General features: G+C 34.9%; 2 protein-coding genes across 2 annotated transcripts in view; one reads left to right on the top strand and one right to left on the bottom strand.

The window, feature by feature from the left end:
* Positions 1 to 2,900: 2,900 nt before the first annotated feature.
* MED18 (mediator complex subunit 18) lies at positions 2,901 to 64,657 on the bottom strand. Its single transcript, XM_090414623.1, has 8 exons — positions 64,564 to 64,657; positions 61,619 to 61,821; positions 45,149 to 45,215; positions 30,597 to 30,719; positions 20,968 to 21,037; positions 18,738 to 18,824; positions 11,367 to 11,412; positions 2,901 to 3,150 (listed from the first exon to the last, which is right to left on the bottom strand). Exons 2-8 carry the CDS (start codon positions 61,797 to 61,799, stop codon positions 3,101 to 3,103), a joined length of 624 nt encoding a protein of 207 aa, XP_090270749.1. The 5' UTR covers positions 61,800 to 61,821; positions 64,564 to 64,657; the 3' UTR covers positions 2,901 to 3,100.
* A 39,637-nt stretch (positions 64,658 to 104,294) lies between these two features.
* LOC150092833 (NACHT and WD repeat domain-containing protein 2-like) overlaps positions 104,295 to 106,720 on the top strand; it is a 46,265-nt gene continuing 43,839 nt past the window's right edge. Inside the window, exon 1 of the mRNA XM_090414294.1 lies at positions 104,295 to 104,397. Within this exon, the coding sequence (XP_090270420.1) occupies positions 104,295 to 104,397 (103 nt within the window). The remainder of the gene's footprint in view (positions 104,398 to 106,720) is intronic.

Here is a 106,720-nt window from a genome sequence, read left to right as displayed (position 1 = left end):
TTAAGCTCAGTAGTGAGGGCAGTTCCACTGGAACAAAGATTGTGGGCTCTCTTGGTAAGAGTTTTAATGATGCCATATTGTTGTGAGGGGTGGTGGTGGGAGAGTTTGTGAATGTATCTGCAGGTTTTCTGTATACAGTGAAAGCAAGTGTATCATTGGGCAGGCGCGTGACTAAGGTGTCTAGGAAGGCTAAACAATTGTTCTTTTCCTTTTCCATAGTAAACTGGATTCTTGGATATAGGCTATTGAGATGACCGAGGAAGGAGTCTAACGTGTCTGGGCTATGAGGCCAAATGGAGAACACATCATCTACATATCTTAGCCAGATAGAAGGTTTGAGTGGGGCTGAGTCTATGGCTCGTTTTTCGAAATCTTCCATATAGAAATTGGCAAGGGGGGGGGGGTGAGACCCATGGCGGTTCCTTCTATCTGCTTGTAGATTTTGTTATTCCAAGAGAAATACCCAGAGTTGATGGCAAAGGAAAAGAGATCTAAGATGTCAGAGGGGAAAACGTTTGCTAAGAGAGATAAAGTGTCAGTTAAGGGAATATTGGTAAACAAAGAGGAGATATCAAAGCTTACCAATATGTCTGTATTGTTCGAGGTTAAATTTTCTGTGAGGGCTTTAAAGTGGGTAGAGTTTTTTATATAGGAAGCTGAATTTCCAGTGAGGGGGGGACAGACAGTTGGCCAGCTGTTTAGACAGTCTGTAACAAGGTGCATTGGTGGCATCTACTATAGGTCTGAGTGGGGAATTGGGTTTGTGGATTTTTGGTAAACCGTATATTCGGGGGGGACAGGAGCGGAAAGGTTTAAGTAACCTCCTGGCCCCCTGACGTCACGAAAAAACTTAAACCTTCCCCCTCCCCCCAAATATACGGTTTACCAAAAATCCACAAACCCAATTCCCCCACTCAGACCTATAGTAGATGCCACCAATGCACCTTGTTACAGACTGTCTAAACAGCTGGCCAACTCTCTGTCCCCCCTCACCGGAAATTTTTTACCCTTCCTAGACACCTTAGTCACGCGCATGCCCAATGATACACTTGCCTTCACTGTATACAGAAAACCCACACACACAGGCATATACATTCACAAATTCTCCCACCACCACCCCTCATAACAATATGGCATCATTAAAACCCTTACCAAGAGAGCCCACAATTTTTGTTCCAGTGGAACCGCCCTCACTACTGAGCTTAACCACATACACAGAACTTTCCTCTCCAATGGCTACAGTGAACACAGTATCAAAAAAATAATCAATTCCTCCCCCATTCCCTGTCCTTCTCGTCAACAAGAATTTAAAAATGCCATCACCATACTACTACCGCCCTTAGAGGGCGCTCCACCTAGATAGGACTTTAGTGTCACCCACGTGGTTGGGCTTAGTATTGTAAGTTTTTGTGTGCATGTTACATTAATTGCTTTTGTAATCCCCGTAGATGTCCTAGTGACTAGGACGAAATATAAGAGTATTAAATTCTAATTTAATTCTTTGAGTGTGTAAAAAAAATCCCTTAAACCTCCAACATAATGTCCTCACAGCACTTAAGCCTCTACACAAGAATGCTGATACACTGCGCTATGCACTCCTAAAACTTTCATACATCAATAAAAGTAGTCATATGGTCAGATTGACGTGAATTTTGTAGTGCAGGTTGCTAAGCCACACAACAGCACACCCACCTAAATGGGCATGTGATGGCATTGGTGTGTGCACGTGTGAGAGAGAGAGAGAAAAACATAGTAGACCTCACTTGCAACATAATGCTACCTATGTCCATGGGTTGCATTTTTTTTGCATGCATATATCTATTTAGTTTTATGCTGCTTTGAATAAAAAAAATGGAAAAAAATACATACATAAATAATCAATAAATTAATACAACTATATACAAGATGGACTAGTTTCATAACAAAAACATAAGCAGAGGGTGAATCAATTTACAGAAACTATAAAACAAACTGGATTTAATGTTTGACATTTTACAATGTTGTATTAACAAAGTTGGTAATAACTTTGTAATAATTAAAAATGCCCAGAAATTATATTCTTGTTTAATCCTTTATAAGTATAAGCAAACATGGCAACTTGTATATAGAGATTGAAGAGGAAAAAAAAACTTTCATGCTGGAAAAAACCAAACTATCAAAATTCTGAGGAAATTTTGTAAATCATATTGACAGATTGGGGATTTCCTTAATGATGTGTTTCCCTTAATATTAATAAGCAATTTTGAACACACAGTTTGTGCAGTGTAATGTGGAAAGTAATTTTCATATGAAATCCAATATCACTGAGTGCTCCAATATGCATGTCACACTCCAATCCTACACATGAAAATTTTTTCAAATATCTAAATATTAGTCAAAACTTTTGTTTGCAAATAACTTTATATTTAGTTGCAAGGATACTTTCAAAGAATAACTAAAGGAATTTGCCAAATTTTTGAATTGCTTTGTTTTGTAAATGTACATTTTTTTTTTTTAAGAGGCAAAGAAAGATTTCTTAAAGACCAATCTTAATATCAGATCTAAGTTGTTAGTAATTCTTTCATTGATCTATACATCAACCTAATATTAGAAAATTTACACTAAAATCTGTGGCCATTGAACTGCTGATGGAAATCATGAACAGAATTTATCAAGCATAGGTAACACTTATAGTAAATTAACCTACTTATATTTTTTCTTGTACTTTCTTTTCTCTAGTAAATTTCTAACATAATTTAATAAGACTTGAAATGGCATTAGTTTTCAAATTACATATATTAAAGTTCACAGATTAGGAAATATTTTGCAAACACACTTTTGTATATATCTTATGCATTACATAACAGCCGCTTAAAGCAAACATCATAATGACAAAAAACAGTATCCACAATGTAAACATAATCCTACAAAACATACTTCAATTTTTTATTTCTTTAAAAATCTCATGAGAAACAGTGGTACATTTCTACTTAACATGAAGCATCTTGGTGATTATTCCTTATGTAAGAGTTAAGCACGTATAAAATGACATCACTAAATTATTTGATTTCAAGAGAAGCAAGTTGTCAATAAAGTTCCTTCACTGGTCAACAAAATGCTTTCACACATGTTGCAATCTTCTGTGATCTATCTTCTCTAACTGGACCAATGTGATTATAGTCAAAGAAAAAAAACTAAACATTATATGCAAACTATATGTATGCAAAAACTGTACACACATGAGAAAATAGCATTTATACAGATACCCATCTCATTAACTAATTCCTAAAAATTTGCATAGACTTACTATTCATTTCCCAATGTGGCACTCAGTTCCTATAATGAAGTGAACATGTTGGTCGAACCTGTACACTTTAATTTTGTCAAATAAGAGTTGTTTCCATATAACCATCATGCTATAGGCAACACAGTGTATTTTTTCCCCTGAGGCTGACAAGAGCTTACTTCAAATGAGGACAAGCATTTCCAACACATTTTACAGATAAAAATACAATGGTGAAAAACAGTACCAATGATAGAAGAATTACAACCAACAAAAACAGAAGCTCAAGGAAGGCAGGGCTGTGAGAGAGAGAGAGAGTGTATTTGTAGCTATCTAGTAGGGAAGATAGCCACTTACAGTAATAGAGCAGGGGGATGCAAAGAAAGATATAGATAATAATAAGTATGAGCAGATTAGATATGGCAAGTAATTATTATGAATTTCAACCATGGCATTAGATGTGGAAGTAGGAAAGGAAAAAATAGCAGTGAGAAAATTGAATCTATGGAGCTAATAAATAATAATTACCTGACACAGCAGGTGATGGAGGGGACACTGGATCTGATTAGAACCACAAGTTTTTTGGGTTTTTTTTCTGTCAATAAACAACTATCTGTAACTGGACAGACTGACTACCTGGCCTTGACCTGTAGGTTGCTAAATATGTAGAACTATTTACCCTATAACTATGATAAACTACAAGGAAATGAACAGCTGTAGTTTGAGGGAAGCAGTATCAATGTAGGTAGAATTAATAAGCAGCTGCTGAAAATAAAATGAACAAAGATTATAAAACAGAAATGTGATAGTGTAGGAAGATAAAACTAGATTATGACAGGAAATTAGCTATGTAGGCCAAACTAAATTCTAAAGCATTATTTTGTTGTGTTGCAAGCATAAAAAAGAATGATTATGAAATGATACTTTTAAAGAATGCATGATGATAGGGGGATGAGAGGCAGGAGGTTGTTGCTAAGCAATCACCTTGTGGCTGGGATATTAATTCAGGTGGAGATAATGCAGTGACTGTTGACAGGAAAAAAGTGCAAAAACAGAGGTGGATGAAATGGAGGTGTCTAAGGTTTCAGTGAATACAGTCATGAAATAAGGTGGGATGAGCAATGAATGCTACAATGTGCAAGAGAGCTGGAAATGTCTCTGACGAGGTAGTTTCTAAGTCTCAGGCAAGGAGGACAAAAAAACTAGTTTTGGTAAATGAAAGAGGCTCCAAAAGAGATAGTAAATTAGAAACTGACTCATCAGTATCTCATGAATAGTGGTTTAGGTACTAAAAAAAGGTGGTGAAAAGTGCAGAATGAATGCAGGAATGAAATATGATACTCTGTAGGGCAACATAGTTTTGCAAACAGGCTGGTCTCGCTAAGAATTTACTCACTTTCTATAATAAAGTGACAACTGAATTGGATGAAAGATAAGCTGTTGCTCTTTGCATAGAACTTGCATACACCAGAACAAATTCCACAGCTAATTGGCTGTGGGTTCAAATCCTGGCATGGATTATCTTTTACGTGGCAGACGAATTCTATCGACTGTTATGAAACAACTGCTCTGAAATGGTTAGAAACAGTCTATGTTTGGTCTCTAGAGCAGAGTTTATGGACCAGTAAAAAAAAATAAAATATATATATATATATATATATATATATATATATATTAAAAAGCACCATAACGCATCCATGGTACTATGTGGCTCCCACCCACGAAAAATTGTAAACCTTGAAGTCACATAAAACATGGAGCCAAACTAAAAGCTGGATAAGAGAGTGGCAAGCAGACCTCATGGAAGTCTACACTATGCAAGTGACCAACAGTATGCTATAGGCCTTTGCTGTTTAATTTGTACATTAAAACGATAGGATGAGTTCAGAGGAATATCTGGTTGTTTACTTAATACAAAACTAGGAAGGACAATAACTAACACGTGATAAAGAAATCACTAGGTGATTTAAATAGACTGACAGTGTGGGCAAATGATTGTTAAAAGTTTAATGTGTCAAAGCAGAGTTATGGACTTAGGATGAAAAAGACTACAAGCTGTGCGCTACATCGATGGACTGCTAAACTGGATGAGGCTAAGAATATGGAAGAAAAGACAGAGTTGTAATTCAAAGGACATACTGCAAAAAATAGTTTTTCTTTCTTTATAAGGTTTAAGATATGGCTTCTATCTAGACCAATGTCCACAGTCAGTTGAACACAATAGCAACAGGGCTATGAAATGCTTCACATAAAGACAGTTTAACAATTTGTAGGTTATGAATATTGGTCTGATAGCTTCTTATCTTATCCACTATTTTCTGCTAAGTTCCTAAAGGGATTTTATAGGATTCATGTAGAGATATTTTTCAGCAGATAAGAGAGAACAGGCATCACCACCGGAAGTTGTGTAATGTTTTAGTTAATAATTAAGGTTAACTCATTGTAGTTCTTATTTTATGTGTGTGATTGAGTTATTTGGTTTTTAAGTAAATGCTATATTTTTTGTTTTAATTACAATATTGTCAGTATGGCACCAATACATGGTAAAATAATAATGGCAAAGACATTGTTCAGTGATTTAGAATTTTCATTCACACACACAAATTAGAATTTGTGTGTGTGAATGAATGATAGTGAAAATTAAAGGATTTATAAAAGGAGAGTGAAACTGGCGAACGAGTGTGTATTAAGTGTTTTGACAGTGAGTGCCAGTTAGGTGAAAAGAATGAAGCAAATGTTAGTAGAGTAAACAGTACTGATGATAAAATGGAAAATGTTAATGTCAGAATTAATATTGTGAACATGTGGCAGTGGAAATACAAGAGAACAAAATAGACCTGAATAAGGAAATGGTGCTTACATATCATCCTTCACAGGATAAAATGTAAAATCAAAAAGTTGCAGAAGAGAAAGAAGTAAGTGGTCCAAGATAAATATCAAGTTCATGTGAACAAACAAACAAAAAAAAAACCCAAGATGAGAAAATTATGTAGGGAGACCATGATCAGAGGAGTACTTAACAAAATCATGTTTCTCTGGCTGGCCCAAAAATTAATGATCATTGGTTGTCACTAATGATCTGAGAGGTTAGAAGTATTATATGAGAGAGGATGAAAGAGTTGTTAAATGAACTGAAAATGAAGAGTGAGAAGGTGAATATTGTGAGTCTCCTGCCATGCTATGATAGAGGGAAATGGGGGAGGGAGAAGGATTGATAGCAAACAAATCAATATTTAAGTTATGCAGAAAGAATGATTAATGTACAATTTGTGGAGCTGTGGCCTGAGTTTGACAGAAGGATATGTATAAAGCTTATGGACTGCATCTAAATAGTTTTGGTGTTAGATGTCTAGAGAAAGTTTTGTTCATCAAACATGCCGAACAGCAAATTCATCGAAAGCCATTTTAGCAAATGAACAATTAGTTGCAATGCAATTCACAGATAATTTTTTGATGAATTTGTTCATACTTCATAGAAAGATTAATTTCCTTAAACTATTGTTTTAAAGTGTTCTGTAAGAATACCTAATGTCACCCAAGATGTAGACAACATATGTTAGTGGTTATTGAGATGTGTTATAATCATTCTGTTACTTTTTACATTATTCTGTAAGCATACATGCCTACAGAAAAAAGTTTGTTCTACCTAATTTTTTCATAACAATGATCAGCTTGAAATTAAATGTGAAATTTTAATATAGATCTTAACCTAAAATTTCATTCAGCTAGAGCAGAATTATAATTTCAAAACTTATTTACCAAAATATTCTAATAAGTGATCCCATACAGACTTCTCATGTTTTGCAAATTCTGATGTTTGCGTGCATTTCGCTAAGTTAGAAAGTTATTACAATATAAAATGTGGACATATTGTCCCTTTTTAGCCCTGAATATAGTTGAACTGAAAACCGGAATAGTTAAATTTTTGTGATGGTTCAAATACCAAATTGGAGTACAATTTATCCCATATAACTGGTGTGTGTGTGTGTCATCATGATAATAATAATGGGGCCTCCATAGTTCAGTTGGTATAAACTAAGCCCTTTAGGTAGAAAGACCTTTGTTTCAATCCTGTGCATGACGTGGAATTTATTTATTTATTTTTTTCAGTCCTCTTCAACTGAAGGTTGAGTTATCCAGACTCATATGGAGATGACAGAATTTTATTCTCAGAAACTCGGGCGTTTTTCATTTTCAGGACACCACCAAAAGACATCTACGGTTATAAAACATTTACCAAATAAAGAAGACAATGGAAAACAATCTTGTTCTCTAATTATTCCTGGTAGTGGCAGTAAAATAATATTGCTACCCCACCAACCATTCAATTGAGGAGAGAGAGAGAGAAAGGAGAATAATCATTATGTTTGTGTAAATAATAAATAATTTACTAACTTTTTATAATAGTGACATCTGCGTTATATAAAAGAAATGGCTATGTGATAATTCTTCTGGATTTTGAAAAGCATTTGACCAAATATCATCTGGAACTCTGATGCAAATAGAAACAAAAGGGGATGGATATGAAACTGGTGATATGATTTAAAAAGGTGGTTGATAAACAGATACTAAAAAAGTAGTATATGGAGGAGTAGAATCTAGGAGAAGGTAGGTGACTAGTGATGTGCTGCAGGGTTCTGTGATTGGATACTGTTGTTTAATTTGTACATTAATGATATAGGAAATATTCAGTTGTTTGCTGATGATGAAAAATTAGGTAAAGTAATAGTGAATCAAGGCGATATAGAGAGCTTGCTGAATGATTTAAATAGACAGTCATGTATGGGCAAAAGATAACGGGTGTCAGTTTAATGGGGAAAATGTAAAGTTACATGGTTGAGATAAATAGATTAAAAGCCGTGTATGACATAGATGGAATTCTGCTTCGGGAAATAGGTGAAGCCTACCACCACCCCTAAATCCCCTAGGGATTTAGGGGTGGTGGTGGTAGACAGCTAAATTTTAGAGGACATATTGCTAAGGTAGCTAATAAGATACTTGGCTATTGAACACACTAACAAGTAGAGAGATAAAGAACTTATTATTTCATTAAAGCCTTGACACACCCACATCTGGAATACTGTGTTCAGTTGCAGTCTTTCTGGGTTTCTTGGGGTTGTGAAAGTAGAGATGATCCAGAGTCAAGCAACCAAGATGGTGAGTAGTCTGTGGAATCTTCCCTATGAAGATAGATTGAGTGTGTGTGTATGGACTATAGAAGTTTGTTGACAGGTGGGGAAAAAAGGGGGGAGGGGATATGATTAAAACCTTTAACTGGCTTATATGTTTCTTAGGATTGATGCAGGGGAAATGTTTCAACACTTGGCTAGAGGGGGAAGAACAAGAGGTCATCCCTGAAAGTGGAGTAAAAGTGTGGTTAGTAGGGTTGTGAGGAGTAAATTTTTTTTGCTTGGAGAGTTATGAATGGAACGGGTTGCTAGAGTCAGTTGTTAGCACTTTGTCTGATAATGGGTTCAAGGAGAGGTATGAAAAATTGTGTGGATAGTTTGTCTCCCCCGTGATGTCTTCAGCCTCCATGGAGATGCTCATACAATAATAATATTTTTTGCATGGTGAGTGTTGAATGGGTGGATACATTTGGTTCAGAGTGCTTTTTTCAGTGAATGAATTTAAGATAATGTATTATTTTTTGTGCGATTCCCACTCATGAAAGGTTGTGAGCTTATACTACCTAGTACCATCAGTGGGGTAAGGATTTTTTTTTTTTTTTACGTAGTCTGGAAACCCTACTCTAAAGACAAAACAACTTTTTCAAGCCAGTTCAGGCTTCTAATAAGCAGGATGGTGGTCTCACACCAAACAATGAAATTCATCTCCCACCTTAAGATAATCGCAAACATCCATACCGGGATTTGAACCTGCAACCTGTTGGTGGGAGAACAGATGTACTAACCACTCAGCCAGTCAGGCTGGCCATTATGTGTATGAATAATGGTTAGTGTGGGTCTACCCAAAAGTATTCAGAATTCATCATAAAATAAAGATTTTACAGTTGAAGTCTGAAGATTGCTTGTAAACGTGAGTATATTTGATTACAGATGTTCTAATCAATCACATGAACTGACTGATGTTAATATAGCAGACTATGATAATGACTTGCATAAATTCATTATATTATGCAATACTGAAAATAGTTTTTTTATATAACTACAGGTATCCCTCGATTAACCCGCATATATCAAAATCACTTGAATCAAATCTAATAATCAATGGTAAAAATTACAATTCGTCCATGATCGATTACTGTATTAATAATTCATTTTATATGGTACTTTTTTTAGGAAAGATAAAAAATGAATGCAAAGTAAATGTTTAATAAATGCTTGTACCTACATTATTTACTGCAATTTTTTTTTATCAAAAGAAGTTATCAAGAGTCGTTTGAACAGTTTTAGTTTTTTTCTTATTGGCATAAATTCTACGATACCAAGCAAAATGACTCTCCAGACCTTGGCAAACAATCAATAAAACAAAGAAAAAACACTGCAAATATAATACATGGTACAAATTCCAACATTATTTCATAGCCGAATATAGAAACTACAAGAGTTTTGTGCTATTATATAGAAACTAAAAGTTTCAGCGGATGCAAGCATAAGCAACCTTATGAGCAAATCGTAGTAAAGGTGGAGTAAGCTCCAGATCACTTTAATTAGTATTTTCCATAATGTAAAGCACATCTCCTAGAGGATATGTATGATATGATAAATAAGCTTTTGGCACTCTATTTCAGTAATACATGATGGTTTATTTATTTTCAGTTACAATCTAGAAATTATTGAACAAATAATAAAAAAACAACTAAACCATACTATACTGACATCGGAAGTCGCGGTATCTCTCAGTACAATTTACTGTCAAATATCACAAACCTTTACATAACATGTTAAACCAAACTGATAGCAAAAAACAGTGCAGAATATCACTCATAATATATGAATGCACAGCTACTCATGACCTCCAAGCTATACACTGAATTGTGTAAGAATATTTATGTTAAACATTTTGCATGTATCTGTCAGATCAGCTGCGAGCTCTGCAGAGTTAAAAGGTGCATTAATCAAAACTCTTGCTGCGTATATCAAGGGATACCTGTACAATCATTTGGCATGTGCCTGTATACCCTGTTCCCATATGTTTCAGTAATTGATAAAAATGAGTGTCTGTATCACTTGTGCAATAATGTTTGCATATAACATACAGTGACTAAGTTTTTTGATTTCCCACTGTCATGTTATCAGATGTGATTAGTTGTACAGTGGATTACGAAAGGTCATTCTTTAAATGGTAAATGCTCACTAGAATGAACTTCAGCTTCTCTTTCCATGTAAGGCTGCTGTGTACAATTCAAACATTCTCCAAACAGCACTTGCCACAATTGGACAGTAGACTGAGTAAATGCTATACTAAAAGTGACAAATCATGATGCACATCCTCTTCAACTTGGATGGCCATGTTTTCTGGCTGTCAGGAACATATTATATACCAGAATGAACTGACACATCACCACACTTGAGAAATTATATTCTCGTTTTCTTTATCGGCGATAAAGAAAATTAGAATATAATTGTAAGCTAAGTGTAAGCAAACTTTACACATAAAGTACATTCATGACTACACTACTTCTATACAGAGGCTAATGACTAGATTAATGCTTTTGTACCCCCATCATTCTCAGATATCTATAATGCTATGCATGCCATCCAAGTGTAAGCAAACTTTGTATGCTTACACTTGGATAAAACAAGAATATAATTTCTTGGCAAGTTTAATTTGTAACTGAGTGAAAACAACTTTCTACACAACTATACTATAAGTTCTCTGGAAAATGAGCCACTTGAATAGCAAGAAATATAATCCACTGTGTCACATTGCAAGGAATGTAATAATAGCAGTGGAATGAGAAAAACAGAAGTGTGAAGGCAGATTAAGAACAGACCAAAACATTATGTGCGTACACACACACCCAGTAGCATCATTAAAAGCAACAAAATGTGGGTCAACTATATAATTTTTGCAACATAGCATATTAACATAGTAAATGATGCAAAAAAATAAATAAAACACACAAAAAAAGGATATGGCTTGAGTTGTTCAGCAAAGGCTTTCATTTCATCTGCTAAGGCATCCTGATAAATGAAAAATATTATTCTATATATTTTTTCAAGCATTTTTTTTTTTTTAAATTCATAAAATATTTGGAACGTGCATTGTGACAAAGCTCCCAGTGTTTTAGTTTAATTCATTAGAAATGACATTTCAGGTCAACTTTATATTCATAACATCGTTGTGAATGTATGCTTTCACAAAGATTGTTCATTAATGGAAATATTTCAATGCTTCACTTTATCACAAGCAAATATTTTATGTAACTACTAGGTTCTTATTTTGCATTTAGTCGTTTGTTAATTATTCTTTATAATTGGTCTTGTCATCTTTTGAATATAAACTTTAATCTCTTAACAAATTACAGGAATCCTACTAGAGGGTGCATTTTGTATGAGGAGTGGTTAAATAAAATTTGTTGTATTTAGCTTCTAATGAGAATCTACACCATCAAAAAAAAAATTCACTTTTGTCTAGTCCTCTGCAAATAAGTAATCCAGTATATCCTATTCCCTCAGCATATGGCTGGTGGGGGTAGCCATATGCTACCGTATTAGGGAGATGATTTTGAGCAAGGTGGTTTCCCGTTGCCTTCCTTGACGTAGTATATTTTATGACTGTAACCATGTGTGTTCACGGGACTGGTCTGCATGTTTTGAGAGATGAAAAACCCAAGTTACAGAGGTAGAGGGTCCCTCCTCCCCCACATTATGAGACTGGTTAACTCGCTTTAGTTAAGAGGCCAGATAAAGTTTCCTCTGTCACTGAGGAATCAAACCCAGGTCTTTCTGACCAAACGGCTTCATCGATTTAGTATATATACTATATTATATACTAGTATCATACAAATATTTTCTTAAGATAATGAAGTTTAATAAATTTAGTTTAAGTGGTAGTCTCCAACATGCTTAAATGGTACATGTGTGCTAAAAGTTTCAATAAGTGTAGTTAGGTGATGCAATACAATAAACAAATAGCAACATTTTTGTTTATTGTGTAGCAAAATTACCTATTACCTTACAAACTTAAACAATTGGTTTTAAAATAAAAGCTTTGTCATAAAAATAATTTCATCACAAGTGAATATTTTATGTAACTACTAGGTTCTTATTTTTCATTTAGTCATTTGTTAATTCTTCTTAAAGATGCATGCAGTTCTTAACATCAAATGATGTTGCAGGAATTGATCAAGCCTACCCTATGGGTTTTATTTATTTTCTTTTTGATTGACTGCAATTAAAGAAAATCAGTGCAGGTATTCAGTTCAGATAGACCACTGACTCTGCATGAAAGAGTGATCTAGCAAGATGGGTAGTCACTCATTTAAGCTCAGGAGAGTCATCACTTTCTTCTAATGTCCTCTTCAAAAATCTTCCTTTTCATTATAGTACTGAAGACTGCTATCAATTGATGCAAATGCTTAATAATTTCTGATGTGGTTCAGGTCTAGTGGGATGTTATTTTTACTATCAGCCATATCTGGCATATCCATGACTGAATGCCTACAACCACAGTCAGCAGAAACATTTTCAATGGTCCTGTTGCTTATAAAAGATTAAAATTTGCACTAACCTCCTTTAAAAAATTTTTTTTTTCTCAATTTCCATTGTGATTCCATGTCCCAACTCACAATAAATCTGTTTATTTGGTAACCTCTATGGAGGTTACCAAATAAGCCAATTCTTAAAAAATTCAGTTCACAAATTTCTGTTTTACATGATACTAAACAGGTAAAGTCCATGCGGTTAGCCTAGTGGCTGTGCGCTTCACAACCTGGGGAAGGAGTGTCCTAGGTTCGATTCCTGTCGGTGACGTGAGGAGCTGAAGGATCTTCCTCAGCCATAGCCAAGTTAGCTGGTCTTAGGCGTGGATAGTAGGGTTTTCCCCAGTTTATCCTGGAGTTTTTCATCCCACAAAGCAGGCAAACTGGCCTTGAGAACTCAACACTACAGGACATAGGATACACTGGGGCATAGGGCTGACCATCTTATCCTGTGAATGGTTTGAGGTCCGATGATTAATAAACCCTCTGCAAGGTAAAAGGAAGATGAAATAAATTGGTAAATTCTCCATTCTAGTCCTTTAAATCATTGGTTCCTGGTCCTTTTTCCAATAACTCACAGCTTTCCTTTATCAGTTCCTGACATATCTGAACAGCATAATACAGTTACACGATTCATTGCTTTAAGTTACCTTAAATCTTACAGACTCGCATCTCCCTGTATACCACTTTTGATACGTCAGTTAGCCAACAATTTATAATCCAAACTCATATGCTCCAATTTATGCAACAGTCTTTGTAAAAGCATCATGGTATATCCATTCCCCCTGTCTAGTTCAATGGTAACACTGTAGAGATTCATTGTCGATCCATTTCTGAATGCAAGCTCTGACCAATTTTTCGAAAATCTTCACCACCACTCCTGAGATACTGATTGGTAGATAGTTGGATACATTGTTATATCTCTTAAAATATTCTTTTATATGTCTTATTACCTTTTATGTACTTTACTTATGCTTGTTCTTATCTCTTTCTTACTTAAACCTTCTTAAATCAAAAACTTACTGGCCATTGTAAAATCTTTCCTGTATATTTAAAATTCCCCTTTTGTCAGTTTATAATTTCCTTATCTATATTTCTCTTTGTTATAAACTTTATCTCGCCTAACTCAAATTAATCTCTAGGCTGAATTACTAATAAGAGGTGAAACTATTGGATTGTGGGACAAAAGGAATTATCAAGGGCGGATACCTTTTCCTTTGTCTCAGCACTGGTTCTTTAGATTTTCTTTAGATTCAAAGAAAATTTATTTTTTATCTGCGCCACCCCAAATCCTTGATCAACAAAGCTTGTATGACCAAGGAACCAGAACACAGTTAGCACTCAATCTTATTAAACTATAATTCTCTTTTCTGCAGTCGTAGCCTATCTAACCTCCTGCTACGGTTCGTAAATTTTATGAGCAAGTGCAGGAAAAAATTTAGGCCAGGCAGCAGTTAACTCAAACAAAACATTTTAATTCAAAAAGACATATCATACACTTCATAATACTAAACTGAATAAACATTCTAAAATAGACAATGAATGAGCACTTAGTTTACAATTTCTCAATCTCTCTCATGGAATGCATTCAAAGAATCTCACTCATGACACCTAATTATACACTTGATATATCACTCTTAACCTTCAATTCTATGTACATTATTTAACAGACTTATTCAATTTTTGCTCCGCATGCTCTCAACAAAATTATCTCATGCAAAACACTCATTATATCTCTATCATTTAGGAATTACGTTCTAGACACCATGGGCTGTTTCACTATATCCTATACAGAATTCTCAATAAATTAATGAAACAATTTCTAGTCTTTCCTAGTATTCACAAACATTCTACTTAAGCAATTTCACTTGTAAGAGAGCATAAACTGTACATTACCAATTGCTGGGTTGCTACTTGGCCTCATCACTAATTTCGTCAGGATATTCACCTTTGATTTTAAGTTCACTCTGCATATTCTAAGATATTCTTTCTGCATTTTGCATCAGGATATTTCTACAAGCCTCTGTAATTGTCGTCTGCTGGGCTGACCGCTGACTAGTAGACTTTCGAGTCATTGTCCCTAAACCTCGTCGAACGAAGGGGATACCACGTAGAGATTCCACACACACATCAGCACGACCGCCAGACACACGGGATCCAGAACCTACGAGACCATCTGCAAGCACAGGAACCAGAGAACAGGAGCAAGGCTTCATTTTCGGCGCTGCATGCCCTTTCAAAACTGCACGCCAACCGTTCATACTACGTCATCAGTTTCTCTTTCCAATATCTTTAGCGTCATCCCACGTCACCAAGGACACAGCATCCCACACGGAATCCTCACGCAATCTACGGAGTGTAGGAAGGGGGGGTAGTGTGCTTACAAAATGATATACCTGTACTCCGTTGCACATGTTATAGACTTCGGCCATTTTCGCATAATAGGATTATCTCTCTCTTCCCAGCAATTGTTAAGTACTTACAAAACAGTAAGGTTTAAGCAACTTAATAATTCAAAAAACTTTACAATATAAGACCAAGTTAAAATTGAAGGATTTAGTAATATTTGGTTAATTTACACGTGCTTAGTAAGTCTGATATATCAATATTCGTGTCCAAAGTGTAAGTCTCATGTTAAGTCTGTTTGAAACATAAATTACTTTAATTCAAGTTTCATTCAGACTTAACATGTCATTGCATTACCCTTGTGCAATGGGATTACCAGACATTCTTTCCATTCCTGCAGAATCTTCCCTGTTCCGAGACTCAAATTATATAGTCTGGTCAAAGGAATAGCCAATTCAGCTGAAGACTCTTTTTAGCACCAGTGGTGATATCCAATCAGTCTCTATTGCTGAAATGTTATTCAGTTTGTGCAACAGCTCTAATACCTCCTCTTCATACAGTGAAGAGGTAGCAGTGAACTCAATGTTACATACATCAGGTTGAATAGCTTTTAGCAAAATGGGCACTCCTTAGCAATCTCTTTGTGCATCTGCCATCTTCACACCATCTGCATTCAGAAGAATTATTCTTTCATATTCATTCTTTTACTTGCAGCATATCGATAGAATTCTTGTGGGTTGTATTTAGCTTGCAGAGCCAGTTTCTTTTCATAATCAGACTTAGCTTTCTGTATGACAGTTGCAATTATTCTAGCCTGCTGCTTATAACTTTCGTAACAGAGATCATCCATATGCATATGGTATTTCTTCCACATCATTCTTTTCTTACGAATCTCTTGCTTAATAAGATTACATAGCCAGTTGACTCCTACCCTATTTATTCTTCGAACTCTCAGGAGACAATTCTGATGTTGCATTATTTAAGTATTTTTTTTAAAATGATTCCCATCCAGCAACTGATACCATTCTGCTGAGTTGGTCATAATATCCTACTTTGTAGTTCAGCATAACCTTTTCTGAATTGGACAATCATAATATCCCTCTAATATCCATGAAAAGGGGCACTTATGGTGGAGTTTGTGATGGTTTGGGGAGGAATCTCATTGGGTGAATGCACAGAGCTGTGTTTCCTAATGGATCATGAATATTGCAACTAATAGAAACGAAGTCCTTGACTCCTATATTCATCCTTATGTGAATGTAGTGGGGAGGATATTATTGTACAAGAGGATAATATTCATCCTCGTCGCGTAAAACTCGTGGATCTCTTTAACACCACTATCTTCAAGAAGACTCATGTGTATGGACTGGTCACCAGGTCTCCTGATCTTAATCCTATTGCACATGTCTGGGATGCTTGAGGTAGGCATGCAATCTCCCTCCTCAAAACCTGAAGGGTCTTAGAACAGCTTTGTGTAAGACCAGTGGTTATTACCAACTGAACTCCTGGGAAGGAGCTCAGTTTGTAATAACAGCACAAAACATTGTTGTGAGAACAGACCACATTCCTTATTGAGGCACTTTGACAATCTCTTGTTTTTGACCATTGTATTTCTGTACCCATTTGTTACTGAAGTAAACTATTTATTTACATTTTGTATTTTTCACATTTCGTATCATATTGCAGAGAAATTCATTATAGTTTTCGAATAAACATGATTTTTCTCTGTTCTGTAATTTATGAAACCAGTGTATATTAAAAAAAAAAACATATCCTTTAAAGTTCAAACATGACGATAACTGTGATATTACTCTTTTCAAATGTCTCTCTTATCCACCCCTCACACAGACATACTGGTTGTTTCACATGGATAAGAAAAATATAAAAATGAGATGCAACAATTCTTTCCCCCCTCCTCCCGAGCCAAACAATGGACATAGCTACATTCAACTCATCGTCTCTGTGTAGATGACATATCTGCAAAAGTCTACTCAAAACAGAAAAATAATGTAATAAATGTCTGTCCTTACCAAATATACTAGTCGCACACATTTCAAATGGTTCATTTTTTTTTTTCTACTACTACCATCGGTCAACATAGTATTCAAAAAACACCAGAGACAGAGTATGGGTTATCTGTTCCAATGATGCTACTCTTGCCATGTTTTTAGCCCATGGATGTATACATGCCTCTCCTCCTCACAAATAAAATATTAAATTCATTTAAGGATAAACCTAACCTTTATTACATGCAGTTGTGTGTGGTACATTTGTACTGTGGGTGGGCTAAGGATTTTCCCCCATTTTTATCTATATATATATTTTTTTATTTTATTTTATTTCACATAATCCAGAAACCCAGCTCTAGAAACCAAACATGGAACTTTTGTAATTATCAGCAGTTTTAATAACACTTCCCAAATCTTAAGTATGGCTGTATTAATTTATCAAAAATCTAAACAGTAATTTCAGTCTCAACGTAATAATTGTAAACCTCCTTCATCCAACCAAATTAGGATTTTAATCCTTTGTGTTTGTCCATTACTATTTGCATATGACTCACCCCTCTGAGTCCTTGGACTCCTTGCAGGTGTCAAATAATAATAACAAAATGTGATGAATCAATAGCAACGAGCCATCGCTCTCACAAGCAGCATAAGTAAAATAAGCTGCTAAAAGAGAAATTTTACAGGTTGATCAAAAAACATTACAGGAATTCAGTTATTTTAATGTCATTCATTACTGAGATAAATATGAAAGGCTAGGTTTTACTTATTGATGCATTCACTGCTACTGGCTTAATATGGCAACTTGCAGCTGGTGCCAAAAGATTGTATTTTCTCTTCAAAATATACATTGCTGTTAGAGTTTTCGCTTTGTTAATGTAATTATAAACTTTTTTTTTTTTTTCAGTCAAGAAACCAGAATGAATTATCTTGTAGGTGACATGGATAAATAATTATTTTATATATATCATCTACAAGATACTTCACCTATTTTCTCTTAAGAAAACTTATATAGAAGATAGCAACTTAGAGTAACCGTATGCTGATGCCAGTGTGATCTTGGTGCTGCTGCTGCTTCTAAATAGCTCAATGGTCACTTCCTGCATGGGTCTAGAAACTGTTTCTAGACACACATGCAAACTCCAAAAATGTGTTAGCACAATTCCAGTGTTGTAATTTTTGCATTTGTTACACAAGCCTGTTATTTCTCATTTATTCACTTGCAAAAATATTTACTTCAATTGCTGGATGTTAAGATCCTCCCATCCCTGTGCATTGGCTACAAATTAGTTTGTAGTCTACAACAATGTTCTATATGAGATAATTCATAGTTTGGCTTTCTGGTTTAGATGGCCAACTACAGATTATTTTAACCACAATGTGTTAATTTTTCACCAGATGTCTACTTTAAATGAATACTGCTAATTATTAAGTTATAATATGCAATACAAACCTGTCCTGATGGGGCTACAACACTTAATTCAACTAAGTACGACTGAGAAACAGGTTCTATGCTTTCTGGTTTACCCTGGTGTAGAAGCTGAAAAATAAGATAAATTATTAAAGATTTCAATCGCATTCCTGTAAAAATAATGAGAAATTTAAGTTAGTTCTTCCAAAAAGTGAATGTAGTTTTAATACAAATTGTGTGACAAAATTAAGACTCATAATTATACAAATTCACAATGTGCACTGGTAAAATCAATCTTAAATTTAGATATGCTTTTTCTTGTTGAATAATAAACAGTTTTCATAGGAAACATTAAGGTTTCTTCTTTTCACTGAATAAATTATCCCCATGAGGTTTATTAATGGAATATGTTCCAAAGCTTTGCGCTTGCTCCATCATAGAGCATGAAGACAGATTTTTGATAATAACAGCAAAAATGTAATGGATGCACCAGAGCAGATCAGCATGCAAGTCAGCTCCATTCAAGCATAGGTATGCAGATATCTTGACTAACTGTGGCAAGACATCTGCGACAAGTGGCCTTGAATGCCTGTAGTCTGCTTTCCTTTATCCACAGCTCATTTCAGTGTGTTTTGTATCCATACAAATTGGACAAGACACCAATGGACTAATGTACTCTTTCATATATGTCATTTTAGTCTTTCCTCTGATTCTAGAGAACACTTAAACTGGCAAGTAAGGGGTACTACTTACTATCAAGAGAATGTTCTTGAAAGGGATAGATATGGCAGTGCTAGATCATGGTGTGGGGAGGAGGCATTATGCTTAATAGATGCTACAAGTGTTGGAAAAAGGGCCTATGACTAGTGAACAATATTGCAACAAAGTTCTTCAATGTCATGTTTGATTGTTTTGTGGATGCTGCAGGTGAAGAATTCATTTTTATGGATGACAATGCCACACCATACTGTACATAAGCAGTGAAGAGCGAGGATATTAATCGAATCAAGTGGCTAGCATAGCATGCTCACCAGATCTCAACCTTTTGGCATGCAATAAGGAGACACATTACTGCTCAAAATTCCCCTCCAGAAAACAAACAAGGCCTTGTCCTTCCTCTAAAGGAGGAGTGGGCCAGTTCGTCTCAAGCATGGTATGCCACTGTGAGAGCTGTATCACAGTTTGGGATAGACATATTCCATACTGAATTATCTCCATATAGTTATCTATAAGCATTGTACATTAATTCCTTAACTACGTCCTTACAAAATTTGTAACTTTTGTCAAAAATGTATTGCAATTTATAACACTTTTTTGTGTAATATAATTTATTAGTTTGCTGGTAATAAATTTATGTCCTCAATTGGCTTTAGTCATGAAAACCTTTTCATATACAGGTAAAAATATAGCTTGTCCTTAGCTTTTGAACACCAGTATACATTACTCCATCCACACCTAGGTTCTAATCTTCCTCTGATCTATTTTCTGCCATCTTAGCATCAAACATTTATTTTGCTAACTTTTCTTTTCCCATTCTGTTTAAGTGACCATATTGCCTTAAATTAGCTTTATTCACACAATCTTGAATGCTAATCTGCAATTAATACTGTTTGTTTATTCCACTAATTTTTCTCAGAACTTAAATAGGTGTAGTCTCAAGTTTTTGATCAAGTGGTTAATTTCTAACACAATTCTCATATCCATAAGTTAAAATTGCTTTGAAAAACACCTAATTTCCCTCTTATAGTGACTCCCACCATACCATACCAGCTGTGCTTATTCTATTGCCTATTTCCATATTTAATTTGCCATCTCCACTAAAAAATTCCTAAATAGCAGATATATGCTATGTGTTCGTTAGAATGCTACTGCTGATTTTGCATGTACCTTTCTGCCTATTTTCATGCCAAATCTGCTATTCAGTTCAAGCAATTATTCACTTTACTTAAAGAACCCAGAAGCTTCTACAGGATTTGTTCAAGAGTATAAGATGAATAAGTTCTAAATAAATTAAATGTATTTATTAATAATTTTTTGTTCAATTTTTAATCAAACACTTGGTAATAATTATAGAAATCTGAACAAATAATGTTAATTATATAAATAAAGCAACGGTTAAAATCAGAATCAAAGGAAATGTATTTTGCCCCTAGAAAAGTAAATTAAATTGAATTTGACAAGTTATTTTTTATGCAGATCAAAACAATTTAATGAGTCATAAACCTGTAATGCTTGGCTAGGCTAATATTATTATTTAAAAAAAAAAACATACTTTTGCTACAATAACCTTCATTCTTCCTTTCCTGAACATATAACCTTTAAGGACAAATTCATAATCCAGCCTACAATAAATGACAAAATAATCATTATTATGACATTCCACGTAGATATTATTAGTAAAAAAATTATGTCCTATCATACAAAGATTTTGTTTAGCTTTAACAACTGCAATTTCATCTTCTTTGGCAATGTATTACAATTTATTTATTTTATTTTTTTATCAAAACGATCTTATCCTTCTCCCCAACTTTAGATTCTTTGTCCATGGCAATGAGGTCCACAAGGGAAGGTATTGTACCATGCTATTAAATTAATATACTATTGGCTGTAATGTAAATGTTTGTATTCTCTAGACAGTTTGTAGTTTTGAGGAATAAAAACTACAAGGTTCCAGGAGCAAAATCCCTTCCATCTACATATAAGACCAACTAAATGATCTTTCGCTGAAAGTCTTTATAAAGCTTATTTGCATTCTAGAGATTCAAACCTAGGTCTGTATAACCAGTGTACACCAGGCAATGGTATTGCCATAAATGGTGCAACAACTAGTTACAATATAGTGTTTTTTTACTTTTTGAGCATAAATCTTTCAGAGATTTATATTCCTATCAATCTTATTCTTTTGCTGCTTATCACCTTTTCATCTCACTATGGGCACCCTTCCAATTTTAAGACTTATCTAATCTAAATGCCTTATTTACATCAAATTTATTTTTCAAAAATAGTCGTCACTATTTCGTTCCCTTTCTCATCCACTACTGCCATTTGTATTGGATATTATCATCATGCCGGACTGGTTAGCGCATCTGCTCTCCAGCCAAGAGGCTGCGGGTTCAAATCCTGCCGTGGGCATGGATGTTTGTGATTGTCTTCCACCTTCATTCACCCAAGTATAGATACACTCTCCCAATATGGACTGGATCACCATGGGAGTAGTAGATAGTAGACCCAAAACCTCCCCTCAAATGGGAGAGGCCTTTACCCTACAGTGGGTACAAAACTAGGCTGTTCATCATCATCACATCCTTAATGCGAGTCAGCAGACTCGAATAACAACGTATTTATCATACTGAACTTTAAAATCATTAATGCTCCCTGCATTAACAACATATTCTGATAATGTGTTTCCTCATAATTCTCCAAAAAAAAATCTACTCCTCAGATGCTTTTCACCACACTTTTACATAACTAGTTATCCCCTTTCACTTTCTATGCTTTTTATAATCTCCCCTTTGTATTAATCCAATAAAATCTGCTCACTAACTTAAATGTCTATCATATATCTTTTCCTCATATCCACTAAACTGTAGTTTACATTCCTTAGTCTCTGGATCTTCTCCAATGTTTCCATATTGCAATGAAAACTAGGGAATCCTATCTGAGCACAACAATCTAAGTGTGGTCTGACCAGAGCTTTATTTATACAAATGATAAAAATCATTTTTATCTGCAAGTAACAGTTTGAGTTTCTCACTCAACCATTTTCCTTGCCATCAACTGTTAAAATCAGGATCTCTAAACTATGCAATGTAATGAACACCTAGGCTACATTAAACCCCATTTACCACAATAAACCTCCGACAATTTGAGAAGTTATCACCATCATCGATCCCTTTTCAAAACATCTTACCCAGACTACTCATATTTTTCATTTTTTTATCTAATTGGTTATATAGCAAACTTCCTAATTTCATTTTGTGATCAAAAGGCATCCACCCAGAGATTAATCCTAGATGTCTAAAATATGGCATTCTCATTACATGATTCACCCATCTCTTTTTAATTATCTTAATTCTCTAAACAATGCTCCACTCTTCCCTCTCAATCCATTAATTTCCTCTTCCTTTCTCTGAAGGTAATCCTATGCATATATTTATGACTATTATCCCCCCCCCCCACACACACACACCGTGTAGGCAGGGCAGGCACGCACGCACAGTGTTAGATGTCATGCATTTCAAGCACTGTCATAAATAGTAAAACACACTGATCAAAAGCCTTTCTTCAAACCATGTGGACTATTAATATTAAAAATCTTTTGTTTTCCAGTACTTTTCCAATTATATTTAGACATTCTTGATTAGCTTATTTGATAACAGGATGCTTTAAGCATACTGAGTTGTGTACAACTGCTTCCTACCTCTTATCTCTCAACCATGTGATAGTTGATTAAGTAATGGACATCATCTAGACTACATCAAATTCAATGAGCCTGAACAGTAAGGACTTGCAGAAAATGCTATCTCCACCAAACATAAAATCCTTCGGAAGAAGATCAAGGTTCTCCATAAAAGTAATTATCTCGTGGAATGCTTAAAGTAAGTTATGAAACCTTATTATGCTGCCCAAATCTACAAAGAAGTAATTATTTCTAATTAAAATTTTAAAAAAATTTATATATATATATAAATTATTTTTAATTAAAATTTTAAATATATATAAATTATATAAATTATTTGACTCATTTTGTGAGCAAAACTTCTATGCTAATAAAAACTTGGACATATTAAATTTAATTAATTTAGTATCAGGAATCCTTACTAAGAACTTCTAATTCAGTTTTGATCTTGATTGGACAATTTCATGCACTCTTTTTCAGAGTAAAATTTATATGCAGTCCATCGATACATTTCTTTCTGTTAACAAGATGCCAACTGTTATGCCTGTTGCTAAAAATTCTAATTAGCAGGATCTGTAAATTTTCTTTCATCTGCTTTCATTCATTAAAGCAGGCAAAAACTTAGGAATTTGGCAGAGCAAACAAAAATGGGTAGACTGTCTGCACTGAAGTATTCTTAATCACAAATAAGTTTAAACTTAGTGAAAAGAAGAAATTCAAAATTTTGGAAGTGATAACTGATTTTTGCAGTAATTAACATGATGAAAAGTTTTGGTGTATTTATTCATTTGTCAGTAATTATGAGAGTGATTTCATTTAGTCATATAACACATGTGCAGTATATCCTCTACTATGTTAAAATAAATAGTACACACATTAAATCATTATATACAGAAACCAGAATCATATAAATGTTAATTTTTTCCTCAAACTATAGAAAAACTCCTCAAAAAAGTTTTCAGGAAGGAAAGAGAAAATAGAAACTGAAGGCTATAACGGACCTGGTTGGCCGAGTGGTTAGCGTATCCGCTCTCCAGCCAAAAGGCTGTGGGTTCGAATCCTGCTATGGGCATGGATGTTTGCGATTGTCTTTATAAATACTAGTGGTGATGGTCAACGGTAGATGGCAATGGTGTAGATGATGAAGGTAGGTGAGGGTGGTGGAAACAGAGTTGTAGAATAGGTGCCCTCCCTCAATGAGTCTTTGAACTCCCTGAAGGTATCACGTAATAAAAAAAATAAATAAAATATTGCTGCATAATGGCAGAAGCCATGTCATTTTTAAAAAACAACATTTCTGTTTGCTTAATTTCATAAGAGCTTCTGCCATCCACTACTGGATGGAAGTGGATATCCATTTTATGCACCCCATACAATCTAGGAGTGATCAGGTGTCTCGATTTCTGTAAATTCAAATGTATCATATCATTCGTTTTATTTTATGTGTGACAAATGAGATCACGGTCCATTTCTGAATATGTGGAAGATCCAATAAAATGGAGTGATCTTGTCATAATCCACATTATTAACAATGACTGAATTTCCTATATCTGCTTTGAGTATAATGAGTTTATCTTTGTCCAGTGATAAAGATTTGTTGGCCAAGTGATTAGCGTATCCGCTCTCTGGCCAAAGGCTGCGGATTCGAATTCAGCAGTAGATGCCGTTGGTGTAGATGAAGAAGGTAATTGCGATTGGTGGAGACAGAGTTGTAGAGTAGGTACTCTCCCTCAATGAGTCTTTGGACTCCCTGGAGGTGCTTGTTTAATAAAACAGAAGCATTAACTTTATGGTTAATGCTTCTTCATTGATGACAGAAGTTGTCCAACATATTCTTTCCGAACACCCATGTTACTCAGCTACATAACAAACATTCAAACTCCTACTTGGAAAAACTCTCAAACATATAATTCACACCGCCAGATATATTAGCTAGTTTAGATGTAGTTTTGTCTTTCTGATAGATGGACTTAAATGTTGGCTACTACTTAAAACAATTTTTCAGGAAATAATATATAGTCAAATATTAATTATGAAAACTTTTATTAATACTTTTCTATATTTTGGCAATGTTACATTGCCATCATCAGGGATCGTAAAAAAATAATGATATGTGCACACAGGAACTAACACTGGGAAAATGAAGCTGAAGAAAGTCAACCAAATTTGAGGCAGTCTCATGCACCTGAATTTGTGGAAGTTTGGAAAGTTTTTCAGGACTGAGGCAGATTTGAGAATAGCCTTTCATATTTGTGTTTGCTGCAGAATAATAGTGGCACTCTTCTAGTGTATTCTGTAGTAGGTGCCCAAAGCATGGTCTGCAAGTTCTGAGTGGCTATATTGGTGGAACTAGATGTAGTCCTGGTGTTCAGAAATTCTGATATTGGCTATCCTGCCTGTTTAGCTGTAGTGGGACAGTTTGCAACTGCAAGGAACCTAGTAGGTCTAGGGAAAGTGATCATCTTTGGTAGAGCAGATAAGAGATGCCAATTTTTTAGATGGTAAGTGGTTGTAAGGTTGCATTTCTGTCAGTAAGAAAGTATTCAAGTTTTTATGATGAATATTTTAGTATTCACTATTTCCTGAAAAATAATAGTTACACAGTTTTGTAATTTACATTTCTTTACTAGGAAAGAAAATTTTACTACCAAAAATATGGTCTGGCAATGAGCTCACCTTTATTGCCTCCCATTGCCAACTTACACACAAAAAGCTTTGAGATAAAAGCTCTAGCACATTTCAGTGACCTTAAAACCACAAGTCTTGGCAAGATATGTCACTGATATCATTTGTATTTAAGACCTTGAAAATTTTTTACATTTCCCGAAAATCAAATTCACATTAGAAGTAGAAAAGGATGGAAAATTACTATTCTTAGGTATTTTTATCAACAAAAATGTTGCCAGCAGATTATCAATAGCAGTTCAAAGGAAACAAACCCACATGGACTGCTATTTACATTCAAGCTCATTTTCATCACCCTCAACAAAACCATAAATACTCAAGAAACGATGACATTTAAAAGAAAAGAACTTCAACTCCTATTTAATCTATTCCTCCAAACTGGTCACTAAAGAATCTAAATTTTCCGATGAACTATCTAATAAGAACCTGGAAATTAATTACAAGAAAAATAGTCCAAGCATTCAAGCCCGTTAACACCTTACAAAGTTCCATTCTATAAACATCCTGGAGTAAACATGGTTCCATGTTCTTGTGCAAAGGCGTATGTAGGTCAAACTGGGAAAAGTTTGGAAATCTGTTTAAAAAAAAAAAAATCAGACCCTCAGTCACACATCTTCACAGAACATCACATGATAAATTGACAATACTGCAACAGATTGTTCAAGAAATTGTCCAAGGTCACTAGAAACGGCCCACTAAATAGAAACCAAGGACTGATCCTTCACAACGATTTTGGAAATCATTACTTAATGTGTAACATTCAAAATCTCTACTATGCCAGCAATCATTTGCAGGGCTTGCATGTGAAAGCTGTGAATAATATACCTAATGATACACATGATAAAACTATCATTCCAGTCTTCAATTTATAGAAATAACTGCTGTTGGGAAAATGTTTTCCTCCAGTTGTGTTTAGTTTCCTGAAGATGCTGTCAGTCATATACAAGGTGTGGCTATTAAATAACGAGACTAGTTGCAAAAATGTGGTTTATTATTACAATTGTACACTTAATTGTTATCCCCTTCAACATACTCCCTTCCTCTATCTATGCAGTGCTGCAAGTCATCAGGTAATCTGCTTCAGTAGCACTGCCGTTTTCTTCTTTACCTCATTCACTGAATGAAAATGTCTTTCGATGTAGATTTCAACTTTGGAAACAGGTAAAAGTCGCATGGAGCTAAGTCGGCGAGTAAGGAGGATGGTCCGACACTGGGATCTTCTTATCGGCCAGATACTGCTTTTACAGACAGTGCACTGTGGACTGAAGCCTTCTCCTGATGGAGAATCCAAGCATTGTTCTTCAACAGATCAGATCTCTTCTTCCTCACTCGTTTTCTCAGTTTGGCCAAAACTTCAAGGTAATAATGCTGGTTAACTGTTTGACCCTCTGGTACCCATTCAACCATTGATATCAATGGCATTAGACATTCTGGCAAAGTGACTTCACACATTTCTTTTATAACTGCCTACAGACTAACTACGAGCTACAGCTTATCTCAATTGCATCTAGAACCTTCACGCTCATTCATGCCGCAAGCCCATCCCACTGCACCTTGTCTCGTTATTTAATAGCCAGCCACACCCCGTAAATGAAGCACATCAGAGAAACATTTAGTTGTAATAAAAATTGTCTGAGTTAAAACCTGGTTATTTATTTTACTTCATGTAAATCTACTCATAATGAATTAACTAAAATTCATATATTTCCAGTGAAATACTTAATCTATTAACATTTTAGTAAGTTTAGTGAACTAAATATTTGCCCAGAAAAAGTAATAAACTTATTTACATTATATGCAAGTACAACACATGAATTTTAAACAAACAACTCAAAGTAGAAAAATAAAGTGATACTTCACATAATTAGGAATAATTACTTAATATAATTTTGAATACATAAAATAAATAAAAGTTATTACAAATGTATCGGAAATTGACTGCTTGTATTTTATCATTCAAAGCATTTTTGCTTTTTCATTTCTGAATAACTAACTTTAAAAAAAAAAAATGCTGCTCTCATTTGATCGATATCAATTGTAATTTTTATCTGCTAATACCTTTTTATTCCCTTATAGGGAGCAAGCAAGGTCATTTTAGCCCTAATCTAACTTTCATAGATGGTGTGAGCAGTGCAATCTTCACTGGTAGCCAATCAGAGATAAGTGGCCCAAGACTATCACTAATTTTAAGAAGCATCCAGTGAAGAGAGACCATTTCATTGTCTCTAACCCCAACAAAATATATATTGTCTGAAGTGGAGGATGAAAAAATCCACTTGCTCATGAAAGAGGTCAATTAAAGGTTTAGAAAAATTTAAAGTAATTTATGTATATAAAAATCAAATTGGAAAAATTAAGCAAATGGTGGCTGATGGAATTATGTAGCAACATAAAATTACATTCTGATAATGTCAAGATGCTGGACAATGCTTTACTTCATGTAATATACATTTGTTATATTATCTGTAGACTGGTCCCTCCCCTTTTTTCTTCTTGCTGCTTCCCCAAATGCTATTAGAGTATTTGAGGGCTGGGGTGAATCTTTCCTATTTTGCTATTTCATTTCAGCTTATATGGAAAAAGCTTCTACAACCCTAACACTTTCTTCTTGCAGTGATTTTGCTCCGAAATGCTATTATGGTTGTGCAGAATAATCAGAGCCACGTTCAGGGCTTAGGCAGAGGATCCTGACTAGTGCATGGTCAGTGAGTCTTTCAGCCTGAAATACCAGCTTTATAGGTAACATGAACCCTTTCTTGATGGAGAATTCCACATGCTCACTCTCCCCAATTAGAGGCAGAGTGTCCATGTTGGTTATAGATACTTCTTCTGATGCCATTACCAGATCCAGCACTTTCTAATCCCTGGTCTCCTCTGTAATGTTGTCTCAGGTAATTTTCCATTCACAGCTGTATAAATTACACTTCACTCTTGTCATGCCCCCCCCTTTTCCTTCCTCCAATCTATGTTCCCATAGTTAGTATCCAATCATAATTTCTCATCTTGTACTTGTGTTAATCTGCTGATGCATGACACCCACATCTTCCTGCAGACCCCCTCCCCCAGTCTATAGCAGCAATCAACACTACTGTTTGTCCTACTGGCCTCTACTGCACACTAGACAACCTCAAACGAACCATTTCCCCCAGACCAAAAATCCTCTTTAATATGTTCACTGCCACGCTCCTCGGGTATAGTTTGTTACCGCATACCAAGCATTTTCACTTTTACACGGCCAGTACGAGTTACCTCGTAGCTGGCGTACCAGACAGAATGTTGTTTCATACGCCAACTATGAATAATCTTGTATCACCTCCCACCTATGTCTTGCATGCGCTGATGATTGTGCAACTTCAGTGCAGAGTCAATGACATTCAGCATTCAGTGCAGTAAGGTTTATTGCGTCTAGTCTTACAATTATTTAAAATTATCTAAATAAAAACCTTCGATTACACCATGGCCAGTAAAAGAAAGCTTACCGATCAAGAATTAGAAGCTAATGCTAATATGAGCGATGACGAATGGAATGAATTATTTGGTTCTGATTCCGAAGATGATTATAATTCTACAGACGACTCTAGCGATGACTCAGATGATGATATCGTATATAATATATGCATATGTTGAAAAAACTTCAAAAAATTGTTTTATTTGCATTAATAATTACAGTTTATGCAACAATACCTCTTATAATATACTATACTTTTACTGAAATTATTTTCCTTCTACCAAGCCCTTGGACGTGCTCTCCACTTTATTCACAAGCCAAGGGTACAAATTAACATGCTTATACTATGGGTTAAACTCATTCTTAGGAGGTCAGTAATCGACATAAGAGTATATTTGTAGTTGGCTTGTGAGGCTCATATACCAACTATGAGTATACTCTTAGTTGGCAGCGAATGTGTTAACTTCTAATTTTGTTGGTTGTAGTTAAGTTATCATCAGCAATACTCCTTTTCCCATTCTATTCCCTCTAACCTCATCGAAAATACAATACCCTTTACATCCTATCCCTGTAACTATATTGTTTTCTGTCAACCAGTTCTCCCTGATGCCTATAATTTTTAGCCAAGTCAAGCTGACCAATGCCAAAAACTCCTCTCCCTTATTTCTGGCATTTGTGGACATGCATTTCAACCTTGTACCCACAATTATCCTTGTGTAATGTCATTACCAATCTATTCAAATCGAAAACATAAAATCGCATTCAGCATTGCATAATCATTTCTATACACATGCTCATTTATCCCGGAGGTGGTCAAATAGATATAAGTTTTCCTGGCCTGGTAAGAGAAGTGTATAATGTTTTCATAGTCTAATCTACAAAGAGGATTTTGAATTGCACTGTGTGCATGAACGTGTGCTATTCAGGTGGTAGATTATATCACCATCCGATGCAAGAACATCACCTCACTTATTAGCTGGCAGCATAAAGTATAATGTTTGGGTCTCTAGAGCAGAGTTTCTGTATTATGTAATCCTGCCCACTGACAGTGCTAATATGCAGTAGGTTTCTGCTTGCCTTTAATTACAAGGAAATGTGGAAAGAAATTCAAATGAAAAAAAAAATATATATCGCAATACAATTATTTTCATAAATTTCTCCCTCAGAATATTAAGACTTGTTAAATGTTTGCACTTCCAGGCAATTAATAATGGAAACTTATTTGTCGAAAGAATAAAAAGCTAACTTTTATAGCATGAGTATTTTTTTCACATTTGATTTAAAGTAACAAATAAAGGAGAGACTTATTTCGTTAGAAGTGAAAATTGCTTATAAAATTAACAAACACTATACAAAAAATAAAAATTACCTGAATCCAAGTTCATTTAAGAACTGAACAAGATTACTGGAGGTTCCTACATCAATGCAGCTGCGCACAAGGGTGGCTCTATTTTTATCTCCTATTTCTGGCTGACCAACATACCTCAAATGCCTTTAAAAGAAATAATATAAACTTTTTTTTTCCTACATAGTAACTAATTTCACATAAAAGTGTGATACAGAGCAAATTCTACCTAACTTGAAACTGAAATGATTAAATAAAATTTTGGCATTCAATTGATACTAGGAATAAATTGAAGACCAGAATTTTTTTTTATAATTCTTTCAGTTTTGTACAGTAATCAAAAAACAGAATACCAATTTTAACAATCATATATATATATAAAGAAGCATCAGATGAAATTATAAACAGCATTCAGTGACCACTGCACATAACAGGTGGCAAAATCTCTTCAGATGTGAATATCAAATATGATTTTTCTACTATACAATAGCTTATTTCATCCTATAGAAGTCTAGGATGCATTTTAAATAGGCTACATTTTTCAAATCCATAATTTGCGTTTCAAATTCATATTTTTGCAATTATCTTTAACTGGCACTTTTAGACAACATGTATGAGCACTCAAAACTGCATTCAGTTTGTGCATAATGCAAATCAACATTTTTGAAATAAACATAAAATAACTTTCATTCTTGAATAAATAACACTCATCAAAATATTTACTATAACTATCAAAATAAAATGTTATTAATGAGTTAAATTTATGATATAAAAAAAATATTGTAATTATTCAGTAATAGTTAATAAAAGAAAATGTCTTGAATTAAATAGAATAGAAATTTTTGACAACTCAGGAATACAAAATTCAGTGAGTTACTTGTTATCCAACACAAACTAAAAAGAACTGGTAACCCAGTTGTAAATATAATATCAAATAGGTTTCTGGTATACATATACCAACAGATGCTCATTATCTTTGCTGTTAAGTTGCTCATTACGGCATATCCAATACAAAAAACTACTATACAATAACACAATTTAACAGTCATTATTTATTATTTCTTATTGGTAAACTTTGTTTTTTAACTGTAGCAAATGGTTTTCCAAAGTTGATCACCACTGTTCAATTTGGGTGATGAAGCTAATTTAGAAAAATGTGCTCCACAAGTAGCATATAAACACATACCTATTCGACAAATGTTTGTAGTATTGTTATGTATCACAGAAGAAAAAGCAATCAATGTGTATGAACCAACTGATATGTGCTGAATTCTATAGAAAAATGAAATCAGAAACTAACCTGCAAAGGTGATTTTGAATCCCACTTTGAAAGCACATGGTGAAAATAGCACTCTTCAGGAATTGTTTTTGATTTCTCTTTGTGATAATGATTTAATATTACAGCACACAATTACAGTCAATGAAATGCTATAAACACTATAACAAAAGTGAAATACTTCACTATCTCAACAGATGTCTTTTAAATATAGTTTAAAAGATTTTTAAAAAAAAATGCTGTATGCTATAGAAACTGGTTTTTATATTGCAATATAAAAATTGTTGCATTATAAAATTTATATTTTATAATGCAAAAATTTCTCACAAATGTCTAATTAGGATATACAGAATGTCACTCTGATCTGACCACTGTATGTTCTAATTGGAATAAATTAGAAAACATGGCTGCAAAAAAGGAAGGAGTACAAAAAAAGCTTGAAGCATAGTACATACCTACATCCTCTGTCCAAAATGGAAGAAACTAGTGGCGCCACCTGTTGTATCTATTTGTTGTTGAAAGCAGCAACCTTCATTATTGTTGTGTCAACTGTTAATGACATTTGTTTCATTAGAAGCAGAGTTGCCAAGAGTGACAGTGTGCTTTGACAAACAGTAAGAAAATGAGTTTCAAACAGAGAGCTGCGATTAACTTTTGTGTTAAACTTCGTAAAAGTTTCACCAAAACGCATACAATGATGAATGCTTATCCCATACTGAAGTTTGAGTGGTTTTAGCAATATCAAAGTGGTTGTGAGATGCTTGAGGACGACGAAAAGCCAGGCCATCCAAAAAATGAACTGAGCGAAGTTAGCATCCAAAAAGTGCACGATTTCATCAAAGAAAACCCAAAATCATCCAGATTTCTTGAAGATGAATTGGGGATTCCAAAATCAACTGTGCACAACATTGACTGAGAGTTTAGGTCTTCCTAAATTGAATTCAAGATCTGTTCCCCACAAGTTGATCAACGACCAAAAAAATGTATCAAATTGAATGCTGCAAGGACCCCATTAAAACCACTCGTAAGGACTCAAACTTCCTTGAAATGATCGTTACTAGTGACGAAATGCAGCGTTTTGCGTATGAGCCAAAAACAGAGTGCTGAGTGGAGACCACCAGAAGAGGGGCATCCGAAAAAAGTCGCTTGGAGAAGTCGAGTAAAAACAAGGGCATTATCCACAAAGAATTCGTTCTGCCTGGCCAAAATGGTCAATGGAGAGTTTTATCCCGAAGTTTTGAAGCGATTGATAGCGAGAATTCATCACGCATGGCATGAATATCGTGACGACCAACAGTTTGTCAAAACATACTGTCGCTCTTGGCACTATAACTTAGCTTCTAATGATTATGTCATAAACAGTTGACAACACTAATGAAGGTTGCCGCTTTCGACAACAAAAAGATACAACAGATGGCGCCACTAGTTTCTATTTTTGAAAAGTTCGGTTTCTTTTTGGACAGAGGGTGTATATATACAGAGTGTATATATATATATATATATGACATATTATATAATAAACATGCTAGACAAAATAAGGTCAGAAATGCTGAATTATTGGATTCTTAAATGGATTATTCTTAGTACTATACTAGAATCTCAAGGGAAACCTGCAAGTCATCACAGGAGGAAAACTCTAGATTGTACCGTACCTCAAACGTGTACTTAATTAATCACTGTTGCCCTCAATAACTTCTTCCCGAGTTAGAGAGAGAGATGCCCTAATCACAATTTTCTGTAAAATATGAATGAAATGCTTATATCTACATGTTTTCCATGAGAAAGACCACTGCTACCTCATATACTGACCAACTCTGATCATTTGTTATAATGTGCTTTATGCTAAGGGTTATGTTTAAAGTATATGCATTTTCTATAATGAAAATTACTAGGCATAAGTGTGGAAATCACTCACTATTTATCATTTTATAAAGTCAACTACTTTGGATTTTGCCTACCATATTAAATTCTCATTGATGGTATGTTTTGTTACTCAGCTCTACAATTTAAAGTAAGCAGGTGCCAAAGTACTTGGATGGCAAAAGCTTGTGTTATATATAATAGAAATTGAGAAACTCGGCTCTGGAGTATATGATGCAATGTCAGTTGGAAAAGAGTTTCCAGTGAGGGAATATCAACATGAAAGAACTCCAATATCTGCAAATGAATGTTTGCTTTCTATGATAAAAAATTGCAATCACTGTCATTACTTAATAGCAACACAGGACCCAGAACTGATTGACAAGGTCAGAGGAAATTTAAGAGTTCTTCTTTATATGAAGTTTAATGCTATTATACTTTAAAAAAAAATCAAGAAACGTGAACCATCAGATTATTGCACAAGTGTTTTGACAAAAATAAAAAAAGGAAATATTTGGCGAATATGTGAGGGATAAAAGAAAGAAAAAAGAACAAAGGTGTTAATCCACTTTCCTACAAAAAAAGAAGGGGGAAAAAAAGCAGTTATCAGAAGCTTTGAAACATTGCACAAGAGGAAAAGACATAGCAGAAACAAATATTCAGAACAATGTAAAAGAAATTGCCAACATGTTAAAAATGTAATATTTTAAATAAATCTTGCTCAATTTTCAAATTTGAGTCATTCTCCTCTCTCTCCTTACTACCACAATGTGAAAATTCTGCTATATATTTGTTCTAAGTCATTTCACAACCTAATGTCTCTTATCACATTCTCTTTCAGAATGTAAGCTTAGGAAAAGATACAACCTACTGGCAGAGTGAATGTTGCACAAACTGGTTTTAAGGCTTGCACATCTTTCAGACAATCTACATGTCTTTAATGGAAGAAGGCAGAAGCACAACAAAGCAACAATTGGCCCTAAAACATTAAATTTTTTTAGTACTTTCAATTTTCATCAGAACAGGATTAACAGACTTATAGGAACTACTAGAAATATAAAATAAAATTAAGGTATATATTCAGCAATAAATGACTATGAGAGTCAACAGATGAGCTACTTTCTGAAGCCAGTAAACATCTATTTTTTGAAAATGTTTACCACTTAACCACGAGAGTTGATTATATATTAAAGAAATGTCAGAGACTGCATGCATTTTAGATATGGCATTCTCTAAAATAGGATATTATTATTATGTGACACCTCCAGGGAGTCCAAAGACTTATCGAGGGAGAGTGTGCCAACAGCATCGAACGACTGAACCCCTTCCAACTACTAACCACACTCAAACTTGCTTAACTTTTTTGCGAGCCATTAGTAGCAGAGGCTCTACCAATCGACCAACCTTTGCTGGCAGAAAAGACATGATTACACAAGTACAACTTGTGTAACTGAAAAAAAAAAAAATAAATAAATAAAAAGGATTGTTTCTGTATTAAAAGGGCTTGCATTACAACAAAGCTGTGGAACTAATATTTGGGAAGGCTAAATACAATCACTTTTATTGAATTTGGTTTGAAAGCTCATTTACATAATATGAACCATCTAAAAAAAAAAAAAAAATCACAGGAATATAAAACATTTACCTGAGACTGTTTATGATCACTAATAATCTTCAGAATAATGAATTTAACATCCATCAAGATAGGTAATATATATATATTAAAATTTCTATGAATTTTTTTCTTACTACTTATACATGCAAGTAACTTCTTAGCCCTATATTCTTATACTAAGAATACAGGCAACTAAAAACTTACTTGCCTGTATATCTCAACTCATCCTAACTAAACTCATTAGTAAATCCTAATCTTCTCATAACACATTAAAGGAAAGATGAGATTATGGATTATCATGACCAAATAACTTAGTTTCACATAAACAATGTTTATGATGGGATGGTTAATCCTATTTTTTTTTTTTTTGTTTATCTCCCACCCACGAAAGGTTAGCTGCAAACCTATAATACATTTTGTACCATGGGTGGGCTTAAGCATATTTTTTTTCTATTTATAATTTAATTTTTACATAGTTTTGTGCTAGAGAGCAAAGCTGAAACTTTTTCAAGCCACTTCAGACTTCAAGTGGGATTTGAACATGCAGCCTATTGGTTGAATATCAGGTAGGCTAACTACTTAGCCAACCAAGGCCTATATAACCACTGTGCCTCCATGGTCTTTCTTGGTCAATTTGATGACTAGTTTCATAGTGAAACTAGCTAACTCATCTGTTGGAAAAGCCTTATTAAAGGTTCCTTGCAACCTATGTAGGATTTGAGCCCTGTTCTTTCCAATCAATGGCCACCTCTGCTACCAAATGAGCTATTGTACTGAGGTTCTGCTTATATCTTATACCAACATGTAAACACGAAAGAATTAAAGATTTATTTATCAAAATAAGCAAATATTTTGAATAGAAAATAATAATTGCTGGTAACAAATCAGGCAAACAGAAAATAAGACAAAACTTACAAAAGGCAACTAAACATTCATAGAAATGTGCAGCATGTTAGAAGGGTGATAAGCAAAAATTTATTGTTAAGAATATATAAAGGTATGTCTAATCTTTAAAATGTACCTGTGGCATAACTATAAACAAATTACACGATAACCACAGTAATTAACTTCAATGAAATAAAAGTACAGATATTTTGTACTGAAAATAACAGTACATCATCATCAGTATGAAGAAACAAGCAAATCAAAGAAGTGGGAATACAAGACATACAAAAAACAGCTAATGCATGCTAGAAATTAATATATTAATAAATATTGAAACTATTTTTGATGTTTACATAAAATGAGAATCTTCCAAACTTTTTGGGGAGAGAGAAAATTGTTCTGATACAGGTTTGGATGATGTAAAAGAGCCTTGCAACATTCTTTGAAAAGGCATTCATAGATAAAACTGCTTCTACGGAGAAGATGAGCCTCATCTCGCAAGATACTGTGTTTAGTGTCAATACTATGTTATGCCAGGTCATTTTACAAGCTATACGTGGCGATTCTTGAGAGCACAACTCCTGTGTATAATGAAAGTTATCTGTATTAGTCATTTTCTGAAAATGGCATATACTGGGTGATCCAAAAGTCACAGAAAAAATAAAAATTCAGTAATTCGAAAAGTATAGACAGTAGTATAATGTGGTTTATACAGAAATGCACAGAAAGACATGGGATTTTTTTTTTAATAATGAAAAATTTTATTGTCAGAATAGTTACATCTGTCACCGACAGGTGGCGCTAATAATCCCAGAGCTGCTACCTGTCACTATATATATATAAACCGTGAGGTACGTAAATTTCAGATGTCGTGAATACTGAAGTTAAACTTTCATCATTTAACGTTTATTACTGAAGTTAAATGTTCTGCCAAGGTGAGGCATGTTATTGTTATGAGATAAAGCACTTTTAGTTAAGCTGTATTATCAGAACTCCGAATGTGCAAGAGAGGCAAGTGCTCCATAGTGTAACATTCATGCAGGATGGAGCACCTCTGCACATCACAGGTGCTGTCCAGCACCTGCTGCGATCGACATCTGGCGATGACTGTGTCCTCAGTCACTCTTTCCCCGCACGAATGGCCACCAAGATCTCCAGACCTTACACCTTGTGATTTTTGGTTATGGGGCTATTTGAAATCACAGCCAGAGGTCGGCCGACATCATTGGCCATGTTGAAAGAAGCTATTCGCCATCATGTGACAGGAATTACAGCTGAAACCCTCTTTACTGCTGTGCAGGGTGTCGTGCCATGTCTGATGTCAATTCTCATGAATGACAGCCGTCACATTGAACATTTGTATTTGTAATCCTAATTTGTAATCCTTTGCCGTTGCAAATTCGAGATGCTTTGCTTCAGAACTAAATTCAAAATGTGGGCAAAGCAATGTGTAAATATTGCTAAATAACTTTCCTCTGTAAGCCATTAATATGGCCACTCATTACACAGGTACCATTATAAGTTTGTCCGACTAACTTGTTCTTGATATTAAATTCAACTCTGTTTACAACATGTTTAAAAAGACCACTAGACATTCTATTATCACTTACGTCTGTAAACCTTTTGTGTAGTTGCACGTTATGGACAAAATGGAAAACAAATGATAGCTGCAATTTTGACATGACATCATATATTTCATCCAGAATAATGGCCACAAATGTGGCAATTTTTTTTTTTATAGCATCTTTAACCACGTCACATATAGTGCTAATAATATCATTTTGTACTGTGGAAGAAGTTACTTGAAATACAGTCTAATCCTTTAAATGACTGTCTAAATGAGGTTCATACTCATGGAGCACATTTAAAAATTCTATATAAGTTCCTTGATTAGTTGAATCTTCAGACTCATCATGGCCTCTCAAAGGAAGCCCTTGCTTAGCCAAACAGCATCAATTAATCTTTTTAAAAATATCACAATTTTTCAATTCATGTCAATTCTTTGTTTTCCAAACATCTTGGGATTTAAAAATGATTGAACATGTGATTAGGAGCGCTCATATTTTTGCACTGCTGTTAAATGTTTAAGGTCAGAATATCCATGCTTATTCCAAATGCCTTTCTCTCTGCAGAATAATAAACAAGGCAACAAAAAAAGTCTTGACCACACTTCACATCCAGTTAGCCATTCTACTGTACTGTATTGTGAAATAGAGAAGTGTCTCATATACTCAGTTTTTGCATCGTTGTGCATGCTCTGTAAATTTAGAAGAGGACGACGAATCTTACCCCCTTCGAGTAGTTCTGACAGAAAAACGGGACATTTAGTAGATCGTCAATACTGTTTCCCCATTGTAAACATAGGCAAAAAAAGTTTTAACTTTATGGAAAATTATATATATATTAAAAACTTGCTTATCATGTCAGTTCACACTTCACGCATGAAAAACAGATGAAACTCAGAAAACAAAAACAGCAATTCATGACAAATGACAACATTCAATTGGATTGGTTGACACATAACTAATCACAGCCTCTAGGTGCTACTGCCTCAGAGCTCACCCAGCCTCGCTTTCTCAGTGGTTTAAAACTACTAGAATGCTAAGAATTCGACCTGCTGCACCTTCTTTACATCTTTTCAAAGGGCTCAAAGGTGTATTTATTTTGAAAGCACACCCAGGCTATTAATGCAAATATGATGCAATGTTTATGTGTCGAAAAATGCCTTCTTCACGAAGCATTAGTATATTGCATTTAATTTTAGGAATCACACAAAGCCAGGAAACAATTAGGGGAATCTTTAACAGGAATAAATGCAAAAATATATTAGTAATACTGATATTTCATGGATGAGCAAGTGTACACCTACCACCTGGAACATTCAACCCTGGTTTCTTGCTTGGCAGTCTCAGCAGACAATTACAAGCAGTGATATGGGCACATTTCAAAATGGGGAACCGACCTGTACAATGAAATGTATTTGTATACGTCTCACAGTAGGTTCTACTAAGGAAGAGGTAGAGGAATTTTTTTAATAATTAAAGAAGGTTGCTGACAAAGAAAAATAAGCAGCTAGTCTTGTTGGAGAATTAAACAGCAGAATATAAATAAATATCAGACTTTAAAATGTTATGCCAAAATCTGGAGAAAAGCACAGCTAATAATAATAATAATAATAATAGTAAGCCTGCTGGATTTCTGTTCAGGACACACACTAGTTATCACTAATGCTGCTCCAACATTAATGCAAATCTGTGCACAAATTAACATAGAGAAAAGACATAAGCAGTATTACTGACTACATTATGACAGATATCTAATATCATCAAGCTGCCCACGACAGAAGAGTATACAAGGAATTTGGAATAGTAAGTGATCCCAGTTTAGTTTTTAGCTCAGATAAAAACAAATATACTGAAAAGCAAAAATATTTAAAAGTTTTAAAAAAGGATTAAAATCAAGTAGATTTCAACTGCAGACTCAACTGGATAAATATTATTGCAGAAAAAATAAAAAAGCTTGAAAACAAACACTAAATCTTGGAGTTTCAGTAGCAACACTGAAGAAAACATTGTTTGATTTGGCTAGAGAGGCAAGTTGGCGAGGTTATCTGAATAATAACAGAAAAATGCTAACATCATGGACTCAAAAGTTAAAGAGACAGTTCTGGGAAAGAAGATATTATATCAAAAGTTCCTAGCAACTAAGTCAGCAGATGTACTGAGAGAATACAGAAAAAATCTTTATATGGCTTTGGATATTAGCCATGGTGGAAAAATTCAAGTGGTTGCTCTTGACATTTCAAAGGCATCTGAGTCTAGAACATGGCTTTGTTACCAAGCTATCATGTTATAGTAGTCCTACACTTTGTAAGTGAATTGCTAGCTTTTTCTCTGGTCATTCACTGCAAGTCATGAGATTATTCCATTAATGCTGGAGTACCCAGGGCTATATGCTTTCATCTGCACTCTTCCTCCTATGCATCAATGATAGGTTTGCAGATGACAGTACTCTTCATTTCTCTTCTTCAATTGCAAAATCTTGTAATGTTCAGTCGAATTCAAGCTTCAATATCTTTAATTAATGCATCAAACACCATGATCAAGTGGGATGTGAATAACTTGGCAAGTTTTAATCTTATCAAAATGTAATCCTGCCTCATCTCCAAGAAGCCCCCACTCCACTCTCTCTCTCAGGTTTGACAATATCCTGCTTGTGAACCAACATCAATTTCCTTCAGATGACTTATCTTGCCCATCTTAGCACAAATACATCATCTCCATAACCTCTTCAGCATCCAAAAAAGCTTGGTTCTTTTTCATACTAAACAATACTTCACTTCTGCTTAACTCTTGACACTTTATAAATTTCAAATTTGTCTGCCCTTAGGATAATGTTCTCACATTTGGGGGTGCTCCATAATCAAGCATTCCCTCAGAATTCTTGACTTACAGAAGAAAGCTACTGCTTAGCAAGCCCACCCCACCCTCTCTCTCTCTCACTGACTTCCTTTAGTCACTTTCCATTGATACCCTGTTGCTGCATTATGTCTTTCTATAAGTATTTCCATGGATGCTGCTCCACTGAAATTGGCTACTACCATTCCTCCACACCTCTAATCATGATCAGCTGCTTACCAAACTTACTGAATGAATGCCTCATTCTCCTCCTCCATTCAAGTTAACTTTAGCTGTTTGGAACAGTCTTCTACCATACTGTTTCAACCCTCAGCTCTGAACACATTAGCAAATTTGTTTCTTCTCTCTAACCATTTTCTCACACACACACACACACAGCCCTATAATAGGTCTTGGGACCTTGTGTTTGTGTTGGGATGGGACCAGTGGTGAGCTACGGAAATTTTAACAAAGGGCTCGCATCGTCGAGTAAAAAAAAGCAGTATTTCACACGAAAACTTTTATTAATACAAATGCCAATCAACCTATAAAGGCTATGATTTTTAAACAAACCTTTCATGATCTAAACATGAAATATTTGTACACAATCATCTGTGTTAATTTATCTTACATACGAAAAACATTTTTTAACTAACAAAATATAATAAGAATAAAATTTTTATAATATCATATGAAATGGTTCAAATTTTTTATAAACAAAATAATTTATTTTGTTGCGATAGAAGTTTTTATGACAAACAATCACCCAGTGGTGAGCTATAAGGGGCTCGGGCGAGCCCCTTATAGCTCACCACTGGGTGGGACCAATATGTATAATAAATAAATAAATGTGTAAAATTAGCTAAAAAAGTTATAGTAAGAATTTGGTAAGAATACAGAAGATAAATATCATAAAGGTGGAAAAATTTCTGGATTTTGTTGAAAAAGCTTAGAAATGGAGAAAGAGTAACAACAAAGGAATTAGAGATGATATAAAAACTTAAGATATTCTGGATGAGGTAAGGAATAATTTCTTTGAAGGCTTGTTAATGACAAGCAGTAACAAAAAACAGTGGTAGAAAATATTCAAGAATGTAATCCAGAGTACATATCAATAATGCAGAAAAGCAGTGGTGTTGACGATATTCAACCAGAAATGCTCAGATATGGATATGTGAAAGTTTTACAGTGGCTGCTCTACATAATTTTAGAAGTCATAGTGCAAAGGTCAAATTCTGGATGACTGGAGTAAAGAGCATTCATTTGTCTATAAAAATGGCAATAAAACTAAACATGCAAACACAAGAATTAATGCTCGTATAAGATTTATGCAAGCATACTTGATTAGAGATTAAGAAAAAGTGTGGAAGAGAAATTGGGAGGGGGGGTGAAGAGAAGAAGCTGGGTTCAAAGTAAGTATGGGTTTTAAGATTTTCATTATAAGACAGATAGCTGAGAAATCATTGGAATACACAAGCATTTAAGATTTGCTGATCTGAAGAAGGTATACAAGATGCAAGAGTAAAGCTAAACATTTGCAACACACTACAATTACATAGGATAAACAGAACATTATACAGAGCAATATATAATCTATATTTTAGGTATAAGCAATCATTTAGATTTGGAGGAGGTACAAGAAAATAGTTTGATGTAAAATCAAGTGAAGACTAGGATGATTACTATCTTCATATTATTCATCATATGAATGGGGGAAAGTGGCATTGAACCTAACATCAAAATCAAAGATATTTAACTCTTTATTTTTATGAAGATGCTATTCTTTAAAATAAATCCAGTGCAACTTTTCTGCATTTTGTGGCTAGACTGAATAACTAGTCACACAATCCAGATTTGATTAGTTATTAAGCTTACAATAAAGGAAAACATTGCAATACTGTTGTTTTTTTTTAATACCAAATTTGGTAAGAAATCAATAATATAAAGACAAAATCATGAAAACCAGAAGGAATTCTCGATGAAGAACTTCTGTAACAAATAAATTTTTTTAGCTATCTAGGCACAATTTTTAGTGAAGATGGTAAATTAAATAAGAAATAAACACAATAAGTGGAGCTAGTATAGTGGGATGTCAACTGAATAAATTTAATGAAATGGGAGAGAAATTAACCAAAACTAGAAGTATACAAGATGGTGTTCCATTTTAACTTATGGATATGGGAGATGGGTTACAAATAAAGCAGTTGATCAAGACCAGAGCCAGTAGATATGAGTTTTTGAGAAAAATTAGGGAAGTGAACAGATGGCATGAATGGTAACATCATATTCAAAATGAAGACATTAGGAAGAAATTACACTTGTTGGCATTCAACATTGTGTGAATTAGAGCTAGCAAAACAGGATGCCAAGATAGCAGAAATAGAATGGCCCAATCAGAATAGGACTAAAATATAATTTAGCAATACTAGTCCTGACAAAGAGCAGATTAATCTGGAGGAAAATTGTTGATGGTGGTATTAATAATGGTAATTATCATATCGTACTACACAGCAGTGGCAACTCATAAGAATTTGTAATGGTGGGGCTGTAGCAATAAATAAATTTTTTTTTTTAATATCAATACGGATTGAAAAAATTATATCATTAATAAAACTCAAATATGACAGAATTTAACAATATTTAACAGAATTCTTCAATTTGTCCATTTCTACAAAGATATAAATTAAATACTAAAATTAAATAGAAAAAAGAAAACCACACAATATTTACCTACAATAATGACAACGGCATTAATTTGTGTTGTTCGTGCTCAATGTAGTAGAAACATATCTTGGGCTGCAATGCCACCAGCCCAAACTGCATGTAAATCATGCGTTACCCCAAATTGTTACCCAATAGGTAACAATATGGTGTGGTCTGCAATGAATGCAGATTCAGCACTGAGTACGCTAGCCAATACTAGCCCTAGCCTGCACAGTATATTGACTATTGCAAAATTCAACTATTGTTACAAAATGAATTATATAAAATACTACTGAGCAGTATTTTATTACAAACAAGAAAATATATAAAAATTTAAGAACGGCAATAATAAAACAGGAACTTTATTTTATACTGGAGGGCCTGCAGCCCTTATGGATAAGCCACCACTGCTACACAATATCCTGTATATCTCTTGAGGATACATATTAGGAATTTAATGATCATTCCAGAATGATTCTGTGATCAAATCATTTTCAGTGAAACTGCAGACTATTTAATTTCATTTGCTCACGGAGATAACATGAAACTGCTTGATATTCATTCTCTAAAACAGAGTGGATTTTCTCATGCCCTCAACTGGAGAGTGGAAAATTGGTTCCATTCATTAGCTACTTAATTTTTTTTTTAATTTATCATTTTGCACTCTTGTTATAACAGACTTCTACTGTGTTTGATATAATAATTAGTTGCAGATAATTGTGTGGACAAATGAATTGTATTTTAATGTGGATTACAGTAGGTAAAATATTTAGAATGAATCTCTTTCTCTTATACATTATGAAGACAGCAAAATGTTTTTTTTTTTTGTTTTTGTTTTGAAAATTTTATTTTACAGCAACATTAAATCCAAGACAGAAAAATTTCACTGCTTAAATAACTCAATAATTAGGCTATTCATATACATCACTGGGTAGCAGCATGCCCATCAATGGAAAAAAAAAAAAACATCAAAGTAATTAAATAACTGTAGTCAGTCTATGGAGGTTAATGAGAGAATGAAAAATTAAGAAAACATACTTGATGTTCCAGCTATGTGATTACTGTGATGATCACATGGCTGGAACATCATATTTGTTTTTTAGAGTAAATTTCAAATTTAGAGATTGCTTATCTAAAAAAAAGTGATTCAGTGATTAGATGCATTTTTTAAACATGCAAAACAAATATAATATACTTTCTTTTAGGATTGCACGGTGATCCGAATGCATTTTTGGAAATTATGGAGACAACTACCGTGTTTGAATAAAAACTTTAGTTTACTATTACTAAAATTTTACAATTCGACGTTTCGACCTTTATGTTAAGGTCATCTTCTGGAGCGTACAAATATACACAGGAAACAAGCTATACCACAATCATACTGGTTCGTTAAAGACACTGACTAACTGCTACCACAATTGTTGGCCTGACCTCTGGTGGAAAAAAAAAATAAAATAAAATAAAATAATAATAATAATATACCACTACCAACAATGATCATTGCATCTCAAACATAAGCCAAATGCATAATAAATGAAATGGCAGAAACCATACGACTTACCATAACATAAAAGCAAATAAACTTAAGTTTATTTTCAACTTGCATTCTCAGTTTCATTTTTTTTTTTTTTTGTTTGTTTTAATTACAAATCACAGAAATTAAATATGAAACAGAAGTCATCCTTACAAATGAATCAGAAAGATCAGTCACAAAACAAAACATGCTCATTCACTGGATGGGAAAAAAAAAATTGTAAGGAAATTAAATTCCTAGATTATACCTTATACAACAACACATTTTTTCTTTAAAGAGATATTTAAAGTTAAATAATTCACTCACCATGGCATATCCTGGTGGTCCACAGCTTGTCTTGCTCTCAAAATTAGAGGTGTACCAGTAGAACTACCTGTAACATTTTATTTTTGTTATTCTCATAATTATATTTCGCTGCTGTTAAATAACACAATAAAACCATTAAATCCATGGTAATCACATAAACATCATAATGCTGATGTAAAATATTCTAGTCTCATTTTTCTAATAGCCTCTTTTAAGGTCTATCTGGTCTTCTCTTCCTCACTGGTTTATATTTTATTAACTGTTTGGGATACTGGGTGTTAGCTATTTGGTTTACATGTTCTATCCAATTTTGTTTATTTAGTTTTTCTTCTACTAATTTTATTTTATTTATTTATTTTTTAAATATCTTCATTCCTTTTTTGGTCTAATAATGTGTATTTTGCAGTTCTTTTCATGAATCTTATTTCATTTGCTTTTATTCTTTGCTTATGTTGTTTATTCACTGCACAAATTTCACTGCCATATAATGTAGGTACTGCTAAAGTATTGTATATTTTTAAGATGTCTCTTTTTGTATAAGATAAGAATTGGGAGTTCTATTTATCAGGCCTATAATCTGTAAAAATGCTGAAGATTTTAATTTTATGTCTTTTTCTCCTTCATATATTTCACATCCAAGATAATTGAAAGTATTTATCTATTCTATTATTTTATTATTAATAATTCTTTTACTTCTAACTGGAATTTGTCTGCAAAATGCCATTGTTTTAGTTTTATCAATGGATATTTTCATTCCAAACTGTACCACTATAATGTTTAAATTGTATATTGCCTTCCTTATCTGATATTTTTACCTGATCAACTGCAAATAACAACATAGTTCTTTTATTATTGTAGTGTTCCATTGTATTGCATTTCATTCATATAAATTGTTAAAAAGTGTTGGAGACAGAGGACATTCCTGTCTTACATCTTGGTTTACAGATTGTTTTCAGATTTACATGATTGGATATCATATAAAAACAACAATATACATGTTTTTTTATTTTATCCAACTAAGGCTAGAACCATATGTGAATAAAAAAATGCCATAAGAACAAACAGGCTTTAGGAGAGGTAGAGGAACTAGAGACCAAATAGCAAACATGAGATGGATTATGGAAAGAACAAGAGAATTTCAGAAGGAAGCATTCATCTGTTTTATAGATTAAAAGAAAGCTTTTGATTGCATGGATCACAACAGACCACGGATTGCTGTAATGAGATCAATAGGAATATGGGATCATCTAATCTTCTTGATAAGAGAGCTGTATGACAACCAAGAAGCTTCAGTAAAAACAGTCTTTGGAGAAAGAGACAGTGTTCGAGTGGGAAAAAGGGGTGTGGCGGGGTTGTATACTGTATCTTTTTTAATATTTATAGTGAATATATTATGAGAATGGCTAACTTAGACAAAGATCCAACTGGAATAAGATTGGTAGCAGAAAAATATATTAAGATATGCAAAAGATACAACCTTCATAGCAGAAATTAAGGAAGATCTGGAACAGCTGATTCTACTGGTTAAGAGGGAAAGCAACGAAGCTAGGCTTAAGATAAACATCAGCAAAACAAAAGTGATGGCTTCTGGTAATTTAAATGGATTTATAACCGAGGGAGATAAAATAGAATACATCAAAAGTTGTGATTTACTGGGGTCCAGAATCAGAAATGATGGTAAATGTAAAGTTGAAACTAAAAGGATAGTCACGGATTCATTTGAATTATGGGTGCAAAGGAGACTATTAAGAATCCCATGGACTGCAAGAATGATAAAAAAGATTTTAGAGAATATAAAGACAGAATGCTCCTTAGAGGTGATGATCACACAAACAGAAGTTGCTGTACTTTGGACATATTATACGAGATGATGAATCATCGGAAAAGTTTTCTTAGGGTAGACTGAAGGAATGAGAAAGAGAGAAAGACCACAAAAGAGTTGGATGGACAACATAAAAGAACTTATCGACTTGAACTTACAACTGATGACAAGAGGCTGAATAGGATGGAGAACCTTTGTGCACGAGATCACGAAGAGTTGAAAATGATTGGATGGCATATAACAACAGCAACATATCAAAGAGTGTCTTTTTACTTTATCAAATGCTTTTCATAATCTATAAAGAAAAGATCACCATCATCAAATTCCTGACATGTACCCTCAAGGGGTGTACAGGATATGATAGTACTACATGAAAAATTTACATCATTACTAACTTCCTATCTACAATTTTCCTCCAAATCAGTTTGTTACTTGTCAAGACTCCAACATTATCAGATCTTATAGTTCTATCGTCTAAGGCACTTTGTACCGTATCAATCCACCTATATCTTGGTCTTCCTCTGGGTCATTTGACTGCCAACCATATCGATTACAACAGTTATTCAATTTAGTCAGGGAATCTTGCAAATTTGTAGCGGATTTATTTAGAAGTATAACATCGTTTGCATACAGCAAAGAGCTGACATTAACATCTCCTATTCTGATATCATGTTTAATACCACTTTTCTTCATAATGTGATCCATATAGATAATGAATAACAGAGAGGATAATGTAAATCCTTGTCTGACACCAGACTGAACATTAAACCATCTTCCTGTACTTCCTTCAATTCTAACTGCTGACTTACAACTCAAATAAAGACTAAGTATTGCTTGATATAATTTTCCACTGACACCATATAACTATAGCATATTGAATAGCTTCTCTCTTGGCACCTTGTCATATGCCTTATCCAGATCGACAAAACTTAAATACAGATCTTTGTTATATACACATGCTTTCTCAACTATTTGTCGTAAAGTGAAGATCTGATCCTGACAGCCTCCATTTGGCCTGAATCCAGCTTGTTCTTCACCAAGCTTTTCTTCCACAATTCTTCTCAACCGTTTCTCAAGTATACTTACATAGATCTTGCCAGGAACACTCAGTAGGGAAATACCTCTGTAATTCTCACATTCAGTTTTATTTCCCTTTTTATTTATATATGGGTGCTATTAGAGCTCTACTCCAATCATCGGGAATTCGTCCCTCTGTCCAGGCTTTCTGAACTATGCAGTGCAGCCACCATAAGACTTTTATACCATCATATTTCAGCATTTCTGGTTGAATATCATCTACTCCTGCTGCCTTTCCACATTTCAACCCTTTGATGGCTTTTTCTACTTCCGGTATGGATATATATTCCTGACTGTATGCCTGTCGAGTGTTTTTTACCACTGTGTTATCACTGCTTGTTTCATTTACCAATTTTTCAAAGTAATTACTCCATACTTCAAGAATATCTTTTTCTCCTGTTTTCATGTCACCATTTTCATCTCTAACTCCTTTCACAGCACTCTTTCCTCCATTTCTAAGCTTCTTCATCAACCTCCAAAATATCTTACCACCTTCTTGATATTTATTTTCTATGTTCTTGCCAAAGTCCACCCATGACTTTTGTTTAGCTAGTTTTACACAGTGTTTTGCTTTCTTACATTTGTCTGTGTATTCTCTAAGAGCAAATACTGACTTATTTGCCAGGAACTTTTGATATGCTTTCTTCTTTTGTTTCACCGCCTCTTTAACTTCCTGTGTCCACCGTGGAGTTCTGATTTTTCTATCCTTGCAAACAACCTCACCACATGCCTCTCTGGTTGAATCAATAAGGGTTTTCTTCAAGGCTTGCCACTGAAACTTCAAAGTTTGGTTCCTATTCTCAAACTCTTTCATTTTTTCTTCAATAATCTTTGTGTATTTTAGTCTACAGTTTACATCTGAGAGCTGCTCAACTTTTATTCGCTTTAAAACTTTCTTACATGTTATTCTTTTCAATATGAAATTCAATTTTATCCTGCTCAAGACTAAATAGTGATCACTTCAAATCCTCTGTACACTCTGGTGTCCTGCACCAGGGAGAAAACATCACTATCAACAATAACATAGTCAATGAGACTTTTCTTATTCCTTGCCTCTTCTCTCCATGTGAATTTGTGCATATTTTTATGTTGGAACATGGTGTTAGTAATAACCAGTCCATGTCCTGAGCAGAAATCCAACAGGTATTTGCCATTATTATTAGCTTTGCTCTTTTCTCCAAATTTTCCCAAAATATTTTTGTATTTCTGACAATCATTTCCTACTTTGCTATTTAGATCCCCAACAAGGAACAACTTTTCCTTTTTTTCATTGTGTCAGTTGCTTTTTCTAAAGCATCAAAAAATTCCTCCACTTCTAACTTAGTAGAACCTTCTGTGGGACCATGGGCACAAATAAGTTTCAATGTCCAATTCCCCATTCTGATATTTGCCCACATCACTCTACTTGAGACTGCCTGCTATTCAAGAAGATCAGCTTCATATTTTGTGTTGAATACTATAGCTACTCCTTCTTGTCCTTGATTGTCATTTCCTGAGTATAACATTTTGTATTTATTGTAAAGAAAAGATGAGCTTCTAAATTAATTCTCTTCTTTTCTCTATAGTACTTTTAGACAAAATACTGCATCCATAGTTGTCATTTTCTAAATCCATTTTGACATTTTAATATTATTGTCACTAAATATTTTTCATTTTTTATTAATTATTTCACTATATATTTTGTAGCATGTATTCAGTAAACTAATATGTTTGTAATCAGAATGTTTTCTTTTATCTCTTTACAAGTTTTATTATCATTTCTTTTTTTATCATTTCTTTATCTCTTTTATCTCTTTATAATACAAGTATAGTATTACTTGTATTCCATTTGATTGGCATTTGTACAATTTATATTTAAACATTAAATCTGTTATCTCTTTAAAAAAAATCATAATGCAATTGACTAATTAATTTAATTACTCCTAGTTGAATTACATTATAAAGCTTCATATAATACAGAATGCTTTTACAATGAATGCACTGTCAAAAACTGAAGCTGAGATATATGAGAAGCATATGAAGGGGGCTGGAAAGTTCTGATAAACACCTAAGACAAAAATGATATTAAAGCAACTGATTACAACCACAAGAAAGAGCATACAAGGATATAAGAACATACGTTACCTTCATAACTCTACTACTAGTATGTTCTTTCTTGTGGTTACATCAGTTGCTTTGATATCATTTTGTTCTAAGTGTTTATCAGAAATTTTCAGACCCCGGCCCCCTTAGTTATCTTTAGTTTCAAATACTCAATCTCATGATCCTCAGTAACCACAAAACATCGGGGAATACCATACTCACTGTACTTTTATTCTTGTAAAAAAAAAAGGATCAAAGCTGTATAACTGAGAGGAGACCTCCACATAACCTTTAAAGGAATGCGGAGAACCGACCAGGGCTTCTGACCAAATGTCCAATCCTCACCTTCTCGTGGTGCACCCTGTTGGGTATCTACTTGGATACTGAGCGAATGAAGGTGGGCTGGCAATATGGGATTTAGCCGACCAAATTGTATTCTTATTTGGTTAAATCAATATAAAAAATGATGAACAACATGGCCAAATTTCATGCCGACTGGGGCGTCACCTCGTTAAACAAGGCCCCCATTTTCACCAGGGAACCAGGATGAGCAGCGAAAAGTCAGCAACTGGAACAAATCTGAAAACAAACCCCAACTCGACATCACCAGAGTAAAAGATCGGTACTATCAACATAAGAAGATGGCAAAGAAATGGAGTTAGCTGAGGAATTAGATAAGTACCAGATCGACATAATAGGGGTAAATGAAACAAAAAAGACAAAAACTGGTGATATCTTTCTGAGCAATAAATACAAAATGTTATATTCAGGCAATGACAATCAAGGAAAAGAAGGAGTAGTCATAGAATTCAACACAAAATACAAGGCTAATCTTCTTGAATGGCAGTCAGTCTCAAGTAGAGTAATGTGGGCAAATATGAGAATGGGGAACTAGACAATAAGACTTATTTGTGCCTGTGGTCCCACAGAAGGTTCTACTAAGGTAGAAGTGGAGCAATTTTTTGAGGCTTTAGAAAAAGCACAATGAAAAAGGTATTATGAAAGTATTAAGGTATTAAGAAAAAGGTATTATGAAATGAAGATATTATGAAAGAATTAAACCAAGAACCAGTAATAGAAAAAATTAAAAAATATACACATAAATGGATGGAACATGTTCAAAGAATGAAAACAGAAAGATTACCAAAACAAGCCTTAAAGTACAAGCCATTAGGAAAAAGAAAACCAGGACGTCCTCTTAAACGATTCAACGATGACTTCTAAGGCCAGAACAGGCCATGCTAGGCCTAAATCCTTGATACATATAATGATGATGATGACAATGAAAAATGAAAAGTTTGTCCTTGTTGGGGATCTAAACAGCAGAGCAGGAAATGATTGTCAGACATACAAAAATATTTTGGGAAAATTTGGAGAAAAGAGCAAAGCCAAAAATAATAGCAAATATCTGTTAGATTTCTGTTCAGGACATGGACTGGTTATTACTAACACCATGTTCCAACATAAAAATTTGCACAAATTCACATGGAGAGAAGAGGCAAGGAATAAGAAAAGTCTCATTGACTATGTTATTGTTGATAGTGATGTTTTCTCCCTGGTGCAGGACACCAGAGTGTACAGAGGATTTGAAGTGATCACTATTTAGTCTTGAGCAGGATAAAATTGAATTTCATATTGAAAAGAAGAACATGTAAGAAAGTTTTAAAGCGAATAAAAGTTGAGCAGCTCTCAGATGTAAACTGTAGACTAAAATACACAAAGATTATTGAAGAAAAAATGAAAGAGTTTGAGAATAGGAACCAAACTTTGAAGTTTCAGTTGCAAGCATTGAAAAAAGCCGTGATTGATTCAGCCAGAGAGGCAAGTGGTGAGGTTGTCTGTAAGGATAAAAAAATCATAACTCCCTGGTGGACACAGGAAGTTAAAGAGGAAGTGAAGAAAAAGAAGAGAGCATATCAAAAGTTCCTGTCAAATAAGTCAGCTTGTGCTCTTAGAGAATACAGAGACAAATGCAAGAATGCTAAACACTGTGTAAAACTAGCTAAACAAAAGTCATGGGTGGACTTTGGCAAGAACATAGAAAATAAATATCAAGAAGGTGGCAAAATATTCTGGAGGTTGTTGAAGAAGCTTAGGAATGGAGGAAAGAGTGCTGTAAAAGGAATTAGAGATGATAAATGTGAAATGAAAACAGGAGAAAAAGATATCCTTGAAGTATGGAGTAATTACTTTGAAAGGCTGTTAAATGAAACAAGCAGTGATGACAGCACAGTGGTAAAAAAACCCTGAGGCATGCAGTCAGGAATACATATCCATACTTGAAGTAGAAAAAGCCATCAAAGGCTTTAAATGTGGAAAGGCAGCAGGAGTAGATGATATTCAACCAGAAATGCTGAAGTATGGTGTGGTATAAGAGTCTTACTGTGGCTGCACTGCATAGTTCAGAAAGCCTGGACAGAGGGACAAATTACCGATGATTGAAGTAGAGCTCTCATATATAAAAAGGGAAATAAAACTGAATGCGAGAATTACAGAGGTATTTCCCTACTAAGTGTACCTGGTAAAATCTATGCAAGTATACTTGAGAAAGATTTGAGAAGAATTGTGGAAGAAAAGCTGGTGAAGAACAAGCTGGATTCAGGCCAAATAGAGGCTGTCAGGATCAGATCTTCACTTTACGATAAATAGTCGAGATAACATGGGAATATAACAAAGGTCTGTATTTAAGTTTTGTCGATTTGGAAGAGGCATATGACAAGGTGCCAAGAGAGAAGCTATTCAATACGCTATAGTTATACGGTGTCAATCGGGCATTATATTAAGCAATACTTAGTCTTTATTTGAGTTGTAAGTCAGCAGTTAGAATTGAAGGAAGTACAGGAAGATGGTTTAATGTTAAATCTGGTGTGAGACAAGGAAGTACATTATCCCTTCTGTTATTCATTATCTATATGGATCACATTATGAAGGAATGGTATTAAACATGATATAAAAATTGGAGATGTTAATGTCAGCTCTTTGCTTTATGCGAACGATGTTATACTTCTAAATAAATCTGCTACAAGTCTGCAAGATTCTCTTACTAAATTGAATAACTGTTGTAATAGATATGGTATGAAGGTCAGCAGTAAAAAGACAAAGACAAAGAAAATAGGCAGAATCATTAAAAATGTCAACTGTTTGTCAATTGTGAATGGAGAACCAGTGGAAAATTTTTGATTCAATTGACTTCAATTTTCTTCAAACTGACTTCAATTTGATTCAATTGACTTCCCACCATACCAGCTCTGCTGGTATGGTGGGAAGTCAATTGAATAAATTCATATGGAATAAGAAAGAAATTAGTCGGAACACTAAATCAGCTGTATACAAGACAGTGTTCAAACCAGTTTTAACTTATGGATCTGAGAGCTGGGTCAGAAGTAATACACTTGACCAAAGACTAAAGACTGCAGATATGAGAGTCCTGAGAAAGATTATAGGCGTGAACAGATGGCATCAATGGCGATATCATATTAAAAACGAGAATATTAGGAAAGAACTTGACATTGTCAGCATTCAGGAATGCATTAGCAGAGCTAATCTCAGGTGGTATGGTCACTTAAACAGAGTGGGTGAAGAAAGATTAGCAAAACAAGCATTCTCTGCCAGGTTGGCAGCAAAACGACCCAGAGGAAGACCAAGATATAGGTGGATTGATACGGAACAAAGTGCCTTAGATGATAGAAATATAAGATCTGATAATGTTGGAGTCTTGACAAGTAAGAGACAAATTTGGAGGAAAATTGTAGATAGGAAGTTAGTAATGATGTAATTTTTTTCATGTAGTACTATCATATCCTGTACACCCCTTGAGGGTACATGGCAGGAATTTGATGATGATGAAAAAAAAATTACTGTTCATAAAACCTGAATATGCTTGGATGAAACAAATAATTCTGCTGTGTGACAACATATATACTATTTGTCATTTGGTGATGTCTGCTAATGATGTCTACCAATAATGTTATGGTAGCAATGAAAGGTTCTTTGTAAATTAATTTCTTTTAATTAGTTTAAATATGTTAAAAAAACAGTCATCTGGTCTTTCAACTAAATTCTCATGTGTCACATCACTGACTAGTCTTATCACAGTAAATGATGTGCATTTTATAACTCATTTACAGTCATGCCTCTTTCCTGAAGTGGATATTTTGTTACATTACACAAAATGGTTTACATGCCTTGGGATGAAAATGAGAAAAAAAAAAAAAAAAAAAAAAACTGCATTCTCAATAGCAAACTTACAGAACAAGTTGGCTGTTTTAGTTATTTTAGGTACGTTTCAGTGAGGATTGCAATTAAATATGGAACATATACTAGTCAACACAGCTATAACAAACTTCTCAAAATTCCAGACCAAAGCCTACCGAAGTCAATCAACTGTACAAGAGTCAAAGTTGGTAAGGTAGGGAGCCAGCCAGATGCACTCTAGAAGCCTAATAGAGTTAAAAAAATAACATTCAAGAAAGATAATCTGTATAGCTACAATAAATAGTTTTATGCATCAAAAGTCTATATTACTTGCAAGATGGTCCAAAGAAATTACAGATACAAAACAGAATAACATGAATATATGTATAATTTTATATCTAGGTTGTCAGATTATGACAAAGCTATGAATGTACCCCATAATAAGAAATTATGGAAACATAATTAACTAAATCAAGAAAAAAAAATTATAAGTTTAATTCCATTTTACCAACTAGAAGAAGTTTATTTAGGTTGAGAAATCATGAGAATATAACAAAGATCTGTATTTGAGTTTTGTAGATCTGAAAAAGCATGTAAAAGGTACCATGAAAAAAAATGTTCAAAACACTACAATTATATAGTAAATGGGACAATATATATTTGATGAACATCAGCAGTTAGTTTGAAAGAGATACAGGAATATATTAAATCACGCATGAGACAAAGGTGCACATTATCTCCAGTATGGATCACTTATGAAAGAAAGTGGCATTATGTCTGATATCACAACTGGAGATATGGAACTCATCTCTTAACTTAATCCAGATAATGACATACTCTGCAATAAATCCAGTAGTAGTTTGCAGTATTCCTTAACTAAATTAAATAACTGGTGTAAAAAAATTTGGTATGAAAATCAGTAATAAAAAGATAAAGACTATGTAAATAGACACACTGTAAACAGCACCTACACCTTGAATGAAAACCTATAGTAGAGACCAAATAAAACATTTTAGCCATTTCGACACAATTTTTAGCAGAGAAGGCAACAAAATATGGAAACAGAAAACAGAATAAGCAAAGCTGGTGTGGTGGGGAGATGACTGTTAAATTTATATGGAAAAAGAGAGAAATATGTCAAAACATTAACTACAGATATGCCATTGGTTTTCTGGCAACGGATAGTTTGTCGACTCCTTTAGCATGGACAAAATTTTAAGAGGATGACTGAAAAAAAAGAGAGCCAAAAGGCTTCACTTCGGCGATGCAAAATTATTCAAATTAAGTGGATACTGAATCTAACATTAATTCAAAGCCAAATATAGAAACTATAAATGTTTTGGCAGATCCAAGCATAAGCAAACCTTTCATGACAGGGGAAACTCGTCGTAAAGGTGGAGAAAGCTCTGATCACTATCCTTAGTATTTCCCATAATGAATGGTTTTTACCTTTGTTGAGGTCTCGTTAGTGGGAGCCAGACCCAGATATAAATACTCAGGTTGAAGTGATGCAGAACTTATACTTCACCATACAAGTTGCCAGAAAAGGTATCAAGGCAACTCGTATGGAAACTCAATTTATTCTTAATTATGAATTTCAGTGAACTAATAGAAAGTATACTACATTAAACAATTAACTTATCCATGCTACTATATATTCATTATGTACACCATAAGTTATCACTGTTTTGTAATATTAACTATGTTAAAAATCATCACAAATGCTAACAACGATAGTGCATATTCTTCTTCTTATTATTATTATTATTACATGGAGGTATTATGTAATTATTACCCCAAGGAGTGATTATAATTATTACTCATGGAGTCAAAGACTCATCTGGGAGGTACTTTTATCACACACACACACAGCTCATCATACAGTGCCTTGAACACATTCAAACTCCTTGCAGACACCACACTCTCAGGCAAGGCATTCCAATTATTTACAACTCTGCACAAAAAAACATTGCCTCTCACTTCGTTACTCATATTCTTCTTATTATTATTATTGTTATTATATGGAGGTATTATGTAATTATTATTATTATTATTTTATTATTACCCCAAGACCTCATGGAGTCAAAGACTCATCTGGGAGGTCCTTTTATCACACACACACAGCTCATCATACCGTGTCTTGAACACATTCAAACTCCTTGCAGACACCACACTCTCAGGCAAGGCATTCCAATTATTATTATTAATAATAATAATTATTATTATTTTATTATTACCCCAAGACCTCATGGAGTCAAAGACTCATCTGGGAGGTCCTTTTATCACACACACACAGCTCATCATACCATGCCTTGAACACATTCAAACTCCTTGCAGACACCACACTCTCAGACAAGGCATTCCAATCATTTACAACTCTGCACAAAAAAAACCTGCCTCTCACTTCCCTACTCATATTTTTCTTATTATTATTATATAGGCCATATTCTTCTTATTATTATTATTGTTATTATATGGAGATATTATGTAATTATTATTATTATTATTATTTTATTATTACCCTAAGACCTCATGGAGTCAAAGACTCATCTGGGAGGTCCTTTTATAACACATACAGCTTATCATACCGTGCCTTGAACACATTCAAACTCCTTGCAGGCACCACACTCTCAGGCAAGGCATTCCAATCATTTACAACTCTGCACAAAAAAAAACCTGCCTCTCAGTTCCCTACTCACACCTTCTTTATACAGTCTACAGGGATGACCTCTGGTTCTTCCTTATACAATGGAACAAGAATCTCCCTACTTCTACATGTCAGTGTCCTCCACATCATTCCCAGAAGCCTTTGTGTTGACTTCACAATTTTGGCTATGTGTCCCCTAAATTTCAGATCCTTATCCACTATCACTCCCAGATCTCTTATTTCTTACACCTCCAACAATATATCCTCACCAAGCATAAATTCTGCATCCCATCTTTGTTATCCAAATTTTAAAACCTTACATTTTGCAACATTAAACTCACATCCCCATTTTCGTGCCCAATCACTCAATTTATTCAAGTCTTAGTGTAAGGCCACATCATCTTCACTACTCTTCATGGTTCGTCTCAACTTTGCATCATCTGCAAACAACTGAATATCTCGATCCAAATCTTCACCTATATCGTTAATATACAAGTTAAACAGTAATGGCCCCAAAACAGACCCCTGAGGCACTCCACTAGTGACTTTCCTGTTCCTGGATATCGCTCCCCCACACACAACTTGTTGATATCTATCAGATAGCCAGTCTCCAATCCAATGCACTAATCTAATATCCAACCCCATCTGCTCTAGTTTGACTATCAATTTATCATGAGGTACTCTATCAAAAGCCTTTGCGAAATCTAAGTATATTACTGTGTATCCTTCTCCTCTGTCCAAGGAAGCAGTCACTTTATTGTAATAAGCAGATTACTAAAATATGAGCTCCCTTTAGCAAATCCATGCTGTCCATCAAAGATAATACCATCGTTGTCAACCCAACTCTGGATCCTAGTTCTCACAAGCTTCTCCAAAGTTCGATCACCTCCTTTATGAAGTGGCACAATCTTGCCCTCCTCAGGGACTTGACCGAGTGCAAGACTCGTATTAAAAAAAATATGTCAAGACAGGTGTAAACTCCCTGGCACATTCCTTCAGAATACATGGTGATATATTATCAAGTCCCACAGCCTTATTAACATCTAGTTTACTAAACTCCCCATACACCTCTTGCTCACTTACAGTCAGTCTCTCCTCCCCATCATATACTGCTCTCAATCTCTCCATGAAGTCACATTCACAAGATTGAAAGACCTTTACAAACTGCTCATTAAGTATCTCCACCACACATTCTGCAACAGCTGTCTTTATACTATTTTCTCCTATCAATGTCATCCTTCTATAATTAATCTTTCTTTTGCTGGCTACATATCGAAAGAATTCCTTAGGATTCTTTTTGGCTTCATTAGCTAACTGCTGTTCATACCTCTCTTTAGCTACTCTCACCAACCAAGTCACTCTCTTTGCCTAGTCTTTGTAGACTTCATGGAATTGGTTATTTCCACTTCTCTTATGCTGCCTCCACAATGCCCTCTTTCTCTGTATCATGCTTAATCTCTTTATTTATCCATCTCACACCTACCTTATTTAACCTTCTCACCCTTGGAATACACTTAGACATTGCATCTACTAGATAGTTTTTTGAAAATCCCCCAAGCTGCATTGATCTGTTTTCCAGCTAACTCCTCATTCCATGCTACACCCGCAAGCTGTCTCCTGAACTCTTCATAATCACCCCCCCCCACCACCATTGTAGTTGCACATATACCCTTTTCTCACAGAGGTCCTCACACTGCTGGCAACCACCCAGGTAATCACCTCATGGTCACTCTCACCAATTGGTGGATGATTTGACACCTCATTTATAATTACATCCTCTGATGAGATGCTCAAATCCAAGACCCTCAATCCTCGCGTGCCCTCTGTTGCATACCGTCTGAGGTAGTTATCCCTCAAAAACTCAAGAAACTCGTTTTCTTTACTTCCAGTTGCTATCTCATCATTCCAGTTTATATTGCCATAATTAAAATCACCCATAATGATCACCCTTTTCTTATTTGCTTGGCTAATTTGATTATACATTTCATTATCACCACCATCCACATTACCTGGTCTATAACAACATCCAACCAAGTATTTCATTCCATTACCTCTATCTCACACCATACTGCCTCAAAACCATTGGCACTATTTCCCTGTTGCATCTCTACTTTGTATGGACATAACTCTTTTTCTGTCATCAATAGCACTCCCCCCCACCCTTTTTACCCCTTCTATCCCCACGAAACACATTATACCCTCTATTCCTGTCTGAATCGTCCTCATCTAACCATGTCTCACTTATTCCAACAATTTTTGGGTGATCACACTCAATTAGTGCAACCAATTCATCTGCCTCGTTTCTTACACTTCTAGCATTTGTAAACAAACAGAACAGCTCATTCCTGCATCCACAGCTAGTTCCACTGATACCACTCATTCAATGTGATCTCTCCATTCTCAACTGTGGCCATTTCCCTTTCTGCTTACTCAACCCTCTTCAATTCCAACTGTTTCCTCTTGATCCCAGGTCATCCTATTCCTTTCCTGTCTACACATGCTCTCACATCCTCTTGGAGAATCCACCTTTCTCATGCTGTGTATCCCTGTAAATGAATGAAACGTTCTCTCAATTTTGTTTCCTTCTACCACTCTAGCCTCACTTTTATCCTTTTTAACATCCGTTATGGTTTTTAAATCACTCGTTTTTGTTTTTTTTTACTGATTTTTTATTCTTTCGCCTCTCATTCACAGCATCCTTCTCTTTGTGCACTCATTTTCCCTGCGACATTCTCGCTACTAACACTTTCTGTCATCAATTTCATATCTGCATTCATCAATTCCTAGTTCAGGTCACACTTCACACACACACACACACACACACACACACACTCTCCTTCCATCAGCCCTAAACATCGACAAATTATTTATGTAATCGAAAGAATACATACACACTTCAAATCGAAAGAATAAATACACACTTCACACTTAATGAAACAACTGAAGTCTAAATTAAATTCATGGAATGACAAAGGCGCCGCCATGTTATTTCCTCTGCCGGTTACTACTCTAAGGTCTAATAATAATGAATTTGTAATTAAGTTTAGGCAAATGAAAATCCCCCACACTAATAATACTGGTAGCGCACAACTTTTACAGCAGCTCTTACTCAAACAAATACTCATATATACTTAATTATTCCAAGAATACTTATCTTAATCCAGAGCTCTTCTTACACACATGTGCCATGTAATAACAATAATAATAATATATGGTACCTCTATGGAGTCCAGAGACTCATCATGGGAGACCCATGCTAACTTTTAAACATACAAAACCTATCATATCTCTCCTTAAACTCATTCACTGTCAAAGCACCCACAACTAATTCTGGCGATCTGTTCCACTCATTCACCACTCTACATGCAAAAATCCAGTCTGCACACTCTTACTAACCACACTCTTACACAACTACCATGGACGACCCCTAGTTCTCCAAGTATTTGTCACATATTGAAAAGTTCCTTTGCATCAATTTTATAAAACCTCTTCAATATCTTAGAAGTTTCTACCATGTCTCCTCTTTTCCACCTGACAACTAAACTTTGTAACCCACACACTATTTTCATTAGACATTCCATAGACACCTATCACCAGAGCTTGGTCACTTGTCTGAATCCTCTCTATCACCTCCTGGTCCCAAGGAAACCCTACTGACCAAATGTGTACACAGCAGTCAAGATGCTGCCAAATCAAAGCTTTAAAAAGAGGGATAATAACTTCCCTATCTTTATTTGTTAACATGTTTTTCAACATCCAAATAATAATCCTTTGAGCTATTTTACCAAAACTTTTGTAAGTTGATATACTATCAGCTGTATATTATGGTTGACACATGTTGGTACACTACCAACATGTATCAAGTATTACATGATCATGATCTGAGTTTGTGTTGGATGGGGGGAGGGAGATTATCATATCAAGCTACAAGACTGATTATATCAGTTCCACACATCAAAAGTTACAGAACCTATAGTAAATCAATGTATTCATACTAGCTAGGTGATGGGAATAATGAATGTTGAAGAGCTCATATACTGAGGATTTAACAGTACATGGATACTGTGGTGGTGCTTATTATTATTATTATTATTATCATTATTATTACCCAAAGACCTCATGGAGTCAAAGACTCATCTGAGAGGTCTTTTCAGGAAAGAAAATTGTGAATACCAACTTGAGTAAACAGTGTTACTGAAGGGGAAAAAAAAAAAAGGCATAAATCAGAAAGACAATGTAACAAAGCATGGAACCAATAAGATGCATTGGCAGTTAATTGAACTAAATCTGATCTTGTCTGAGAATTAATGTTATCAAAGATATGAGATGGGGAACTTTTTTGCAAGTATCAAGTCAAAATTCTGTTTTCTTATGTAAACCATGTTACTACCCCCTCCCCACTGGACAGCATCACAGAATTCTACTAAAAGGCACTATTAATAATGGTATCTTAAATTTCAGTTATTTGAGTAGTGCATTGTGTTAAATAAGGAGGATGCAGTCCTATTTAATAAGATTTGACACAAACTATTTTAATAGTAAAACAATGCACTGTATACTATAAAAATTTCCAATATACATATTTGAATATTCAGAAGTTTAAACAAATTACTTGCACACCAATTTTTAAAGAATAACAAATACTCACGAATTTGAAAAACCATTTCATAATCATGAAACGTTTCAGGCGGCTCATCAGCATTATCGCACAAGCCTCTTAAACGATGCAAAAGCACTTCACATGAAGTATCCATAATACTGCCTTGAAGAAGATATTCCTGCTGTGGAACTATTGTTACACATCTGCGAACTGATGCTACAGACTCCATAACTTTCTTATGAAAGCAGTACCTATGATATATGACATAATTAAGAAATGTGTTATAATTCAAGTTAAAGCATAAGCCTTTTTTTTTATGAGAATCTGTCAGAATGAGAATTTTTTTTAATAGTAAATAATTTGCCTATTCCCAAACCAACAGCTACCTCAATGAAAATAAATAGTACAAGAAAAGTTTATTAAATAAAAAAGAAAGAAAAATGCACAAGGTTGTACAGAATCTTCCACTTCACAGGTTATAATTCACATTAAAAAAAATTTAAAAAAAACTATTAAACAAAATTACTTAAAAAAGGCTACTGCTGAATAATGCAGATGCTGAAAAAAAAAGAATAATGCAGATGCTGAAAGTGCCTACATATCAGAGCCGGAAAGACATTACTTACCCTTCACTAGTAAAGATCTGAATCCCATATAAGCTGTGAGGTACATTTCCAATAAACTGGCAAATTGGCTGATGAACATCTAGTTAACAGACAAAATGCACTGGCTTCACAGCTTAGATCTGCTGACTATAATTCTGAAAATTCAAATGCAGGCCATGTCAGTTATCAGGGACTAAAGGTTCAATCATGCAGAATTAATAAGGTTTTCTGCTTAATAACCCTGTACCATTTTTCATTCTGTCCCATATATATATGAGGCACAGAACTTATTATAACAGTCATCACTGTTAATCTCATTATTACTTTCCTATCAATAACTCTTGGTATTCTTCTCAAGAACAATAGAGCCATTCGCTTATATATATATATATATATATATATATATGTATATATATATATGCTTGCTCAAATATTTGTTGTACAAAGCCAGAAATCCTAAAGTCATGAACATTTTGGATCTGGCACTTTGTACAACCTAAATTGGCTGGTTTATACAAGTGTGGCTTAGAATTATCTATCCAAGAAATCTTAAATACTTACAAAGTGAAAGATTAAACAAAATACATTAAAATAAAAACTATTAAGAAAATAGAACAGAATTTATATACTGTAGTATCAATTCTATTTTATTAAACTCCATTCATTTTCACATGCTTTCCTTATTTTTCACTTTTTAAATATATTTCAGATTTCAAGGATGATTAATTCTTTCTCACACTTACGAAAATTGCCCTGCTAACCTTGGGTATAAAAACACTAATTCACATTTAATTATCATTATACACACACTAGAAAATCCTTAGGCAGTCACACCAACCCATGAAAGGTTGTACACATACAGCACATTAATACTATGGGTGATCTAAGGATTTTGTCATTTTTATTATTATTTTTTTTTATATTTATACTTACTTTTACATAATAAACCACACTCTAAAGATGAAACATGGGGCTTTTTCAAGTGACTTCAAGGCTCAAATAGGTAGGGCAGTGGTCTCACAATGAAATCAGGCAATGAAATTCATCAACCACCTGAAGACAATCCCAAAACGCCCATGCCTAAGGCAGAATTTAAATCTGCAGCCTGTATATTGGAGAGCATCTACATTAACCACTTGGCCAACCAGGCCAGCAAATAATATTTTGTTTATAAAATTATGTTTGTTTCCTTAAGTGACATCTAAAACCTGACATTTAATGAAATTCATATTTACAGCGACTGGCTTAAAGTATTTCAAGTTTTTACAATATGCAAGGTAATCAAAGAATAATGACTCCTAATATGAAAAAATAAATCTTTATAAGCATTTTTCAGATGAAAATGAAATACACCTTATAATATAGAGGGCACCAAGTTATTTGCTGGAGGCATACAAAAGAAGTTATATTTCACTTCATTGTCATCTGAAAAGTGCTTACATAGATTCTTCTGAATCTTTATGGGATCCAAATCAATTTTTCCAACCAACATTTAAGTTACTGTACCAATATATTTGTGAATGCACTAGTGGCATTACTGTAATCTTTCCTCAGAAGGAATCACTGGCAAGAAATAGATCAAGAGAATAGTTGAAATTATATGATATTGTGAACTATGCAAATAACTTCTTTGTGACATCATATGCCTAAGTAAGTATCACTACTTGCCAAATCAGTACAACTGCAAAAGGAAAACCAGTTGGTTTTAAAAGAAGAATCTCTGGAGAATGCTATTTCATCGTTAGGAGGGGGGAAATCATTACTGAAATAAAGAAAATCGTTAAGTTAGGCTAGCTACTGGAGCATTTGGTGATCTGGAGATTCCCTCTGACATGGAATATGAGAACAAACATATTCTAAAATGATATAGTGGAGACGAAAAAGACAGAGAATGTATAACCGAGGAAAAGTGAGATTAGGCACAGAAGCTGAAAGATGAGTACGTTAGGAAAACGTGTTGCTTTGCAGACTTTGGAATTAACACAATATGTATTTGTAAAATATATCTGGAAGGTATACCTTATTCAGAGCATAATCTATTTATCTCTGCTTGACTTTAAAATTCGGAAGGAAATACAATATACAGTAATGGATTTATTGTTAAGTAATACACTTGGAGAATACCATGACAGCGCTGCTACATTATCTGCCCTTCAACTGGTAACATAAAATGAAATCAGTGAGTGTTAAGAGGAAACACAAATTTGCTATTGCAGCACGTGTTAATGTATTATGTACATACGTAATATGAAAATCAAAGTCGATGTAGCTTCATTTAATTTCATTAAATTACGAAGAGATCGGTGAACAACCTAATTTAGTTTTAGTAGCACTCGACACAATTATATCTCATATATCAACTTTGCTTTTACGCAAAAACATACTTACTTTTTTTTAACCTATTATTTTATTTCCATTAGCAGCTGTATAGTCTTTTCGGTTTCAAAGATACATAACCACGCTAAAGCCACAAAAAGAAAATAAACACAGCAGAACAACTCGCCGCTGAAGTTACGCTCACTCTAGCGGTGTACTACTGAAAACGCACGTATGTATTTTTTTGTGAATTTCTGAAAAACGCGCATGTGTAAATAGCTGATAACAAGTATGAATTTAAATTTCGTGCTTTCATTTTACATACACAGTATCAAATTTATTTGATCTGTGAGGCAGATCAAAGACTCTGGAGGAAGGGTATTAAATTAAGGAAGGGCTTTTGAATGAAAAAAATGCAAGGACTCACAGAAAAGATAGGGAGCCTTATGAGGGAACAGTGCAGAACATTAGTAGAGTGGAAGTGAAGGAAGCCATAAAGAGGATGAAGAATGGAAAATCAGTGGGCCCTGACAGGATCCCAGTGGAGGATGGAAGGCACTTGGGGAAGAAGGAATTGACCTGCTGTGGGACCTGTTAATAAAAGTTTGTCAACAGGAAAATATACCCGAGGAATGGAGGGAAAGTACTTTTGTCCCCATCTACAAGAGTAAAGGGGATGCATAAGACTGTAAGAATTACAAAGGAATAAAGTTGATGTCCTGCACAATGAAAATCCTAGAGAGGGTTCTTGATGGAAGAATGAGAAAGGAGGCAGAGATTGCAAAAGAGCAATTTGGCTTCATGCCTGGTCGATCGACGACAGATGCTATCTTTGGGATAGGACAGATAATGGAAAAGTTTCGAGAGAAGCAACGGGAGCTATATCTGGTATTTATTGATTTGGAGAAAGCGTATGATAGAGTGGCAAGGCAAGAAGTCTGGAGGTGGCTGAGGGAGAAGAAGGTATCGGAGAAATATATCAGGTTGGCAGGAGATGTATAGAAATGTGAAGACAAGAGTTCAACCTGCCTGGGAGAGACAGAAAGTTTTCCAGTGACAGTTGGCTTGCATCAAGGGTCGGCATTAAGTCCGTTCCTGTTTAATATTGTGATGGAGGTGGTGACGGAGGAAGTGAGAGAAGACACACCTTGGACTATGTTGTATGCAGATGACATCGTGCTGTGTGCGGAATCAAGAGAAGAAGTGGCAGCCAAATTGGACAGTTGGAGGAAAGTACTGGAAGAGAGAGAGAGAAAGAGAGGTATGAGACTGAGCAGAAGTGAGACTGAGTGTACGTGTTGCAAAGTGAATGGCAGCCAGGAGACAGATCTGGAGCTGGGAGGAAATGTCATCAGGAAGTCAGTGACTTTAGATACTTAGGTTCAACAATGACAGAGGATGGTGAGGCTGAGAAGGAAGTGGGATGCAGGATACAAGCAGGGTGGAGGGACTGGAGAGAGATGGCTGGAATGCTATGTGATAAGAGGGTGCTGATCAAACTAAAAGACAAAACCTACAGGACAGTAGTGAGACCAGCTATGACGTATACTTTGGAAACTGTGGCCCTGAGGAAAAATAACATCAGCAGGATGGAGGTAGCGGAGATAGGAATGCTTAAGTGGATGTGCGGTGTGACCAGAAAAGATCATCTGAAAAATGACTATATAAGGGGAATGGTGAAAGTTACGAACTTGGGAGCAAAGATACAGGAGGCAAGGTTGAGATGGTTTGGTCATGTGATGAGGAGGGAGGAAGAGTATGTGGGAAGAAAGGTCATGCAGATGGATGTGCAGGGGAAGAGGATGCGCGGACGGCCAAAGAAGCGATGGGGGAGAGATGGTGGAGGACGACTTGAGAATGAAGAACTTGGATGTGGCTACAGCCCAAGACAGGAAGTTGTGGAGGAGACCCACCACAAACAGCGACCCTACTTAAGTGGGAAAAGTTGCTGAAGAAGTATCATATTTATATCTATACCGTAAGCAATGCCTACAGAATCCAGTGGCTTGCTATAAACTTAACCACTGTGATGAATATTTTATATATTACTATTATTACGGGCAGTGGCGACTCGTGGCTTGAAATCATGGGGGGGTGTTGCAACTTTTAAAATATACATACACACTATAAGTATAGTGTATACGTGTTTGGATAAAATATCAAATTATGGTAAAAATTTTTAAAAAAATTAAACATGAAAAAGTATTATATATTATCGATAAAATTATACAGTTTGGTATAATTCAAAATTACTTTAAAAAATATATTCTTCTTGTTTTGTTTCATGAAAAAATATTGTTTATTATTGATAAATTTGAGTCCGCGCGGTTAGCCTAGTGGCTTTGCGCTTCGTAACCATATGCCTGGGGAAGGAGTGTCCTAGGTTCGATTCCCGTTGCAGACGTGAGGAGCTAAAGGATCTTCCTCAGCCATAGCCAAGTTAGTTGGTCTTGGGCGTGGACAGCAGGGTTTTTTCCGTCAGTTTATCTGGGGTTTTTCATCCAGCAAGCAGGCAAACCGTCCCCGTGAACACACAGGGATACAGCCAGGAATACATAGAGGCATATGGGTGACTATCCTATCCTCGTACTTCGGATTACGAAATCCAAGCATGCTTGGAAGGTTGTGGGCCATAAAGGCCTGTTAAAGCCATAGGGATAGGGATTGATAAATTTGTACGGTTTAGTATAATTCAAAATTACTTAAAAATAAAATCCATTATTATAACCCCAATAATGTTCTAAAATAAAAACTATAGCAAATGTTATGTCTTTAATTGTAATATCCAAATATTTAAAGAGACCGAGTAAACACGATAAGCACTACGAACACTCTACTACTGGCGCAAACTGCATATAAACAACAGTGGAACTGCGCGATGGACAGTGCCGCAATACGCTAATAGCTCGCATCTCATTATGACGTGTATATGCTTGCGCACGTAGCAGTATGACTGTGGTAAACACAGTGCTGCTAGCGTCCTTCGCGCTCCCTCCTAAGTGCTACAAGATGGACTGTTATTATTTTTTATACAAAATAAGAGAATTGTATAGGATTGTTGATAATAAAATTAAATATTGCAAGCAAATATAAATAAATTAATAAATATATTTATATATCGAGAAAAATTGGGGGTGCTGCAGTTCTGCAGTGCCTATGCACGAGCTGCCCCTTGGATGTGTCCCGTATCTAAGGACTCATTGTGGAAGGGCTTCACTAAACACAACTAACGTTTCCCCTCCTTAATTCTCCAACTACACACCTACCATCAACACCAACAGTATTTTTTTGTCTTTAAATATATGTGTGTGTGTGTGTGTGTGTGTGTTTGTCAGCATGCTGGATGAAAAACCTGAGTTTCCGGGAGGAAAACCATGCTACCTCTGTATGAGGTAGCATGGTTTCTTTCTCGCATACAGACAAAGACAATGAATTAAGGAATATGGAAAATTGGCAAATACACATTAATGCAGTATACAGAAGAGCAGAAAAACAAGAAATAGCAACTAAGGAATTGGAACAATGTTACATAAAGACATAAGAGAAAAATTATTGCATTGTATTCTACTTCTGATCTCTCTCGCTGCTGAGGAAGGCCTCTCCCCTGATGAGGGAGGGTGTTGGGTTTACGTATCTCATAGTGACCAAGTCCAGTTTGGAAAGAGAGCATATTTGTATGTATGAATGTGTATGAATAGACGAAGAACATCACAAACATCTATGCACAGATCGGGATTCAAAGGAGAAATATTAGCCTGTGTAGATCAGTAGAAGTGGCGTTTGCACTCTACAAAGCTTGACAGCACAAAGAAAGACTTGGTGTGTGTTTGGGGGGGGAGGGGGGGTTCAAATCTAGTCGCCGACTAGAGGGAACATTTTCTAAGCCTTTTTTTTTCAGAATGGTTCCCGAGTTAGTCGATCTCTGGCAGGGGGAAAGCGGGTGTTTTCTCCTGGAAACTCGGATTTTTCGTTCCATAAAACTCAAGAAAATCGGTCGTCGAACCCACACTATTTTCAGAGATTATAAATATTGTGTCAGGATTAGGGACCACGATATGGCGGCACTTGCTAACCGCCTTCTCCACTACGTACCGATTAATTAGTGATAGCCTTGGGCCAGTTATCTCTGATTGGCTACTAGTGGAGAATGAACTTCCCACCCAGTCACTTACTCCCTATACGGGAACAAAAAGGCGTTAGCTGATTAGATTTGATTTTTTGATGGAAATGGAAACAAAAACTAGAAATATCAGAATTTTATGATGATCTGCAAAATATAATATACAAAAAATAAACATAACAAAACAATATATAATAATAATTAGAGATTAATCGCAAGAATTAGCAGAGTTAGCCACTTGAGGTATATGCCGAAGATAGTTCCAGAAACTCGGATTTTTCGTCCCTAAAAACTCAACAAAATCGGTAGAACACCCGAAAATCGATAGTGATTTTTTATTCTATTTATTATGGTTCTTGTGAATATTTTATACAGGTGGAACAGTAGACATACTGGTCAATTGTTGTCAATATTTTCTTTTTCTTTTCTTTTATGGATGAGGGTAGTTTTAAATGATTTCCATTCCTTAGGTTCTACCTTCATTTAGGTACCAAGTGAATTTGGTGCTAGAGCTTTATGAAAAGTATTTCCTTGTGCCTTGATATCTCACATTCTTGTTTCATCTGTTCCTGATGTTCTGTCTACCTGCAACGGATTGACTGTATATTCCTTCTTCTAACAGCATTTTTGGTGCCTTCTTTAAAGTCAGTTATCTCTTAATCGTAGTGACATTTTGTGTGGATGACTAGAGCTTACTATTATACTTCTGGATGATTTTCGAGTCTCTTCTGTTTCTTTTCCTGATATTCTCTTCATCTACCAGAGCTAGTATTACTGTTTGCTTCATCCTTAATTCCATTTCTACCTTATTTTAGGCTTCTTTGTTGTTCTACTGCCTCTTGTAGTTTATTTAATCTAAATTTGATGTAATTTTCTTGTACGTTTATTCTCAGTAACTTGTTAATCATAATATATTCTAAATGAGTATAACCTTAATCGTTTAACTGTCTTCTTTTACGTAGACGTTCAAGAGTTTCTTGGCTGACACGCTCCTTGTGATTCTTTTCTGTCGTAAATTCAGCTCGGATTTTTCAATGTTTTATTTGTTGGTTAGCTTTATTCAAATCTTTAGCTATGTCTTCTTCCAGGCTCCAATCACTCTGTTTGACTAATTTAGCCAACTGTTCTCTATCAATATATTTTGGTTGTTATTAACACGTTAGAGTGTTAGCATCAGCAGAAAGTGGAAGTGATCATAATCTGTTAATATGTAAACTAAGACTTTACAAGAAATGAGTGAAAATAAAATCTAAAGAAAACCAACACAATGCCGAAATAAAACTTAAAGTGGAATTATTAAAAGAAGAAAGTATAAAAATATTATACTACAATAGATTAAAACAAAAGTTTCAAGATAATCCATTAAGCAGCGAAGATAATTGGAACGAATATAAAGAAATAAAGTTAATCAAAAGAAAATAGAAAGCAAAAATCAATTTTGGGAATCATATACAAAAGAACTTGAACATGATTTCTATGGTATACAGAAACAAATGTGGAGATTTATCAATACACAAAAAAAGGAAGAAGCAGAATATATCCCAATAATAGTAAAAAATAAATAAATAAAATAAACTCAGCTAATGCCTTTTATTCCCTTACACAAAACGCAGAACGTTGCTGTCTATAAGGTTGAAGCATAATGCTTTTAATCCCTGCTATCTGATAGGTTACTGTGTAGGGAAAAATTTATGAGCTACGTGCTCAGCCCGAGTTGGGCAAGTTTTAGATCTTGAAATGAAACTAGGATGGCCTTAGGTCGTCTATATTTGCATAATTCCGATTCATCATAATTTGCTGCTTGTTGGACTAATTCATTTGGATGTGAGGACGATTTTGAAAAGTACTTTACTGCGAGAGATCGCAGGAAAGAGTATATATAAGGGATATTTGTGTCTCCATGAAGTTGAACATTTTTAATGTACCATAGTGCATTTAAGATCATGTGTAAGCATTTGTTTTGCAGTCTTTGCAGTTTAAGGATATTTGAGCTTGAAGTATGGCTCCAGGAGGGGGACGCATAAGTGATAATGGGACGAATCATCAACTGGTAGAGGAGCAATTTGATTTTAACATCTAGTTTGCTGTTCCTATTGATAAGAGGATAGAGTTGAGTGATAACTTTTGATGCCTTTGCACATAAGGATTTTGTATGCGGGCTGAAGGATAGTTTTCTATCTAGCAGTACGCCTAGATATTTGGCTTCTGTTTTTCAGGGAATCCTGATGTTAATTAGAAAGATGTCTTCTTTGGGAGATGTGGAATTTTTTTGTGAACAGCAGAGCACTACTTATTTGAGGGTTTACTTGCAGTCTCCAAATGGAGAACCAGTGTTCCAGTTTCAACAGGTTATCTTGTGGTTTTTTTGTAACAAGATGCGGTTCAAGATATCTGGACAACATTGCTGTATCGTCGGCATAGAGAGCAATGATAGATGACATGTCCGCGATGTAAATCGAGAAAAGTATCGGCGCCAGGAGGGATCCTTGAGGCACTCCAGCCTAGATCCGCCGCTGGGTAGATACCGCCCCATTTAGTTTAACTTGCATGCGTCTTCCAGAAAGAAAGGACTTAATGAGATGGATCAGATCCAGTCGAATGCCAGCTAAAATCAGCTTGTATAGGAGTCCAAGGTGCAATAATTTGTCGAAGGCCTTTTCTAAGTCAAGAAAGCCTGCTCCGATGTATTGACGCCAGTTGAAAGTTGTATGGTGGTAATGTATTCAACTAGTCTATGGATCTGTTGAGTAGTGCTGAGGAGTTTTCGAAAACCAAACTACTCTATAGGTGGATATTTAGCTTGTTAACAGAAACTTGGATTTTGGAGAGGATGACTTTTCAGCGATTTCGCCCAAATCGGAAATCAGACTGATGGGGAGATAACTTTGTGGCAGCTGTGGGTCCTTACCAGGCTTATAAATATAGGGACCACATCTGCCAGCTTCCAAGCATAGGGAAAGTAATTTATTCTAAGCATGGCATTTATTATTGTTGTAAGATGTATAATGGCCTTTCGGGGTAGCAGTTTAATAACTTTATTAGGGATGCCGTCAGGTCCAGGAGCTTTTTTATTTTTAAAATTTTTTATGATGTCGTAGATTTCGGCTGGAGAAGTAGATGTGAGTTGGCTAGTACAAGTATTAGATGTTTTAGTATATCTGACATGGCGATGGATTTTATAAATATGATTGAAGTTCAGGTTATCATAAGATGGACTGCACTGCTTTTCTAAGTTTTTGACTATAGTTTCGGCATTTTCAGCATCTGAGTGAACTATGGCTAAATCCGATTTGAGAGGAGGAAGAGTTTTATTTTTATTTTTGATATTTCTTAACAGTTTCCAAACGGTTTGATTACTGGGTGAAATGGAAGCTAATTTATCTTCCCATAGTTTGTTTCTGTGGGCCTTCAGTGTATATCTCACTGCACTATTCAACCGGTTGAGTAACGTTTTGTCCTGGGGAGCCCTGATATTAAAGTATCTTTTTATTGCTTTATTTTTTTCCCTGATTAAGTTCATAATATCTTCTGGAAGTCTCTTTGGCTTAGAAGTAGGCATATTTGAGGTGATAGATGATAAGGCTGCATTGATTTGTTGAGTAAATTTATTGATTGTAGAATCAATTTCTTCTTTAGAGTTAATATGGGATTCAGGACCAAAGTAGTTTGGGAACACATTGGATAATTTTTCCGAAGGTGTGACGCGGGGGGAACAGTCCCTTCTGATTGCCTAATTGGAACAGAATAGGGCTGTGGTCAAAGATTAATTCGTCAAGTGAATACAAGTTGTACTGCAATTTGACATTTTGGAAGACAACTATATCTAGGACGTCGGAGGAGCCAATTGGACTGAGATGAGTTGGTATTAAAGGACCAGCCACAGCTATGCAATTAGAACTTGAGTAATTAATCCCTTAACGTACCAATTAAAAATCAGAAAGCGGTCGTTTTTCTGCCAATTTTTTGGGCGAGGGTGATTTGTGGATCAAATGCATCATTATTTTTCAAATAATGATGAATTTGTGCAAACGCAAACGAAATAGCCGATACACGCCGTTGGCAACTTTTCTCGGCTGAAAGGAAATAGGCACAAGATTGTCCAGCGTGTATATTCGGTTGTATTTATATGTGAAACCAAAATTCAAAATCAATTTTGGCGCAATAAACAAAAGACGTGTCACAGACGACTTTGCATGATAAGGGAAACCGTATGCGGCCATTTTTTTGGTAGATTTACTGCTCCAGGCAGGATGTTTTGCATTGAAATCTCCAGCGATGATAACCGGTCCTTTTACTCCAAGGATGGTATCCAGACCTGAGGTCAACAATGTTTTTGATGGAGGGTTGTAAGCAGCAAAAATTTTTAGGTTTCCAATTGAGTTTGTGAGGACATTAATGCCTGTGATTGCGAGGTTGGTGGTTGTAGGGTTGTTATTGAATGATGATTGATATAGTTTTTGATAAGGGTTGCTGTACCTCCACCTCTATACCCAAGTCTGTCGTTTCTTTAAATCTAATACCCTCTGATTTTTAGGTTGTCCGCACGCATCAGGTGAGTTTCATTGATTAGAAATATTATTATTATTATTATTATTATTATTCCTGACACCTCCAAGGAGTCCGAAGACTCATCGCGGGAGGACACCTACAACTGTCTCAACCACTACTACGAATCATCTCCATCAACGCCATCTACCGCCCACCTCCATCACTACCACAACTAGTATGTTTCGTCTGTAAATTGCGTGTGTTCTGAAGGGCCGATTTGTTTGTATGCAGAATGAAAAACCCCAGTTTCCGGGAGAAAAAACCCTGCTACCTCCGTATGAGATCGGCTAACTCACCTTCGATTGAAATCGACCAGATAAAGATTCCTCCCGTCGCGACGAGAATCGAACTTAGGCCTATTCCAATCGAAGGGCGCAATATATCTGGGTTATATCTATTATTGAATTCCTGGATTATGAACACTTTGTTTTTGATACCGTTGGCGTTCCAAGCGATAATCCTAAGCGAATCTGGGGTGATTTTTTTCCTATGCATCAGAGAGTGCAGATAATATGGATTGGATTTGCTGTAAGAATCTTTTTGTAACACTTAGTGATGGATTTGAGTTGCTGAAATCCTGCAGCATATTTGCAAGAGAAGAGGTGATAATAGCTGATAAATTTGAATGTGTGTTAGCTAGGTTCTGGGTTTGTACTATCTGTTTGGAGCAGGTCACATCAGTATATGTTCTCGCTTGATGTTGAAGATTCATTTTCTTAAGGGGCTCAGTTAATGGTGGGCGAGCACCTGTTGTCATGTTCTCACTCTTGGGGGACTGATAATGGTTATTAGTGTGTCCATCTCTGCTTTTCCCTAGGATAATCGATGGCACCTTATCATTGGGGGAGGCAGAGGAGTCTGAAATGGGAGCGTCTTCGTCCATACCAACATCATTTGTTGGCTCAGCAGCGAGAGTTTTTCGCTTCTTACGAGCGTGGATCTCTCCTTGATCAGAAGGATTAGAGGCAGAGACAACTAGATTGAGTTTTTCCTCCATTTAAGGAGAGTTTTCATTTTCCTCATCATCAACCTCGGGTGAAGAATATAAGTTTAAGTAGCCAGGCCATTCTCGAAATCCCGCAGGTCTAGAGACCTGCCAGCAGAAATTCTGTAGAAAATCTTTCACCAGCAGAGGACTGCCAGTAATACCAAGCGTTGGCTAAATACGCGAAGCAATAGCAATTAAATTGCATCAAAAATCAAAAGTCAAGGTCTTACCTTGTGCTCCACTATCAGTGATCAGATGAGTCTTTTCATCTTTAATCAATCACTAATTTACAACACCAATCACTCTGATAATCCATCTAATTTATTTCCTTACGGGGAGTAGGCGAGACCTGTATACTCTATCTAGCTTTTGGAGACTGAGTGGGCAGTTCAATATCCACCGGTAGCCAATCAAAGATAGCTGGCCCATGTCTATCACTAATTATAGCAGCCAAATGAAGAGGCTGGCTAACAAGTGCTGCCATCTCTTGGTTCCTAACGCTAACAAGATATATCACTATCTTAAATAATGTGGGTATTACGGTCGATTTTCTTGGGTTTACGGGATGAAAAACCCGCTTGCCCGTGATCGACTAACTTGGGAACCAGTCGAAGAAAGGCTTAGAAAAAGTTCCTCCAGTCGGCGCCTATACTTGAACTTAAGTCAAACTTCGAGCGACCAAGCGCAGAGGACGCAAGGGCTACTTCCACTGAGCTACACAGGCCTCCTAAAAATAGAGGAATTAGAAAATTATTTTAAAAATCTTTGTAACCAAACGGTTGAAACAAAAGTAGAATTAGGTAAACAAAGAAATCAAGAAGAAATAAATACAACAGAAACGAAAATTGAAATAACCGATATTGAAAATGCAATTAAAAAAATTAAAAAATAGAAAATCACCAGGTCTAGAATATCAATAATGAATTATGAAAAAATAGTAACGAAATTATAAATCAGAGTTTAAATATATTATACAACCAAATAATAAATACAAAAAAAGATTCCGGTAGAATGGAAGAAAAGTATAATACCAATATTTAAAAAAGGAGATTAAAAAAAAAACAGAAAATTATAGAGGGATAAATTTATTAAATACCTCATTAAAAGTACTAAGAATACTAAATAATAAAATAACAAAGGAAATTAATCTATTAGATGAACAACAAAGTTTCAGAGAAGATAGATCACGTACAGATGCAATATTCATAATCAGACAATTGATAGAGAAAACAATAGAAAACAATAAGAAACTAGTTATATGCTTCATAGACATGAAAAAGCATTTAACAGAATATTAATTCAAGACGTAATACTAAATTTAATAAAGTAGCAAAATTTTATAATATGAAGATATCAAAAACTAAAACAAAATGTATGACAATATCACAAGAACCACAAAGATGCAAATTAGAATTGGAAGGTACTATAATTGAACAAATAACGAATTACAACTATTTAGGTATACAACTGAACTGGGAAGGAAGGCCGCATCTAGAAATCAGAGAACAAGTTGCAAAAACTGCAAGAATATCAGGATGCTTGAACGAAACAATATTGTAAAAATAAACATCTTAGAGCAGAGACAAAACCAGAATTTATAAAGCAGTAATCAGGCCCATTATGACATATAATGCAGAAACAAGACCAGACATTAGGAAAACAAGACAAATGTTAAACACGTGTGAAATGAATATATTAAGAAAAATAGTAAATAAAACTAGATTAGATAAAATAAAAAAGACAGATATAAGAAAACCATGTGAAATACAAGCAATAAACAATTGGATAGCAACCAGAAGATTAAAATGGATTGAACATGTGGAAAGAAGTGAAGATAGAATAATAAAACAAGTCTATAGTTGGAAAAGAATAAGAGAAGAACAGGAAGACCTAGAAAAATATTAAAAGATACTATTAAAGAAGATGAAGTCTTGGTCGCAACAGATACTACATTTAATGTGTGAAGAAGAAGATGGTTTTATATTGCTCATATTTTAGTTTCCTGTCTTTTGTCTATATGAGGAATGGCTCCTAATGGTCTGTGATCTGAATGGATGTCACAGTATCATATTATCAATATTCCAACATTTTTTATGATTCTTTTGATATTTGTTATAATGTAGTCATCATCATTTCCAAATGAAAGAGGCAATCCAGTTTTATTTCCATCATCTATTCCCCCATAAATACACATTTCTCTCCAGACTGGCCTTTACCAGTTTTGACAATGAAATCCCACATACTATTGTATATGTGCTTTTGTCTTTTAAGCTGTCTTCTACTATTTGTAAAAGTCTTCCATTCCTTCATCATCAGCTGTGGAAGTTGGTGCGTAGCAGACAAGTATTTTTAGTTTCTGTTTGGCCCACTTAAAAAATCAGTTTACCTAATCTTTCTAATAAAATGTTTCAACATAAGACATTTTTTATTTGTTTTGGTCCCACTAAAATCCCCACTGCATCAACATTGTTTCCTGGATGTGATTCACCAAGGAAGACCTGGTAATCCTTCACTTTGCAGTCAAGTTAACGTGTTTTTTCGTTTCACGTAATGCCAGCAAATCAAATGTTTAGCTTATCGATTTCTTTCAGAAGAAAGTTTACTTGTAAGTCAGGCAAAGTTCTAGTGTTGAATGTTCCAAGTCAGAAAGTCAAATATTTCCGTGGTAGCCTACCATTATCTGCGCGATTCTTAGCATCCCTACTCTCAAAGAGCAAAACAAGCTTGGTTTATCTTGCATGAGCTGAACAGTACTGGGGGGGGAGGGGGGGGAATGCTTCTGAGATATTACCATCTTTGCTTTGGTAAAATATTCTTAGTCTCCTGACCACATTCTGAAGTGTAGATGGCAATACTCCTCACTTACTGAGGCTGTGGATGCCACAGTTGATAAAAATAAAAAGTTCTTCCACTACTGTCTTTTAGATGCTGTCCTGTCCTCATAGTATTTAGCTAGTAAGACGCTCTTCCAGCATAGTGTTTTAGCACTCGTTTAGCCCTTCAGTACACGTCTCTTCACTGGCCTCACTTCCTCCAGGATTTGACTCAGCCTTCCATTAGGTTACTAGGTTTAACTGGGTCAACTTCTTGTAGGTGAGTCTGGAGAGGCTAAGAGGTTCTGCTTGTAAGAACCTTATATTGCACTCTCACATCCCCATCTGAACCACACACACACACACACACAGAGGGTGATCAGAGCAGGTGAACGAGGCAGTCATGCAGTAGGACACGCACGGCTGATAACTCTGGCTTACATGATATATTCTCGAGGAACCACCTGTACGGATTAACCGATGTGTGGAGGGGCCCCATCCTGCATGAAAATGACTGAATCCATACACAGGGACTGCTGTCACTGTGGCACAACAAAATTGTTTATCATATCGCGATACCTTTTGGCAGTAACTAACAGGTCACAGGATCCGACTACCGAATGTCCTCAAAGAAGAATGTTCCAATGATAAACGAAGCTGTAACCACGCACCAGACAGTAACTTTGGGTGAATACAAAAGAATTTGTTGGATCGCATGCGGTTTTCCGTAACCCACATCCAGCAATTGTGGATATTTAGAGCTCTGTTCAGATGAAAGTGAGCTCATCTCCCCATAAAATCATCCACGGCCACTCAGCGTCCAACTCCCCTCGAGGAAGGAATGCTAAAGCGAATGTCAGTCGCCTTTCAAAGTCATGCAAGCACATCCTCTGTGTCAGAGTTATCTTGAATTGGTAGAAATGCGAATCTTCCATAGAATTTTTCATACAGGCACGTCCATGTGTCTTGATAAAGCACGTGCACTGCAGGAACTAACACTGTTATTCATGGTCTGTTCCACAACTGCAGTAGCAGCTTCATTCACTTGTGAACTGATTGGTTTGCGACCTCTGCGAGATCTAAATCCCAACGATCCCTTTTCAAAATGACTAATCATTCGTCGCAGAACACATGCAGAGAGTGGACCTCGTCGACATTTGTTCAGGCGACAAAATTTGCGGAGTGCAACAACAGAATTGCAATTGTTTAGGTGGTACAGCTTCAGGAACGTTGTGACAAGGTTAGTGTCATTACTGTGAGCGGCATTAACAACTAGAATGAAGGGGGATATCACGTGTCCATCTTGTTAACCCCTCTTGGCACTGTCGAGCTTGCGTGATATACAAATTCCATGCATTTGTGAATGCCTTGACTTCTTTACGTGGAAACAGGAGAATATAAGTAAAGGAACAAAAATAAGAACTTTTGAGTTATAAGATCAGTATAGACATTCAGGGAAAACTGCAAAAATTACACAAATGAATGAACCATTCAGATGAAAACATTAAGAAAAAAAATGAAAATGTAAATATTAAACAAAATTAGGAACACATGAATCAGAAAATTAAAAACAAAGGAAAAGAGATACCACAAGAAAAGAGAAAGAAAAGCACTACTAGCAACTAGGCTTGCTATTATTACACACACACGCTATGAAACCCAAACCGTTCCTAATTAATTGGTTAAATCCTGTTCTAGTATTTACTTGTTTAGCCACACTAGTTTTGAGAATATGAAAGATTGTTCTTCTGGAAAGTTCTCCTTTTTCATCTGCATTAGAATGCGAAGATCTCCGATATTATATGTGTACATCGAACTACTGCAAGGTGTCGCGTTGCAATACGTGCATCTGCCATGTCACAACACAGAACTTATTTCTTTTTTCTTTACAATAATATGGAAATATAATTATCGAATGAGTTCTATGAATTTCGGCTTTCATAGAAATGCAGAAAGGACATATACTGCTTGAAAAGAAGTCAACGGACACCCCCATGGGTAAGGTGCACCGTACCATGGAACGAGTCACGTGTTTGTAGCCTATGTAAACTGGAGGAATACGATGCTCCCAAGTTAATGGAACTTTGTTCAGGTGAATGGCTGCGAAAAAGCAACGAATCACTACACCTCCTCTACCTAGCAGATGGACAACTAGAATGAAGGGGGATATCACGTGTTCATCTTGTTAACCCCTCTTGGCACTGTCGAGTTTGCGTGATATGCAAATTCCATGTATTTGGTGTGGCGGATGCCAGGTGAATGTCTCTTACCAGAGTGTGCAATCCCAACTATGAAATTCGGAGGTGACGGTGTGATGGTCCCGTTTTTCCTGATTTGGCCTCGGACATCTGTCTGTGGTTCCAGGAACATTGAACTTCGACAGGTATCTAAACATTCTGGACAATGCAATGCTTCTTATTTTGTGGCGTTTCTTCGGAACTGACTACTGTTTCTTTCACTGTGATATAAGGCTGATGCGTGGTTTGCGGACATGAACATCACCACACTTGACTGGCCTAATCTCAATCCTATTGAACATCTGTGGAGTTGACAGAGACCAAAGAGCACAAGCAGGAGTCATGATTTGGATTCATAACTCCTTTTCAAAACAGTTAAAGCATTATAAATTATGGAATGAAAGAATAATAGAAGCTAGAATAAAAATAGATGAGGCTATTTAACAATAATTGGTTTATATGCCCCAGAAGAAGGAAGAGAACAGGATAATATTGATTTTTATAATGAGCTATAAAACATATATAATAAAATAAATAAAAATGATTACGTAATTTTAGCAGGAGACTTAAATGCAAGAATTGGAAACACGAAAATTAGTAATAATATAGGAATACACGGAGAACATACTCTAAACAAGAATGGTAAAAAATTGATTGACTTTGTAGTTTATAATAACCTACAAATAACGAATTCCTTCTATAAACATAAAGACATACATAAATATACTTGGGCAGCAAGAGGATGGAAATCAATATTAGATTATTTTATATTAAATGAAAAGACATCAAAATTTCCACTAGATGTTAGAGTTCACAGAGGATATTAAATAAGCAGTGACCACTTCCTTGTTAAAATAAAATTAAGATTACCACCTAAATGGCTACAAGTTACAAGAACAGAAAGAAAATTTGAAACATTTGATTACAAAACTAGTTTATAAATTTAGAAACACACATAGACTATTGAATGACACAAATGTACAATGGCTATATGAACAAAGAATTAACCAATATCTAGATAAAATAAAACAAAATGAAGAAATAGAAATAGAATGGCTTAATATAAAAACAATACTAAATGCAGTAGCAAATGAAAGCTTAAGAAAGACCAAAAAGTTCAATAAAAGGAAAAAAACTGAAGATCTGGGATGATACAATCAAAGAAATAATCAAAAAGAAAAAAGAAGCCTATCACAAATGGTTAAGCAGTAAAAGATTAGAAGATGAAATAGAATATAAAAGAATAAGAGCCATAGCTAAAAGAGAAGTCAGAAAAAGACATAGAGAATCATGGAACAAATTTGTTTCTAATTTAGGACATGATTTATATAAAATAAGACCCAATGTATATAAGATTTTGAAACACTTAAATGCAGATATCAAAGAAAACATAAAATTAAACACTGAATTGAAATTAGAAGAATTTCTAAATTACTACACAGAATTGTGGACAGACAAATATTTTAAAAAAGACAACTGGCAAACAATTAACGAAAATGAAAAAAGAAATAACTAAGGAAGAATTAGAAATCAGCCTGAAAGAAACAAGGAACGGAGAATCACCTGGAGAAGATAAGTTAGGTTCAGAACCATATAAATACGCAGGAACAAGATTCAAAGAAAGATTCTTATTATTTTTAAATAACATTTATTCAACTGGTATCCCCCAATAGAATGGAAAAAAAAGCAATTGTGATCCCTATCTTTAAAAAAGATAATAGAGATGACTCACTCTAAAAACTATAGAGGTATCAGTATACTAAATTCCTGTTACAAAATATATAGCAGAATCTTAAATAACAAACTAATGAAATATTCCGAAAACTTTATTTTAGAGGTGCAGAATGGATTTAGAAAAGGACGATCATGTAAAGACCTGGTCTTTTGCCAAAAATTAATAATAGAGAAAAGAAGAGAATACAATTTAGAAACACATTACATTTATTGACTTCGAAAAAGCATTTGACAAAATTAAAAGAAACATATTATTTAACATATTAAAAGAAAGACAGATACTAAATAATATCCTAAAAGCTATCACAAGTATATATGAAAATAATCAAATACAAATAAGATTAAATATACGAGAGAGATAAACCAATGAGTCCGACAGGGATGTCCCCTGTTAGGAACTCTTTTTAATATTTACTTAAATGAAATAATAATAAAATGGAATAAAAATTTACATCAAGGAATTAAACTTTCTCCACAGTGAACTTAAACACCCTCCTTTTTGCCGACGACCAAAAATAATAATTACAAATTCTGAAGATAACTTACAGAAAGCTATTTTAGATCTAAATGAGATAGCCAAAGATTATGGTATGATAATATCAACAGAAAAATCGAAAACTATGGCATTTAAAGGACAAGATCCAGCAAGAACTAAAATAGTAATAGATAACAAGATCTTAGAACAGGTGAATTCATTTAACTACCTAGGATGTATGATCACATATAAATGAAAAAGATATAAATGTAAAATTTGCAAAATATTTAAAAATAACAGGTGTAATTAACTCTATATTTAAACCAAACCTAGTTCAAAAGCAAATCAGACTAAAAATATACAATACATTAGCCCTACCAGTCTTAATGTATGGAAGCGAAATCTGGACAATAAAACAAAAAGACAAACAAAGATTAGTAACAGCAGAAATGAAGTTTATGAGAAAAACTGCAAAGTATACCCTATTTGATCACAAAAGAAATGAAGAAAGAATTTAACCAAGAACCAGTAATCGAAAAAATTAAAAAATGTAAACATAAATGGATGGAACACGTTCAAAGAATGAAAACAGAAAGATTACCAAAACAAGTCTTAAAGTACAAGCCATTAGGAAAAAGAAAACCAGGACGTCCTCTTAAACAGCCTAACAAAGAGCCATGATGGGCGCCATGGCTGGTTGTTACTCACACTATGGTATTCTTTCACTTCTTTCCAAACAGTGTATTTATTATACTTTTCGTTTAGGTACAAATCATTTATTTTTTAGTAGTTGGAAGGGGACCAATCGTTCGATGCTGTTGGCACACTTTCCCTCGATGAGTCTTTGGACTCCCTGGAGGTGTCAAATAATAATAATAATAATAATAATAATAATAATAATAATAATAATAAACGATTCAACGATGACTTCTAAGGTCGGAACAGGTCATACTAGACCTAAATCCTTGATACGCGTGATGATGATGATGATTGAACATCTGTGGGATGAACTGGAGTGCCTGGTGAGTTCAAGGGACATCCGCTCCACAAAAGTTTAGGACCTCATTACATGCCTGCAGGAAGAATGGTCCAAAATTCCCATTGATCGCTCGTACGCTTGTAGAAAGTATGCCCCCTTTGGATTGCTGCGGTCATCGCAGCAAAAGGTCCTACATCTTATTATGGTGGGCGCCATGGCTGTTTGTTACTCACACTATGGTATTCTTTCACTTCTTTCCAAGCAGTGTATTTATTATACTTTTCGTTTAGGTACAAATCATTTATTTTTTATCTTATCGGCTAAGGTGATTATTAAAATACTTTTCGCAAGCCTATGTCATATGCAGGTTGGCTAGAAAATAATGTGTTCGCTATCCGGCATCTCTCTCTCACGCAGACGTGAGAGAGAGAGAGAGAGAGAGAGAGAGAGAGATGACGTGTGTGCACACGCACACACGTACAGCAGTAGTACTCGTTTTCGACATGAAAAATAACATATGGTATAAATAATTTATTTTTTTTTTAAAACTGAATTACGTGCATTTCAAGTGAAATCCACCAAGCAGATCTTTTCTAGGAACTACTGCTATGTTACATGCAGCCAAGAAAGAATATTATCCTACTTTATATGGATTATAACCTAAAAAAAGCAACTAAAACAGTAAACAATATTGTTATTAGGGTTCAGCTGTATTCTCTTTTCTTATTTTGTCATCATTTTAATAAAATGACGACAAACATTTTACTAAGTTTTACTATAGAAAACTGTAAATTAAATAGCCTGAAAATGACTCTAGAAAGGCAAACTTGGACTTTCCCTATATAACCATAGATATTCGATAGATAACTGGTCACTTGTATGTCTAATATATTCACAGCTATGGAATACAGAATTCCACATTTCTGAAAACTGTGACTGAGAACAAAGCTATGATTGCAAAGAGCTTCTAAGAAAATATTTCATTTAATTAGGAGAATCACCTTTCTAGTTTGCATAATACATAATATTAAGTAAATATTATATATTTACTAACGTTTTTTTTTTTTAGTCGGAAAAGACTGGTTTCAATTCCCTCAATATGAGAAAAGCATTTCTTGGCTTTCCCAAATAAAACTCAATCGAAAAAAGTTCGCAGATATCAGATGGAAAAGTTTTTCATAATAATATTATTTCATTATTAATAAAAATTCCGGTTTCTTCTAATTCTAAATTCCGAGGGGGGGAAGGCTAGTAAATAGAACTGACAGCAATCATGAATTCGCCACATGAACTTAGCTTCAATAATAAACGAGTAGTTAGCCATGTTATTGGGGTCTGTTACAGACTGACCATACGTACCGTTTATTTCATATTTCCCGGCTGTCCCGTCGTTTTAATAAAAATTCAGTTTTGTCCCGTTTTTAATAAAAACTATACTTTCATATTGGTCAATCATAAATTATTATTCATAACCTATAATCGTATATCAATATCATGGATACCAGTGATTTGTATTAACATGGAGTCGCATTGTTCGATACTAAATATCGATATCTGCAGTGATTTATTCAGAGAAAATAAAAAAAAATGCATGTTGGCAACACTTGCGCGTCTCAGATACGGGGTATATTGCTGTAGCGTTAGTTTTTTTTTTTGTTTGTTTGTTTGTTTTTGTTTTCCTGTATACAAACCGGCGGCTTTGTTATTCAATGCCAGTGGTTTAAATTTCATATTTTTTAAATTTTTTTAAAGTTTTAAGTCTTATTTTTTAAAGCGTTAAATCTATCCTTGCAATGTCAAAGAGGCGAAACTGCAGTTTAATGACGATCTCCAGGAAGAATTGAAATTGATTTAACTGGACAAGCTGTGTAAAAGTGATGGAACAAAAGTAGAAATTTTTTCTGAAATGAGCTAAAAACGGCTAGACTTTCAAGACTTTAGTAATATTATAAAGTTTATTCTTTGTCTTCCAGAAAGCACAGCACCTGTTGAGAGAATATTTTCTGTTATGAACAGGATGTGGTCAAAGGAGAAATCTAGATTAAGTGTTGAGACAATGAGGGCTATGTTAGTTGTAAGAAAAAAATGTGTCATGGAGTGTGAGAAGTTTTATGATAAGATATTGGAAGATCGAAATTTGCTGCATAAGATCACTTCATCGGAGAAATATTAATGGTAAGATCGTGGTGAAATACAGTCCCCCCCCCTACGTCTACCTAAATTTTTGTATGGGTTCTGTCACTAAAGAATAATGGTCAGCTCAATATGTTTATATAATAAAACTTTTTTCATCGTCTAACTTTTTCATGAATACAGAATATTACAAAACCCCCGTCCCGTTTTTCTCTCAAGGAAATATGGTCAATCTAGTCTGTTATGTCTATCAGTCGAGTACATTTACGTGCCTGCCGGCTATTTTATGGGAGAGGGAAGAAATTGAGTTACAGAAGAGTGGGGGGGGGGGTTTCCTTTCTCATACAGTATGGCGCAAAAAAATATCGATTTATGTTATGGAGTAAACCGGTTTGGAATCTTCGTTGAATAAAAGCATTAACGACGATAAATTACGTGCTCGAAATGGTAACACTTCGCATGCGCTAAGAAAAAGGTTTCGTAGCGCATGCGAAGGTTCTCTGTCATTTTGGAGAACAAGAGTTGGATTAGTTGCTGGGCATATCGTGTAATTTAATCCCTTAGTTCAAGGTTTGAAGGCGAGTCATGGTGGAATTCCCATTCCTTCAACATACCCCAAAATGAGGGCATCAAGTGATGTGAGATCAGGAGAACGTGAAGGATCCTGGAATTCTGTGAATCTAAATGAACCTCCAGGGGAAGTGATCTGATTAACAGGTTCTAGAACCCATGTGAAGTGTGTGACAGGTTACTCCGTCCTGTTAGAATACCTGTGCACGAAACTGAATGTTTTTGCACGACACATCCCTGCAAATCCTGGGTGAATGGAACCAACACATTCTCGATGCAGTGTTCGATATTCATGGTCACGGTTACACCACTCTCTTCATGAAGTACGGCCTAATTATGCCATGGCCGAAAACCGCACACCATGCGGTGACTTCTCGCTGTGAAGAGGTTCCTCTTGAACAAATTTAGGTCTCGAGAAAGCAAGAAACCTGCAGGTTTTTCTGTTTGCATGACGGCTTAGATGAAAATACGCTTTGTCCGAGAATCAGACATTATGGAGGAAGGACGGATCTGGACATTTCACAGACATTGGCCAGCACGAGTGCACAGTATTCCCATCATGCAGCGTAATCATGTTGCTGTTAAGCACCAACCTACCTGAATGACATACGAAAAGGGCACCCAGCTCTTTGAGGATTCTCTGTAGTGATCACTCTGTATCCCAAGTTTTACCGCTGTTAGGCATTGACTACGTTTTGGAGACTAACACTTGACCCAGAACACGGCCGTGATCCTCCTCCTCCTTTGTGTTAGCAGTTCGTAGTCTATCCGAATGCCCGTTACATTGAGGCAAAACACTTCCGGTACGTTGGAACCTCTCAATTAAGGCAATGATAACACTATTGCTTGAGGCACGCTTACGGAAACGACGAACAAACTGATCACGTAGCCTTGGACCATTTGCTTTACCAACTCCATATGAACGAAAATAATGCTCAACAATAAACGACTTTTCTTTCAACTTCAACACCATCGCTACAGTTAAATGTAATGGATTCCATGGATTACACAACTGCTGGGAATACATCTCATACTACCGCATACGGAGTAGCCGACGCGCCAACTGCTTTGTATAGAGATCTGATATTTATAATAGCTATATACGTATCACATTTGGCTGAGAAAATAGAAGATATCTCACCAACACTATATGAGGCTCGTGAGAAATCTTCTATGTGCTCAGCAAAATGTGATAAGTATATAGCTACTATAAATATCAGATCTCTATACAAAGCAGGACAACATTAAATTCTGCAAGAAATTCTGAAAAAGATAAAGCAGGGTATTGTAGGAATCTCAGAAACCTACTGGACAGGAGAAGGATTCCTAAACATGCCAGAAGGCAAATTATTCTATTCGGGAAGAAGAGACAATGTACATAGAGGAGTTGCAATTCTAATAAAACATAAGCTTACTGCAGAGATGACAGTTATCAAACCCATCTCATCCAGAATAATAGGAATTAGGCTAAAAGCCAAAGAAAAAGGACTACACAAAGGTTATTCAGATTTACGCACAGGCTGCAAGTCATAATGAAGAAGACATCGAAATATTCTACAACGATCTCCAAAAAGAAATAGGTAATACTAATTCCATATCATCTAAATAAATAGATAATATGAATAAGATGTCCAGACACATCTTATTCATAATCGGAGATTTCAATGTTAAGATCGGAACTTTCGAAAAGAGCTAAAAGATGTAATGGGGAAATTTGGAATTGGAACCGAAAATGAAAGGGGAGAAACTATGTTCAATATCTGCAAAGAAAACAACCTTGTTAATAACAAGTTGTTATCTCAAATGCAATGTTTTACCATAGACCTAGTTTTAAATACACCTGGACCTCACCAGATAGAGAAATACGAAATTGTATAGATAATATCCTAATTAGAAATAAATGGAAAACCTCAATCAAAAACTTAAGAACACTCAAAAGTCTAGAGCTCGATATAGACCATGAACTCCTCTCTCTTCAATAATGCGGATAATATTCAAAGTCGACTATAAAAAAATACGATTTTTAAACTCCACACGAAAGTTAAAAAGTAACCAAATAAGATTAGACTACATTAGGAAAATTGAAGCAATAAATAGGACTCAAACAGGTGAAACCAAAAACCTTTGGAAAAGGAAAAGAAATATTAATTAACACGGCAATAGAAACTTTAAGAAATTTATGAGACACATAAATGGATAATATCTGAAATTTTAGAAAAATGTCAAGAAAAAGAAAACTAAAAAAAAATAAATAAAATAAACAAACAGACATAACTCAGAAGAAAACAAGAAGAAATACAAATAACTCAATAATGAAATTGATAAACTCTGCAGACAGGCTAAAGAAAACTGGCTAAACAAAAAACGCAGAAAAATGCAATGAGGCATCTGAACACCATAACTGAAAAATATTATATAACACAAAGAAATTACCAAAACATTTTCACCACTACCTCTAACAATGATCAACCATCAGGATGAGGAAACAGGAAATCCAAATGCAATAAAAGCAATATGGATGGAACACTACCAAGAAACCTTTAAAAATGAAAGCAATAACTATCTAATAACAAGTCCCCCACACTAACTCAAGACATGGAGCCATAATGATCCGTCCATCGGAAGTGGAGAATGCTCTAATGCAGTTTTTCTCAACCTGTGGTCCGCGACGATGGGAGAGGTGGTCCGCAGGCAGACTTCAATTATTTAAATAAATATTTTCTTAATTATCCAAACAAAACAAATTAAAATTGAATAAGTAAGTAAAAATTATTGAAATCAAATGAAGCCTTAAAAAAACCAAGGAATAGCGTCAGAATGTTCAAAGGCGGAAGCAATAAAACTATATTGTTTTTCACGTCGCCCCTCTTTTATTATTCGTCATTCTGCCGCTAAATTTGTAGTTGAAGAATGACGAATAATAAAAGAGGGGTGAAGTGAACAATAATATAGTTTTATTGCTTCCGCCTTCCCTTGCTGTTTTGTCAGATTTGAAGTGGACATGTGTTATCCACATTTCAACCAATGGCTTCTTGTTTATGAATTTTTATTATTGAAGGTTTCCCTCCATCAACCAAGGCTCAGTATATCTTGAGAAGTACTAAGTGATACTTGGACCTGAGTTAAACCCAGTATTATATATTTATATATTTTTTGGAAACGTTTTTTAATAATGGAAAAGTGGCTTAGAACTAGGATTTTGAAAAGAAGGGCAAATGAAAACGGGTGATGCTAACCCTAATTTGTTCGCCGTTACAGCACGTGTTGATACACGCGTTGTAACGGCGAACAAATCTGATACTATTAAAGAAGAAGAAACAAGCAGTTCAAAGAAAAAAAACACAGTAGGAAATATAACACTTCATATTTGGAATTCGGGTTTACTTGGTGTGGAGATGAAAGTGAACAGAAACCTCAATGTGTTTTGTGTTCTGAAGTGTTGTCGAACGAGTGCATGAAACCTGCGAAACTCCGACGACATTTAGAAACTAAACATTGCGATGTGAAAAATAAGCTAATTGAATTTTTTCAGCGACGCTTAGGAACATTAAATCATGGGAAAGATATAGTTTCGGCCATGGGTTCCATTAATAGCAAAGCACTGGAAGCATTCTATCTCTTAAATTTGCGCATAGCGAAGACAAGTAAACCTCATCTATCGGGGAAAATTTGCTACTTCCAGCTATAAAAGATGTGGTAAAAACGATGTTTGGCAACAAGTTACTAAAAGATGTTGATTCCTCTTTCAAATGACATTGCTGGTCGCAGAATTAATGATATGGCAGGTGAGTAGAATCTCAGTTAATCGAAAGAGTTAAGAAGAGCCCTTATTATGCGTTACAAATAGACGAGACCACTGATGTTACAAATGATGCGCAGTTAATATGCTAAGTAAGATATGCGCATGATAACAACATTCATGATGATATTCTGTTTTGTAGAACTTTGCCATCCCGAACAACTGGAGAAGAAATATTTCACACTCTTAATAATTACATAATACACAAAGGGATCCAGTGGGAAAAATGTATATTCTTCTGTTCGGATGGAGTTCGCGCCCTTGCAGGCAGGCAGACATAGTGGGATTGTTTCTATGGTCAAGGAAGTAGCTCCGGATATGAATTGTGTACATTGTTTCATACATAGGGAAGCGTTAGCCTCCAAAAGAATGGCACCAGAATTTAAAACCGTGCTATATAACGCTGTAAAGCTAGTTAATTTTATTAAAGCTCGACCGTTAAATAACAGGTTATTTTCAGTACTCTGCGATGAAATGGGCAGCGAATATATACAACTTTTGCTTCATTCTGAAATTCGCTGGCTTTCCAGGAGCAAAGTACTAACAAGGCTATTTCAATTAAGGCACGAAGTTTTATTATTTGTAAATGAACGTAGTTCTGATTTTGCATCACTCCTTGTTGACGAAGCATGGTTATCAACACTATCCTACCTTTCAGACATTTTTTTCGAAATTAAATGAACTAAATCTCTCCCTTCAGGGGAATTCTTTAACTGTTCTTGATGCCTACAACAAAATAAGGCATTCGAGAAAAAACTGGTTTTATGGATTAATTATATACAAGACAGACCATTTGCACCTTTTCCAACATTGAAATCCTTTTTAGTGGAAAATTATATTTTAGTTGTTTCTGGAAAGGATTTATGACCACCTCAAAAATCTGAAACGGAATTTTGAAACATATTTTCCGAATAACTTTTATAAGAAATTTCTGTGGGTTCGCGATTCATTTCAGGCTTGCAGTCTCGAGAACGACCTTTCGTTATCGAAAAAAGAGCAGCTAATTGAGCTTTCAAGTGACAGTGGACTTAAAATGCAATTCCGTGATCTTGGTTTGGCTCGATTTTGAATCTTTCCTTTAGTGAGAAGTGAATTTCCCGAATTATCTGAAGAAGCATTGAAAATCGTCATGCAGTTTTCTACAACCTATCTTTGTGAGAAAAGATTTTCATCGCTCCTTCAAATAAAAACGAAATACAGAAATCGTCTTAGTGTGTGTGCCGATCTTCGACTGAAGTTGACTAATATCGAGCCAGATATCCAGCAACTCTGCAAGGGCCGAGAAGCTCAACTATCTCATTAAAAGTAAGCAGTAACATAATTAGATCATATTATTTATTTGTTTAATAAAAATTAAAACTTTGTTCAATGATGATACAGTTTTAATCATTTACTTCAAATTTAATTAATTATGTTTACATGTGTATTCAAAACATGCTTTTAGATTTATTATGTTATAAATGGCACAGTTTTTCCGAAATGTTGGTAATTCCTACATAGTTTTTTTTTTAAACATTACAAAAAGTCAAAATAACGTATAGGGAAATAAATTAAAAACACTATATTTATTTTTGAAGTAAAACTTTAATTCCAACATTCTAAAATGTTATTTTTCTTGCTTTTCTGTTCGCAAAATCGTCGATGACATTGTCGAAATCTATTTCATCACTCAGTTACTGTTTTTTAGACAGTAAGGCAAGATTTCTTAAACGCCAAAAAAGTACCGTCCGGGGCGCATCGTCCCACTCCTCCTCCCCCAGCTACGCCTCTGTAACTTAGTGGTCCGTAGAATTGTTTTCAGCATTTTACTAGTCCTTGGCCTTAGAAAGGTTGAGAAATGCTGTTCTAAAGCAAATGAAATCTGACAAAGTACCAGGTACAGACCAAATTCCATCAGAATTCTAGAAAGAAGGAAAGCAAAACAACTTTAAAATTCCTTGCCACACTTTTCAATAAAATCGTTAAATCAGGAGAAATACCAGAAGATTGGAGAACAGGAATTATCATACCAATTTACAAGAAAGGTGATAAGAAAAACTGTAAAAATTACAGACCAATCACATTATTCAGCTCCCGCGAGTTCCGGACTGGTAGGCCGGTTCTCCTTGAATTCTGATGACTCGAAAGGGGGGTTCCGTTTGTCAAGTTAAAGCAATCAAATGTCTCTTTTATTTTGATGGAACTAAACGTTCGATAATAATTGAGTGGTTCGCCTGGTCAGTAATGAGGGCCTATACAGACCTGAAACGATTGTGTGGTTAATGAAACTGTGCAAATGTATTATAATGAAGTTTTTCTATTACAGGTGTAGGTGTATAATACCGCAATCATTTGTTTTCAAGGTAAACAATATCCTAAATTGTTCATTTACCTTTTTCTTTGGTATACAGTTATACTCCCGAGTGATGTCACCTTCGCTTCTAGAGGGGATGCCGTAACTAGAAAATGTCTGTTAAGTTGAAGAGTACTGCGTTGAAGTTATGACCAAAATAAAACCCCAATGGCATGAAAACTAGTATAAGTGTTGCAGTGCCATTTGTTGTAGGTTGAGCATAGCACTGTTATGTTTTTATGCATCTTCTACATTTGATGACATTGGATTGATGTTGATGGTAAAGATAGATTTTCAGTAGCTGTTCATGGTGCTGATCTCTTTTTTTTTTCTTTCGGAAGTACCTGACTAAGGTACTTCCGTGTGAGTCAGATTATCTTTTCTTTTCTGTGATTTCCTTATAACAGGCACAAACCCTTACAATGTTAGCATTTACTTTCGAACTTTTTTTTTTTTCAAAATCCGGATCTTACTTTTCCAAAAGAGCTATGACAGCTTCTAATTTAATAGATGATGTAATAAGCTTGACGAGTTTTCTTTCGACTTTTATCTGCCATTATATTAAACTTAATCATTTAATTACAACAAAATAGTAGAATAAAAGTTGAAAACAGTTTAATATTCCACAATCACAGAGCGCAACACAAAGGCGTGTGAACACGAGCCATATCCGACAGTACACTGGCGATAGTAAGACGACATTTTTCGCGTAGTAGCGTCGTGGCGGTAAAGAACTGTAACTCCGAAACAAGTGACACGTCACTTTGGGGTAGTGACAATTTAAAAATATCCGTTAAGTCGAGGTATGCCTGTATGTATGTATGCAGTGCCGCCTCGAAGGTATGTGGCACCCCTAGGCCAGTTTTATCAACGCACTGTAAGACAAGACAGCAGTAATAAAATTCTTTATTGTTAAAAGCAGTTTACAGTTATTGCTAAAAAATGCGTATAGAGCATTTTGGGGGCACCGCTCTTACCACCAACGCTTCGACTATTACTATACTCCGACTAATACTATTACTTTTTTTTTACGATGTTGGCGCCCCAAAGCCATTGCGCCCCTAGGCCGGTGCCTCTTGTGCCTAAGCCGAGAGCTGGCCCTATATGTATGTCTGTATATATAAATATATATTCCAATCTACAAAATTCATCTAATACTAATCTCTCAAACATATCAAACGAAGGTCTGTTTTCAGAACTTTTGCCTACTTTTGGGGAAGAAAATTCCAGCCTCTAGCAACAGAAAAATAAATAAATAAAAAATGAAATAAAATGTAAAGCTCCTTTGCCTGTGTATGAGATCAGCTAATTCACCTTCAATTGGAAAAGCCCTTATCAAATTTTCTGGCATTTTTAATATATATCAAAAGGTCTGAGGACATACGCAGTCTTTAGCGCAAAAGATACTTCGTGAAATAAGTCGCACCATTCCCATTCCAACTGAAATCAAAATATGCTCGATTTAAAACGGAGCAGAGTACAGCAAAATTAGGAATACTTATAACGCTTTAGCATTTAAAGCAAAAGCTGGATTTACGTATAAAAGATCTTTGGATTCCAAATGGAATATATGATGCTATTCATTCCAGTACATGTATGTGGCGTTTAGAGAAACTGGAATTTGCAAAGATTGCTTTCAGAAGACGAATTTAGCATTTAGTTTGAGAGCTTAAAAAAGAATTCCAGAATTGTTCATAAGGAGAGGTTGGATAATTGTTTGATTTATTTGCTTTGTGAGAGAAAAAAAAATACAATATTTTCTATCTTTAGGGAAATTGTAGCCCCTACATTCCCATTAATACATCCATGAATGTTCCATTTAGAAATATGGAGGAGACATAAGTCTTGGAGCTGTTGTTCTTGGTCTGTGCTCGAACTTTGGATTGTAGTTCTCTCTTTCTTAGAATGGTGAACAGCTACGGATGTGCATCCCCACCCCAATAATGAAAAGTTTACTACACTGCGGACGTTTTGTGGAACAGACCAATGAGTGCTATTGAGACATGGTTGGTCCGAGGAAAGGATGTGGAAAAAACTAACTTGTCGATGTAGAGCCCCTAACAATAGTTGACACCTTTCGCTCAAATTGAAGCGTCAGGTGCGACCGTCGACGATGGAGTTAGAGTTAGTGAACGGCATATATTGAAGAAATAATAGTACAAAATACAATTAACTTTTTTTTCCTCTTGAAACTCCTCCAAACTGGATCTCACATGAGCTGAATTAGTAGCGCATGTGCCCAAAACATCCAAGTAAAAATGCAATGACTCACAAAAACCTAATTAGAAATATTTCGGTGTTTTATAATAATCTATGAGCTGAAAAGTTCAGTTTTAGTCTTGCTATTAGATATAAGTAATAACCGCAGTTAGGCAACACTCGAGTGTGTGTGTTGGAGTTAGGCAACACTCTGCAACTAAGTATAGTGCATAGTGATTACTTGTTTACGATCTTTTCATGTTTCTCATCGGGTAATGTAATATCAATATTTCCCTTTCAAAACTGCAAACCTTTTGTAATACGTGAAGTATTTGCTAGCAGAGAAAACTCATTTATTTGTTTCTTAGTTAAGAACAAATCTAAATGAATGAAAAAGCGAAACATAATGAAAAGTTCTCGCTGAAAAAGATTTCAGCTTCAGTAAGAATGAGAAGTGAGCTCTTTGGCAAGCGTTTCACGGAACCATGTAGGCACCACGTGTTAACAGATGCATGTGAAACACGCATATCCCACTTTCCATTCTCAGCAAAATAATGCCGTGGAGTTTACTTACACGCAATTTTGGTTGCCAAGAGACATGCGCCACTGTTACAGGTTGGCACGGCAAAGAGAAAGAGAGTAAATTCTCCCACGACTGGAGCGGTCGGCACCATTGATGGACAATCTACTTGCTGAAATCACCGGATATAAATGCAAATTTTTATAAGCAGTGTGATTTTTTTTAAAGAAGACACTCAGGGAGAAAACTATGATTTTTAATAAAAAAAAGTTCTTGAACTTTTTTTGATATAATTAAGAGTGGCTGAAACTGTCTGGTTTTAATATTCATTTCTTCCTTGCCAGGTATGTAGTTTCTCTATTATGTTTCATGCATTTATTAAACTTTTCGAGACAATAAGTACAAAGAAAGCTGATTAAATTTCCGATTAGTTTTCAAAAGTTAACTTCGTTTTAGTAGCAATGTTTGAAAATCGTTAATGACCGTGTAATTATATCTCTATTTAATTCAAGTCTTGAGAACTGAGTAATCTCATTGGAGGAGAAAAGATTATATCAACTATCGGGAGAGTCTATTTCTTTTTTGGAACACCCCGCAGTATTTTTTTCACTTTCGGATTCAACAGTGAACGCCACATATTATGTTAAAGGTAAATATGACATTCATAGCAAGATTTTGTTGCTGAATAAACAAGCAATATAGAAATAGCAATAGAAGAGCAGTAAACGTTTAAGCATTTTAATCTGGCCCACCAGTGATGAGTAGCAAGAATGTTTTATGCGCAAAATTTCCTTTCCCCCATAATTTTATTGGAATATTATATACACAATAGGAAATAATACTATATTATATATATATATATATATATATATATATATAAAAGTCGCTCCCGGGCCGGGGAACCAAGAAGATTATTTTCCCAATCTCCCTTTCGACAGGCCACCGTGTCTGCATGTATGCATTTCAAGACTATTTTCCATAATAACACTCGTACTAGAACATACACTGGAATAGGGCATCAAAAAGAAATAAAAGCAAACATGTGTCTATGAACTGCCTGTAGTTAACACGAAATTCCATTTCACTTAACTGAATTGGAAAAGTAAATTCATTAAGAATACATAATAAGGATATTAAGGATCCATCATCTTTCCTGAATTGAAGCATTTTAGGTTCAATATCTTGGTACATATTTTACGACGTTCTCCGAGCTCATTTTCATATTTTGATATTTATATAAATGCCATTGCTTAAGTTTTGAATTATTTTAACAGATTTCCATTTTTTTCTTTTTAGAAATAATCTATAGAAAAAAATAATAGGAATATAAAAATCAATATTATACACTTTAAAACGAAAATAGTCCTTATACGTTAAGTTATTCGAATAAAGTTCAATCCATTTTTGTACTTGTGCAAGGTTATCGTTGAATCCAGATTCTGTCCTAGTACAAAAAACAACATGTAATGTTGTAGGATTAAAAATCTTCCGGACTTTTTTTTACGTGAAAACTTCAGCTTATGCCCAAGTTTTAAAGATAGGAAAGCACTAGCCAATAACTTTTGTTCTTCATTTAATCATATCCTTCATTTAGATAAAGCAACTCTAATTAAGGTTTAAGGGTATTTTCGATATTTTCTAAAACGTTGTCTTTCACAAAATGTCCCACCTTTCTCTGTTCTATCACAAATTATGAAAATAGCCAAATAGCTTAGCTTTTTCTTTTCTACTGTATATAGATAGAAATGTTCTAAATTTAGAATTCATATCTGAATTATTTTTTAACTTTGAAAGTTACATAGAATGTTATCCAAGCGGCCGTATTTTGCAATCATATGATAAATCCACAACCGAATTTTGTTCTGATGGATGATGAGCAAAATGATCGAAAGCTATTTTTAAAAACTGAACGTAGTAAAGAAAAAAAAAAAACAAAAAAAAAAACAATTAAGGTTGCGAGGAGAATATCACTGTAGATATACATCCCCATCAGAGTATCATATTTTTTCCCACACCGCCGCAAATGGATGGTATTGTTTTCGGATAGTTCTTTTATATTCTTTGAAATACATTTAAAAAGGATATCATAAAGGATAGTTAAATCTGCTTTATAAACAATACTACAAAAGAAAACGTTTATTCCTAACGCTGTGTGAATTAGATTCTTTCTCTTTGCAAACATTTCAACTGAGTTACTGCTCAGCGAATAACAAAATTAATCATTTTCTTTTGTCTTATCTGCAGCTTGCCGTGTGACAATAATCGATCAAAGCCACTCACTAACTGCAGCGTTGGTTGAGCAGAATGTAAACATAAGTTATTAATCATAATGATAGCAGTTATTAGTGAACTGTAAATGTTTGCTCAACTTGTGAGCTAATTTTTTATCACTGTTTCCGATTCAGCTCGCTAGAGTCAGTTAGCAGCGAAAATGTTAGTACTCTACGTAAATTATGAATGAAGTTATTCTAGTTTTTATCATTCAATATGTTTATTATTAGTATTAATTTATATACCCCTTCTATTCTTATATACAGAAATATATACAAACTATGAACAAACAAAAATTCATCACTCAAACCTGATTGAATTCGAACATCACTATTATGAATAAATCTCAGAAGGGGAAAGTTAGGCGTAGCTTATTCCTATTAGTTTGTAGGTAGGTACTGAAGTTAGCAAAAATAAGGATTTTAATACTTATTCTTATCATTCTTAATCACTTTATAATCATTATAATATTATGCAGATTTGATACAACCTGATGACATCCATTTATCAGGTATCAGAATGAAGGTAAAGCAGTAACTGATGAGACAACTATTGATGGGATCTTCGAAGTAAACGCAATGGAAGAACTTGGAATGTTGCAAAATCCGAATGTGAATTTTTGCAGCCGCTATTGCAAAAACTGGATGAATAGCACAGATTATTTGGGTGCTTAAAAGTATGGCGGCTATAAGGGACAAATAAGTCATTATTTCTCTTTATTAGGCTCTCTGATACGTCTTCTCTGGACTATTGTACTCAGATTTGGTCTCCTCATTTTCTTGGAGATGCGGAGGCGGTTGAGAGGATTCAGAGGCGGGGTAACAAAGAGTTTGGGGACTATGGAATAACCGTATAAGGACAGACTGTAGATTTGTGGGTTACAAAACTGTCAGAGAGACGGAGGAGAGGAAATATGATAGAAACATACAAGCTTCTAAAAGAGTTTTATAGAATGGAGGTAGAGAAAATGTTTCAATATATATAGCGGGGGGGTGAAATACGAGAGGCTACCATTGAAAGTTGAGTAAAGTTGCAGTTAATAAGGATGTGGAGTTTATAGATTTTTTTCTGTGAGTTGTAAATGAGTAAAATGGGTTACCCGAGGTGGTTGTGAGAGTGTTTCGTCTGCGAATCAGTTTAAGAAGAGGTAAGACCCATTTAATGTGTGAATGGTTAGTTTTTGTGCTTCCCGTGGTGAGATTTTGGATGCTTCTTTTGGAATGTATAATAGATGAATAATGTTTATGAGGCCTCTCGCGATGAGTCTTTTTGACTCCATGGAGATACCCATTTAACTGATAATTATTATTATAATTATAACTTGCCAATTATAGATTTTCCATACCAACCAATAGGAAATCATGGTTTAATTAATTCAAAGTACAACTAATCAAATGTTTATACTTCTAGCAACACTCAGTTATGTTTACTTTAAAAACATTAGCTTTCTGATGTGACTTTTGTTTGCCAAATACATATTCAAGGAATCTTTATAAGGGCTTCTGAACTGGAGGTGCATTAACTAGTCTCATGATGGAAAAGTTTAATCTACCGGAAACTCTGGCTTTTATCCGCACAATAATCAGAAAACACACTCACTGGAAGATATAATATACTCATCTCAGCATAACGTAAACCAACCAACCAGCCGTTTCGAAACAGTTAGTGAGTCATGTGCGAGCTTTGATCATATTCTTTTATACTCGTATGCAAGATCAAAAATGACTTATTTAGTCACAGTCACGTACATAGCGTAATCTAGATTGGTTGTTTGAGTGGAGTCTCGGCTCATTACCCTCTAGGCTGTGGGTTCGAATCCCGCTGTGATATAGAGGTTTTTTATTTTTATCATTAATGATTTAGCTCTCGGAGTGAGATCCTTAAACTTACTGGAGGTTGGTCTCTAGAAGTGCATGTGGTTCCTCTTAGCTCAGTAAGGCACTAAAAGATGATACAAGTTTACAAACTTTTTGAGGAAGGGATTTAAATATAAAAAAACGTTAACGTTCTTAAAATTTGCATCTAGAGGTACCAGAATTTTTATTTATTTCTATTACCTCTTTCCTGTTTGTTAGGAAGTGAAGTTGTAGGGGGCTGGCAAAGGAGAGCAAGGATCGTCAGTCCCTTTCCAGCAAAAATGCAATTTAAAATTGCACGTTCGAAGAATTTCCATATTTTAGAATGATAGTTTCTGTATTAAGTTAACAAAAAATAAAAAACGAAGAACTTTATTTAAATAAACATTTTCGTTACAGTATTTCTAACAAATGATCATCAGTTTAGATTCTACCCTGTCGATTAACGTAGGTTTACGTCTGGGCAAATATCGTGAGAAAGGACACTTATGTAGCTATTCTCGATATGGGAAGTCATTAGGCTTTTATATTTTGAAAGAGTTACCAATTTTCTTTCTAGCCACTTAATAAAAGTAACTTTATCTTCACGCTTCGGAACTAATTCTAGGGCACTGCAAGCTGTATTCTTTCACTTACGTTCTTCTTCTACTTTCAGTATATTAATGATCTTCCCAACTTCACTCAAACAACAACAAATCCAATCAACGATTTCGCCGTTATATATATATATATATATATATATATATATAATTATATTATTTATTAATTATATTAATTATTTAATTATAAATTATATTATATAATTATAATTATATATATATATACCCTAAAGACTGATCTTCAAACCATCTTTATTGAAGATCTGGTACCCTTGTTAACTTATATGCTAGTCACTTCACTGTCTTATATCTTGAAACAAAAATCCGATAATTGCCAAATCAACAACTTACTTTTCCTTCTCGAGATAAATCTCTCTCTCTTGGCATAATCATATCTCATGAATCATCTCCTCTCATGAGATTTTCTTTCTCCTCCCCCCAAGTTCTAGTATTATTAGGATTCGAGCTTTTAATCTCTTAGTCTGTGTCTGTAATCAACAGGAAAACCCACTCTAGTGAAAGTTTATATTAATTTTAAAATTCTCATGCTTTTCAGATTTAAAAGATAAAGCTGAGATTAGACCAATTCGTATTAGTAATTTTAAAATATCTCATGTTTCCTGAATGTATTAGATTCAGTGACCAAGTTATGCCAAGTAATTGAGCTTTAAAGTGGCTTAAACCTAACTTATGCTGGGACAGGATTCAACAGCTAACACTACGTGGATAGTTTCATAAGTCTGTCAACTGCAGGTACTCTGGGGGGATTTATCTCTTTTTGGAAGAATGTTCTGGGGAAACATTGCCATGTTTGTGTAAGATATAAATTACCGTAAATTTATAAAGTTCTTATAATTTGGCCAGTCTGATTATGCAAGTGGATAGCATCTTGCCTTTCCAACTTACAACTTGATGTTCGAACCACAATATAAGGCGAAGTCTGTGAATACGTTTCGTTGGGAGAGATGATTTTCATTACCTACAATGAGTCTACCATTCTGTTTATTGGAAACCTGAAATGGTTTCATAAAGTACCATGTTTGGTTTTTAGAACAGAGATTCGGAATTAGTCAATTAGAAAACAGTACTCTAACTAATTGGGAAACATTACTTTCACCCACAGTAATATGTTATCGATTTTATCCACCCAACACAATAATATACCACAGTTGTACAACAACCTTTCAGTGAGTGGAAGGCACACAAAATATGAATAAAATAAATATTGAAGTGGCTATATTTATTTGCACAGCCGAATATCTGTTATATTTAGCAGAATATCTCTGATTTTGACATGAGGTTTAATTCCCCTTTCCTTCATAAATGGATCCATATATAGAAGAAGAACGGTGGGGGAAATGTGCACCCTTCTCTCACACCTGGTTTTGCATTAAGTCATCTTCCTGTACTTACTTCACTTCTGACTACTTACGTGAAACTTAAATATAAACCATGTATCACTCTGTATAATATCCCACTTACGCCACCCAATTGAAACGTTTTGAACAGCTTTTCATATACCTTTTCGAGACCTTCATGATTTCTCAACTATTTTTCATATAGTGAAAATTTAATTCCCACAGTCCCTAATCGCCCTGGACCGTATTTCCTTCACATTTTTTCTTATCTTCTTCTCAAGTATGCTTTCACAAATCTTACTTCGCACACTCAGTAAAGGAAATCCGGAACTCGACCTACAACTCGGGTTTTCTTATGTATGCAGTAGCTACTGTAAAACTTTTATGCATTTATGTTTAAGAATGTGTGGTTGAATATCGTTTACTCCAGTTGCTTTTCAATATAATATACAAAAGCTGAAATGTAGGAATTTATTTATTTTTATACACTATAACCCGAGCGACCGAATTTATATATCATTCTTCCTTGGAGAGCTTCCTAGCTCAGTCGGTATAGACGAAACCCTTTGGTCGGAGAGACCTAGTCGATTCCCGTTCATGACGTCAGGAACCTTTATCTGGTCTCTTTCGACTAAAGGTGAGTTAGCAGGTCTTATACGGAGGTAGATGTTTTTTTTCCCACCCGCAAACTCGGGCATTTCCTCTTTCAGAACAAGCACATCGGCCCGTGAACACGCAGTCATCTACAGTCATAAAAAAAAACACTTAATCCCTCCTTAGGAGGGCTGAACCAGTCCTAAGGGATGGTTGAGAAAAGGGGAAAATCCCACATGAATAAATAAATAAATTCTTCCTTGGAATATATTCTTTGATATAGCTAGCTTCACAATTTTTGTAAGAAACACGTCTTAGTATTAGAAGAACAAATTTGTCTAATTATGTTTTCAAGAATTCACAGAAATTAGGTTTTATCTGATCAAGTAGTGAAGCATGTTTGTTATCCGCTGCTGATTATTTGAAAATTGCCCTTAAATTAAAGTAATGACTAGTTTTTTTTCCCGTAATTCTAACATTTTTACATATGAAATCTGATTATATTCTTACTGGAAATGCACTGTTTACACAAAAGAATGTATTTGCTATTGATCGCTTTAATCGATGCCACTAAGGCCGACATCACAAAGAAGTCAATTTTAATGATTATGTTTACGTGCGAGTGGAACACAATAGTACATGAGCTGTATCCATGGTACACGTTCGGGTACAACTTCGTACGTGAATAAAACTGAGGGGATACTATTCTTAAATGAAGTAAAATAAAAGATCGCAGTAAATATATTCTGATCAAGTCATTAGTATTCCACATATGATTCTTTTCCCTCACGTTTCTCAATATCCACAATATCTCTAAGACATACTTATTTACCTATTAAAGGCTATTTATCGCAGTCAGTTTTTGAATTTCGCTTCCAAATTACTTTTTAAACATCTTTAATTTTTTCCAGCATGTTAAATATATTTTAGAATATTTAGAAAACAACAACAAAATAATGCCATCTATGAGTATGTTGGTCTTGTTGGATAGCGTATCTGCTCTCCAAACAGGCTGTGAGTTCAAATCTCACCACAAGCATGGATATTTATCATTGTCTTGCGAATTCTGTGAGGAAAAGGCAGCTGCGATCCAACCACTTCTTCTAGCAGAGACTTCAAAAAATTCTACGAGATACGGGAGTGGCTATACTGGATCCAATAAGAGACGTCAAATTGTGAATACCTAAATCTAATTGCTGGTCTGGTAAAGCAGGGATGTAAAAAATACAAAAAATATATAACATTAATAAAAATAGAAAACATCCTTAACTCTCCTATAGTACGAATGTACTATAGGGTCACAAAAAACTTGTGGGTGGGGGGAAATGACAAAAAACTTATCGATTGGGGAGGGAAATGACAATGAGAAAACAAGGAAAAAAACACAGAAAAATCCTAAATCTCTGCTGATGAAGATCTTTTGATCTTCATCAACAGTCTTTCCAGAATCATATACGAGGTTTATCTAAACGCGTGTTTCACTTTAAAGCAAAGGTGTTTTGTGGAGAAGCAATCACTACAGGGAGTATACTGTATCTAAGCTAAGGGATAAAAAAAAAAAAAAAAACGTCTAAATATACCTTACGTTTCTTAGTACATTCTCAAAATTTTAAAACCAAGAATCTAAAAAAAAATAATAATAATAATAAGTATTAAAAACATTATCGCATAAGATCTAGTACTCTAGCCTGAAATCGTAGTTCTCTCAGTTTTTGGACGAAATTAGGATTCTTTCGATTTATATTAATAGATGCAAATAATCTAGAGAACTGGATGTTGTTTTCGATCTGTTTTTATATCCGATGCAGATAAAATGCATGATGTGTCTGTTATATCATAAAACAGATATATCAAACATTGGGTTTTTGGTGGAAATACTATATAATTAAAAGCAACGTCAGTTATTATGTCTAGAAGAGTATAAAAAAAGTAGATGTAAGTAGGACTTCCAGAGATGCTGTTTCTTATACAGCCACTGTACTGTTTTGCCTTTTTCTATTGCGATGTAAAGTTGTAAATCTCACGAATGAGATTTACAACTTTACAACTTAATATTCGTGATCGTGCCATTGCGTTCTTGTTGATTACCACTGCCAACGTGATATTAAAATTGGCATAAACTCTAATCTGTTGAAAACGAAAGTCTGTACCCTCTTTTTAAATAGAACAGATTTAATCATTTCAGGAAACCTTCATACGTCTTGTAACTTATGTATCTAATTAAAGCTAACTTAATCAAGGAAGGCGAAAGTGTACAGCCCAGAAATCACACAACAGCCAAATGGCGTCTTAGCACGGGAGTACATATAATGTAGATGGAAAAATAAGAGACGCACATCCATTGATTAGAAGACCTAGTTTCGAATTTCATGGTGAGCCTCAAAGTTCAGATGGTTTCTACGAATCCCTTTAATTATGTATGTGAAGAACTTTATCACAACTTTTCAACAAAGTTATTTACCCGGTCTCATACTGGTGTGCAGAGTTTTTCATCCATAAACTAGGCAAATCGGCCAGAGAACACGCTCAATTTATCTTAAAATTGAGTGTGTTTATTGCCGATCTGTGTAGGCTCTGACTCTTCAGGGTATGCCAATACCACGGATTATAATAATAATTCTTTGACTTTATTAATTGCCATTTCAGACCATTAATAATAAGCCCCGGCAATAATAATAATAATAATGTTCGAATCTCACATTTGATTGGAGAAATGTTCCTGTGAGTAAAAGGACAGTTTCAGCTGCTCATCAATTGGCTGAATTCATATGGAGGCATTAAATTCCTTCCTCCTGAAAATAAAGACTTTTTTTTTTATTCGGCATGTCGACAAATCAACTTGAAAATAAATGAATGAACGTCCATAGTATCAGGCTGTGGACTGTCGACAGGTGGCCAGAGTGGAAGGTTTGGCTTGGTTGAAATTGATGCAGAAGTAATTTTGGCGATGAAGCCTATGTACATCTATCAATTGCATGTGTTTTCGTGCCAATCTGCTATTATTTTATAGGATTAAAACCCAAATTTCTAGGGAAAAGACCCACCACTTATTTTGGAAATCAGATATGTACATCCTCAAAGGAAATTACTTATAAAACTTCCTGGCGTCCTAGCTAGAATTTGAAACAGGTCTTTCCATCAGAAGGGTAATTAATGCTTCGGCCTCATGACTCGGCTTTTAGTGAGAAAATTAATTGTATTTGATGTAAGGAATTGAGAATCCAAATCTCGGAAGATTGCCTAAAGGTGTAACCTAGATTTAGAAGCTGACAATATCGGGATCCTGGATAACTGGAAGGAGAGGAGGCACTGAACCTGACACTAGGGAGCTAATATCCCCCATACAACCATATATTCCCATCTACTGACTGAACGTTTCACGACTTCTTTGTGTACAATGCAAACCATAATTAAATGAAGATACTTAATTTTTTAAATGCAAATTGAAAATTTGCATTTAAAAAATTGAAAAAAATTAAAAGAGCAAATTGAAGCTTTTAATTAAACGAGATTTAATTAAAAGCTTCTCTGCCTAAGTTCATAATTCTTCCAAATATTATTAGAAAATATAGAGCATTTACATTACTTTAATCATGCTCATTTATTTTTTATTTCTAGAATGAGGGACAAAAGATAAAAACTTTTTCCCCCAACACTCCTCAATAAAAGAACGAAAACATGGATGACGGGATACTGGATCACATATTTGGGGGATCTCTGGAAGATCTTCCTCCTGTTGGAACAAAAATTGTTCGAATCTTTACTAGTTCTACTTTTACAGGTAAGTGTTAGTATACTTAGGTTCAGTAATGAATATTGTGGGTGCCGGTCCCATTCCCTGTTGTGGTATGGGAACGAATAATTTTTGTATTAAAATTCACTTAACAGTTTTTACTGACTCAGATTCATGTATTGAAAAAACCGGATACGACAAAATTTCAGTCTTCTTGATCTCAGTTAACATACATTATCAGTGATAGAATTTTACTTATAGGAGTAAAATTCTGTCAGCGAATGGAACATTTGCTTTTCATGTACCTGCTGTTCTTTCTTAATGTCTTACTGTCTAAATCAGTGTTTCTCAAACTTTTTTCGACTACGGAACACCTTAGTTATTTTGTAATGTATAAATTAATAATTAATTGGTAATTTAGCTGATATTTTTATTATTAATCAATAATTGATAATCATCATCATACATATCAAGGATGTAGGCCTAGCATGGCCTGTTCCGGCCTTAGAAGTCATCGTTGAATCGTTTAAGAGGACGTCCTGGTTTTCTTTTTCCTAATGGCTTGTACTTTAAGGCTTGTTTTGGTAATTTTTCTGTTTTCATTCTTTAAACCATCATTAAATTAATTTGTGCTGGCAAATTAATTTAAAAATTACAAACTCCAGAACTTCTCGCGTAACACCTATTCTCCTTCCACCGAACACTGGTTAAGAACCACTGGTCTAAAGGATAACACCACTGGCGATTTTAAGCAAGCAATCGTCCACTATATAAGCAATTTTTTACTAATCAAGAAATATTCCCGGCACAATTCATTGTGCTGTTTTGCCGCAAGTTGATTTTGTATCGAAATGAGGACTTAAAGAGAATGTATCGATTCTTATGCAGAATTCTTAAGAGTACTCATGTTTTTGAGTTTTTAGTTACTGATTCGCCATTGATCAAATAAACTGAGTCAAATTTCATATATAATTTTCATATATAAAATATATGATATTCTGGAAAAGCTTTTTTCCAGAATATCAGAACATTCTTGACAGATTCAATTAGTCAAAACTATTTCTCCATTTCCAGCAGTCATAAAATATTGCAGTAGCGATCGTTGTGACAGGAGTATAATCATAATAAAGATTTCTTTTAGGACAATGATTTCGTATGTGACTGTATTAAGAAGTCCACATAGGTTTAACATACGTTCTACATTGAAGACAGTAATAGGCTATACTGTAAATAAAGTTTTAATATAGATGCAAGAGAATATTACCATATTTCTATGAAATTTTAATATTCCACTATGGTGAAATAAGTATTAGAACACTACCTGTTTTTGAATGACATATGTTGATATGTATACTACTATATTTTTTGCTTATAAGGTTGGGATTGTTTAAAATTACGACCACAACATTATTTCTGTTTAATTGCGAGTCTTCTTCTGGGTGGTTTGCTTTTATGGAATAAGAAACCTTATAAAAACAGACAAAGATACAGTAAATAGATATACTGTCAATGCTAAGAATAAATCGGCTTTATATAGAGACTTTTAGTTGGAGAGACCTGGGTTCGAATCTCGTCTAGAACACTAAGAACTTTTCTACCTAGTGTCAACAGCATACCTGTATGTTTTTAATGCCATGTACCATTCATAGCAGTGTCCTATTTGTGACTGTATCACCAAGATCCACTGTACATTATGAGTGAATGGAAATCTAAGGGCGTCATCTCAGCTAAGAAACCAACAAATGACTTAAAAGAATGCTCGGTAAAGTGATATGGAAATGTCAGCTGTGGAATTGGACATCAAAGAGTTTAAAGAATTTACGGAACAAAGGGCTGAATAAGTAGTAGATAATATAAAGAGCTTCACAGTCTCGCTTTTCATGGAATAGCTGTTGCACATAAGCCATTTATCGACTGAAAAAAACTACACCACAGACTATATTAGTATAAAGAAAATCGTGACTGATACGTATGGAGAAGGAAGTCCATGATAGGGAGTGAGGAATCACTCGACATCCATTTATGATCAGATGGATGATTGGGGAACTCCTTATGTCTTAGTGTATCGTCCAAAGTTTGAAGTTTTGTGGCTGGAAGGATGAACACATCAACGGCTATGCAATATTCCTGGATATTGCAATGTCTGTGGCAGATTTAGGGAGAAGGCTCGTGTCTCTTTCGCAGCAAAAACGAAAATTCTATTCCGACACGGTTGTGAGAAAAATTATGTAACAAAACTCGACTGGCCTACACAAGCTTCGATTTCAATCCAACAGAGGACCTTTAAACTTAACTGCAACTTCGAGGACCAATACCAGTGAGCGAAACGTCAGTACATGGACTGGTAGTCACATTCACAGAAGAACGGTAC

Source organism: Typopeltis vanoorti, chromosome 25 (genome assembly GCF_054136105.1).
Source record: "Typopeltis vanoorti isolate ZY-2024b chromosome 25, IOZ_Tvanoo_1.0, whole genome shotgun sequence".
Taxonomy (NCBI): Eukaryota; Metazoa; Arthropoda; class Arachnida; order Uropygi; family Thelyphonidae; genus Typopeltis; species Typopeltis vanoorti.
Note: the sequence above shows the minus strand (reverse complement) of the source record. Positions and strands in the feature narration are given on the sequence as shown.

Excerpts from the sequence above, each read along its gene's own strand:
- MED18 (XM_090414623.1), bottom strand. The coding sequence starts at position 61,799 with ATGGAGTCTGTAGCATCAGTTCGCAGATGTGTAACAATAGTTCCACAG. Across the intron at positions 30,720-45,148 it reads GACCACCAGGATATGCCATG|GCATTTGAGGTATGTTGGTC; the intron begins GTGAGTGAATTA and ends TTTCTTTTAAAG. Across the intron at positions 21,038-30,596 it reads TTAAATGAACTTGGATTCAG|GCTGGATTATGAATTTGTCC; the intron begins GTAATTTTTATT and ends CATTTATTGTAG.